This window comes from Telmatherina bonti, assembly GCF_933228915.1.
Source record: "Telmatherina bonti genome assembly, chromosome: 4".
Classification (NCBI taxonomy): Eukaryota; Metazoa; Chordata; class Actinopteri; order Atheriniformes; family Telmatherinidae; genus Telmatherina; species Telmatherina bonti.
In genome coordinates this window covers 5,234,432-5,377,539 of record NC_136622.1, presented here as the reverse complement: position 1 = coordinate 5,377,539, position 143,108 = coordinate 5,234,432, and the positions used below count along the sequence as shown (strand labels likewise).

Sequence of the window (143,108 nt, the reverse complement as noted above, 5' to 3'; positions counted from 1 at the left end):
CTTCTTTTGGAGTCCACTTTTGTCCTGTTGTTAATACTGGTGTAACAGCCCTCATAGTTGCATCAGCTCCAGCCACTGTGCAACACTTGGGAATGCCTAAACATTTCCTCTTGTAACCGCTGATAGTTTTTTCCAACTTCTTGACAGTTGTGATAGGAATATCGATAACAGTGAGTGGCAACAGCAGTCGAAGAATCAAGCCAAACTGGAGGCACCACAGCTTAAGTTTGCCAGGAAGCAAGGATTGATTGAGCTTTTGAGGTCCCTACCAGGACCCTGCTTCAACTGTTCGACCTGGCCGCAGTCTTTAAGACTCGCATCATAGTATTTCCCCAGGCTTTAACTGTTTTTTCAGATATGGTTGGTATTGGCTGGTTGTTAGTGAAAAACCTTTGGTCTTAGAGCTTGCCTTTGATGATGAAGATGCTCCTGATTTGAGACTTTCTCATGGAGTTTCTTTAGGAGACAACATGGCACTGTTGCCCAGATTGGTGTCAGCTTGACTCCGGATTTCAGCCTCTTTCCACCCACAACCCATTTTGAGGCTCTGAGAATCAACTCCATTGCCATAGTAAATGCAAGGGAGGACATAGTGGAGCCTGTCATTATGCCAATTTCAAGGCTACATGGTTTTGAAATTAGGTGTAAAGAAGCAGAACTGGAGATACTGGAAAGAAGTGTCGCTGGATATCACGGTTATCAGGTTTCCACTCTGCAGTCATTAACTGAGACCTAACATGTTTCAGTGTCTGGATTTCTCAGAGTAACAGGAGCAAATGATTGCTCCCATTTGCAAAACATCTCAGGTCAGTGCATAATGCTTTTTTTGTGAAAAACAGTCTTCTGTTCTCCAAGCTGTGAGCTGGAGAGTTTTCAGACAGGCTTGTAGGCGGGTCAGTTTATGAAATCCTTAGTAAAATAAATTAATGAGGCCTTTAATAGAAACAAGACTATTTCATATTCATGTTTCTTTCTTTAAGGTGACAGTACATCCACCCTACACCCCCGTCTGGTTTATTTTATGCTGATCTCTCTTTTCTTCAGCTTCTTTTTCCTTCATCCTCTGTTCACATCTTTTTACCCGACAGCATTAACTTTTTTTTGGAAACCACAGAACATGAAAAACCTCATTTAAATAGAGAGTCTGCAACACATTTGCACCCGCCGCCATTTACACAATCCCTCTTTAGTAAATCATCTGCAAACCATTCTGCTATTCACAAAATTCTAGACTGCACACACAGATACTACACACACTTTGGGATCTTAGTAGATCTGGCCTTCAATGTCTTGTTTCTGTAATGAGTTCCAAGTTAGAAACATCCATCTGACTGTGAATGAAATGTGCATAGATCTGACCTGACCTTAATGAAAAATGTAAAGTAAGGAGGTTTATATAAAAACAGGTGGGTTTCAACCAGCACACAGACATTACAGCTGTGCACACACTGTGCACACATGCAGGCATTAAACTCTTCTGCATGTATTGTCCAAACGCAGCCCATACCCTGCGGGTACCTTCAGCTTTCTGAATCAATATTTCAGTGCGATGAGGCGTCGCTCAGCCTCCATCTACCTGGAGCACTGCCAACATTCAGTTTCAGTCCAAGCATCAGCCTGCAGAGGATGGCTTCTGCCCACACACACACTTCCCCAGTCAGAAACACAGCTACTGTATCACTGCTTGTTGTTTGGTCTTATCAGGTGGAGATGTGTTTAACAAACCCCTTTAGGTCTGAGATATGTTTGAACAATCTCTCTACCAATTTGCATTCCTCTAAAATGAAGAATAACCTTTGACCTCTGCCTTGTCGAACAGCAGTCAGTTTTGCTGAAGGACCTGACAAGGTAAATACTTGCATTAAAGGTCCAGTAAAGCAAGTCCTGAGCAAGAGTAGCTTAGAGGATTCAGATGATTATGACTGAGAGGTGTATCTATCAGGGTCAGAGTTAAACCTCTGACCAAAAAAAGATTTAATCCTTTAGAAACATCAGTAACTTAGCTGGCAGCTTGTAGCATTGTAATATATACATTATACATTTTATATATATATATATATATATATATATATATATATATATATATATATATATATATATATATATATATATATATATAAAAACTGGCTGTTCTCAACTAACCCAGCTAAAATGTACTAAAATGTATTCCCAGTGGCAGGGTAATACTACACAAGCTGGAGACAGAATAATACTGGAAATGCATATGGGAGAAGGAGGCATCACATAACAGTGAAGCACGGTTAAAAGACCTCAGAGCAGAACACAGTTCTCTCCCTGAACAAGACCCAGTTACTATCATGGTGGGAGATAGCAGCATATAATCTCAGGTATGAATAACTGGTCAGCGCCTGGCCCTGATATGATCCATGCCTTCTGGCTAAAGAGGCTGACTTCACTCCACGAACCCCAGGTAGCAAAAATTAACCAACTCCTGAGGGATGGGACTCACCCTGAATGGCTGACCAAGGGACGAACAGTCCTGATACTGAAAGGGATCCGTCCCATCCAACAACCGGCCAATAACCTGCCTCTCCGCGAAGCTCCTGTCAGGCATCATAGCAGCTAAGGTAAGTGGGCAAATGGATCAATACATAGCAGAGATACAGAAAGGCATTGGCAGAGGAACCAGAGGAGCCAAACACCAGCTGCTGGTTGACAGAACAACTGCAAAACCAGACAGACAAACCTGTGCACCGCCTGGATTGACTACCGGAAAGCCTATGACTCAATGCCACACACATGGATCCTGGAATGTCTGAAGCTGTACAAGATCAATTTTCAGCTTAAGGACCTTCGTTGCAAACTCAATGGGGCCAACTTCAAGCCAATTGCACAAGTCTCCATCAAATGTGGCATATATCAAGGAGATGCCCTTTCCCTGCTGCTGTTCTCTATAGGCCTGAACCCCCTCAGCCAACTAATCAACAAGACTGGCTATGGATACCAACTAAGGAATGGAACCACTATCAGCCACCTTCTGTACATGAATGACTTCAAGCTGTACACTAAAAGTGAGCGTACAGGGTCACTCACTGATCCACACCACCAGGATCTACAGCAGGGACATTGGAATGTCATTCGGACTGAAATGTGGGCGGATGATAACAAAGAGAGGGAAGGTAATCCATAAGGAGGGTATTGCACTTCCGGAAGGCAGGATAACAGATGTGGAGGAAAGCTACAAGTACCTTGGCATTCCACAGGCGAATGGCAACCATGAATAAGCCACAGGGAAAGCTGCCATAGCTAATACCTGCAACAAGTGAGGTAAGTACTGAGAAGTCAGCTCAATGACAAGAACAAGATCCAGGCAATTAACATCTACGCCCTGCCAGTGATCAGATACCCTGCTATGATAATAAGCTGGCCAAAGGAGGAAGCTCAGGCCACGGATGTCAAAACACAGAAGTTGCTGACCATGCATGGAGGGTTCCACCCCAAGTCCAGTGTCCAGCGACTACACACTAAGCGTAAAGAAGGAGGCTGGGGACTAGTGAGCATCAAGGCCACTATCCAAGATGAAACATCCAAGCTCCATGAACACATCAAGAAGAGGGCACCAAGGGATGAAGCACTTAGCGAATGTCTCAGACAATGGAATCTGGAGGAACACAAGATGGAAGAACCATCATGGGAGGAAAAGCCCCTGTATGGGATGTACCACTAGCAGATCACCAAAGTGGCCAATATAAACAAATCCTATCAATGGCTGGAGAGGGCTGGACTTAAGGACAGCACAGAGGCACTAATCATGGCAGTACAGGAGCAGGTCCTGTGCACCAGAGCAATCGAGGCCCAGATCTACCATACCAGGCAAGATCCCAGGTGCAGACTATGCAAAGGAGCCCCTGAAACAATCCAGCACCTCACAGCAGGGTGAAAAATACTAACAGCCAAAGAATACATTGAGCGCCATAACCAAGTAGCCGGCATACTGTATAGGAACATCTGTGCAGAATATGGACTGGAGACTCCAGAGTCCCAGTGGGAAACTACCCCCAAGGTGGTGGAGAATGAGAGGACTAAGATCCTCTGGGACTTCCAACCGGACATAGTGATCATGGATAAGCAGCAGAGGAAAGCCATAGTGATCGATGTATCAATCCCCAATTATGAAAATATCAGAAAAAAGGAGCATGAGAAACTGGAGAAGTACCAAGGCCTCAAGGAAGAACTGGAGAAGGCCTGGAGGGTGAAAGCAACAGTAGTACCCATAGTGATGGGAGCACTGGGGGCCGTGTCCCCCACACTGGAGAAGTGGCTCCAACAGATACTTGGTGAGACATCAGACATCTCTGTCCAGAAAAGCACAGTCTTAGGAACAGCTAAGATACTGCGTAGGATCCTCAAGTTCCCAGGACTTTGGTAGAGAACCCTAGTTTGAGAAATGAACAGCCCCCTGCCCTACCCTGGGGAGGTGGCTTTGACCCTTGGGAAAAGACCACTCTGTCTCCTTTCTCCCGGTCAATGAGACTTAGGCAGTTGTGTTGAAAACAAGTTAGTGTTGACATTAAAAATCTATGAATAAGTTAAGTCACAACCACAATTTTTTTGTTTAGTGAGGCTCATTGGGCAGTTCCCACCATCATGCAGTGAATTTCATCGCTTTAAGATCTGGTCTACCATTTGGTTGATGACTATGATGATTTTTTTTAAATATTGTGGAAATTAACCTGCCTGAGCCATGTCTACTAGTTGGTTTAGGTATGTAAGACCCAAACTGTTTGTTACGTCACCGCTGTTTTACATTTCAACCATTTTACTGTCATAATGTTATTATTAACTTACATTGCAATTGCTAAAATGTATTTATTCTGATTATTCTTGTCCAAAACAAACAGAAAGATGCCGAGAAACATTTTTGGTTTTTTTTCCTTGTGTAAAATTGAAAGGATTCTATAATATTCTATAATAATATAATAGCTATAATAATTCCATTCTGGATTGTGCCATCTGTTGGCAGCAAATTGTAGTAGTTCTGACTTGCTATCTTGATTTTTTTTAAAAGTACAAAGTCTTCTCACATAGATATTACCTCAAATTGGAATTTTTTTACTTGTTTACAATCGGGATCAACTGATTAACCTCTCCCAAATCAGGATTTTCAGCGAAACAACACATCAAATCTCGATGGAGTTAAAAAGAAAGAGAAGAGGATGCAGAGCGGGAGTCAGAGAGCGAAGAAAAAGATGGAGATTTAAACCATTTCTCCCGACCGTGTCATGGGTAATGTGAGATCGCTAGCTAACAAAATGGACGAGCTCGAGATGCTAACAAGATCTCAGAAAGAATACAGAGAGTGCAGTATTATGTGCTTCACTGAGACATGGCTGCATGAACACATCCCTGACTGTAATGTGTCTGTACCGGGCTTCAAAATGGTTCGTGCAGACCGCAGTAGACAACACAGCAGAAAGCTAAAGGGTGGTGGGATTGCAGTGCTGGTTAACCAGCGTTGGTGTCATCCTGGACATGTTACTGTCAAGGAGAAGATATGCACAAGGGACATGGAACTGTTAGCTGTGAGCTTCCATCCATATTATTTACCCAGAGAGTTTACCTGTGTTATTCTGGTAGCGGTTTATATAATACCTGGTACCGCACCAGACAGCATGTGACGTCATCAGCTCGGCTACAAACACAGCATCCAAACTCATTCATGGCGATCTCCGGAGACTTCAACAATGTCTCCCTCTCTGCAACTCTACCAACATTCCAGCAATTTGTCAGCTGCTCCACCAGAGAAAATAAGATCTTGGACTCCCGTTCCACCTCATCACCATGAGATTCTCCCGTTCCACCTCATCCCAGTGATACCCTAACCAGTGCTTCTTTGACTTACCGACCATCAGTTTGAACTTCATAAAGTCGTCTTTACCATGTCCAGATGACTTGTGATTGACTGATCAGCTGTCTGTCATCGGCAGTTTAACAGGTGGAGCTAATAAATAGGTGATTGGTTGTCACTGCTATTGGAACAAGTTTTCCACCAACATTTGACCATTTTTTTACATAAATGTTTCAAAAAAGCACATATTTAGTCATTTTTGCTCCCTCTGTTTCCAGCCTTTATTCAACAGGAGGTGAACTACAGCTTGACTCTTACTGAGTGGCTCATCTAACACTAAATTAGTCAGTAAATGAGCACACATCCCACACTCAAAGGGCCAGTTCACACATATTTATGTAATATATTGAAGCAAAATCGTCATTTAGTGATGCAGACATGTGGATCGGCTGAAGCTTGCAGAATAATGCTTCCAGACATTTATAACTGGACATTTGCAATGAAGCAGCAACCTGTCCAGGTGTACCTGCCTCTTACCTGCTTACTGGGGTAGACTCCAGCTTCCCACAACCCTGGCAACTGGATTAAGCAGCTTAGAAAATAAATGAATGAATGAAAGGTCTTTTTTTCCAGATTCATTTTTGTCATGTGGGTCTCCATAGGTGTCCAGTAGGTGACAAAAATACAAACAATTTTATCAACCACCAAACACTCATCCCTCTATTATTCATTATAAGAAAATAAATAAATTACTTATAAATAACATAAATAAATCACTTTTTGTGGTTTTGTTAATTGCTTGTCTTTTGCCGTGAACAAGGCAGTAATTTAAATATTAAACTGCTGCTTAAACAGTTAAAATCCAAAAAATGATTGAATTTCTAAAGGTTTTTTGGGTAGAGTATTCATCTATAGCTGATTTTCTGCATGGACTTTTGGCCATGTGGTCACCAGATGGTACTAAATTTGAGGAGGGCACAAAGGTTGGAGTACTTCTGTTTTATGGACAATTTTTTAGCAAGTTTGTGTTTTTTGTATAATATGTTGCATTAGTATGCGTGTATGTACAGTATGTTAGATGATGCATCATTCAGCAGGAGAAGGGTTCACTCTTAAAATCCACCTGGGAAAAATGAAAGAAGACACCAGCAAGAAGTCAGGTTTTTATTCTGCAAATCAGGATTTTCAACCCTGATTTTTAAAGTTCTTTCTGCACCGAATACAAATCAGGTCTTTCACTTCATGTTTGTGATGTAACTGAACATTAACACAGTGCTGATAGAACATGCTTTACTTATTTCTTTCTCATGTAAAATATACACTGTTCTCATTTACGTCACATTGTTTGTTGGCATGTTGGGAGGCTAAAAGCTAGCCGCTGTTAGCAGTTCAATTTGCTTTTCATTGTTTCTCAACAAAGATGCTGCCAGCAAACTTCAAACTTTCGAAACCAGTTCAGCTCTTATACGTTCATGTCAGACAGACATTTTTCACAGAAAATACGCTTGTTGGTGCTCTAGACCTGCATGATTTTCCAACATCCTGGTTTACAAACCTCCAAAAGTGCCGCCTGATGGATTTTGAGCTAGCAGATTTAGCTTCTCAGCACGTTTACAATGAGCTGCATAGTTTCAAAGGAGCAGATCTAAAAGCTTCCAACTGGTTGGAGGTTTATTAAAGTCTTGTAGCAGGATGGGAATCAGACCTCCAGCTGTGGAAAGTTCCCCAAACAAAGTGTTTCCTCCTAATGTCAAAGTAAAAGCCAGCAGACACAGATAACGTTAACGTGATGTAGAAATTAAGGGTGTTTCCGTGTTTTATTTAGTTACTGTGAGAAAACATTCATATTTTATGACTGTTTATTGACACAACGAAGGAAAAGAAAGTCTGTAACTTTCCATCAACACTGAAACTCTCGTCTCCATACCTGCATTTACAACGGGGTGAAACCTGAGTCTGTCACATATCCAACCAACATCATGCAGTCGCATTTACGCTGAGGGAAACTTTAGTTGCTGCTTAACAGCAACAAGGTGCTGCTAACACAGCCAAGGGGCTTCCAGGTATCTGCTCTGATGGCACAAACACATTTATCCCGTCGTTCAGGGTCAGCAGGCGGTCTGGGACATCCAGACACACAGGAGAAGCTAGCTGTAGCAGCTGAACCGCTAGCAGCTAGCCGGCTTTCTTTATCTGTTTACCACCACGAACGTCGCCAACGTGCAGGTCACATGATCAGGGATGGAAGCTCAGAATTTGCTGATAATAGTGCAGGTTTTCCATTTCCAGGGTAAAGTGAATGCATCATAACGTGAAGCTCTGGTGCTGGTAAAGAAAGGGAAATCTGACTCTGTCAGCTGGGATTGTGATGTGGAAATACTTCCAACTCTAAGCAACTCAGTGACATCTTGTTGTTTTTCAGTGGTTATTCCCTTCAGATACCAATTTTTTCACATTATGTAACTCACTTTACATGCAGAGCAATGGAATCTATCTAATTATCCACACTAATTATTCATATTAAACTCTTGAATAAAATTCTTCTCATCTGAGATGGTCTAAACTTAATTTTAAAACTGGTGGGTTTCAAAATGTACCCGAGTTCCATCACAGAAGTCCTAAAAAGTAACATATGAACATCTGAGCTTAGTTTTCCTGGCCTGGAGCTGCTTGCTGGACAGTAGGAGGTATAAATATGCATGAAGTCGCTTCTGGTCCAAGGTTTTAACATGTCAAAGATCCAAGTTGGATCAAAAAAATTGTCAATAAACATCCCTCTGGCATGGAGTAAGTGTGCAGGCATTCACCATAAGTCTGTTTATGTGTTCTACAGCCACTTTTCCAGGGAACTTTACCTCTAATACAGAAATTATTCCTGCGTTTGACAAAGTGCAACAGGTATTAAAACCTAAACTGCAGCAGATTTTCTGAGTTCTTGTAGCATTATTTCACACAAAGCAGGCATGTAAGTTTTATTATGACTTTTCAATGCAGCATTATCTGAAGCATGGAAAAGAAACATTTTTGTCTGTTTACTTACTGCTTGGCTGGGATCCTGGAATCCAGCTGCCTCATGCAGCACAAGCAGGTGAGCCACCTGGTGAGTGGCTGTTTGCTGTTTCCAGACCACCAGGAGTCGGCTCCTCTGGACGAATCTGCAGCTGGGTTTTAAAACTATGTCTGTTTGGCGTTTGTTTAAAACCGTCCTGGTTTTCCTCCTCACCCAGAGGACCCAAGTCTTGTTGTAGTTTTAATAAAGCGACCTGAACCTCTGCATCGGAGGGGGTGAAGCAACAGGAAACACATCATCATCATCATCATCATCATCATCATCATCACTGACAATGTAAATATACAAGAAAGATTTATTCTAAAAGAGAAGGAAAGACTTCAAAACACCTTCGGTTAAATAAAATAAATGTTATATTTTAAATCCGGTAATAAAAATGCTTTATGAGATTTAAGGTTTGGACCAGACTTTAGGATTTTCTGGTGGTTTGTTTCAGATTTCAGGAGCAGAAAGCTAAATGTTTAGTTTCAACTGCCACCCATCCCCTGTAGATAATCCTTGTAAGGATGCAAGGGTTGAGTTTGATGGATGATGGTGGTCCCACCATAAGTTATTCCCACAATGATCCTGCTGGTATTTCTGCAGTGTGGAATGGAGCCTTTAGTGCAGAAAGAATGCTTCCTGCTTGACAGGAATACCCCTCATTCCACCGAATGCTAGCTGACTGTTGCAGCTGTAGCCAATCAGAGCGTTTCCACCAGGCAGCGTTTCTAAAGCGTTATGATGCTACGCTCCACGACAATCCCCATCAGAGCGGATCGTTCAGGCAGGAAGCCAGTCCATGACAGAAAGTGGATTATAAAAGAAAACACCTCCAGACTTTGGATCACATTTTACTCTGAAACATCAACATTCCTTGTTAGCGGCAGCTCCGACGCCAAGCCATCAGATGAGAAAGGGTCTCACTTTATCTTTCACCCTGTGGACATCTGGACATTTTTCCTGGAGGTGGAAAGCTGCACCTTGTTGGGTTGTTTTGACTCCACACATCCCTGCTATGGAGAAATGAAGAGCAGATACATGAGACCTGGACGGACTAATAACTTCTGTTCTGGTTACGTTTCTCTTTAAAGCCTACAATTAGACCAACTATCGTGCGATAATGCAATCCTCATGTGATGAAAGGTACTTCAGCCGCTCTGAAACGTTCCTGGTGGGACGCCAGGCCAAATGCTTGGTGGAGTCACTCCTCAGTGGACATTTCCATACGTAGCACAGCCCAAACTAAGGTGTCCCACCATGTTGCACCTCATTATTCCAGCTTGCAACATCTCCACCTGCTGCCTTATCGGGACATGAAGGTCATCCACCAACCACCATCTGGATGCCCTGAAAAGCTCAGGAGAAATGTAAACCACTAATGCATCCCGCACGGCGTTGGTCAGTGAATAAAACTGTTTGAAAAGAAGTCACTGTGTGTTTCTGAAGCAAACGTTTCTCCATGTGAGCAGAGGTTAAAGGAGGAACAAATGCAGCTTTATGTGCAAACGCAGCCTCTGGAGAATCCTGCATGGAGAGCTTCACCTCTGCTGCACATCAGACGCTTTTTAACACCTGATCTCTGAACACCAAGCTTTTCCCTGATGGAGATTTTCCCTGATCTGCTACTGTCTGAACAAACCTGTTGGATCTGAATCACACACATTGTTTTAATAGCACAGTGAACTCTTTTAGGTTCTCCTGAGATGTTTGTTTTATTCCTTTTACAAAGCGCAGAACTTCCGTCAAACTGAAGTCGGAGGAGCAACATAAGCTAAATGCTCTGCAGAAAAACCAAAACCTAAATATTCATTAACTCAATTCTTCCATCTGAACAGAGTGTAGAGCTGAACACCCGTTTAAATGAGCTCTAATCAACATTGTCTGTAATCGTTTAGAGGAGTGGTTCCCAACATGGGCTCAAAGAAAGAGTACGGGGGTCCCCAAGGCTTCACGTTGACTTATCTCCACACAGCTGAACTGTGTCCGCTCCAGGTTGTTTTCAGTCACCTGGACATTTCCTTCACATGGAACTGGCACTTTTGGAGCCTGAAAACCTGAATCTTTTAAACCAGATCAATAAGTGGATACAAGAAGGGTGGTCTAAATCTGATACACATTATTTTAACATGTCCTCAGTCAAAAACGTAAACAAAGGCTCTAAAAGGGCAACAGCTGGTGCATCCAATCAATTTCCATCCAACCAATTCCAACCAATCAATTTCTGGAGGTTTATTACTTCGATGTGATTCATGAGCGAGCCGACTCTCCGAGCCGATGCTTCGCAGTGACTGAAAAGAACCGATTCTTCTCCAAGATAACTGAATCTTTAGAAGAGGCAGGACTTCATGTGATGGGCACACCATGCGGTCACTTCTATAGGAGGATACAGGATCATATGAAGAAGAAAGGGAGGGGGGGGTACACAGAAACAGCCTTTAAAGGTTGGAATAAAATATTGAACCAAGCTCCATTTCATCGATTTCTAAACCTGCACTTTGCTCTGAATCACACAGAAAATCTGCCCAGCCGCCGGTCAGACTGTGGAGATGATTAACAAGCTGCAGAGGAAGGTTGCTGCCACTCCTCATCATCACTTTTTAGGACAATTGATGAAGAGTAGTTTGGGGTGGGGGATGTTTTCTTGTTCAGAGTGACACGTTCTGGCTCCAGCAGGTATCCATCAGACAAAATAAATCAGTTTTATGGTCAGCTCATCAAGCCGGAGTGTGTGCAGAGTCAACACGAGACACTGGGAGGGGAGAGGAGGCATGGGGGAGGGGGAGACGAGGAAAGAGAAGTAGGACGAGTGGGATGAGCTGGCTGCTTCCTTCCTCCTCCCACTCAATCTCCAGCATCCTGGGGGAGATGGAGGAGTGCAAGTGCACGCCGCCGCCTTCGTCTCACCCACAAACGAAGCCGTCGCGGCAACTCCTGCCAATACTGGTCATTTACATACTGCGTCTCCTGCAGGCTGCAAACACACAGCGGCCAGACTTCAGAGGAAACCAGCGCATTGCACGTGGTCCCTGGGTTGCAATGAGGAAGAGGAGCAGGGAGGAAGCCGTCGATGTATTGACTTAGAGAAATCTCCAACAGAAAGAGGCAGAAAAGCAGAACGTCAGGCAGCCTGGTGCCCGAGCTGCAGGGGCTTCTTAAAAAATGGATCAAAGGCAGAGCTGGAATCCACCGTGAAAGACAGAACCTTGTTTTCAGCTCTCCGGCTGAGGTGCAGAAACATTTCCAAAGCTTTGGTGAGAGTCTGTCAGCTGCTGGATGTTTGGGAGGAATACTGATCCTCACATTAGAGCTGGCGATACTGCAAACCGTGGTATCGATGTGATGCCTAGTTAATCCAGCGTAATAATCGTCCATACCAAGACCTTCTAACTTCACCATTTTGCTTTTAATTCAAATGAAACTTTTTTGATTTAATAAATTTAAGTTCAAACTTATTTTGTTTAAAAACCGTCTAAAACATAAACAGCTGTCACAACATAATAAAACAACTCTGTTATTTACTTTTTATCGCTAACTTGTTTGCTGTTGGTTGCTTCTCGTTTACATTCTTTGGGTTTTTCCTCCTAAATCTTCTGCAAGCAAAGCATCAGTCTCATCACGCCGGTATCAAACGATCCTATTGGTTCTGATACTATTGATATTTGGATCACTCTGCCAAGCCCTAGCTAACTTTTGACTGCCACAAACCTTAACTCGAAGACCAACTACCATACATGTAGTTTAATGTGCCAGAAGATGAGAAACCACAGAAATGTCAGTTTTTTTTACGTTGGTGTGTGTATCTTGTTTTGACTGAATGCAAGATTCTTACAGGGTCCTTAAAGTCCAAAAATGTCTCAAATTCAAAACTTTATGTTTTAAAGCCTTAAAAAGGCTTTAAAATGTCCAGATTTTCATCCAAAGTCTTAAATTTGATTTAATCAAGTCTTGTTTTGTTTACTGGCAGATGCTTTTTTGCTGCATTCCAGCTTGACAACAGACGCGCTGGCATCAGAAAACATCGTCATCGTGGGTTGATTCTGTATCTCTCTGAGGGGGTCATGGTGCATTCAAATGGTCTTGGATTACCGAACGTTCAACGGTGAGTTTGGGATTTCATGCACATCGTTATTCCGGTCCCACCAACTGGGAAAATATGGACGCCTGCAAAGAAACCAAATTGTGAACATCCACAGATGTTGCACAAAAGAATGAAGGTACAAACATGTTATGATGTTGCCGTGCGAACACCTGCCAGCTATGATGTTTAATAAACCACAAATTGACGGGATTTTTTTCTTTTTTTTGTAACAACATAATTACGGAAAACAGCAACTCACTGCTGTTAACAGGAGAAACTTATACAAAATATTTCACAAAGCACTTGAATGAAAACATCATCAGACAGGTGGTACATCTGGAATCTGCAAATGACAGGTTTCCAGCTCAGAAATCAAAGATCGCTTTATCGGATCGTTTTTTCAGAATTCCAAATTCTGAGGACAGCTGGAGCACATAGCTGCCAGCGTTCATACATGGTGATTAAACTACAAACCCTGTGATACCCGCAGGCAAGAAATGGTCCAGTTTGCCCCCACCTCACACACACACACACACACACACACACACACACGTTTAAGGTCACGTTGGCTGCTCGTTGTAGAAAAATGCAGATCTGGGATCCAATCTGCTTTTCTACAGACCCTGAATTGGAAAATGGATGTAGGTAAAGTTTCCTCGACATCCTCTTCACACAGATGAAGGCTTTGCCATTCTGATGGGTTTGCTAAAACATCAGGTTCGTATCACAGCCGTAAGGCTGCAGTGCAGGACCCTGATTACCCACACAGGGATAGTTACCACAGCAACAAGCATGTTGCTCATGAAGTGAAGGACCGCCATGAGAACAGTACTGGAATGGAAAAAATACAGATCAAATCAATCTCAGACGTAGCAGTTTAAAAAAAGTAAGAATCTAACAGTGAAACAGGAAATGAGTCTAGACTTTCAGCTGGTTCTGTCCCCTCACTTATTTTCTTTCCTCCAACTCTTCTTCGTGCATCATGTTTCAAATCTGCTCTCGTTGATCCGAGTCAGGTTGAGCGATGGTCTGTTTAACCAGTTCCCTTCCAGTCGCTGGCCAGTCCGGGTATGATCACATACCTGCACCGACAGGCAACGTTTGCTGTTCAAACCAAACCCTGCTTACCCAGACTCCCCTGCGCTGGCTGACATTGTGACTTGCTGCTGTATGAACAAGCCTGAGCTGAAACTAAACACACACATGCAGAGAGCATGTACTGTATGAACACGTGACGGTGCTGTGCAGAGCGCTGCTGACGGGCACGTCATGCCAGCCCAGCTTCATCAGAATGACAGACTTCCCAGCATCCTCTACAAACCGCTGTCAAGACCCCCCCACCCTCCCCCAACGCGGGACCCAGCAGGGGCAGAAACCTTCTGTCTCCATTTCTGGGTGTTTTCTCCTCATTCTGCTCACTTGAATCTCCAGATGAGGAATGATTTTATGTGTGTAAGATGTGGTTTAAACTTTCCAGACCTGGATCCCTGCGACAGCGCCAACATGCAACCTGGCTTATGTTGGTGGCGTCAACACCACTCTGGTAAAGATTAAATCATATCTTCCTCTGGATGACCTCGAAAGAGCAGTTCACTCATTCATAAAGTCCCGTTTAGACTGTTGTAATTCGTTGTATGTTGGTTTGGACTAGAAATCCCTGCAACGCTTTCAGAGCATCCAAAGTGCAGCCGCTCGTCTCCTAACTGACATAAAAAGACGGGAGTCCATCATCCCATCACCCTGCACACCTTCCATTGGCTTCCTGTTGCATTTAGAGTAAATTATGAGGTTTCACTGATGGATTTTAAGTGTTTAAACTCCATGGGACCACTGATTTACTGCAGCCTTATACCCCTCCCAGGGCTCTGAGGTCAGCGATCAGCTCTTGTTGGCTGTTCCCACAGCCGGGGGGGGGGGGGGGGGGGGGGGGGGGGCAGAGACTTCGCTGTGGCTGCAGCCAGACTTCAGTTAAATCCAGACTGAAAACTCATCTTTTTTATTTGGCCTTTAATTTAAACTGACTTTTTGGGGCTTTTTATACTGTTTTATACTTATATATATATATATTTTTTTTTTTACCATTTTTAATTATATTTTATTTTATTGTTATTTTATGAATAGGTTTTATCGGTTAATTATCTTAAGTTTTATTTGTCTATTTTTATCAAACTTGTAATAATGTTATCTGTTTCTAAATTTTTCAGTTTTGTGAAGTAGTTTGGTCAGCAGGGGCTGTTTTTAATTGTGCTACATGAATAAATCAGAATTGAATTGAACTGAACTGAATTGAATTGAATTGAATTGAATTGAATTGAACTGAATATGTTTCCTATGTTTGGTAGAGCAGAACGCTTTGTCTGTACAAGTAACAATCATCTGTAATGTAAGAAACACTCATCAGTCTTTTTTTTTTAATCCTTTTTCAAGGAACTTGGCGCAGAAAATGAAGCATTACCACAGGAGATCAGTGTTGAGTTGTATAGCTGACACAAAACCAGCAAAAGGAGTAAACCAGAGAAGAGGAACAGGAAGAAGACGACACAGAAACCAACAAATAAAATCACCCTAAAAAGAACATTTTTAAAAATGTGTTTTTGCCATTCTTCTGGTGTTTTTAGATGGCTGTAAACAACTCCATGGCGGTGCATTACCCCAACCAACCAGACTGGAAGACCATGGAAAGGTCAGAGATGGACAGAGGTATGAGGGTGCATGATGTCTGAAATGGCTGCCTTCATTTACGTACATAAGGGAGCAGAAATGGGCCTGAAGCAGACTTCAGGTGAGCTACAGGTGAGAACCAACTGAATGGTAACAGACTGGTTTCACAGGCTACCAACGTCTGCATCCCAACACACACACTGCTGCGCACCTGTGTAAACCTTGTGATCAGTTCTGTCAACACACTCACTCAAGCGTGACAAATGTGGCACAATTCCAGCCAATCTCAGGCTCGCAGTTGTTGGTTTTTAAATGCCATCACATCTTTTCTGAGGCCAAACTGGGACCAGTTCCACAGAGAGTGGTCTGACAGCAGGAGGTTCTGCCTCCAATGCTACTGTAGAACCTTGAAGAACCAGCAGGAATCCTGCAGAGTGAAGCTCTGATGGAAAATTCTTTAAGATGGACTTAGTTCATGAAATCATGTAAGCCAGCATTCCCATCAGAACTGTTAGTTTTGGTCCGGTTGGGGACTGGGTCCAGCTGTAGGGGGGTGTATCCATGCGGACCGTGTTCACGCTGCACTTTGGTCAAACCAGCCAAACCAGTAGAATAATATATCCCCATTCCCACCAGAGGTGGCGCTGCACTAGTATTTAGCAGAAGAGAGGACCAGACCGGCGTGAAGAAGAAAACTCTGTTTCCTCCACCTGCCAGTTAAACATGGAGACCAAACTATGGCTGTTTTGGGTTTTTTAGGGAGGTGTATAAAGTAGAAGTCCTGTCCTGCAGCTCTTTCCAACCAGTCTCTAAACCAGGTGGATTTAATCAGCTCAGCTCCACTGCAGGCAGATGAGCCTGTTAGTAAAAACACATGTTCTAAATGCATCGGTAGATCCACAAACATGGCAGGACTTCTACTCTACACTTTTGGTTTTTATTGTGTCTTATGCAAGTATACTGCAGAAATCCACTGCAACAATGGACGCAGTATGAACACCAGACGAGGCAGAGGACCCTTAACGCCATCGCTATGGATTTACCCACTTTTTTGTAGTCCACTTCCTGTATTTGGTCTGCTTGAAACGGGCCGAGACCTGCGTTTGTAGGCGGACTGAGTCTGCTTCTTTGGTCTGAACCAGAATTCGTTTGGTGTGTTCACATTTCCCCAAACAAAGCAGACTGTTTGACTGTCTGATTCAGATTAAAAAAGGCTGATGTTAATGTGTCCTAAGTTTCAGTTCAAGCAGAACCCAAGCGTTCTGTATAGCAGCTCAGGTTTGGCTTCCATTCAACTGACCCCTCATCATTGTGTCTTTTAGCCCAGAGAGATGATGTCTCCATCCTGATGGAAACAACTGGAGGGAAGCAGGATGGCTGTGAGAGGGTGAACAAGTTGGATGTGCTGGTGAACACAGGGAAACGCTGTGCTGCTATTTGTTTAATAAGTGGTGGAAACCACAACCAGAGCTGACAGGAGGGGGGAATTAAAGCTCACCAGGTAGCTGAAACATCTCTGTTTAGTGATTCCTGCAAAAGGAGAGACATCAGGTGACTGTGATGAGGTTGGAAGTATGCAGAGTGATGTAGACTGTGATAAAAAGCAGCACATTTAAAGTATGAATGTGTCTGTGTGTGTGTGTGTGTGTGTGTGTGTCTGGATCCAGACTGATCAACTCCGGCTGGTGGGAACTCAGCTCATTGGCCATTTCTCTGTGACAAGTTGGCAGCTCATCACACAGCGACGCCCTGCAGGGCAGACTGCGATGGCAGCTGATGTGATGCCGAGCTGCTGGATTGACAGGCACTGAGCCTGAGATGCTTATCATTTTTGTCAAGCTGAGACAGTAAAACGCTGCAGCGACCATAAATATTGAACCTGCCTAGAAGCCAGTAACCTGACTGTTGGGTTTCTGGAAAGGAACTTGGATGTATGTTTGTGTGGCGATAAGTCCGCTAAGCTGCAGGGGAGTGTCCGCTCAGAGGGAGGGAGGTGGGTAAAGGTCAGATCTGTTGCGTGTGATGAGATGCTACCCACAGTAGGAGGAATAATGTTACAGAATAAACAACATCAACTGTCTGTTTACTTTTACATTGTACTAATATGTATTTATAAGATGCCAAAACACGACGGCTACAATAGAAGATGGAGAAACGTTGCAGGTCTGATGAGTCTCCAGTTCAGCTCCACATTCACATGGTAGGATCAGGATCTGCTGGAAACATCACGACAACATGGATCCATCCTGCCGTCAGGATCAACGCTTCAGGATGGGGATCTTGTCCCACTTTAGTCCCTTTGGTACCACCATGACCTGGTTTAACCAGCACAGCCTACCTGAGTCCTGCTGCCGACCATGTCCATCCCTTTCTGAGCACAGTGTAGCATCTTCTGATGGAAACTTCCAGCAGGATGATGCACCATGTCACAAAGCTCACATCATCTCCACCATGACGATGAGTTCACTGTACTCCAACGGCTCCACAGTCACCAGATCTACATCCAGCAGAGCAGCTTTGGTATGTGGTGGAACGGGAGATTCTCATGGTAATGAGGTGGAACGGGAGAGTCTCATCGTGATGAGGTAGAACGGGAGATTCTCATGGTGATGAGGTGGAACGGGAGATTCTCATGGTGATGAGGTGGAACGGGAGATTCTCATCATGATGTGGTGGAACGGGAGATTCTCATCATGATGTGGTGGAACGGGAGATTCTCATCATGATGTGGTGGAACGGGAGATTCTCATCTTGATGAGGTGGAACGGGAGATTCTCATCATGATGAGGTGGAACGGGAGATTCTCATCATGATGTGGTGGAACGGGAGATTCTCATCATGATGTGGTGGAACGGGAGATTCTCATCATGATGTGGTGGAACGGGAGATTCTCATCTTGATGAGGTGGAACGGGAGAGTCTCATCGTGATGAGGTAGAACGGGAGATTCTCATGGTGATGAGGTGGAACGGGAGATTCTCATGGTGATGTGGTGGAATGGGAGATTCTCATCATGATGTGGTGGAACGGGAGATTCTCATGGTGATGAGGTGGAACGGGAGATTCTCATGGTGATGTGGTGGAACGGGAGATTCTCATCTTGATGAGGTGGAACGGGAGATTCTCATCATGATGAGGTGGAACGGGAGATTCTCATCATGATGTGGTGGAACGGGAGATTCTCATCATGATGTGGTGGAACGGGAGATTCTCATCTTGATGAGGTGGAACGGGAGATTCTCATGGTGATGAGGTGGAACGGGAGAGTCTCATCGTGATGAGGTAGAACGGGAGATTCTCATGGTGATGAGGTGGAACGGGAGATTCTCATGGTGATGTGGTGGAACGGGAGATTCTCATCATGATGTGGTGGAACGGGAGATTCTCATGGTGATGAGGTGGAACGGGAGATTCTCATGGTGATGTGGTGGAACGGGAGATTCTCATCATGATGTGGTGGAACGGGAGATTCTCATCATGATGTGGTGGAACGGGAGATTCTCATCATGATGTGGTGGAACGGGAGATTCTCATGGTGATGTGGTGGAACGGGAGATTCTCATCTTGATGAGGTGGAACGGGAGATTCTCATCGTGATGAGGTGGAACGGGAGAGTCTCATCGTGATGAGGTAGAACGGGAGATTCTCATGGTGATGAGGTGGAACGGGAGATTCTCATGGTGATGTGGTGGAACGGGAGATTCTCATCATGATGTGGTGGAACGGGAGATTCTCATGGTGATGAGGTGGAACGGGAGATTCTCATGGTGATGTGGTGGAACGGGAGATTCTCATCTTGATGAGGTGGAACGGGAGATTCTCATCATGATGAGGTGGAACGGGAGATTTTCATCTTGATGAGGTGGAACGGGAGACTCTCATCTTGATGAGGTGGAACGGGAGATTTTCATCATGATGAGGTGGAACGGGAGATTCTCATCTTGATGAGGTGGAACGGGAGATTCTCATCATGATGAGGTGGAACGGGAGATTCTCATCATGATGAGGTGGAACGGGAGATTCTCATCTTGATGAGGTGGAACGGGAGATTCTCATCTTGATGAGGTGGAACGGGAGATTCTCATCATGATGAGGTGGAACGGGAGATTCTCATCATGATGTGGTGGAACGGGAGATTCTCATCTTGATGAGGTGGAACGGGAGATTCTCATCTTGATGAGGTGGAACGGGAGATTCTCATCTTGATGAGGTGGAACGGGAGATTCTCATCATGATGAGGTGGAACGGGAGATTCTCATCATGATGAGGTGGAACGGGAGATTCTCATCTTGATGAGGTGGAACGGGAGATTCTCATCTTGATGAGGTGGAACGGGAGATTCTCATCATGATGAGGTGGAACGGGAGATTCTCATCATGATGTGGTGGAACGGGAGATTCTCATCATGATAAGGTGGAACGGGAGATTCTCATCATGATGTGGTGGAACGGGAGATTCTCATCATGATGTGGTGGAACTGGAGATTCTCATCATGATGAGGTGGAACGGGAGATTCTCATCATGATGTGGTGGAACTGGAGATTCTCATCATGATGAGGTGGAACGGGAGATTCTCATCATGATGTGGTGGAACTGGAGATTCTCATCTTGATGAGGTGGAACGGGAGATTCTCATCATGATGTGGTGGAACGGGAGATTCTCATCATGATGTGGTGGAACTGGAGATTCTCATCATGATGTGGTGGAACGGGAGATTCTCATCATGATGTGGTGGAACGGGAGATTCTCATCTTGATGAGGTGGAACGGGAGATTCACATCATGATGAGGTGGAACGGGAGATTCTCATCTTGATGAGATGGAACGGGAGATTCTCATGGTGATGAGGTGGAACGGGAGATTCTCATCTTGATAGGTGGAACGGGAGATTCTCATCATGATGAGGTGGAACTGGAGATTCTCATCATGATGAGGTGGAACGGGAGATTCTCATCATGATGTGGTGGAACGGGAGATTCTCATCATGATAAGGTGGAACGGGAGATTCTCATCATGATGTGGTGGAACGGGAGATTCTCATCATGATGTGGTGGAACGGGAGATTCTCATCATGATGTGGTGGAACGGGAGATTCTCATCATGATAAGGTGGAACGGGAGATTCTCATCATGATGTGGTGGAACGGGAGATTCTCATCATGATGTGGTGGAACGGGAGATTCTCATCATGATGTGGTGGAACTGGAGATTCTCATCATGATGAGGTGGAACGGGAGATTCTCATCATGATGTGGTGGAACTGGAGATTCTCATCATGATGTGGTGGAACGGGAGATTCTCATCATGATGTGGTGGAACGGGAGATTCTCATCATGATGTGGTGGAACTGGAGATTCTCATCATGATGTGGTGGAACGGGAGATTCTCATCATGATGTGGTGGAACGGGAGATTCTCATCTTGATGAGGTGGAACGGGAGATTCTCATCATGATGAGGTGGAACGGGAGATTCTCATCATGATGTGGTGGAACGGGAGATTCTCATGGTGATGAGGTGGAACGGGAGATTCTCATCATGATGTGGTGGAACGGGAGATTCTCATGGTGATGAGGTGGAACGGGAGATTCTCATCATGATGAGGTGGAACGGGAGATTCTCATCATGATGAGGTGGAACGGGAGATTCTCATCATGATGAGGTGGAACGGGAGATTTTCATCATGATGAGGTGGAACGGGAGATTCTCATCATGATGAGGTGGAACGGGAGATTTTCATCATGATGAGGTGGAACGGGAGATTCTCATCTTGATGAGGTGGAACGGGAGATTCTCATCATGATGAGGTGGAACGGGAGATTCTCATCATGATGAGGTGGAACGGGAGATTCTCATCTTGATGAGGTGGAACGGGAGATTCTCATGGTGATGAGGTGGAACGGGAGATTCTCATCATGATGAGGTGGAACGGGAGATTCTCATCATGATGAGGTGGAACGGGAGATTCTCATCTTGATGAGGTGGAACGGGAGATTCTCATCATGATGAGGTGGAACGGGAGATTCTCATCTTGATGAGGTGGAACGGGAGATTCTCATCTTGATGAGGTGGAACGGGAGATTCTCATCATGATGAGGTGGAACGGGAGATTCTCACCTTGATGAGGTGGAACGGGAGATTCTCATCATGATGAGGTGGAACGGGAGATTCTCATCTTGATGAGGTGGAACGGGAGATTCTCATCTTGATGAGGTGGAACGGGAGATTCTCATCTTGATGAGGTGGAACGGGAGATTCTCATGGTGATGAGGTGGAACGGGAGATTCTCATCATGATGTGGTGGAACGGGAGATTCTCATGGTGATGAGGTGGAACGGGAGATTCTCATGGTGATGAGGTGGAACGGGAGATTCTCATGGTGATGAGGTGGAACGGGAGATTCTCATCATGATGGGGATGAACGGGAGATTCTCATGGTGATGAGGTGGAACGGGAGATTCTCATGGTGATGAGGTGGAACGGGAGATTCTCATGGTGATGAGGTGGAACGGGAGATTCTCATGGTGATGAGGTGGAACGGGAGATTCTCATCATGATGAGGTGGAACGGGAGATTCTCATGGTGATGAGGTGGAACGGGAGATTCTCATGGTGATGAGGTGGAACGGGAGATTCTCATGGTGATGAGGTGGAACGGGAGATTCTCATCTTGATGAGGTGAAACGGGAGATTCTCATGGTGATGAGGTGGAACGGGAGATTCTCATCATGATGAGGTGGAACTGGAGATTCTCATCTTGATGAGGTGGAACGGGAGATTCTCATCATGATGAGGTGGAACGGGAGATTCTCATCTTGATGAGGTGGAACGGGAGATTCTCATGGTGATGAGGTGGAACGGGAGATTCTCATGGTGATGAGGTGGAACTGGAGATTCTCATGGTGATGAGGTGGAATGGGAGATTCTCATGGTGATGAGGTGGAACGGGAGATTCTCATCTTGATGAGGTGGAACGGGAGATTCTCATGGTGATGAGGTGGAACGGGAGATTCTCATGGTGATGAGGTGGAACGGGAGATTCTCATGGTGATGAGGTGGAACGGGAGATTCTCATGGTGATGAGGTGGAACGGGAGATTCTCATGGTGATGAGGTGGAACGGGAGATTCTCATGGTGATGAGGTGGAACGGGAGATTCTCATCATGATGAAGTAAAATCTCAGAGGAATGTTTCCAACACCTCTTTAGTCTGTCATAAACCTGCACAATTGAATTACATTCTACATTGTCTTAAAGTCAGATATTGACACTAAATGTGACTTAAAACAGCAAAACTTTCTTCTTTTGGAACACAAGGAACCGTACTGACATTTCTCAGGTATATTCTGGTTTTTACTGCAGGCCGTAAAGGAACCGTGTTGATACTTCTTCTGACTGTGCAACATAAATGAGCCTTTGTGAGTTTATTCAGTCTGAATGCTTCATATAGCAACTTTTCACCATCTTAAAAGTTATAAACCTCAAGGCAGAACCATCAAGGTTCAAAAGTTTAAGAGTTAAAGAGGGTGTAAATCACATCACTGCTGTTTAGGAATGACAGAAAAAGAACCTTCACCCCCATTTTCTGGCAAAACAACATTTCCTGCAACAATTCTGATTTCAGTTTGTTTTGCGTTATTTTGTGTTTTCTTTACATTACACTGTGGATTCTGCTGATAAACATGTCCAGATGTGCAGATGGAAAACATGCTGATGCTGAAAAGCAAGTCTGCTACAGATTTCGGTTAAAGCGCCTCGTCAGTAGATGCATAAAATCTGAGGAATTTACTAGAAGAATGTAACATGGCTGTAGCGACTGAGCGAACATTATTAAACAGCAGGAGACACGGGGGCATAGCTAGACTGAGAGCTGCAGAGAGACTCCAGAGACTAATGAGCTAACTGCAGGGCGCTCTTCCTCATGTGACTGCTGTAATTGGGTCAGTCAGTACCCTGCATGGTGGTGCAGCTGCTGTCTGACAGCTCGGCCCACACCACGCTGCTGATGGAGGCCACAGCAGCCAAACAGTTACTTCCAACTAGCTCAGCATCTACTTGTATAGTGTACAGGTGGAGGGAGAACACTTCCTACATCATTTATAGAACCTAAGTCCTGAACAAAAACACAAGGAACAGCAGCAAAATGGGAAGCGTTGATCCTGACGGCAGGATGGATCCATGTTGTCATGATGTTTCCAGTAGATTCTGATCCTACCATGTGGATGTGGAGCTGAACTGGAGACTCATCAGACCAGATATCTGACACAGTTTGAACTTCAGCAAGTCGTAATCATCAGTGGTGTAGTGGTCACTTGAGAATTGGGTATCCCCCAAATTTTTCGCCCTTGTTTTAAGAAACAAACAAAAAAAATAGCCCAGAAAAACGTTGTTTTGTAAAAAGTGACATGTAAGACAACTCCATTTAGTTCACCTCAAAAATCCATCAGTATTTCTGCTCATTGTCACATAATTTCTGCTCGGTTTCAGGGAGAAAGAGTTATAAAAATTACTAAACCGATACTGACATATGGTGAGAGACAGGCTCATAGACTTATGTACATATAACTATTTTATGTCTATGTTCAAGCTAAGGTTGATGCAGCTGTTAACTAACTGCACCAGTGTAGCATCGGTAACCTTAGCTAACCTGCTGGGCGATGTAGATACATGTGTCGGGATGTTTGTAATTGTAAAAGCAGCATCACAGGGAGCTTAGAAGTGGGTATACTCTATGCTGACTGAAAAAGAAGTGAGTATTCTCCGTATAGCCGCGTACACCCTGGACCACACCACCGGTTTTCAGCACATGGCTGCATGCTGCCATGTGCTGGCTACTCTCCCAATGTTTCCATGTACTGCTTTAGTTTAGGTTCTCTACATACAACACACTGGTCAGTACAGATGGAGATGATCCACTCCTGTCTGCTAAATAAAGGTACAAACAAATAAAACTGTAGAGTGAGTTTTACAAATGTGCATTTTAGAAATCTCTTGCTCTTCAATAGCTGGTCTTAACATTTAAACTAGCATAGCCTGTGCTTGCTAATTATGCTGTGTACAATATTATTTAAAGTGAATTTAGAAGTTTTAATGCCTTTAAAAGGCAGTTTGACAACATGTGAGCTGTTGGTTGCCATGAGCTGAACAAACCTCAACATTAACTGGATATTGAGGAGCCTAAAGCTAAGAGAAGTGTAAGCACACAGGCATGAGGCTCTGTAGAGCACACTAATGAATGCTAACACTGAGCGCTGTCAGGCTGAGTGGGCGTTAACTGGAGACCAAGTGTACAGCACTTTTTACTTCAGTGTTTGCTATTCAGCCTTTCTTTTTCAAGGTTTCCACTGTAATTATGGAACTTTCTGCAGCAGCTGCCCTTAAACCATATCTGTGGATAAACCAGATGACGGGTGAACAAGAGGATGTGTTTGTTGGTACTGGCTCTGCATTGAGACCGCTCACCTTTTATCTTTTTACCTTGAAGTGCTTGTTTTTCAATTATCTCTGTAATGCGGAGATGATGGGATAAAACTAGAGACCCCATAATATCATTCTAACGCCCACTGGCTGCATTATTTTCATATATATATATATATATATATATATACACACACACATGTAGTTCTGCCAGGTAAATCACTGTAATATCACTCTGTTAAGCGTGTTACCATAGCAACGCGCTAATCAGCTGGCTTTTGACAGGTGAATGAGAGAAATGTAGACAATGGTTGTTTAGTATGAAAAGTACATCAAGACCAACGTAAAGTATTTCCAATATTGTTGTATACAACTAGCTAGATATGCCATTTTTTTTATGTTTATTGTGTGGGACCATGGTGTGTGTAAATGTATGTATGTATATATGTATATTTATATATATATATATATATATATATATATATATTATATATATATGTGTATATAAAAGCCTGTAATTTGAAATTTAATTACAGGCTTCATGTAGATGATATTGTTTCCAGTGGGACATGAGGAAAGAAGACCACCATGTTGCTGTTTTCACAGGAGAATTAAGATGTATATTTTTACAAAATGATGAAAATGGGCCATCCAGTCTGGACAAACAACTTTATTTCTGGTAATGCATCTATACACTGTACATTCAGTCACTGTAGTATATAAGCATAGCTATTTTCAAACATAATCTCATAAAGTCCTTTACTTTACAATATAGTCCGTGTCATTAGAGGGAACGGTGTCATTTTAGGAGAAAAAAAGCCTAAAAAGATGAAGGAAAATGGGGAGAGATGAATAAGCAGAGCAGGTTTTTTCATACTGTATATGTAGCATTAATAAATGGGAAAGCTTGCCTCTTACATAAAAAATATTCTATAACTGTAGTAGTAGTAGTAGTAGCAGCAGCGCAGGGCTAAAATGATACATGAGAATGTCGGGGAAGCTGCAACACGGCCCATACTGCAGGTCTGTTGTACAATACTGCTAAACATACGCAGGAACTGCTGTAAAACACAGGTCTTTTAGAGGTTTACAGTTTAAAAAAAGGTTAACATGTCGGGAATATTCTCTTCTGAAGCATCTTAGTCAAAACAAAAACTTAAAAAACAAAAAGCTATTGTAAGAAAAGATATTTCTGAAAAAGGAAACACCATGTACATAAATTATACAAGACTGTAAATGAAAAAAATATTTACATTTTTATACTCTTAGATTTTCAACTGGCTTGTGTTTTCTGTAGTAATGCGGACCGTTATTGCTACTCCGTTATTTAGCAAAATGATTTTCCTTTAGAAAACAGCTTTTTTCTCTTTGCATGGGGAGGGAGGGAGGGGGGGGCGAGCAAAGAGGCCAATGTTGTTGTGACCCCCCCCACCCCGGCTTTTTTTTTTTTTTTTTTTTTACAAAACAGCGAGTAACATAAACTACACAGACTATTAACTCTCGAGCATAAAAACGACTACAAAATGTACCAATTGGGGTCTGCAGACGTGTAGGGGCGACGTGGGATAAGAAAGCGCCCCCCAGTCTGCAAACTGGGAATAAACGGTTTATTTACAACTCATAGTAACAATTAAATTCTATAAAAACTGAACATGCATATCATGGATTCCAGATAAAGAAAGGAAAAGCGCCGTTGCGATGTTTCATTGTTCTCTGCATTGAAGAAGAAAAATACGTGTAAACTGGTCGTTTTTTAAAACACTGATTAAAAGAGCTGCAGCCCGCGAACCCAACCCCCACCCCCACCCAGGCAGCCTCATCAATAGTTTTCCTACTCTGGAAACCTTCCGCCCACATCCAGGCACTTGAGGTTGTCCAGCATCGCGTTAATATTTTTAGTTTTTATGCAGGTGTGAAGTTTTTTTTATTTACTTTTCATTAAAAACAACATTAAGTGTTTCTTTTGCTGAATAAGACGAGTCGCTTTATATTGCATAACACAATGAAAACCCTTACACACACAGCGTCCATCAATGCCCCATAACTGACTATATTTATGGCAAACTTTCTCAAATTTCATGCACAAAAGGAAAATATTTCTTCTATGGGGACGGGGGAGGGGGGGGGGGGGGGGGGGTGAAAACAAGCAAGCAATCAAATATCTCCACATTAAACATCAACCAAAGCAAAAATGAAAGCGTGAACATAATATACATTCTGGCTGCATTGTACCTGCTGCGTGGCGGCAGACTGGCGGCGTTTTCTTCCAAACAGTTCAGCTTCCAGCCGCCCAGAAACAACCCCCCCCCATCCCCCCCACACACACTGCATCAGCAAGCAACATCTACACAGTTTCCTTTCTTTATTTACAATAATTAGCCTTTAGAAAACAGAAGAACTGTTTCCATTGGTGTTTAATGGCGAGATGCTTGCAGGGTTTGTGGCAGCAGTCAGGTGGTCTGCAGAGATCCAACAGCGGGGGTACGATGCCTTACAACAGCTTCTTGTTATGACAAAGTGCGATTCAATATTGTAAAGTACAAAAAGAAAAAAAACATATTTATATTTACAAACCTTAATTTAATGAAAATGAACATTTTTGTGGTTATTGAGGAGAGTCCATCCAGCCCACTTCCTCTTCACAGATGATGTCAATTGGAGTAAAAACACGTCGTCTGTTTGCAAGGTAATAAAAAACAAGAACACGCTCACATCTGGAGTATTTACGTCTTTTTTTCTTTTTTAGAAGATTAAAAACTTTTAAAAGTAAGAAAATATGGCAACCCAGTGTGTGAATGGGAGGAACTGCTGGACACGAAGTGCTCGCTGGGAAAGGTGCCTTTAGCTTCCCGTCGGCTGAAAACGCATACCTGCCTGGAAATAACGGATGTTCCGGGAGGAGTCTGGGAGATGTGGGACCCTGGTGGGCTGCAACGGCCCCCTGAAATCATGACAAACCCGGGTGGTGCCGTGGAAGTCCATTTCCATGTTTGTTTCTTTTTATTTATTTCTAGTTTTTAATATTTTTAGACTTAAACAGAAAAACAAAGAACCGTGTCAACATGTGGCGCTGCAGGCTCTGGGATAGCTTATGTTGTGTCCAGATTCCTGCGGCGGGACACGCCCCCCCACCTGGCTGTAAGGCTGACGGGATCGCCTCTAACAGGGTCTGGAAAGTCTCGTGTCCTGCTGAGGGAAACTTCTTCTGATCCAGTTATCAGTTCTGAGCGAGCCAGGCCGGATAAACAAGCACATTCCCGGTCCGTTTCCATGGCAACCACTCACTAGACTCTTCATGGGCCTGGATGCCAAACAGCTCCTGGTGTGTGTGTGTGTGTTTGTATCTGGGGGGGTGTGGGAGACAGTGGGGTCTTTAATGTTCTGAAGTCGGCGTAAGACGTCCTGTGGGCTGATGGAGGAGTGTGGGGGCTAGTTGTCAGCCGGTCCATCCTTCGCACCGTCTTTGCTGGCAGATTTGGGCCAAAGCTGCTGCTGTAGCTCCCTCACCACCTTCTCCAGGTGCTCCCTGGCCTCCCGCTCCTGCAGCAGGTCGGCTCTGAGCTGCTCGCGGTCGGCCTCTGCGTGCTGCAGCTTCATCTGGAGGTCTTCGATCTGGAAGAGACGGAGCAGGAATCAGCTGATGACGCGTGTTCGCTCGTTGTTGCAGCGGAGCTCAGAGGAAAGCGTTTGTTTGCCCGATAAACCCCTTAACGCTGATCTCTCAATCCTTCAGGCTTAAAAAGGCGTTTGACTGAAGGGATGAAGCGCCGCCGTGTCTAAACATAACAGATAACAGGCTTACTTCCTCCTACACCTTCTAAAAGTAGAAGGAACCAGAACCTTCAGCCATCGGACCGCTCTCTGCAGAACCGGCTTGGTGACCGTTGTCATGGTGACTCGAAGCTCCAGCCCCGTAGGTGTCCAGCTCCGGTCCTCGAGGGCTACAATCCTGCAGGTTTTCCACGTGTCCCTGCTCCAACACACCTGACTCACCTTAATGAGTCATTGTGCAGAACTTTATTAATGTAAGCAAGGTGTGTTGGAGCAGGGAGACATGGGAAACATGCGGTACAGCAGCCTTGGACGACCGACGTTGGACACCACTGCTCCACACAAACACAACGAATCACATTTTAACTCATTTGGTTTTCCTGGACTGGTCTCTACAGGTGGCTTTACTGGACTGGAGCAAATAAAGAGGTTTTACTGGTCAGGTGAGGGGACGTTGGAGACTTTCAGACGGTAACATGGAGCACAGCGTCTACCCGTCCCCGTGCACCACCCGTCCTCGCTGCAGCTCTGATGCCATGTTCATGTCGGGTTATAAAACAGGTCCGATAAAAGCAACATTTTCAGCTCCAACGTAGAATTTAGAAAAAACGAGCGAGCCTCAACGGGACTGAGCGTTAAAGAACGAATGAGTGAACATGGCGACATGGCTGCCTCGTTCTGGTTAAACTGTACCGGTATGAAGCGTTGCTGTGACAGGACACGGATCCAGCTTCATGTTGTCAGTGTGATGTTTTCTGTAAGAGACCAGATCCAGATCTAGATCCTGATCCAGTCTGGTTGCCAGCTGGCGTCTTCCAGCAGCTGGCCATGTCAGCATCATGAGATCAGTGAAACAGTTTTTCTAACGACAGCCTTCCTCCTCTCACGGCGGCAGCCTCTGGGGCGGGGCGGGGGGGCTCAGAGCCTCCCTCCTGTTTAGTCTGATCTGCATTTCCCACGGTGCCTCGGGGAGGTGGACGTCTCTTCCTGAAGAGGGGGGTGGATCGTGTCAGGGCTGAACTTGGGTCCTTCTGAAGAGGAAACGGTTCTTTTGCTTCTCTGCAGATCTGAGAGGAACTTCGACTCGACCCAAACGTCTCGCATCACTTTGTTGATCCGTTTGTCCGATTTATGTTCTATCAGAACTCATCCACACCGTCTGAACCCTGTTAGACCATGAGACTTCCCAAACCGTCTGCAGGACCAGTTCTGCAGAACTGAAATCCTGAGGGACTTCCTGGACCCGTTAAGGTCCCGGTTCTGGAGAGGATCCGTCCCTCCATCAGACCCGTTAAGGTCCTGGTTCTGGAGAGGATCCGTCCCTCCATCAGACCCGTTAAGGTCCTGGTTCTGGAGAGGATCCGTCCCTCTATCAGACCCGTTAAGGTCCTGGTTCTGGAGAGGATCCGTCCCTCCATCAGACCCGTTAAGGTCCTGGTTCTGGAGAGGATCTGTCCCTCCATCAGACCCGTTAAGGTCCTGGTTCTGGAGAGGATCCGTCCCTCCATCAGACCCGTTAAGGTCCTGGTTCTGGAGAGGATCTGTCCCTCCATCAGACCCGTTAAGGTCCTGGTTCTGGAGAGGATCCGTCCCTCCATCAGACCCGTTAAGGTCCTGGTTCTGGAGAGGATCTGTCCCTCCATCAGACCCGTTAAGGTCCTGGTTCTGGAGAGGATCCGTCCCTCCATCAGAGGGCTTCCAGGTCCAGGTTTGGTCCCAACTCGTGGTTTCTGACACGGTGGCGGCAGAAATCCTGTTCCCTGTCAGACTGGGAACAGACGGATCCAAAGATCCAGAATAAACCGGTTTGTTTCCAACAGAACTCGGCTTCATCTCTTTGGTTCGGAGCGTTTTTAGAACTTGGATGATTTGGAAGTCAGACTTTAATAAAAACTGCCCGTCCGTTTCTGTTGGGAAGCGTGAGAACTCGACGTGAGAACCCGGCATGAGAACCCGGCGTGAGAACTCGGCGTGAGAACCAGGCGTGAGAACCCGGCGTGAGAACCCGGCGTGAGAACTCGGCGTGAGAACCAGGCGTGAGAACCCGGCGTGAGAACCCGACGTGAGAACCCGACGTGAGAACCCGGCGTGAGAACTCGGCGTGAGAACCCGGCGTGAGAACCCGGCGTGAGAACCCGGCGTGAGAACCAGGCGTGAGAACCCGGCGTGAGAACCCGGCGTGAGAACCCGGCGTGAGAACCCGGCGTGAGAACCCGGCGTGAGAACCAGGCGTGAGGGGCGGAGCTCTCTGCGGGTTAAACTGCGGCGTGCGAGCGTGAACTGACCTGTGCGGAGTACTTTGCCCGCAGACGCCCGGCCTCGCAGCCCTTGTCGCAGACCCGCAGCTGCCGCGCCTGCTCCAGTTCCCTCTTCAGACGGATCCGAGACTCGTTGGCCTCCTTCATCTTCTTCTCGCTCTCGGCTCGCAGACGCTCGATCTCCTTCCTCAGGTTGCGTTTGGCCTCCGTCGCCTCCCGCAGCTTCTCCTTCTTCGCCACCCGCAGGAACTCCAGCTCCTTTAAAGAGAAGGTTCAGAGGTTACAGGGGAAAGTTCTGGAAAGTTCTGAAGCGCTGGGAGGTCCGGTGGTTCTGCAACAGATGCAGGTCCTGCTGGTGTTTCTGGGCTGTCGACACCTGAGACCCGCTACGATACGCCGCTGTGTCGGTGTTTATAAGCCGCGGCTGACAGACGTTACGCTCCTTCCTCTGAATCACTGGAAGAGCGCGAACATGTGTGTGTGTGTGTGTGTGTGTGTGTGTGTGTGTGTGTGTGTGTGTGTCACTGCTCATGGGAACCAGGTTGTTGGGACTACGACGTCTGTCCTCAGGCTTTGTTGGCTGAAAGACACAAGCCTCATCACACCCTCAGCGCTGCCGGCAGCGGCTCAGTCGCCTAACCAGCTGTTTGTTTAACCGTGGAGCTCCTGTCCTTCACTCAGGATGCAGCTTTTCTTCACTCTCGCCTGTCTTAGTCCATAAAGATGGACGTCTTCCGTCACCATCTCCACTTTGGTCTAAGTCTTGCAGAGCTGAGCAGACTGTGAGGAGGACTGCGTGCACGTCTGCAGGCTGAAGCCGGAGATATTCCTCTCTGAGTCTGCAGAGTCACCTGAAGTTAAACTATACAAACGTCTACCGCCTGGTGTGCATCAACGTTAAGGTTAGCTAACAGGTTATAAAACTGTGTAAACCTTTAGCTTTGCTTCCAGGTTAATCAGTAAACCGCTAACCCTGCCTAACCAGCCGGTCCTGGTTCTGATAGAAGCCGCCTTTAACCGGACCGTCCCAGCTGAGGGGTGGAGGGAAGATCTGGACTCTACCTGCTGGAGGCTGCGTTTGGCCTGCAGCGCCGAGCCCAGCTTCTCCTCTTGCTTCACTCTCATCTTAACGATCTCGTGCAGAAACTTCTCCTTGGACTCTTTGGAGTCCAGTCCGCTGTCCAGCGCCTGTCTCAGACTCTCCAGCTCCGACTCCAGACCCAGCTCGGGGGGGGCGACGGGGGCCGTGACGGGCGCAGCAGCGGGGGCGGGGCATTCGGCTGATGTGACGGTACAGACGGGCCCCTGGACGCCCGGTGAGCTCAGATCCTTGGCGGAGCTGCTGGACGAGGTGAAGGACGGGGAGGACAGGGAGGACAGGGACGAAGTGACTGGAAGGAGAGAGCAGACACGTGAGAAACGAGACAAACAGAAGAATGGAGGGGTGGAACGGTGCGCTTACATTCGTCACGGCTCTCCACTTCGATCTCCACCTCAGAGTCTTTGTCGTCCTGAGGCGGCGGCGGCGGCAGCTTGCTGGCGGCGGCGGACAGAGGACAGGGGAGCTCTGGCGCCAGAGGCGGGACCTCCCCCGTAGCTCTTCTCTTGCGAGGCCGTGGATGAGGGTTGCTGCCCTCCCCCGGGGGCTCAGCTCCACTTGGGTGGGAGGTTCCAGGCACCGATGGGGACATGGGCCCCACCTTCCCCAGCGGCAGCGGCGTGAGGGCGACGTTGGGGGCCACGGCGCTCTCCAGACTCTTATAGTTGTAGAAGCTGGAAGAGAAAGGAGACGCTGAATGTGGCTCCGGCCTCAGAAGGAGTCGTGATGTGCAGCTCGCGCAGACAGTCGCTCCCACAGACCCAGCTGGACAACTTGTGCCAATCAGGGCACAGAAACACTCACATGAAACCGCCTGCAGCGCTTTCCTCCCACTGCAGGAGAAACTGGGCCAGATCCGTGGTGATGCACTGGCGCTACCATGCCAAGTGGGTGCCCACAGCGTGAGTGTGTCAAATGTGTGTGAGTAGTGGAGTGTGGGAGGCTGTGGTACAGTCAGAGCTGACCCATGTGACACCGGCCCACCCAGACGAGAGGGAGAGCAGGCTGGGAGTTCGGTTTATTCAGCACAACAAAGCGGCCGTCATCTCTACTGGTGGCTTTTACTGGTTTTAGAGTTTTGGAGCTTACCTGTCTCTCAGCAGGGCCAGGGGGTGACTGGAGGGCTCCTTATCACCGGCGGGGATGTGAGGAGACCAAGGTCTGAAGGCTGAGGGTCTCTGTCTGGGCTGGATGCAGCTCAGCCCCTGCAAGAAGAAAATATTTCTCTTTTTACCTCCCAGGTGGAGAAATTTCCTTCAACGCACTGAGCAGAGTGTTAGCGCCTGCAGAGCTCCGAACATCAGCGGGAACGTTCGCATCCGGAACGAGACTCCGTCCAGCGACGCCAGTGTCACAGTTTCTAACTGAACTGGAGCTTTATGAATATTCACATTCAGCAGATACACGGTCAACCAATCAGAGAAGGGGTGTCTCCAGTGTCCCCAGTGTTCCCAGTGTCCCCAGAGCCTGTTGCTATGCAAGTAGCTGCGTCTCCATCACCCCTCAAATCATGCAAAACCAAAATATTGTAAAAAATACAGAAACACAAATAGAAAAAAACTAAAGAAACAAGATCTTTCTGGTGTGTTCATGTAGAAGTACGAAGTGGAAAAAGCAGAACGGAAACATGCAACCATAGTGGGACCAGTTCATTTCAGGTACAGATGGGGGGGGGGGGGGGGGGGGGTATGTATGGATGAAGGAAGAGATTTTTATTAAAATACAACCTGTAAAACCTCCTGAGAAAGGCACGTCAGAGATGTTGGGAACCCTGGACGGCCTGTATGAATGCGAGTGTGTTCTATCCCATGCAGATGTATTACTCTACAATTTGAGAAGTAAAGTCGCTGAAGTGGGATATTCATCATTTATGGGGGTATAAATGGGGTTCTGCCCCCCTGTCCGGCTCTTGCAGTGTTAAACTCATCTTAAGTCTTTCATATCATATAACATGACGTTTCATCTCATGCACCACAACTCATCATCATCATCTTAATCCTGAGTGGGAGCAGAAGGGAAGGTCGGCAACACCGACCTTATTGGAGGCGGAGAGGGATTGTAGCCAGTCGTGCTGCTTCTCTTTGTCGGCCAGTGAGGATTGAGACGGGATGTCTTCGTGTTTGGACCTTTTCATCGGGATCGGATCAGAGCCCTGAAAGAAAACAAGAAGTTTTTTTAGATTTAGGATTCATTTAACTCTATTTGTGCAGCTTTTTCTTGACATTAGCACCTTGTTATGAGCTCATTCTGTCAACAGAGAACAAGCAGCAAAGTCAGGCTGACCAATCAGAGGAGGGTCCTACAGACGGGTAGGATGTGCTACCTTTGTGGGCAGTAGGAGAAAATAATGTCCTCTGTAGGCATGGAAAGACTCAGATCCTGAAAATAAAAATCTGAGCCTATAAATGAGTTTGACCCTGAAGTAGAGGACTCGGTGTTGGAGGACGCAGTGGAGACTGACTGGCAGATTCAGGTCAACACACACTGGAGTAATGTTTCCTCTGAAGGGTGTCTGGACTCAGGAGGCTCAATCAGGATGCACCAAGTGCCGCCAGTTTCCTGCAGGTTGTAGATGTTTCCCTGCTGCAACACATCTGACTCAAATGAAGCAGTCATCAGTCGGCTTGTCCAGAACAAGCTGCCGGATCTATTTGATCTGAACCAGGTGCGTTGCAGCACCAAACACCTAAAACCTGCAGCACACTGGTCCAAGTGGTCAGGAGTTGGTTATCATCTAGAGTGGCGGCCAACTCCAGTCATCATGAGCCACAATCCTGCAGGTTTTCCATGTATCCCTGCTCCAACACACCTGACTGAAATGAACCGGCAATGCAGAACTTGATAGGCTGTTGGATCTAGCCAAGTATGTTGGAGCAGGACTACATGGAAAACCTGCAGGACAGCGGCCCTCGTGGACCAGCTTAGGACCCTGTTGTAGTGGAAGTCCAGACCAGAGACAGGTGGGATGGTCAGCCAGGGTGGACAGCTGAGGAGAGGAACCAGTTCATACTGGCAGCATTAAAAGGTGTCAATCATCCATTTTCACTTCAAGGCAGAAAAATGGGGCATTTTTACCGACGTGAGTCTAAATAACCAGCATAAATATATCCTGCATCATGCTCTCATTCTACAGTCGGTCACAGAAAAGTCGCTGAAAGTCCCGGAGTTGTGAGCGAGGACAGCTGCTGTGCCGTCTAGCCACGCTGCGTCCCTGCGGGTGCAACTGATTACACAGACATGTGGCGAACCACAAGGCGCTGCCAACACGCTCCACGGCCACGGAGAAGCACGTTTCTAAGCAGCACCTGTTGACGCCACGCATCGGGAGGTGTGTCTGAGTGTGTGTTTTAACACACTCCCGCATGCTGCTGCAGTGAGACGGGACGTCCTCAAAGCAGACAACAAGACCCAAAGACAAGAGCTGGGGATGTGACCAGCCTGACAGAACCAGCCAACATCAACACAACATGTGAGCTGCATCCCAGCACACGACCCGGAACCTGTAAGATAACAGCAAGCAAGCGTTTCCTCGAGCTGAATGTAAAACCAAGACAACGGCTTAATGGGGTTTTGCATCTCGCTGGTGTGTGAGGCGGTTTGTGACAGACACAGCTGGGAGAGGCTGAGGTCATCGCTACAAAGCCAGCCTACAGGGCGGGGGTGGCGGTGGCGGGGGGAACAAACCCCTGCTTGTCTGTCTGGACGGGTGTATCAGTGTGTGACAGACTGACACTGGCCCAGTCACCTCCTGCCTCCTCTGTCGGCTGCCCACGAGCAAACACACCTAGCTGCACTGGATCCTATGTGTGACACATAGCTGGGGTTGTGTGTGTGTGTGTGTGTGCGAACTTGGTTGCCTCCCTAGAAATAGAAAGACACACACGCATGCACACAAAGTCAACAGCACACCTAAATATAAAACAAGCCTGCAAGTCCGGCTACCAGACACCGCCAGTGGCACTCCCCTATCTGGCATCCACACACACACACTCATACACATATACACACACACACACACCCTCATACACGCACACGCACAGGGTTATTGGTCCGTCTGACATCACTGAGTGCATTTTCAGTTCATTGACATTTTGGTGTGACGGCTCCGCGGCAGCTGCCAAGTAGGCGACCGGTGGTGCATTCAAGTCATGTGGGAACAAATCATCACGTAAAAACCTGTTTCTGGAACAGAAGACTGTTTTTAGTAAACGTGGATGAAGGTGGCACACACACCAGGACAGTCTGCTGGAATCAGGCCCATTGGGGACTGGGTTTTTCCAGATCCAGTTCACGCTGCACCACTAACACAAACCGGACCTTCTACATCACGAGTTCCACTCCCCACCAGAGGAGGCGCTGCAACAAGAGTTTGTGCATTCACACCGCTCCAAAGGAAGTGAACTTTCCGAACAGACACAGCAGGATCCAAAGCGCTGCTGTAAACGTGTCCTAAAATATGTTTCTATTAGCAACAACCCAATTATTCTGAGTTATAAATAGTGTTCTGTACAGTTTATAAAATCTGGTAGATCCAGCCAACCAAAGTTGCCACAAGACAAAATAATCCAGATTAGTGGTGCAACTAAATGATTTTTATCACACATTCTTCTTTCAGTTTATTCACATTTGTCTCAATGCTTCCTTTCCAGCAGGCGCCAAAGAAACTTTTGATTTGAGCACATTGGAAATGAGGCACACTGCTGAGCGACAGAAAATGTCGCGCTTTGGTGCCTCTGACGACGCTAATCTGGCATCGTCTTCATCCTGTCTCTTCTCCCAGATCTCGCCAGTCAGTAAAAGTCAGTCTGATGTTGACTCATGTCTCATTTCTTCCTCTGATGTGCTTTACAAACAGCCAGTCTTGATATCCAGTCGCTAGCGGGTCAAACGGCCTATAAGCAAAAAAACCCTCAAGACGTTGCTGGGCAACAACATCCCCAGTGATGTGAAGCCACTGTGACATCAAAACGAGTCAGGAACAGATTTGTTTTTGGTCGGATGTCAGATGGCACCATAGTGGTACCGCTCTCTTTCCATGCATGCATAAACAGGAGTGGTTTATAGCAGAAATAAACAACTGTTGGGGACATCCACAAGAGGAAACAGATTCATCAGAAATGATTGAAATCTCTGGGAATAGGTAAAAACGGCTTGGTCTCATCTTAAGCTCTCCATTTGCCTTAAGCATGAGAAGTCTTTAAAAGCAAGAAACTACATGGTAAAGAAGTGTTTTTCACATCAGTGGGAGGTTGTTTAACCATCTGCATTCATCTCTCCTCGACCTCTTACACTAATAAATCCAATTTCTCTTTCAAAACAAGAGAATATCTGGCATCGGCTATGTTTTTACCCCTGCTGGATGACGGTGATCTGTTTTTATGCTCCAGGTCAGGATCTTTAGAAACTAGATCCTGTGGACCACTGTGCTCTGCGTTTCATTACTGGCTGTGGAAATCGCACAGATCACTGCAGTTTTACACTACAGCTAAATGACCGACTCTATGTATGCAGACAATCACAAACTGATTTAAAAGGAGGAAAAATGATCTCCGCAGGAGTTTAAGATGATTCTAAGGGACGGCGAAGTAAACTTCCTCTGTCAACGTTTCTGGACGTCATTGCTGCATTTCAGTTACCCGATGTTGGCTGCCACCTTCGTTTTGCTCCTTGTGTTTGTTGAACAGTTGATCTGGATGTTGGGTTGCATCTGAATTTACTTTTAATTTTACTGGACTAGACTGGACTGGACCGGACCAGACCAGACTGGACCGGACCCACAAAATGAGCCAACATGCATTTATCCAACTCCATTGAGACCTCCTCAGTCGCCTCGGCTATAGCACCAGCAACCCCACATGAAGCGGAAAAAAGAGCAAAAATATGGACAAAAGATTTGATGAAATCATTTTTTAGGTTTAAGAATTTAGTTCTTTTTAATAATCAGATGTAAACTGGTGTTTTTCATGAGTAGAAAGCAGCAAAGAGATGTTTGTGGGTTATCTAGTCATGATGAGATTTGCCCTACATATATCAGAAGCGAAGCATTGCTGTAGGGCTGAAAGCAAGTGGCTAGCCCAGAGTGTGGCTGATCTCTCACACATGCACACACACACACACACACACACAGACACACACACACACTCATGCACGCGAACATGCCCACGCACACGCACAGCGCTGGCTCTGGGCTGAGTCTCTGAGCCACGTGCCAGTCCTCATCTCGTGGATTACGAGCTGCCAAAGCTGCAGCTCTCCACCAGGACCAGATCCGGTCCCGGTGATCTTGGCTGGAGGGGGGGGGTCGGTGAAGCTGGCAGCTGAACATGAACATTGGCAGCGAGGGGGGGGGCTCAGAGAGAAAGAAATCTGCATGTCTAGATTGCTGAGCAGAGGGAGTGTGAGATGCGAGGCGAGCAGTTGGGTTGGGAATTCCCGTTTAAACCGTGTCAGTGGAACCCGAGGGCTGCTTTCAGGGGAAGCGCGGTAATTTGACTAAATGATCCCATTACAGGGGATGGTATCTCTCTGCAAAGGTTCCTGGGATTAAACATTATCAGATGGGGGTCTGTGACATGAAAACATGAGAAGTCCTCCAGCGATAAGACACGTGCACGGACTGAGACCCTGACCGAGACACTTTATTGTGGACCTGACAGCGCTCTGCTGATAAGACTCTGACTCACAACGAGCCTTCGGCAAATCATACACCTGGACTAACTCCTGACACACTTTGCATTCCGCCCCCCTTCATGATCTGGTGTGGATTACACAGCACAGACAGGATGTAACACTTCTAAGATAAGGTTTATGGTTAGCCGAGGTGTGTTGGACAAGCCCAGAATGCACCATGGACACAGTCTGCTCTGTTTCTACACAAGTCAGATATGGTTTGATCCAACACCCTGTGGCCCTGCTGGCATCGCTTTAGTCAAACATATCGGTCGGATCTCTGAAGCACATATCTGTCAGATGCTAATTTACAGCCTCTTACTTCACACATTGCAGTCAGGAATATCCCCTGCATGAGAAACGCACAAAGCATTAAGTCATGGGGCAGCATATGCATGTCTCAGCTGCTGTCAGGGGCCCTGTGCAGAGCTGGAGCGCGCACGTGTCTGGGCGTTCGTATCTGTTAGAGAGGCTGTTTGTGGCAGAACAGGATGGGTGGGGTAGTTCTCGGTTGAAGGCTGCCTTTACCTTTTGAAAAGCCATCAGTTTCAAGTTCCTGTGTCTGCAAACTACTGCTGTTTGTCACAGGAAGACAAAGAAATGATAAAGTTTGTGGAAAAGCTCCAAACGGAGGAGGCTTTCGTCTTTAACAGTTACAAAGACGTGTGTGTGGAGGAAAAATGCTTCATATCGACAACGTCTTTTATTCCAATGAGACCACAATATGATGCGCTTCTACCAGACCTGCCTCATGGAAATGGGGAAATGAAACTTCCACTTTCACTCTGGTGACTGCCAAGTGGTCCCTGGCCGAACGGGGCTGAGGTGTGAAAAGTCTCTGCACCAGATGCACATGCACAAAGTTAAAGCACATGTAGAGTATAATCTCCACACAGACACGTCAGCTGGGTGTTTTATGGAGAATGCACAGCTGATGCGTGGCTTTGAGATTTGCAGAGGGACATGGAAGTTTCCTTCCACCGATGACGAGAAATATTTCTGAAATGACCGCGGTGCGGTTCGGCGTCGAGGAGCTTGTTTATGAGATATATGTAGAATAACTCAGAGGAAAACTGTGAAAGGAAATCCAGCAGAGCCAAACATGCAGTTTTTGGATACTCAGCACGTTACTGGACTACGTAGTCATACTTCAGCGCTCTTGGAGGGGTGCCTCTGTTTTGTAGATAAACGGGGGACCTCCAAACCGGAAGGCATTTCTGTAGACCTGCTGTAGACTCACTCGGTAGGAAAACTGGCTCAGAAGTTCTGCTCCCTTACGTATGTAAACAGGAATGTTTCGGATGTTGCTCCGGTGTGTCTGTCATGTTGCCGTCACGTGCTAAATTCACATTTCACTTTGTCCTGACATCAGTTTCTGCCCCATTAACGCTGGTCGCAGAAGATTCGCAGTTTTCTTCATCACCTGTGAGGATTACCTGCTGAATTTGGTTAAATTTCAGGGAGCTTAGCGATTACGTGATGCAGCGAGCAGAGCAGTACCACAGGAAACCACAGGGGGCAGTGTTGAGTTGTCGCGCTGCCACACAACCAGAGGAAGAAGTCCCTGTGATTTCCGGAGGCATTGCTCTGTTTTCTCTGTCAACAACGGACCTGCAAGGCCTGGAAAACAGACCGATGTAAACGAAACATAAACGAAACGGGAAGTGTCCGTCTGCATATCCTTCTTCTACGTTTTGTTTCTGTTTGCAGGTAAAGAAGAAAAGTTTTGTCCAGGAACTAAACTACTGTCGTCTAGCAGTAAGGAACGGTTTAGCACCATAGTGAATGTATGATGGCCTACATGTGTACTAACTTCTGCTGTGACGATATTAAGAACCAAATGAGCATTTTTTCCCTCTCAGGCTTGTAAATCAGAAAAGGAATTAGCTGCTTGTTTTTCCTGACCGCGGTTCATTAACTGATAAAAGCCTGAAGGAGTCAGGCTGGAACAGCAGCCGCGAGTCGAGAGAGGAATAAATCTGGAGGTTTGAACTCTGCTGGCGACAGGTTTCCGGTGTCGCTGCCTTCAGAACAAACTGGTCCTGGGAAAAGAAGCTGAAGCCGAGGTGAATAGAAACTTTTAGCAGCTTTTCATGGGAGAAAAAACAAGCAGACACCCTACGGAGCTGAAAGGAGGAGGTTCACCAAATCCCACAAGCCGCTGATGACAGACGGCCTTTACTAAGGCAACCCTGAATCCCCTTCTGGATACAATCTGTCACTTTCATCGCAACTCCGCCGCCACCTTGTTTCTTTTCGCCCACCACTCCCTCCTCTCGCTGTCCTCCCCCCAAACCCTCCTCCACCCATCCACCCCGCTCTTTTTGTCTATCTGTCTGAGAGCGTTTCCTGTGTCATAGATTACAGGATGTCCTCTGCAAAACAAGCAAGATTCCAGTTGCAGAGCAGAAAAAGCAACAGAATCTTCTAGAAGCACGAGCCTGGTGACGTTTCACAGACTTGTTTTCAGAGAAGAAATGCATGAGGCTGTGGAGCAAAGGTTGAGGTGTTTATAATCTGCTTCACCGGTCGTTCTTCAACTGAAAGCTGCGTTTTTAGCCGACCTGCAGCCTTCTAATGTGGCTGACAGCTCCAGGAAGTCCAACCACAGCTCAGATGTAATCTTTAAGTGTTTCAGAATGAGTCAGAGCGCCTCAGAAAACTTGCAATCTTGATGAGTTGAAGCCGTTAAAATGTTGTTTAAAACCATTTTTCTTAAAAATAAACCCACGAACCCCAGCCGGCAGAGGTCTGGTTGCCAAACAGGTCACGCATCCAGCCAGAGCGGGCCGGAGATGAAAGGGCAAACAATCTGCTTTCTTTGCTCTTTCTTCTCTCAGGAGGGTGAATGGAGCCGCACCCAGCCCCTGACCTGACTTTGGCCTCCCTGCATGTCTTACCGAACCCCCTGAGCCATGCCGGGGACCAAAGCAGAACTTCCACACCGGCCACAAAGACCCCACGCAGGTCACATGCATCGGTAGCGCTTGGGTTCAAGGCTGATAGAAGCAGCAAACTCCAGCGGTTTAAAGTAAAGCTTATGAAGAAAAGCTAAAAACTGCAGTTCCTCCTTCATCCACCTGGGGCTCCAAAACAGAGCAAATCTCCCATGTTAAAAAGACCAACTTCACAGCAGGAATAAACCTGTTTTACAGCAGGAATAAACATGTTTACAGCAGGAATAAACCTGTTTTACAGCAGGAATAAACATGTTTACAACAGGAATAAACATGTTTACATCAGAAATAAACACGTTTACAGCCTGGTACAGAAACATTTTAGGTTTAATAGGTCAAGTTTACCTTCATGACAAGCCTTTAGATGTTATTTAATCTTTAAATCGGTTGTAAAAAGGGGCGTGTCTTTCAGATTGACAGTTCCGCAATATCTGGTGGGAAGGAGAGTGTAGCACAACTGATTTGTCGCCGGTTAACATCGTGTCTTAGCTTTAGACCGCCTACCTCTGGTAGCTAGTTAGCTCCTGTTAGCTCACATGTTAGCTCATTTAGCTCTTAGCTACAAGCAGGTTTGAATTTAACAGATATCAATCACTGCCGCCCCCCCCCCCCCCCACCGCTGTATTTCTCCAGAGTGATGACACATGCGATGGTGCCAAGATGGCGACGATTGGAACCGCCCAATGAGCTTCAGAAACAGACAGGTGACGTCATGGAGGCTCCGCCCATCCTTCCTACAGTCCATGAGCTGAATTAATTTCTAACCAACGCGGTGCAGACGCTGTTTTCCAGCTGGATTGTTGGGAGCAGCGATGGGAAGGGGAACCTGTTTCTGTTCATCAGGAAGTGGAACTATAATTTCCTCAGCGTGTCTGGGTGTGCGTTCTGCTCTACAGCCAGACAAACATCGACATAAAAAGCACCATCGCTGCTCGCTCCAGCCAGATTCCTCGACTGTGTGTTTGTGGCCTACAAACACACACACGTAGAAAAACTCCAATTTTGGCAACAAGCTCATCCCACTGTCGTCTCCTTGGCGGAGGAGTCGAGCAGAACAATGAAGCCTCTGTCTTCATGAAGCCTGTACATGCTGCGGTCAGGCTGCTGCGGTCAGGCTGCTGCAGTCAGGCTGCTGCGGTCAGGCTGCTGCAGTCAGGCTGCTGCAGTCAGGCTGCTGCGGTCAGGCTGCTGCGGTCAGCCTGCTGCGGTCAGGCTGCTGCTGTCAGGCTGCTGCAGTCAGGCTGCTGCAGTCAGGCTGCTGCGGTCAGGCTGCTGCTGCGGTCAGGCTGCTGCTGCGGTCAGGCTGCTGCAGTCAGGCTGCTGCAGTCAGGCTGCTGCAGTCAGGCTGCTGCAGTCAGGCTGCTGCGGTCAGGCTGCTGCAGTCAGGCTGCTGCGGTCAGGCTGCTGCAGTCAGGCTGCTGCGGTCAGGCTGCTGCAGTCAGGCTGCTGCAGTCAGGCTGCTGCAGTCAGGCTGCTGCAGTCAGGCTGCTGCGGTCAGGCTGCTGCTGCAGTCAGCCTGCTGCGGTCAGGCTGCTGCTGCGGTCAGGCTGCTGCAGTCAGGCTGCTGCGGTCAGGCTGCTGCTGCGGTCAGGCTGCTGCAGTCAGGCTGCTGCGGTCAGGCTGCTGCAGTCAGGCTGCTGCGGTCAGGCTGCTGCTGCAGTCAGGCTGCTGCGGTCAGGCTGCTGCGGTCAGGCTGCTGCGGTCAGGCTGCTGCTGCAGTCTGGCTGCTGCGGTCTGGCTGCTGCTGCAGTCAGGCTGCTGCTGCGGTCTGGCTGCTGCGGTCGGGCTGCTGCTGCAGTCAGGCTGCTGCAGTCAGGCTGCTGCAGTCAGGCTGCTGCAGTCAGGCTGCTGCAGTCAGGCTGCTGCAGTCAGGCTGCTGCGGTCTGGCTGCTGCGGTCGGGCTGCTGCTGCAGTCAGGCTGCTGCAGTCAGGCTGCTGCAGTCAGGCTGCTGCAGTCAGGCTGCTGCAGTCAGGCTGCTGCGGTCAGGCTGCTGCTGCGGTCAGGCTGCTGCTGCGGTCAGGCTGCTGCTGCGGTCAGGCTGCTGCAGTCAGGCTGCTGCAGTCAGGCTGCTGCTGCGGTCAGGCTGCTGCTGCGGTCAGGCTGCTGCTGCAGTCTGGCTGCTGAAGTCAGGCTGCTGAAGTCAGGCTGCTGCGGTCTGGCTGCTGCGGTCGGGCTGCTGCTGCAGTCAGGCTGCTGCTGCGGTCAGGCTGCTGCTGCGGTCAGGCTGCTGCAGTCAGGCTGCTGCGGTCAGGCTGCTGCGGTCAGGCTGCTGCGGTCAGGCTGCTGCAGTCAGGCTGCTGCTGCGGTCAGGCTGCTGCAGTCAGGCTGCTGCAGTCAGGCTGCTGCTGCGGTCAGGCTGCTGCGGTCAGGCTGCTGCGGTCAGGCTGCTGCGGTCAGGCTGCTGCAGTCAGGCTGCTGCAGTCAGGCTGCTGCGGTCAGGCTGCTGCGGTCCGGCTGCTGCGGTCCGGCTGCTGCGGTCCGGCTGCTGCGGTCAGGCTGCTGCGGTCAGGCTGCTGCTGCAGTCCGGCTGCTGCGGTCCGGCTGCTGCGGTCCGGCTGCTGCGGTCCGGCTGCTGCAGTCAGGCTGCTGCGGTGAGGCTGCTGCGGTCCGGCTGCTGCGGTCAGGCTGCTGCGGTCAGGCTGCTGCGGTCAGGCTGCTGCGGTCCGGCTGCTGCGGTCCGGCTGCTGCGGTCCGGCTGCTGCGGTCCGGCTGCTGCGGTCCGGCTGCTGCGGTCAGGCTGCTGCAGTCAGGCTGCTGCGGTGAGGCTGCTGCGGTGAGGCTGCTGCAGTCAGGCTGCTGCGGTGAGGCTGCTGCGGTGAGGCTGCTGCGGTCTGGCTGCTGCAGTCAGGCTGCTGCTGTCAGGCTGCTGCGGTCAGGCTGCTGCGGTGAGGCTTCTGCAGTCAGGCTGCTGCAGTCAGGCTGCTGCGGTGAGGCTGCTGCAGTCAGGCTGCTGCGGTGAGGCTGCTGCAGTCAGGCTGCTGCAGTCAGGCTGCTGCGGTGAGGCTGCTGCGGTGAGGCTGCTGCAGTCAGGCTGCTGCAGTCAGGCTGCTGCGGTGAGGCTGCTGCGGTGAGGCTGCTGCGGTCTGGCTGCTGCGGTCAGGCTGCTGCAGTCAGGCTGCTGCAGTCAGGCTGCTGCGGTGAGGCTGCTGCAGTCAGGCTGCTGCAGTCAGGCTGCTGCAGTCAGGCTGCTGCTGCGGTGAGGCTGCTGCGGTGAGGCTGCTGCAGTCAGGCTGCTGCTGCGGTCAGGCTGCTGCGGTGAGGCTGCTGCGGTCAGGCTGCTGCGGTCAGGCTGCTGCGGTCAGGCTGCTGCAGTCAGGCTGCTGCGGTCAGGCTGCTGCGGTCAGGCTGCTGCAGTCAGGCTGCTGCGGTCAGGCTGCTGCAGTCAGGCTGCTGCTGCGGTGAGGCTGCTGCGGTGAGGCTGCTGCAGTCAGGCTGCTGCTGCGGTCAGGCTGCTGCGGTGAGGCTGCTGCGGTCAGGCTGCTGCAGACAGGCTGCTGCTGCGGTCAGGCTGCTGCGGTGAGGCTGCTGCGGTCAGGCTGCTGCGGTGAGGCTGCTGCGGTCAGGCTGCTGCAGTCAGGCTGCTGCTGCGGTCAGGCTGCTGCGGTGAGGCTGCTGCGGTCAGGCTGCTGCGGTCAGGCGGCTGCTGCGGTCAGGCGGCTGCTGCGGTCAGGCTGCTGCAGTCAGGCTGCTGCTGCGGTCAGGCTGCTGCAGTCAGGCTGCTGCGGTCAGGCTGCTGCGGTCAGGCTGCTGCGGTCAGGCTGCTGCGGTCAGGCTGCTGCGGTCAGGCTGCTGCGGTCAGGCTGCTGCGGTGAGGCTGCTGCAGTCAGGCTGCTGCTGCGGTCAGGCTGCTGCGGTGAGGCTGCTGCGGTCAGGCTGCTGCGGTCAGGCTGCTGCGGTCAGGCTGCTGCAGACAGGCTGCTGCAGACAGGCTGCTGCAGACAGGCTGCTGCAGTCAGGCTGCTGCGGTCAGGCTGCTGCGGTCAGGCTGCTGCGGTGAGGCTGCTGTGGTCAGGCTGCTGCAGTCAGGCTGCTGCAGTCAGGCTGCTGCGGTCAGGCTGCTGCGGTGAGGCTGCTGTGGTCAGGCTGCTGCGGTGAGGCTGCTGCGGTCAGGCTGCTGCAGTCAGGCTGCTGCTGCGGTCAGGCTGCTGCGGTCAGGCTGCTGCGGTCAGGCTGCTGCGGTCAGGCTGCTGCGGTCAGGCTGCTGCGGTCAGGCTGCTGCGGTCAGGCTGCTGCGGTCAGGCTGCTGCAGTCAGGCTGCTGCAGTCAGGCTGCTGCTGCGGTCAGGCTGCTGCGGTCAGGCTGCTGCGGTCAGGCTGCTGCGGTCAGGCTGCTGCAGTCAGGCTGCTGCAGTCAGGCTGCTGCGGTCCGGCTGCTGCGGTCCGGCTGCTGCGGTCCGGCTGCTGCAGTCAGGCTGCTGCGGTCAGGCTGCTGCTGCGGTCCGGCTGCTGCGGTCCGGCTGCTGCGGTCCGGCTGCTGCGGTCCGGCTGCTGCAGTCAGGCTGCTGCGGTGAGGCTGCTGCGGTCCGGCTGCTGCGGTCAGGCTGCTGCGGTCAGGCTGCTGCGGTCCGGCTGCTGCGGTCCGGCTGCTGCGGTCCGGCTGCTGCGGTGAGGCTGCTGCGGTCAGGCTGCTGCAGTCAGGCTGCTGCGGTGAGGCTGCTGCGGTGAGGCTGCTGCGGTCTGGCTGCTGCAGTCAGGCTGCTGCTGTCAGGCTGCTGCGGTCAGGCTGCTGCGGTGAGGCTGCTGCAGTCAGGCTGCTGCAGTCAGGCTGCTGCGGTGAGGCTGCTGCGGTGAGGCTGCTGCAGTCAGGCTGCTGCGGTGAGGCTGCTGCAGTCAGGCTGCTGCAGTCAGGCTGCTGCGGTGAGGCTGCTGCAGTCAGGCTGCTGCGGTGAGGCTGCTGCGGTGAGGCTGCTGCGGTCTGGCTGCTGCGGTCAGGCTGCTGCGGTGAGGCTGCTGCAGTCAGGCTGCTGCAGTCAGGCTGCTGCAGTCAGGCTGCTGCAGTCAGGCTGCTGCTGCGGTGAGGCTGCTGCGGTGAGGCTGCTGCAGTCAGGCTGCTGCTGCGGTCAGGCTGCTGCGGTGAGGCTGCTGCGGTCAGGCTGCTGCGGTCAGGCTGCTGCGGTCAGGCTGCTGCTGCGGTCAGGCGGCTGCTGCGGTCAGGCTGCTGCAGTCAGGCTGCTGCGGTCAGGCTGCTGCAGTCAGGCTGCTGCGGTCAGGCTGCTGCGGTCAGGCTGCTGCGGTCAGGCTGCTGCAGTCAGGCTGCTGCGGTCAGGCTGCTGCGGTCAGGCTGCTGCGGTCAGGCTGCTGCAGTCAGGCTGCTGCGGTCAGGCTGCTGCGGTCAGGCTGCTGCGGTCAGGCTGCTGCGGTGAGGCTGCTGCGGTCAGGCTGCTGCAGTCAGGCTGCTGCAGTCAGGCTGCTGCAGTCAGGCTGCTGCGGTCAGGCTGCTGCAGAGCTGCGCTGCAAAGCCCCGTCTGAGATGCAGCTTCGGCTTCAGGAACAACTCGTTTGCTGACTAGATGTGAAATGACCTCATCTAATATTCGCTTTGATGTCGTTTCTCCTGCGCTCAGCACATAAGTTACTCCGTTCACACAAAAACTTTGGAATGATCAGGTCAAGTGGTGGTGTGAAACAGAAAGCAGATGTTCTATCAGGTGGTTTTGTATCGTAATGCAGCCGTACGCTGCGTCTCCTTACATAACCCATCATTTATCCCCCTGCAGCTTCGCTCCCCGCTACGCCAGACATGAACATCTGCTGCTGCATCTCCTGACAGCTCCAACGTTTCCCCGCTGGATCCGCCTCCAACAACGGAGCTGACATTTCAATTCTTATTGCAACATTCAGGTTCTTTTCTTTGTCTTCCTGTTTAATGGAAGCGATTGTGTCGTTGTTCTCAGAGTTTCCAGGAAGAGTCCAGAGAGACGGACCTCCACCAGCTGCTGCAACAGCTCAACTAAAGGTTTAATACGTTCAGGAAAAGACAGAAAACAATCTGAAGCTGTCATTTATTAAGCTTTGAAACATGTTTGCTTTTATTATTGTCTGAAGAACATCTTATTAATGATAAAAGGGATCTGTTACAGTTGAAAAACTTTTCTAAAAGGACCCATCCACAGATTACAGCTGCTAACCACTCCACGTCTGTTCAGCTCCACACGCAGCATGAACTGGTCTTCAGTGAGCCGCACCAGTAAAATAACAGCATAAATACCAAGAAATCATTAACTGAACTTATCTTGCCTTTAATTATTTTAGTTTGTCGTTTTTAATATTTAGTCCTTATCATGTTTAATATATAAGTTAACTTACAATTCACAGTGAATTGATGATCAGATTTAATTTCTTTCCAAGAGCTGCAAGTTATTTCAAAGGTAAAAAAGTGTTTATTTACACGTCTGTAGCAACTGGACTGCCTGAACTGACCCACCTCATCATGAAAACTCATCTACAAGGACTGTGGTGGAAATATTTCTGTTCTAAATGTAAAAATATAACCTCACATGGAGACATTGGAGATATTTTCCAGATTGTTTACTAAAGTCAAGCTACAGGCCGGATCGGACCTTCTGCTGGTCCGGTTTCAGCCCCCCCGTCTGTAAAACCCTGACAAAGAGCTAAACGTCAACAACCTGCAGGCCGTGACTCCGACAGGAAAACAGATGGAAATGAGGACAAGCAAAAACCACTAAAACATGCAAAGATGCAAGAAAACCAACACTGGAAAAACCAGGAAGAGTCACAGCAAACGGATGACAAGCTGCTGCGTTTGTAGCCGGATCTCCAAAAGTCTGATGGATCCTAAAACAGGAGAATCTTCAGCTTGGACATGCACGGAAAACCAAGGAGGAACAACGCCGTGCCACAGTCTTCTCACGGCTGCACGGACGGCGTGCACGAGCTTTGCACAAACACAGAAAGAGCGAAGGAAAAGGAAGAGATTGGGGAGGTTTGGGACGGGAGCCGGGTCTCCACTTCCTCTCGCCAAATTTGCTTTGGCAACTCTTTCCGTGGGAACGAGGAGAGACCGGAGCAAACCGGGGATTGGACGGAGATGGAAAGCTGGAGATGGCGGTGGGGGTGGGAATGGAGGGGGGGTGAGTAAATACAGCTGGATGTTTCCATGACTTTTCATTTTCCACTTTATTCTGGTGTTTTTGCACTTTATGTTGAAATGACGTGATGAGAGGAGCATTAGCATTAGCATTAGCATTAGCAATCAAAGAGGAATCAAGAGAAGCTGAAAGACCGGCTCATGACATGACGCGGCCAGAAGTCCGCCTGGCGGAGGAATCTGGTGGATCAGCAGAGAAAAGTCTTTAAATCTGCTTCCTGGTTGGGAAGGAAAGGAATCTGCTGACGGATCTTTTCCTCGCATCGGTGCAGCAAAATAAAATAACCTGCATCGTTTTAACGGCGGCCAGATATGAGTTATGGTTAATGAGGGGAGAAGTGCACGCCGGCCCGCGGACTGTGGGGCGCAGGGCGCATTTCTGCTCGCCGCGCTGCGCGCCCTCAGGTCCAGTGGCTTGTGAGAAGGTTAAGTCACATGGCTGAGCAAATAAATAGCACTGGAGGCTGTGTGTGTGTGTGTGTGTGCGTGTGTGTGTGTGTTGGCATGGACACTGCTGCCAGCTGGTGTGGAGGCAGAAAGTTTATGCATGCACACAAACACACACCGGCAGTTTGATTTCCAAGTATTACTTACGGGGCACTGGAACACCAGCAGGCATTTCTGGGTACCGACGTCCAGACTGCAGCACATGCACACGCACGCTTACACGTTACGTGCACACATGTGCCAGGACAGGCCCGTCCTGCTATCCAGCGCCTGAAACTCGACGTGGCCCCCAGACCATCTCCCAGACCGGCGGTCTGGACTGGCGGTCTGGGAGGAGGTCTGGACCGGCGGTCTGGGAGGAGGTCTGGACCGGCGGTCTGGACTGGCGGTCTGGGAGGAGGTCTGGACCGGCGGTCTGGGAGGAGGTCTGGACCGGCGGTCTGGGAGGAGGTCTGGACCGGTCTGGGAGGAGGTCTGGACCGGTCTGGACCGGTCTGGGAGGAGGTCTGGACCGGTCTGGGAGGAGGTCTGGACCGGTCTGGGAGGAGGTCTGGACCGGCGGTCTGGGAGGAGGTCTGGACCGGTCTGGGAGGAGGTCTGGACTGGCGGTCTGGGAGGAGGTCTGGACTGGCGGTCTGGGAGGAGGTCTGGACCGGCGGTCTGGGAGGAGGTCTGGACCGGCGGTCTGGGAGGAGGTCTGGACCGGCGGTCTGGGAGGAGGTCTGGACCGGCGGTCTGGGAGGAGGTCTGGACCGGCGGTCTGGACCGGTCTGGGAGGAGGTCTGGACCGGTCTGGGAGGAGGTCTGGACCGGCGGTCTGGGAGGAGGTCTGGACCGGCGGTCTGGGAGGAGGTCTGGACCGGCGGTCTGGGAGGAGGTCTGGACCGGCGGTCTGGGAGGAGGTCTGGACCGGCGGTCTGGGAGGAGGTCTGGACCGGTCTGGACCGGTCTGGGAGGAGGTCTGGACCGGTCTGGGAGGAGGTCTGGACCGGTCTGGACCGGCGGTCTGGGAGGAGGTCTGGACCGGCGGTCTGGGAGGAGGTCTGGACCGGTCTGGGAGGAGGTCTGGACCGGCGGTCTGGGAGGAGGTCTGGACCGGTCTGGGAGGAGGTCTGGACCGGCGGTCTGGGAGGAGGTCTGGACCGGTCTGGGAGGAGGTCTGGACCGGTCTGGACCGGTCTGGGAGGAGGTCTGGACCGGCGGTCTGGGAGGAGGTCTGGACCGGTCTGGGAGGAGGTCTGGACCGGTCTGAGAGGAGGTCTGGACCGGTCTGGACCGGTCTGGGAGGAGGTCTGGACCGGCGGTCTGGGAGGAGGTCTGGACCGGTCTGGGAGGAGGTCTGGACCGGCGGTCTGGGAGGAGGTCTGGACCGGTCTGGGAGGAGGTCTGGACCGGCGGTCTGGGAGGAGGTCTGGACCGGCTCAGGCCTAAATCTCTGCCTTTACGTCACTCTGCAGCCTGAAATGCGTTTGAACTCGTGTTTAATGGGTCAAACTGGGTGGACTTCTCTATGTGGGACAGGAAAATGGCGAATCGTGGTTTGCTAAGTCCGAGTGCATCGTGTGTCCTTGGGCTGGTGGTTTGACGTGCACGGATCGTCCTGTCAGAGACGAGGATGAGGAGGATTTAAGAGAGGGTGGGGGCTTGCAGTCAAATCCCCGCTCCTCTTACAGGCATCATGACGCCGACTGAAGCCTCATCTCTGGAGATCTCCTCTTCCAGTGACTGGGACAGACCGCCAACTACAGTCCTAAGCTCTTTGTTGTCCTCTTTATCGCGCCGACACATGCAGCAGGAGGCTCGTAAAGACGCTACCTCATGGAAGACGTGGACAGCTGCCGCCGGTACAGATAATATCAGCTGAGCCGGCATAAGACTCTGTACGCCGAGCCATCTGTGAGTCTCTGTCAACAGAGCTTCGCCCTCGTTACGTTTGAGGACACGAGCGTCCCATCAGGACAGACTAAGCCTTTATATAAGGCTGCACGGGGTAACATCTGTCATGGAGGTTATGATGAAAAAAGGATTGTTTTTACTGATGTGCTACTGGAGCCAGTCTGGGACATGGTGAAGTTTCCCATCTGGGATCCACTCCTGGAATACTGGAGATGCTTGGACCTATCTGGTCTGGGTGATCCTGGACTGGTGGGACTGAAAACATCTGTCATCAAACTTCAGAAGCCTTCAACCAGACGGATGGGAAGCAGGTCTCCAGCTAGCGTCTCTGATGTTCCAGACCGGGTTCGACTGGGCGGGGAACACTGACAAACGTTAGCAACAGATCGCTAGAAGCAACATTTCCCACAACGCCAACGGAACGAGATGAAAGCCGACTTATTGATGCGTTAGCACCGAAAGCAGAAAACCGTTGTCATCCCGGCTCGTTCAGCGCAGCAGTAGAGCTTCAGTTCGGTACTCAGAGCTAACGTGGTTTCTAACCATCTTCTGTCCAGCATGTGCAACAGGATTATCAGCGAGATGTCCAGGATACGATGCTCCCGCATCACTTCCTGCCTGTTGCTGACGACGAATCGCGATGCAGACGTAGAAGTTTCCGCATCCCTGCAGCCATAAAACACAGTCCATCAAAGATGTGACAAGTAAAGAATGTTTCTTGATTTTCACAAGAAAGTTTTCAAGTTTTTATGTCATTTTCTCAGTTTGAAACTTTCACATTTTATTACATGTTAATTACATGAAACTCGCTTTCCAGACACGTCTTTCCAAGTATCGCACATTAAGATCCAGTCAATCATATCAACCACTGAAAATACTGACAAGAGGAAGAAAGAGAGAAAATGTTCACGCTGAACCAGAACACTGATGGAAGCAGCGCAGCATTCGTTTAAAGTGTTAACACGCCCTGAAACTACGTCTGCTCTTTGCTCTTGGCCTCCTGGTCTGGGACAGACCTAGCTAGGCGTCGAGCTAGACTTTCCAGACTGCACTGGACCTCTTTTTTGTTTCATCTCATATTTGGCTGTTTTTGCTGCCACACGATGCATTTTATGTTGTTTTTTCTTGATGTTAGGAAACAGTTTGGTAAATTAGCGCCACCTTGTGGTTGTAGCAGCTCATAGCAACAATCGCTTCATAAACTTTACAGTTTCTTACAATAAAATAACTTCAGAAATAATTATGTGTTCTAATCTTCACCAGACTTGAAATTGGCTGCCAATATGACTAAATTAATCCCTGAATATGACAAACTGTCACAAATTACAAAAAGCTGCACAGAAGCCGTCTCTAAATACACCACGTTTAAATAAAACAGAGAGAAGTGAGCAGCTGTATTCATAACATAGACTGTCTGATAAATGCTGCACACTGAGTATAAACGATGAGAGTGTCAAGCGTAAAGTCGCTTGTAGAACTGGAAAAAATGTGTGGGGTTGCTGGGACCTCCAGTGCAAAGCAACTGGGACAGTCTGGACCTGTAAGATCTATTTTACAGCTCAATGCTTCTAACATGCAGCAGTACATAAATAAAAAGCCTCACGGGAGGCTAATTTGCAGATGCAGAAGGTCTGTTGTGACTCAGCAGCTGTAAATGAGTTGTTCATCACATAAAAAACAGCCTGCGGCTCACCAGACAGCAAAGGTGATGCTATGCTTTAGAGGATAATGGAAGAGCACCTGCGGGGGGGATGAGACATGCTCAACAAGGGAGGTCATTGGCTGAGAATAAATGAATAAATATATGTGTGATTATCCAGCTCAGCTGTGTTTTTACTACTCAGGTTAGCAGAGAATGGCTGCGTGACGTCAGTCAGAACATCCCTACTGTGATTCCTCTCCACAAACTGCCTCTGCGACATTTTCCCTGCACATAAATGCCGCTAAAGAGTCTTCTGCCACATCTTAAAATAATAAAGTTCTGAAAGAAATATTGGGTCAGTTTTTCAGGATAAACCACATCAACTGTAACTCTGACTAGATTCAGAGCTGATGGCATCAGCTGCAGATAATGTGAGTAAACAGAAACAAGGCCGACCCCTCGCTTCACGCTGAACGACTGAGAGCTCAGATGGCTGAGCTCCTTTTTCCTTCCTGTCTGAGTGGTAGGATTAGGTCAGGCTGTCAGCTGTTTCAGACACCACGGCACTCTCCCAACCAGGCCACGCTCTGACGAGCTCTGCTTGCCTTTCACACAAACCACCGAGCACACTGGACCCTCACAAGCAACACAGCAGCTCCCTGTACGCTGCACAAAAAGCCGGCTGTATTGACGGCCGTGTTTGTTATAGTTGTGCGTTAAGTGGGCCGAGCATGGCTGCACTAATGCTCTTGCAGACATGCAGGGTCAATACCAGCAGCACTCTGAGCCCATCATCTGACATGGGTGAAACAAGCTCTTACACATTCATTCAAGCTGCGGTCTTCAAGTGTCATTATGTGGGGAGACAGAGAACATCAACCGTCTAGATCCCAACTATAAATATGAAGCTACAGCATGCTGAAACGCCCGACTTCACACTGTGGAGTAAAGAGCACAACAGAAGTTTATGGACCTGCTCGTGGTACTTGGAAAGAATTGATCAGGAACAGATGTCCCCACCGATACGACCCGATTTTCCTCTTGTAGATGTCCACCGCAGTTTTTCTGTTTCTGCTTAGGACACTTCTACTGACGTAAAACCACACAACGCAGCGTTGATCACCAGCCAGGATGACAACCTGCATGTTATCAGCATCAGTTTAAACCCGTTTGACCTGATCAGAGGGGGGTCTCGGACCAAATGGTCCAACTCACCAGAGGGTGAAGATCTGCGCTAACCAACAATAAGCTAATGTGGCTAGCTGGTGTTGGCATTAGACCTGCTCAGGGTTCTGCACTGCCAACAATTTCACACTATGTGACTGGCTGGACGTTGGCACGATGCCGTAGAGGACTGCGATTGGGTCGGGACTGTAGTTCTTCGTAGGTAAGATGGAGGATTTTTACAAAGAAATTCACCGACCACAACCTGAGCATCATCTGTAAAACTGCTGAGAGCAGAAAGGCCACCGATCAGAAGGCGACGGAAATTCACACACACAAAACCTGGACTAGACTAAATGACCTCAACTGGAAAAAACCCAGGAGGGTAAAGGTCAACATAAAGAAAGCAGCTGAGTTTTGCTATTTAGGATCAAATTATGCTCATTAATGTGATTTAATTTTTGTTTCTTCATCATAAATTTGAATTAAAAAGGCTTTTATTGGTATGTTGGAAAGAGGTTTACCTTGACAAAGTAAATGTAAAATAAAAACAAAAATATTTACTGATTTGATTTTGATGAAATGGACTGAAATGGAGTCCTCTGCAGGCGCAAAGTCCCAACCAGATCTGGTAACTACAGCGGTTTCTTCTCAGATATAATACTCTGACTATTCATAAAGAGGTAAATTCACAGTTTTCTTTTCGTGGATGTCCACTACAGTTGTTTTGTGTATGTTTCTTCTATTGAGTTTTGACCATAGCCTACGGCGCCACTCTCCGGTGACACCATGGAGCCTCTTTCACTGGTTTCAGACCAGCCAATGGAAAAACTCAGATGGTATGGTAACATTACGATGCTGGTATGTGTCTTCCTCTCTAAACAGCATACCAGAAAAAGCACATCCTGCTGAAGTACCTCAGCTCACTTCCTTTCTCATTCAGAGCTCTACGTAGTCGTGCAGCTGATGCCGGACTCTGACCTGCCGCTGATAACCTGCTTCCAGACCATGAATACTGCAGGAGCATCATCAGAGCAAACAGGAGCCGTAACGGCTAAAAGCTCTCCTATTTACAGCACCTGTCACGTAAATGCACCTGAGAGATGCTTTCCTTTCACTCACTGTGACACTGGTTTAATATCACCTCCTCTGCTCTGCTTGTAGCACAAAGTCTGATTCACATTTCATTTCCAAACCGCTGAAGAGACAGAGGCGCTACGTCAGCTGACACAAATGGAGATGGAAGCATGTTAGACAGGAAGTTAGCAACTGCAAGGTGAAAAAAGAGAAGCGCTTGAGCGAGAGACATTAGGTCATGTCGTCCTAAGACTAAGTGGTACATCTTGGGGATGTCTGACACAAGAAGCAGCAGCCGTGTTCCTGTAATGCTGCAACAGGAAACAGTGGCTATTACGAGTCATTAACCAGCAGCCTGGAGTTCCAGCTAACGCTTGAAGGATGTAGCCCACAGGGGAGCGACGTGGAGAGCCCGGCCGCCTCCATCTGCTGCATCCAGAAAGGTGTTACAGGCAGAGGCAGGAAAGGTCCTGAAACTGTCACATGGCCCCGAGGTGAGAGACTATGACAGACGCGACGAAAGTGAGAGAAAGTGGCTGCTGAGTGCGGTGAAGTCACATGTCTGCAGGGCGCTGTGTCTGCTGGCCGACTCGGGGAGTGGAGGCATAATGGTCTGGGTTGTTAGCGAGCACTCCAGTTGAGATGTGATGGGAATGTTTTCGACAGCTTTCAGACACTTGGCGCTAATGATGTTCTGCATGCCCTGCAGCCAGATGGGAGTCTTTTTTCTCTCCAGTCTTCATGCAGTCAGTCTGTTGAAGAATGTACCGGAAGCGACACAAACGCGTGGAAACATGCCAGCTCCAGAGACTGCTGCTCAGGCTAGAGAGGTAAAATAGTCCTGCAGAGAAAAATACTCACATTTCATTCATAAGTGGGTCCAACAGGTCTGATGTGGACTGATCCAGTCTTAACTAGCCTGTAAAGCAGGGATGGGTGGAGATGAACAGCCTGGAGGGGATGGGAGGGTGGCGGAGGGAAGAGTTTCTCCAGATTCACCTCCAGAAGCTGCAGAAATGTCTAATATAATAAAATGCTTTTTGGGATTGATTGGTGATCGCTGATCAGCTGTAAACCCTGATATAAACATATCTCTGTTGTGTTCCACTTGTGGATGTAGGCAGTGTTTTCACCTACTGCTGAGACGGAGTTTGCTCCTAAAATCAGGTCATTTCTGTGGAAATCCAGGAGAAACTCCAGCCTGCGATGGGTGAAGGCTCTGCCAGAGCCAGTCAGACAGAGCGGACCAATCAATGAGCACCACAGGCTCCCTGAGGGCCGGCACACACCAGGGGAGGCTTATTGTAAATCAATTGTTGGCCAATTAATTTCCATTGATAGCATCAGAATAATGACACGCTGTAATAAAACGGGAATCCCGAGCTCTCGCTGCAGGCGGCGGAGGGTCTAACGGAGGGGAGGCAGACATCACGTCTGGATTTATCCATGTGTGTTCTGGACGCATCGCCTGGTTTCATGTGTGCCGCTGTGCATGAGGAACATCTCACGTGCCACCGGTTTAATCCCCGAGCTACACGACCCGGTGGCTTTGGCAGATGGCTCGGTGAGCAGATTAAAATCTCAACAAACCAGCCTCACGCCAACCCAAACAGACGCTGCAAAGACGTGGAGCGGGGACAAGAAAGCCACATCTGGCCGGAGAGGGAACCAGGATCTCTGCTCCTGTAGCGACTTGTGGGATATCCCACCTAAAGCGTATTACACGTCATATTCAGCAGATTTTCCATCAGATTCGATCAATAATCAGGTTTTGTATCACAAAGAAAAATCTGAATGGACTAAACCCAGCTAGCGTCTTCCATCGGTCCTACACTCGCATCGCTTGATGTTAAAATCGTCTCCGCCTCAGAACCCATTCTAGTCCAGACGTAAGTTTCTCTGATGATGCTGTAGTCATGGCAACAACATCTCAAGAGAATGCTTGAAACTAACGGCAACAACGTGATGCATCTGCATCAGGTTGCTAAAATAACACCGCCAACAGAAAATAAGCCAGGTTGACTGTTGACTAAACGGACAGATAGGGGCGTCTAATGACACGACATAGGCGAAGGGCGTGCTAACAGCAGCTGCAGGGGGGGGCCAAGCTCCACAGAAGTCATCCAAAGGGCAGGTGGAGCAGGGTGAAGTTGGGGTTTTGTTGTTTTATGCCCCAACAAGAGAGGACAGTTGTGTCTGTTGCAGGAGTTCAGCAGAAGGTGAGCGAGCAGACCCCGGCCATAAACAAGTCTGAAGTTTATAGCCACTATTTGGGTTTGTTGTTCTGCTGCATTCTGGGAGGCGGGGCTGCCGGTGGGGGGGCACACAACAGACAAGCTAAGTGACGACGTCGTAAAAAAGAAAGGAAAAAGAAAAAACATGTGGCTCGCAGGGAGGCCAGAAAGATCCGGGGTCGTTCATGGAGCAGCGCCGGGTCAAGCTCTCCGGGTCATCTCGGTTTCAGATCCTCCTGCGTCGTTTACTGCAAAGACACCGCGCTCGCTTCTCACAGAGGCGGGAAAGGAAAACACATGACATGATGCGGTTCCATGTTTTTAATGTGTGTGTGTGTGTGTGTGTGCTGCATGTCTTTCCTCACTGGAATCTGTCTTAATTAAAATAATTGGTTGTGCAGCAAGCGAGCGCCTGAGGGGAGCCGGCTGCACTGCAAACATGTTCAGAAGGGAGACGGCCGGCGAGGGGGGCAAGGCGGGGTTGGACGCTTTTCATTACACACCCTCCAGAGAAAACTGGGTTCTCCAACACGCAAGCCACTGCTGCGACAGAGAAGCCCTCCAACCTCCCAGAGGGCTGACACTGCTTCGCTCCCGGCGCCATCTGCATCTTCAGGTGAGTCATCCCGTTTCCAAGCGGCTGAGTCTGATTAACAGGTGATGAAAGCTGAACCGCCGGCCGCCGTTTGAAGCCGAGCGCAAAAACACTTTTAATAATCCCTGAAACAAGTTGCCAGTTGGTGTTGTTGCCACAGCAAACAAGAAAAGCCGGCGTACACCAACGTAAGCTTGCCTGTGTGTGTGTGTGTGTGTGTGTGTGTGTGTGTGTGTGTGTGTGTGTGTGTGTGTGTGTGTGTGTGCGCGTGCACACTGGGCCTGCTTCCAGCTTCTCCTAAACGTCGGATCGGCTGCTGTCTCATCAATCACGGTTTGTTTGGGGGGATGTGTTAACTGCCGTGTCTTCCTCAGAAGCTCCACACAGACACATCTGGGCCGGCAGCCATGCCCTCCTGACCGCCAGACGGCTCCCAAGTCACAGTCCATTAGCGCCGCGCGCCCCGGGACTGTCTCAGGTCTGGAAATACTACACCGCTGACCATCTGACCCACTCCTGGATCTGCCTCAACAAGTGTTATCACACCCAGAATCCACGGCAGAGGAGTCGGATCACATGTCCGTCAGGTTCGCCACAAAGTTTCATCAAAGTTTCATCACAAATATACAAGAAGACAGAAAATAATGCAACCTATTACTGACGGGCCAGCCAGTACAGGTACTGGTAGAGGAAACCAGTACAGGTAGAGGAACCAGTACAGGTAGAGGAAACCAGTACAGGTAGAGGAAACCAGTACAGGTAGAGGTACCAGTACAGGTAGAGGTACCAGTACTGGTAGAGGTACCAGTACAGGGAGAGGAAACCAGTACAGGTAGAGGAAACCAGTACAGGTAGAGGAAACCAGTACAGGTAGAGGTACCAGTACAGGTAGAGGAAACCAGTACAGGTAGAGGAAACCAGTACAGGTAGAGGTACCAGTACAGGTAGAGGAAACCAGTACAGGTAGAGGAAACCAGTACAGGTAGAGGAAACCAGTACAGGTAGAGGTACCAGTACAGGTAGAGGAAACCAGTACAGGTAGAGGAAACCAGTACAGGTAGAGGAAACCAGTACAGGTAGAGGAAACCAGTACAGGTAGAGGTACCAGTACTGGTAGAGGAAACCAGTACAGGTAGAGGTACCAGCACAGGTAGAGGAAACCAGCACAGGTAGAGGTACCAGTACTGGTAGAGGAAACCAGTACAGGTAGAGGAAACCAGTACAGGTAGAGGAAACCAGTACAGGTAGAGGAAACCAGTACAGGGAGAGGAAACCAGTACAGGGAGAGGAAACCAGTACGGGTAGAGGTACCAGTACAGGTAGAGGAAACCAGTACAGGTAGAGGAAACCAGTACAGGTAGAGGAAGCCAGTACAGGTAGAGGAAGCCAGTACAGGTAGAGGTACCAGTACAGGTAGAGGAAACCAGTACAGGTAGAGGAAACCAGTACAGGTAGAGGAAACCAGTACAGGTAGAGGTACCAGTACAGGTAGAGGAAACCAGTACAGGTAGAGGAAACCAGTACAGGTAGAGGAAACCAGTACAGGTAGAGGAAACCAGTACAGGTAGAGGTACCAGTACTGGTAGAGGTACCAGTACTGGTAGAGGAAACCAGTACAGGTAGAGGTACCAGTACAGGTAGAGGTACCAGTACAGGTAGAGGAAACCAGTACAGGTAGAGGTACCAGTACAGGTAGAGGAAACCAGTACAGGTAGAGGAAACCAGTACAGGTAGAGGAAACCAGTACAGGTAGAGGAAACCAGTACAGGTAGAGGTACCAGTACAGGTAGAGGAAACCAGTACAGGTAGAGGTACCAGTACTGGTAGAGGAAACCAGTACAGGTAGAGGTACCAGTACAGGTAGAGGAAACCAGTACAGGTAGAGGTACCAGTACAGGTAGAGGTACCAGTACAGGTAGAGGTACCAGTACAGGTAGAGGTACCAGTACAGGTAGAGGAAACCAGTACAGGTAGAGGAAACCAGTACAGGTAGAGGTACTAGTACAGGTAGAGGTACCAGTACAGGTAGAGGTACCAGTACAGGTAGAGGAAACCAGTACAGGTAGAGGAAACCAGTACAGGTAGAGGAAACCAGTACAGGTAGAGGTACCAGTACAGGTAGAGGTACCAGTACAGGTGGAGGAAACCAGTACAGGTGGAGGAAACCAGTACAGGTAGAGGTACCAGTACAGGTAGAGGTACCAGTACAGGTAGAGGAAACCAGTACAGGTAGAGGTACCAGTACAGGTAGAGGTACCAGTACTGGTAGAGGAAACCAGTACAGGTAGAGGTACCAGTACAGGTAGAGGTACCAGTACAGGTAGAGGTACCAGTACTGGTAGAGGAAACCAGTACAGGTAGAGGAAACCAGTACAGGTAGAGGTACCAGTACAGGTAGAGGTACCAGTACAGGTAGAGGTACCAGTACAGGTAGAGGAAACCAGTACAGGTAGAGGTACCAGTACAGGTAGAGGTACCAGTACAGGTAGAGGTACCAGTACTGGTAGAGGAAACCAGTACAGGTAGAGGTACCAGTACAGGTAGAGGTACCAGTACAGGTAGAGGAAACCAGTACAGGTAGAGGTACCAGTACAGGTAGAGGTACCAGTACTGGTAGAGGAAACCAGTACAGGTAGAGGTACCAGTACAGGTAGAGGTACCAGTACAGGTAGAGGTACCAGTACTGGTAGAGGAAACCAGTACAGGTAGAGGAAACCAGTACAGGTAGAGGTACCAGTACAGGTAGAGGTACCAGTACAGGTAGAGGTACCAGTACAGGTAGAGGTACCCAGTACAGGTAGAGGTACCAGTACAGGTAGAGGTACCAGTACAGGTAGAGGTACCAGTACTGGTAGAGGAAACCAGTACAGGTAGAGGTACCAGTACAGGTAGAGGTACCAGTACAGGTAGAGGTACCAGTACTGGTAGAGGAAACCAGTACAGGTAGAGGTACCAGTACAGGTAGAGGTACCAGTACAGGTGGAGGCATTTTACTGCTGTATTTATCAACAAAATGTGTGCCATGGGAGGGTATCACCATGGCAACCAGAGACGGGCAGACTAAACTGTTAAAAGTGATTTAAAGCAGATTCTGGTACAAAAGATCGTCCATGACCCATGTCTCACTCACTCACTCACTCACACACACACACACACACACACACACACACACACACACACACACACACACACACACACACACACACACACACACACACACACACACACACACACACACACACACACACGTGCTGCAGCTCAGACCGGATCGCCGTGACCTGCCAGAAGCCAGACGTACGCTGGTCTTGTTTCTTCTCAGTCAGACTGACATCTGTTTGCTTCTGGATTTAGCAACATGTTCAGTGTGTGTGCATGTGTGTGTGTGAATATGTGTGTGCGTGCTAGAAACGTGCACGCTGATGCCGTGAGAATCAGGGCACGGAGAGACTCACCTGGCAGTTTGCAGGCAGCAACACTGGCCATGAGAAGTGTAAGGACGTGTGTGTGTGTGTGTGTGTGTGTGTGTGTGTGTGTGTGTGTTTCAGTGCCAGTTTGTACTGACTGCCACTGTGTGCACACGCACACGCGTGTTGGCACAGTTCGGCTGTGGGAGTGCTGTTTCTGCATACCACAGCTCAGGTGTAGAGAGACGAGCTGATAACAGCAAGCAGGTACAGGCATGAAACACACACACACACACACACACACACACACACACACACACACACACACAGACACACACACACACACACACACACACACAGACACACACACACACACACACACACACAGACACACACACACACACACACACACACAGACACACACACACACACACACAGACACACACACACAGACACACACACACAGACACACACACACACACCAGCAGCAGCAGCAGCAGCAGCAGCAGCAGCTCTGCACTCTGCTGACCTTTCACTCCAATCTGTTAAATAAAATACACTCCATCAATCCACCTCTGCGACGGCTAACACACCTCATCTCTTCACACACACCATCACTCACATGTCGGAGTGCTAATGCAGCTCATCTTTCATTCATGCAGAGGAAACGGCGTGCACGAGCCGTGGAGCGAGCTGCGGCGTGGGGTTAGGGGGGCCCGTGGAAACCTCCGCCTGACGCTGCACGACTTTGAAGGGATGAAAGTCACAACCTCGACCATGAGACGACGTTTTACTGGAATTATTAACCCTACAGGACGCTGCTGCATCACCTCTGTATTAAATCACATAAATCAGAGATGCACGGCTCCATCGGCACGATGTCCGCCATGTTTCTGATGTCATCATCAGATCAGGCAACAGGTGGAGGGAGAACATGATCCAAGTCTTAAGTCGGATAACAAGCTCATATCTTACATGATTCGTTTCACTTTCACTCCACATACAAGCTGAACTATTTCACTCTTTTCTACAAAGAATGAATATTAAATCATTTCAAGCTTTTTTTTATCCTTTCTATTTACAAACCAGCTTCATATCCATAAAGTAACTGTGTCATTTGGCTTCATATCTATATGTGAAGCTTCAAACATAGATATGAAGCTTCATAAGCCATATATCTATGTTTGAAGCAAACTGAAATGAAGCTTCATCTGCATGACGCTGCGCTTCGGACGACCCTCGTCCTGTCATGATGCTGGACATAAAGGTTTACAACATCATCTGTCAGGATGAAATAACATGGAAGAATGTTTAAAATGATCCAGGTACCCCGTAAACACACCAAGCAGCAGACTTTCTGTGAACCGGTGTGTGTGAAACTGGTTCATTGACTGTTTTCACACTTGCTAAGCAGCAGAATGGAGGCCGTGGAAACGTTGTGAGCGCAGCGGCTTGAAGTGACAGCGACGGCGCCTCTGCTGCGACTCGGCTCATGTCAGATCTGCATCCTGTTTGTGTGGAAGCAGCAGGAATCCTGCTCTGCCTCTCCGTGCCCGGCTGCCATTTTCTCTCTGTGTGACGGCAGAAGGAAGCCGCTCGCTCTGCTGCACACTTTCTGTCTGCTCTCCATAAATCCACACCCTCTAAATTCTTGGTATCAAATTTCCGCCCCGCTTCACCCCCCCATTCCCTCACCACTCCATCCCTGCACATGCGTTTCTCTCTTTTCCTTTATTCCTCTGCAACTCAGAGTCTGGCATGGTCTCTGTTTTTCACCATAGAAACCGACACAACACTCCAGCACCGCCAGCAAACGGAGACCAAATAAAATCCATCATTTAGTCGGTGTGTGCCAAAGCGTTTTGTTCCTTTGCCTCCTTCGTCATGAAGCTCTCGCACCATATTCCAGCAGCTCCAGTGGGATAAAGAGGGCGGGGGGGGGACAAAGTCTTGAACATGGAAATGAAGCTAACATGCATGAAGAAACCACTTCGATGCTTCTGCAAATGGAGATTTTCTGTGATACTTCTGGATAAATCACCAGATGATTTTCCTCATGATGTAATAAAAGTACTCCAGTCATCACCAAGCATCCAGGCAACGACACCAAGCCGCAACTCTGCCTTCCCAGCACGTTAACACAACTAAAACCTGCAAATCTGAGCCTTTCCTATGATGTAATCCTCTAAAATGTTGGATATTTGTTTTAGTTATGTAAGCTCCCGGCCCCTCCAAACCCTCCACCGCTTCTGCCAGATGGAACAAATGACGAATGTCAGACGTTTGGCGTTTCCTGGCCGGACAAGCGAGAGGGGAGAGCCGCCTTCCAAGTCAGTTCCTTCGTGTGAAAACTCCTTAATGGAGCCCACACAAGTCAGAAAGGGTCTGGTTTTAGAGCAAACACCAGCAGATAAAGAGGCGATGCAGCCATGTGTGTTGTCCCTCAGCAAACAGGAATAATAATGAAAACATACATTTTCTGCAGAATTCTTTAATATGCAGGTTTCCCAAAGCGAAATGTTTCATGATGATCTTCAGCCGCCCCTCAGTTCCATACAGCAGGCAGGAGAATGGGAAACAGCTGCAGGGTTTACTGCTGTTGGCTGGATCTGATCCTGATTCTAACGGGCATCAAATCCCAACGCAGCTCTTCTGCTGCCACGCCGGGCGCGTCCGCAGGTAGGACGGACCGCTCCTTACCTGTCCTCTGCAGGTAGGACGGACCGCTCCTTACCTGTCCTCCGCAGGTAGGACGGACCGCTCCTTACCTGTCCTCCGCAGGTAGGACGGACCGCTCCTTACCTGTCCTCCGCAGGTAGGACTGACCGCTCCTTACCTGTCCTCCGCAGGTAGGACTGACCGCTCCTTACCTGTCCTCTGCAGGTAGGACGGACCGCTCCTTACCTGTCCTCTGCAGGTAGGACTGACCGCTCCTTACCTGTCCTCTGCAGGTAGGACGGACCGCTCCTTACCTGTCCTCTGCAGGTAGGACGGACCGCTCCTTACCTGTCCTCTGCAGGTAGGACGGACCGCTCCTTACCTGTCCTCCGCAGGTAGGACGGACCGCTCCTTACCTGTCCTCCGCAGGTAGGACGGACCGCTCCTTACCTGTCCTCCGCAGGTAGGACGGACCGCTCCTTACCTGTCCTCCGCAGGTAGGACGGACCGCTCCTTACCTGTCCTCCGCAGGTAGGACGGACCGCTCCTTACCTGTCCTCCGCAGGTAGGACGGACCGCTCCTTACCTGTCCTCCGCAGGTAGGACGGACCGCTCCTTACCTGTCCTCCGCAGGTAGGACGGACCGCTCCTTACCTGTCCTCTCCAGGTAGGACGGACCGCTCCTTACCTGTCCTCCGCAGGTAGGACGGACCGCTCCTTACCTGTCCTCCGCAGGTAGGACGGACCGCTCCTTACCTGTCCTCCGCAGGTAGGACTGACCGCTCCTTACCTGTCCTCTGCAGGTAGGACTGACCGCTCCTTACCTGTCCTCTGCAGGTAGGACGGACCGCTCCTTACCTGTCCTCTGCAGGTAGGACGGACCGCTCCTTACCTGTCCTCTGCAGGTAGGACTGACCGCTCCTTACCTGTCCTCTGCAGGTAGGACGGACCGCTCCTTACCTGTCCTCTCCAGGTAGGACGGACCGCTCCTTACCTGTCCTCCGCAGGTAGGACTGACCGCTCCTTACCTGTCCTCTGCAGGTAGGACGGACCGCTCCTTACCTGTCCTCTGCAGGTAGGACGGACCGCTCCTTACCTGTCCTCTGCAGGTAGGACTGACCGCTCCTTACCTGTCCTCCGCAGGTAGGACGGACCGCTCCTTACCTGTCCTCTGCAGGTAGGACGGACCGCTCCTTACCTGTCCTCTGCAGGTAGGACTGACCGCTCCTTACCTGTCCTCTGCAGGTAGGACTGACCGCTCCTTACCTGTCCTCTGCAGGTAGGACGGACCGCTCCTTACCTGTCCTCTGCAGGTAGGACTGACCGCTCCTTACCTGTCCTCTGCAGGTAGGACGGACCGCTCCTTACCTGTCCTCTGCAGGTAGGACGGACCGCTCCTTACCTGTCCTCTGCAGGTAGGACTGACCGCTCCTTACCTGTCCTCTGCAGGTAGGACGGACCGCTCCTCGCACAGCATTGGACAACCACAGGAACAAACAGGTCATGCACGTGCAGGTGGACATTTTCACGTTTTACCAGGATGTTTTGTGTCTAAATGGGTTTCCAAGCTGCCACCAAACAGAAAGAAACCTTGTTTCCACAAACACGGGTTTGCACGTCCATCCTTCGTCCACATGGCGTCGTTTGCAAAATAACCGCACTAGAAGACCAATTCTACATTCACACTGCAGGTTCTAATGTGCAATCGGATTTTTCTGTGGTTGTTTACATTAGAATCTAAACATCGTCGCCATCAGCCTCCGGTGTGAGCAGTCTCCAGTCCTGGAGGGACCCGCATGTCGTCACACACGCTGTGTTTATGAAGGTAAATGGAGGCTAAACATGAGCCAAATGCAGGGAAAACAAATCAGATTTGTCCGTAGAATAAAGAGTCAAAGACAACTGCAACTGTTCTAGCCCCGCCTCCTAAGCCATCTAAACAATCAGAAGCAAAGAAAATGGAGTTTTTGCAGCATAATATTAGTGTTTTATGTGTTTTTTCATTAATATGTGTGGATGCCTTTAGTACAGTGCAAACATGGAAAATATCTCATCAGCAGCACGTCAGCTACGTCAAAGTCCACGCAGATGGAGGAGCACCGCCAGCCGAAAACAGAAAGGACCCTGGCTAACGATGAGCTCTCTGAATTTTTATTTTCTGCAAACTACGCCTGCAGGTATCACAGGGTTTGTAGTTTTATCACCGTGTAGGAGCGCTGGTAGCCATCAGAATCAACTGATGATGACGGTGTTTTACTGTCATGATCACGACGGAAAACCTGTCCATGAAAACTCTGCTCATATCAGACCCTCTTCCCAAACTGGAAAAAATTGGATTCAAATCTGAGCTTTAAATGGAAAGTTCTGAACTGTAGACATTTTCAGACTTTTTCAGACCCCATAAGAACCCTGCAGGGACTGCAGCAGGTCTCACAAACAACACGCTTTTCTTTCTCAGGGATTTATCCTTCATGCACACACAGACGGGCAGAGCTGGTGTCAGCTGACACTGGCCAGCGCCAGGCCAATCGGCCAGCCGTCTGTCGCTGCGGACAATCAGCCCGCTGCCCTGAGCCAACCCCGCGGCCTGCTGGGATATCTGGGCTGGGGCGGGAGGAGGGACGAGGGAGGGAGGGCGAGCGCTGATGGAGGCTGTGGGAAACGAGTACGTGACAGACGGACAAGAGACAGAGAGACGAGCAGAAGACGTCACAGACTCTCTATCAGCTGTCTCTGGACACTGTCAGCTGTCTGTTCCATGTCCTTTAACGTGCAGCGCCGTCTCTCCGTCCGTCCTGTCCGTCCCTGTCAGGGTAATACGACATGCGACGACACAGATCCTGGAAATACGATTACCATGAAACCAACCGCATCAACATGAGAAACAGACGCAGAATCTGAGGACAAGTCATTTCCTGTTTCTCCTCACCAGACTCCTCGCTTCATGTTCATCTGCACATCCTCTGCAGCCCTGACACTGTTGCATAACCAGAATTTACAAACTATGCAACACCCTCTCCTCCTCCTCCTCCTCCTCCTCCTCCTCCCTCCAGTCTCACATCGCACTCATCTGTTATGTCTGAAGCCGAGGAGACGAGATTCCCAGACAGACTTATCACAGTCTGCTTTCTAACTGCGCTTTGGGTTGCACACTTACTTTCATCTGTTCCTGCACCACAACACAACAAACAAATTCTTTGAAGCAGAACTGCAGGACTGAAATTTGCTGTCCGTTTCCACGCTGAGAAACTCCAGACAAAGTTGCTCGGCTGTAATCTCACTTTTATCAGTTTAGCAGAATACTGCAGGACTTCAGCAGCCTTATGGACGCGTACAGTTTCCCCTCCATGAGGTCATTGTTTTCTGGCTTTATCTGAGGCTCATGCAACATGTTCAACATGCACCTCCACAGACCCTCCTGCAGCCTTTAAAGGGGTCTGGATCCGTAGTTCTGAAGCTTTTCTGGGACGTTTGGTTGCTTTCTCAGACCATCTGACCCGTTTCATTCAACGCTGACCTATCAATCATTCAGAAAAAGGCTCTTTGCAGACACAGCCAGTGTTGTGTCAACAATTAACAGAGTTTTCTTTAGGTTTGACAGAAAACAGGAGTTTTGGAGAAACAAGGTGATTTCTGGCTGAGAACGTTTCAGCAGGTCAGAATGACTGACCAGAACTGGACTATCACACCTATTTAAGGAAGTCAAATCATTTCATATTTCTACAAACATGAAAGTGTATAAATCCAGCCTTGTTCCCAACAAAGCTGCTCTGATTCAGCTGAATGCATCAGGAATAATAATAATAATAATAATCACTTAAAACCTTTCCAGACGGTTGTTTTGCTCCAATAAATCCTGATTTTATAACCAAAGCACTTAAATCTCCATTTAGGCAACATTAAGACAACTGCTGTGCAGCGAATTTGGCTTTACTCATACAATGATACTTGATCATTTCCTTACTGGGACAACAGGGACTCAACGCACTGATTATTGGAGAAAATGGAAGAAACAGCGGGAATATCCTTAGAAGAGCTTTGGAAAGTCCTTCAAGGCGCCTGGAGAAGTATACCTGAAGACTTATCTGCTGTGCTTTTATTTATCTACCCTCGTATCACCATGAGAGCCTGCAAGGTCTGAATAATGTATGTAAATCGTTTGCATGCAGAGGTCTGAACTCGTGCCCACGCAGGGCTGCGAGTCCTGTCTGAAGAGTGGCAGCACACGTACCCGAGTGATAGACACGATCACACATATCAGGAAAAATGTGGGGTTCAGGATCCTGGCCAAGGACACCTCAACACGTGGGCTGGCGAGACCTTGAACCTCCGGCCTCTGACTGTTTCTGACCTCTTTTGTTCAGCATGACACTACGGCCTGGAAGCTGCAGCGCTGGTGCCAGTAACTCCAGCATTTGGGGTCTAATTTGCCCACTGGGACACCTGGAGAGGTCATGAGGGGGCTGGGTGGCTGAACTGGAGACAGAACATCTGTCTTTCTCTTTGAGGACAGTGGAAATAAGAATGTCCAGAGCGTAACTGGCAGGACAGGATGTTTTACACTTTCTTACGGCGCCTCTATCCCCAAACTCTCTTCTTTTCACAGCACAGTCTGATCGTTTTTATCTTCCAAAACACAGCAGGAGGGGATAAGCCTTGCAGACAGTGTACACATTAATATGGAGCGTGGAGAGGGAGGAACAACAGTATGGGATGCATGAGGTCAATAATGTAGGAAAAAAAAGAGGAAAAGGCCGTTTCCTCCTCTTCCTCGCATCATGTGGGAAGGAGATTACAGCTCTCTGCCAGACAGGAGAAAGTAGGAGAAAATATAAGAGCGCAAGAAAAATAAAAAATGCATCAGCAGCTGAGGCAGGCAGGAAGTCGCTGTGAGTTTAACATCAAACTGTCTTCATCTCGCCACAAACAAGGAACCCGCACCTCCCTGGCGTCTATACGGACAATTAAATATTAATCTGAAGGGGAAACTGGCAGGCCTCGCCGCCGCTGCCAAGGTGAACCCACGCAAATGTTTTAATTTCACACAGAATACGTTCATGAAAGGCCAAAGTTTCAGTCCGTTTCAGATCGCAGACGCTTGCAGCCAATCAGATGGAAGTAAAGTCCAAAGCGACCACGATTAACACGGGGACTTAGGTCAGTTAGGGTGGACAAATATCTCCCCCAACCGGCTCCACGCTCCTCAGTGCACTCCCATTCAGAGCTTCTTATTTAACTCAGTTAGTCATAAGAAATGACTTGCAGGACTTGTGTACAAGCTTGTATAAAAGCAGAGGGCTATCAGTGTTATCGCTGCCATAACTGCTATCACTGCTATCGCTGCCATAACTGCTATCACTGCTATCGCTACCATCGCTGCCATAACTGCTATCACTGCTATCGCTACCATCGCTGCTATCACTGCTATCGCTACCATCGCTGCCATAACTGCTATCGCTGCTATCGCTACCATCGCTGCCATAACTGCTATCGCTACCATCGCTGCCATAACTGCTATCACTGCTATCGCTACCATCGCTGCCATAACTGCTATCACTACCATCGCTGCCATAACTGCTATCACTGCTATCGCTGCCATAACTGCTATCACTGCTATCGCTACCATCGCTGCCATAACTGCTATCACTGCTATCGCTACCATCGCTGCTATCACTGCTATCGCTACCATCGCTGCTATAACTGCTATCGCTGCTATCGCTACCATCGCTGCCATAACTGCTATCGCTACCATCGCTGCCATAACTGCTATCACTGCTATCGCTACCATCGCTGCCATAACTGCTATCACTACCATCGCTGCCATAACTGCTATCACTGCTATCGCTACCATCGCTGCCATAACTGCTATCACTGCTATCGCTACCATCGCTGCCATAACTGCTATCGCTACCATCGCTGCCATAACTGCTATCGCTGCTATCGCTACCATCGCTGCCATAACTGCTATCGCTACCATCGCTGCCATAACTGCTATCACTGCTATCGCTACCATCGCTGCCATAACTGCTATCACTACCATCGCTGCCATAACTGCTATCACTGCTATCGCTACCATCGCTGCCATAACTGCTATCACTGCTATCACTACCATCGCTGCCATAACTGCTATCACTGCTATCGCTACCATCGCTGCCATAACTGCTATCACTACCATCGCTGCCATAACTGCTATCACTGCTATCGCTGCCATAACTGCTATCACTGCTATCGCTACCATCGCTGCCATAACTGCTATCACTACCATCGCTACCATCGCTGCCATAACTGCTATCGCTACCATCGCTGCCATAACTGCTATCGCTACCATCGCTGCCATAACTGCTATCACTGCTATTGCTGCCATAACTGCTATCGCTACCATCGCTGCCATAACTGCTATCACTACCATCGCTGCCATAACTGCTATCACTGCTATCGCTACCATCGCTGCCATAACTGCTATCACTGCTATTGCTACCATCGCTGCCATAACTGCTATCACTACCATCGCTACCATCGCTGCCATAACTGCTATCGCTACCATCGCTGCCATAACTGCTATCGCTACCATCGCTGCCATAACTGCTATCACTACCATCGCTGCCATAACTGCTATCGCTACCATCGCTGCCATAACTGCTATCACTACCATCGCTGCCATAACTGCTATCGCTACCATCGCTGCCATAACTGCTATCACTACCATCGCTACCATCGCTGCCATAACTGCTATCGCTACCATCGCTGCCATAACTGCTATCGCTACCATCGCTGCCATAACTGCTATCACTACCATCGCTGCCATAACTGCTATCGCTACCATCGCTGCCATAACTGCTATCGCTACCATCGCTGCCATAACTGCTATCGCTACCATCGCTGCCATAACTGCTATCACTACCATCGCTACCATCGCTGCCATAACTGCTATCGCTACCATCGCTGCCATAACTGCTATCGCTACCATCGCTGCCATAACTGCTATCACTACCATCGCTGCCATAACTGCTATCGCTACCATCGCTGCCATAACTGCTATCACTACCATCGCTGCCATAACTGCTATCACTACCATCGCTGCCATAACTGCTATCGCTACCATCGCTGCCATAACTGCTATCGCTACCATCGCTGCCATAACTGCTATCACTGCTATCGCTACCATCGCTGCCATAACTGCTATCACTGCTATTGCTACCATCGCTGCCATAACTGCTATCACTACCATCGCTGCCATAACTGCTATCACTGCTATCGCTACCATCGCTGCCATAACTGCTATCACTGCTATCGCTACCATCGCTGCAATAACTGCTATCGCTACCATCGCTGCCATAACTGCTATCGCTACCATCGCTACCATCGCTGCCATAACTGCTATCGCTACCATCGCTGCCATAACTGCTATCACTGCTATCGCTGCTGTAACTGCTATCGCTACCATCACTGCTATAACTGCTATCGCTGCTATCGCTACCATCGCTGCTGTAACTGCTATCGCTACCATCGCTGCTATAACTGCTATCACTGCTATCGCTACCATCGCTGCCATAGCTGCTATTGCTACCATTGCTGCTATCGTTACCATCGCAGCTATAACTGCCATAGCAGCTATCGCTGCCATTTCACAGCAACACTGCCCTGTTTTAGCTGCTGAATCCAGGCAGACAGTCCAACAATGCCTGAGGCCAAGGTGGGGGGGGGGGGGGGGGGGGGGGGGGGGGTGTGATGCTGATCGATTTCATTGCGCAGATTAGATTTGGGGATTGCAGAGGGATGGAGCTGATGGTGCTCTGAGTGGGAGGGTTGGCAATCACCAGGCGCCTGGTTGGTCTGCCTGAGTTAAAACTCCAGGAGAGGAAGGTGGGGGGTTTGAGGGCTGGGGGGCTGCAGTTAGGCAGCTGTTAGCGTTTCAGAAAAGATTAGCAACAGGTTCGACTGTAAACAATGAGCTCATTCTCTCTGCTTGAGCACCGCGCAACACACCACATCTGTTTTGGAACAAGCAAGTCTTATTCAAGCCCCACAGTGAGGTAATCCCCACTCCCACCCCCCAAACCCACCCAACCGAACTGCGAAAAGCACTTTGAGAGGACTTAAAAGTCATGTACTTCTGATAAGCACAACCCCGATGTTAGACTTTTAATGGCCGAAGGATGATTTGTAAACATTAAACCAGAAAAGGAAGCGATTTGATTGGTTGAACCAACATCACAACAAAAATGAGTATTTAGAAAGAAAAGTGGGCTCAAAATAAAGATTTACAGCACGCTGCATTAGATTCTGGTGGTCTGGTGGATCAGGTCCTTGTGGTGTAGGGGGATCAGGTCCTAGTGGTCTAGGTGGATCAGGTCCTAGTGGTCTAGGTGAATCAGGTCCTAGTGGTCTAGGTGGATCAGGTCCAAGTGGTCTAGGTGAATCAGGTCCTAGTGGTCTAGGTGGATCAGGTCCAAGTGGTCTAGGTGGATCAGGTCCTAGTGGTCTAGGTGGATCAGGTCCAAGTGGTCTAGGTGGATCAGGTCCAAGTGGTCTAGGTGGATCAGGTCCTAGTGGTCTAGGTGGATCAGGTCCTAGCGGTCTAGGGGGATCAGGTCCTAGTGGTCTAGGTGGATCAGGTCCTAGCGGTCTAGGTGGATCAGGTCCTAGCAGTCTAGGGGGATCAGGTCCTAGTGGTCTAGGGGGATCAGGTCCTAGTGGTCTAGGGGGATCAGGTCCGGGATCACAAAGGCTGAACGTCGGACATGTTTTATCATCCTTTAGGAGACTTATCCATACCGTTTATTATGTCAATATTCTCCGATTTTAGTTTTTGTTCGGAACGTGCAGCTTCTCATCAAACTTGCCTCTCGACCAGGAGAGCGGAGGTGGAATTTAAATCGACGACATTCTCCACACGTTTAGTCGTGTGTGTCGTGGGGGGGTTGCTGGCATGAGGGTCAAACAGACATGAGGAGCAGGTGGCGGTGGGGCGGGTGCTGCTGGGCTGGCGGCGGAGGATTGGTGAGCGCTGCCCTTTCGCCATCCACGTGCCATCTGCCTCGGCTGTGAAGGAGGAAGGTGGAGGAAGCGAGCTGAACTGCGGTGTCAGAAAACCTGCAGAGCGTTTCAGCTTTTCGCCGCCGTCGCTGCGTCCGCTCGCCGCCGCCGAAGCAGCTCTGCACTTCAACAAACCTTTGTCTGTTTTGCTGCTCGGAGCAGAAAGTGGAGGGGTTGGTCCCGTCTCCACGGAGACTCCGTGTCACACGCTGCCAATTTAATTTGGCAAACCAATTTATGGAATAGTTAATTGCAACACTGCTCTATTTAACAGTCAAATGAGCTCTCTGGAAGACGTCCCCGGTCTTGTGACCTCAGAAATGTCACATATTTTAATCAGAGAGCAGCTTCAGTTCACTGTCCTCCGTCAGCTAATTCAATTTTCTTTTGAATTTGTGGGGTTTTTTTTTTTTCTTTCTGCAGCTTTTCAGCTTCCTCAGGATGAAGAGGAGGGTGGGGGGTCAGGATGCAGTCTGCGGGAGGCTCGGGTTTATGAGTGTCTGCTACACCTGGCTTTCTGGTTATTAAAAAAAGGAGACTGGCAGGAATAAAACGGGGGCTCATAGCGGTGCTTAAATCCGTCTCGGGTTTCTCCATCTTCCTCCCATCGGAACGAGAGCGGGGGGGTCGTTTGAGCTATTTACGAGGAAGGTCATACTGAGAGGGCATGGCAAGGAGCCAGCAATCTCTCCTCCTCTTCCTCCCTGCCCTTGTCTTTCTTTCATCCACTACTCTCCCTCTCCTCCAGCAACTCTGAATACTAAAACTAAGACTTCTCTTCTGGGACTGAAGCAGGAGCTTTTGGTTATTCTGCAGCAGCATGTTTGAATCATGTTTTTCCTTCGACATGGCCTCCTCTAGATGTAGCTTCATTTAAAAGCATTTTCAGCCAAGACAAGCTGCTGTAATGCTGCCGTCAGCAGTCGGGCTTCTTTACTTGAAGCAGATAAACTGGGTTGCTGTCAGGGAGAGGTCATTAAGTACAAAAAGTAGCTGTCTTAACAGAAAAGAAATATCTGTGGTGGACATCCACAGATAAAATTATTTTCATATCTGGGAATATCTGAAGTTAAATCACATGTGGGAAGATGAAAGAGGAATTTTAATCTTTGTGCCGTGTTTTTGTTTCCACTGATGAGCATCAAGTTGTCTTTTAAAAAAACTAACAAAAACAACAACCTCAAATGAGCATATTTGCATGAGTTAGTCTGACGTTTTTATGTGCATGTTTGTTGGAGATTTTTGTTGCAATTTAAAAGAAATTTGTTCTGCACATGTTGCACTTCCATTTTCTCCAGTGGTCCTGCAGGACATCCTCCATATTTAACTCCAACCTTAGAGCGAATGGCTTTCGCGACTGTTCTTGTCTTACTTTCTACACTTTTACTGTTATTCTAGAGACGCCTTCATACCCGGGATTCTGTTGATGTTTTCCACATTGCAGGAGTAACACTACACTAACCTGCTAAGTCCTAGCGTCTTCATAAGACGCCACAGATTTGGTTTTCTGCACCATGCTACTAATCTTTGTGTAACTGGCACCTGTTGGACACTTGCGCTGCCATTTGGTGTTGTCAGAAGAGCTGCTGGTTTTCAATTTAAAATTATATTTATGGTTAATTCATATATGACAAAATATGTATAAACAAAATATGTATGATCATAAATTATAAAATTTCTATTTATTGGTTCCTCTGACGGCAAATAGCTAGAAGATATCTCTATCGCAAGTCAAACAAGTCAGGTCTCAAGAGGCAAGTGCAGTTTTATTCACAAATCAAACTGGTCGGAGGAGGACACGTTTCCATGGAAATGCTGGTTCTGATTCCCAATGTTTCTCATCTTGGACCAAAAATAAACAGATGTGACCACAAACACAAAGAAAGGCATTGAAAACTTAATTTTCTCTTAACAAACGGACGGAAACTGCTCCGCTAAAGATCAAGCTAAAGATCGACGCTGACTTAGCGACTATAGACTGATCCTCAAATGAACGTCGTACTACTCCGGAGGTGGGGGTGGGATGTGAAGGGGGGGGGGGGGGGGGGGGGGGGGGGGGGGGTAAATAAACACAGAGAAGCTCAGGGCAAAAATATGATCCAATTAGTTTCAATAGAATCAGTCAGAGACTCTGCTGGATGCAAAAAACAGTGTTCCTGCCCACTGCTGTTTTTATCTCCTGTACAGACGGACGGACGGATGGATGGATGGATGGATGGATGGATGGATGGATGGATGGATGGATGGATGGATGGATGGATGGATGGATGGATGGATGGATGGATGGATGGATCATGCCAACATGGATCCGTCCCAACATGCCACGGCATCAGTCGTCTTCTGTGTGTGATCACAGTCTCACCAGACTGCTGAAAGACTTCAGATATTCTAAATATTAACCAGCTTTCACTGGAGTCCTGATGTGTTCCTTCACTCTCCTCAGGTACTTCACCCTCCCTCCCCGCTCGCCCCCACTCCCACTCCTGAAAAGCTGGAGAGAGCTCTCCATCAGCTGCAGCAGAAAAGGGGTAGATTGGCTGTGAAATGCGCTCCAGCACTTTCAAACAAGGAAAGAGAAGCATGGCATCGCTGGTGGAGCGGGCACCTAGTGGAAGCCTCCGGCTTTGATGTTTAATTTACAGGGAGGAGGCGGGACGCGGTGGACGGGCGGTGGAGGGGATGGAGGCTCGAACTGTCGACTCTGCTGAAACTCACTGTTTTCCATCAAAGACTTTGGGTTTCCTCTCCTTTTCATTTATTCACCAGCAGTGATAAAAGGGGGAATTGGGTCTGGAGCGCACCGACTGAGAGAGAAGAGGAAGAGGAAGAGGAGGAGGAAACTGGGAAAGTGAAATGCATTTAATAAAAAGCAGGTCCTGGTGGAGGTTTGAGCCAAATCCAGCTCATGGAAGCAGTTTTTACCACTATTTCCTCTCCCCCTCTCTCTCCCTTATCTAGCACCCCCCCTCTTCATCTCTTCTTCCTTTCTCCTCTGCTGGGGAGTCCTCCTCCTCCTCCTCCTTTCTGCTCACTGAGTGAAAAGTGGAGCTGTGTGCCAAGCAGAGGAAGCAATTAAAAATTAATGGAAGCTGAATGATAGAGAAACCTGAAGGGCGTGCCGCCCGCCACGCACGTCTGCATTTCCTGTCCTCCACCGCTCCCTCCATCTTTCTCGGCCGCCGTCGGGACGAAGTGACGCGATGACACTGATTTTATCTCTGAATTCCCAGCTGAACTGAGACAGGTAGTCATGCAGAGTTTATCTGGTCTACTGTTTGCGACGTGGACGATGGGGGGGGGTTCGGATGCATTGTGATGCGGACGTGGACAAACTTGAATCGATGCACTAATGTGAGAAAAACTTTATTTGTTACCTGTGAATGAATAAAATATTCTGAACATGACATGGTGTGCAGGAGCCGTGGTGTGGCGTGCAACCGGGGGCGGTCTCAGACCCCCAGCTTGTCCTGCATTAACCAAAAGATAAAGCAGGTTTCTTCTTCAATGTTTGTCACAACAAATATGACAAACCGTATTTTCCACTCTAAGTAGTCGTGGTCAGTCGTCCCACAAGGAAAGAAAAAGCCTTAATAACGGTTTTATAACGACTTGTGTGTCTAACGGACTCGTTATGTGCCTGAAGGTTTCCACCGTCGCCTACCGGACATTTTCATTAGGGTGTCGTCTACGAAACACGGAAATATCCGTGTAAAGCCAAACGTATCACACACGACACGGTTTCTGAGAACTTTCTGGTAGAAACTTTAGCAGAAGCAGAAGATTTACAATGATGTTGACCCATCACACAGTAATAAAATGTAAAAATACTAAAGAAAACCAAATTTTCTTCAGATTTTGTTAAAGGGACATAAAATGCTTTATGTTTAAAATAAATGTATTTCTTCTTTCAGTTTTTCTCAGGTGGGGAAAACAAAATTTAAGGTTTGCAGGTTATGTCGGCAGCATTCAGGAACGTTTACAAGGTGACACATTTAAACAAGTAGAATTGTTTAACATAGCATCATCTAACTTAGCAACCTTCACTTCTCGTGTTTCTGTCATCTTTGTGTCTCCGGCACAGGGACTTTTAATATGTACATTCCTGGAGTCATCATTGCTCTTCAACGCCCTGAAGCCGAGACACCGCGTTCCATAACGATTCCAGCCTGCAGCATCACTTTACAGCCTTTCTTTACAACGCCATAGCACTCGCTAGCAACTGGGTATCAACACACTGGCAGTTTGGGACGCATGTATGACTGAGTACAGAAACATAATAACGTTAACAGAGGAAGACGGAAAGTTACAGACCAGGAGACAAGACAAGAGTCAACATCAGACTTTTAACGGCTGGAGAGTTCACAGAGAAGAGACAGGATGCGACATCGATGCTAACCGAACCGTTGGTCGGGACACCACCGTGGAAAACGAGTAAAGTTCAGCAGCGGGGCATTAAAGGATGACTAACACGCCCGGACCACAAGTTACTGTCCAACTGAAAGATTAGCAAACATCTCAGCGAAGACCGTCGCTGCTCTGACGGCGTTTAGCGGGTTGTTGATCCACTTCGAAACTAAAACTGAGGCTAGTCTGGACGGAGACTCCGCGACATGTCGGGATGGTGGAACCAGAGGAGATTCCTGAGGTGAATGTAGAGACCAGACGCGCCGCCAGCAGCAGATCATCGCAGTATTTAAGACTTAAATGAAGCATGAACACAGCCTGTGATTACACAGAGGTTAACGACCAAAGATTCCTCTTCAATGGACCAAAAGTCTTGGCAGAGAAACCGTTGAGTTTTTTTCCTCATAAACCAGTGAGCCAGAACAGAAAACCAGAATCCACAACGGCGTCTTTCAGCAGATAGGTTACTGTAAAATACAAGAGAAGGGGCTTTGTGACCAATCTGTGCAACAAAGCTGAGCAGATGCTGTCAGAAATGCTCTAACATCTGCATCTGATCCACGCCATCACACTGAAACTGAATTATGACCTCTCTTTACTTTTATTGCAGAAAATTAGAACTTTTCTGCATATTAAATTGAATTATTTGCTTTTATTTTGAAAACCCAGTTGATGTGGTCCTATGAGATGATAAAAATCTTGTGTTTTTACGTCGTAATGAGCTCCAGTGATCCAGACGAGGCTAACGAGGCTGTTTTCATACGCAGGTTTCTGATGGTCGCTGGTTAGTTAGTTCGGATGTTATAGATGATGAGCAGCTGGTTGTGTTTAATTTCTCAGCTCAATCTCCTCAAGCTTTTTCTCTCAGGACCTTCAGCGAGGACATGACCCCTCACCCCTATCCTGGACTAACCCCTCCCACCTCCCAAACACACACACTGGAAGCCCTGGAGGCGCAGCGGGCTCGCCATCGGAGCTCATTTGCATTCTGCGGGGCAGGATGTAGGCCACGCCACGCCACACATAAACACCATCCACCTCTGACCTTTGACCCGGTGACCCCTTCCCAGCCCCAGGGCTGCCCCCATCCTACAGATGAGCTGCATCCTCCCGAGGCGGGTCTTTGTTGTGAAAGAAGGCGTCCGTCCGCAGGGACAAGGACGTCTGTCTCCTTTGTGGTTGCAGAACAAGTTAAAGAAGTCTCGAGGGAGAGAAAGAAAACTTAACCTTCGCATAAAGACAAAGATCGTGTTCGACTGACGGGGTTGGTGCCAGTTTCAAACCGATCCTTTTATTTCTGTCTCTGATATCACCTCTGCTGAGGCGGTGGTGTTTCTGCTGGCACTGACACAAAACCTCCTGGACCTTCACGACGTGTCTCATATCTGGTCCTGGAACAAGACTCTGATCCGGATCAGTATCTGGATCAGGAATGTTGTGAAAGATTCTTCCTCATTCTGAGATAGAACCATGTTCAGTATGTCTGCATAGAACTCCACAATACATGGTGAGAAAATCCAGGAGAAGTTCCCAACAGGTTTTCCAAGATGTCAAAGATGTGGATCCTGGAAACATTCTGGATACTACCATCCAGAACAGGAACAACGTTCTGGATACTACCATCCAGAACAGGAACATTCTGGATACTACCATCCAGAACAGGAACAACATTCTGGATACTACCATCCAGAACAGGAACAACGTTCTGGATACTACCATCCAGAACAGGAACATTCTGGATACTACCATCCAGAACAGGAACATTCTGGATACTACCATCCAGAACAGGAACAACGTTCTGGATACTACCATCCAGAACAGGAACAACGTTCTGGATACTACCATCCAGATCGGGAACAACATTCTGGATACTACCATCCAGAACGGGAACAACGTTCTGGATACTACCATCCAGAACAGGAACAACATTCTGGATACTACCATCCAGAACAGGAACAACGTTCTGGATACTACCATCCAGATCGGGAACAACATTCTGGATACTACCATCCAGATCGGGAACAACATTCTGGATACTACCATCCAGAACGGGAACAACGTTCTGGATACTACCATCCAGAACAGGAACAACATTCTGGATACTACCATCCAGAACAGGAACAACATTCTGGATACTACCATCCAGAACAGGAACAAGGTTCTGGATACTACCATCCAGAACAGGAACAAGGTTCTGGATACTACCATCCAGAACAGGAACAAGGTTCTGGATACTACCATCCAGAACAGGAACAACGTTCTGGATACTACCATCCAGAACAGGAACAACGTTCTGGATACTACCATCCAGAACAGGAACAACGTTCTGGATACTACCATCCAGAACAGGAACAACATTCTGGATACTACCATCCAGAACAGGAACAACGTTCTGGATACTACCATCCAGAACAGGAACAACGTTCTGGATACTACCATCCAGAACAGGAACAACGTTCTGGATACTACCATCCAGAACAGGAACAACGTTCTGGATACTACCATCCAGATCAGGAACAACATTCTGGATACTACCATCCAGATCAGGAACAACATTCTGGATACTACCATCCAGAACAGGAACATCCTGGATACTACCATCCAGAACAGGAACAACATCCTGGATACTACCATCCAGAACAGGAACAACATCCTGGATACTACCATCCAGATCAGGAACAACATTCTGGATACTACCATCCAGAACAGGAACAACATCCTGGATACTACCATCCAGAACAGGAACAACATCCTGGATACTACCATCCAGAACAGGAACAACATTCTGGATACTACCATCCAGAACAGGAACAACATGCTGGATACTACCATCCAGAACAGGAACAACATCCTGGATACTACCATCCAGAACAGGAACAACATTCTGGATACTACCATCCAGAACAGGAACAACATTCTGGATACTACCATCCAGAACAGGAACAACGTCCTGGATACAACCATCCAGATCAGGAACAACATTCTGGATACTACCATCCAGAACAGGAACAACATTTCAGCACAGTCAGTGACATTAACATTAAATACACCCCGTTGGTGCTGTTTCTGCTTCTTGTGGAGGAACTACTTCTTCTACTGGACTAGAAGCAAAAGCAACAAACTTTAATGGAAGTATGTGAAAAATTGGACTCGTTGTCTCAGAACCAGACAACTGTCGGCCTCGATCTCCGCTTGCTGAGGTGGAGGCGAGCCGAGGCGGTTTTTCTGCAGCGCCGTGCCGAGCGAAGTGACACAGAATGAAAGTCAGCGTTGGGCACGCTTGTAAAACAACAAAGCTGTGTGCTCTGCCAGCAGCTTTCGGCTTGCAGCTTTCGGCTTGCAGCATGCGCCGCTGCAACCCAGAACGTAGCAGAGCATGTGGTTACACCCAGATCCATCTCACACAGGCCTGTGGTGGGCGGCCATTTTGGTTAAACCCATGTCGGTCTGAGGGTTTCACTACCGCACCCCTCCCTTCCCCATGCTGCGACTCACTCCTTCCTAAACCAGCAGACAAATCTCAGTTTACAGCGTCTGAAGACAGCAGGTACGCTGCTGGTGCCGCTACGAGGCGTGTTTCACTGCAGCGCCGCTGGTTCGCCGTGGGAACAGAAGCAGGCCGTGTGGACGCGTGGCGGCGTGGTGGAAATGGAAAGCCCGGCTTCGACTAGCGCTGTTACGGCTGCAGCCATGGATACGAAGAGGGAAGAGAGGGAAGTGGAAGAGCTAAAATTGACACTCACCTGCAGACGACACATGGAGGCAGGAACCCGTCGCAGAGACATGGAAGAGAGAAGAAGAAGAAGAAGAAGCGTTAGTTAAAGCGAGCACAAAGGTAGAGACGTCTGACTGCGGCGTGGAACCTCGGCGCCCAGACCAGACCTAGACGGACCTAGAAGGTTCCACAGCAACAAGAATCGCTTTACCTTAAACTGAAATGATCCTCATTAGACACATGTCAGAGTTACACAGTTTCACTGCTCAGCTTTAGTTCCCCTCAGAGAGCGCCGAGTTTACCCGGATCCAGAGAATCCAGATCCAGAGAATCCAGATCCAGAGAATCCAGATCCAGAGAATCCTGATCCAGAGAATCCAGATCCAGAGAATCCAGATCCAGACCAGATCCAGAGAATCCAGATCCAGAGAATCCAGATCCAGACCAGATCCAGAGAATCCAGATCCAGAGAATCCAGATCCAGAGAATCCAGATCCAGACCAGATCCAGAGAATCCAGATCCAGAGAATCCAGATCCAGAGAATCCAGATCCAGAGAATCCAGATCCAGACCAGATCCAGAGAATCCAGATCCAGAGAATCCAGATCCAGACCAGATCCAGAGAATCCAGATCCAGACCAGATCCAGAGAATCCAGATCCAGAGAATCCAGATCCAGACCAGATCCAGAGAATCCAGATCCAGAGAATCCAGATCCAGACCAGATCCAGAGAATCCAGATCCAGAGAATCCAGATCCAGACCAGATCCAGAGAATCCAGATCCAGACTAGATCCAGAGAATCCAGATCCAGAGAATCCAGATCCAGACCAGATCCAGAGAATCCAGATCCAGAGAATCCAGATCCAGACCAGATCCAGAGAATCCAGATCCAGAGAATCCAGATCCAGAGAATCCAGATCCAGACCAGATCCAGAGAATCCAGATCCAGAGAATCCAGATCCAGACCAGATCCAGAGAATCCAGATCCAGACCAGATCCAGAGAATCCAGATCCAGAGAATCCAGATCCAGAGAATCCAGATCCAGACCAGATCCAGAGAATCCAGATCCAGACCAGATCCAGAGAATCCAGATCCAGAGAATCCAGATCCAGACCAGATCCAGAGAATCCAGATCCAGACCAGATCCAGAGAATCCAGATCCAGACCAGATCCAGAGAATCCAGATCCAGACTAGATCCAGAGAATCCAGATCCAGAGAATCCAGATCCAGACCAGATCAGAGGCGGATCTGGAGGCAGATCCAGAGCCGTTTTGTGGTTTTCTAGTTTTCTCATTTGTTTATATTTTTCTGAATGTATTCTCTTTTTTCTGTTAGTTATTTCCATTCATTCATTCAGAAACTCCAGACCAAGAAAACTGGTTGAAAAGGAGAATTTCTAAAACACCAGAAGGCGAGTCTGAAGCTGGACGTGACGCCGGAGCAGCGGGACGATCCCGTGGCGGTTTTCCACTCCCATCCTCCTCGGCTCCTCCCACCAGACTGCAGTTCTAATAAACAAGGACCAGAAATAAATTCCATTTGGTGAAGTAAAGCCATGACAACGATGAGGCAAGCGCAGTTATCTGTAAACACCAAGCAGCGCGATGCTTCACAGAAACACAGCAGCTTCTGACCGCATGCGATGGCGAGGAAGCCGATGCAACGCGGCTTGGTGGCGGCTTGCTGGTCGGCGGGAAAACCAACCAGTTCCCGGAGAGTTTCCCGCGAGAGCAGCTTTTAAACATCTTCAGCACAAAGTGATGGAAGTTTTTCTGCGAGCATTAACAGGAGTTTCCTCTGGAGGTCCACGTCCCGCCTCCCAGCTCAGGATGGGCCACAGACCCGCCTCCATGGCGGCGTTTTCCTGAGCTCGCCGTGAGCGACGCGGCAGTAATCCCTTTCTGAACTGCAGATCATAAACAACACCGCTCCATCGGAGGAGGTGCCGGGAGGAGGTGCCGGGAGGAGGAGGGGGAGGAGGAGGGGGAGGAGGTGCAGGGAGGAGGAGGGGGAGGAGGAGGGGGAGGAGGTGCAGGGAGGAGGAGGGGGAGGAGGAGGGGGAGGAGGTGCAGGGAGGAGGAGGGGGAGGAGGAGGGGGAGGAGGTGCAGGGAGGAGGTGCAGGGAGGAGGAGGGGGTTTGGTTTCTTATTGATCAGCACCTGGAGGAGCTGGTTTGTGGTTTCAGCCTCCAGAACGCCATTTTAAACCGCCTGTAACACACACACACGTACAAACACACACACACACACACGTACAAACACACACACACACGTACAAACACACACACACACACACGTACAAACACACACACACACGTACAAACACACACACACACGTACAAACACACACACACACACACGTACAAACACACACACACACGTACAAACACACACACACACGTGCACGTGTGTGTGTGTGTGTGTGTAGGGATGAATAATCATGCATGCAGCGTGCACCCACACAGATTATCTCCTAACATTTCAGCACAAAGAGCTGAAGCGGCCGTGACTTTATGTTTTCTGCAGAGGTCGTGACCCCCCAGAGCTGTTTGCCCAGCGTTCTTCTTTCATACATGTAGTTTTTATCTGGCAAAGCCCGCGGGCATCGAACTGTCGGCTCGGAACCCGCAGCTTGTAGGCAGGCCTTCGCTGCACCACCTAATGAGCAAAGCAGGACCAAACTTCCCCCGATACCCCGACTCTGTTACCCCCCCGCTGTGTGATGATGCCAGGTAGCAAACCGCTCGCCGGCGCTCATGGCGACGGTGACACCGGCGTGGCGGCTGAGAGGCGAGGTACTGATCCTCGGAGTGGACGGGTTCGAGTCCCGGAGAGGAAAAAAGAAGCATTACAGCTGAAAGTCTGAGGTGGAGAAATCCCTCCGTGGGTTTCACTTTCACATGGTGATTAATCGCTTAAGAAGCTTGTGCCACCCCCCCCCTCGCCGGCATGGCCCCCCCGCCGGCATGTCCCCCTCGCCGGCATGTCCCCCTCGCCGGCATGGCCCCCCCGCCGGCATGGCCCCCCCGCCGGCATGGCCCCCCCCCCCCGCCAGCTGCTGAGGCTCATAACAGGATTGGACTGGCTAATGTCTCCCCCGCTCAACATATTTCCAGCCGCGGCTGCAAAGTGACACGTTTCCATCTGAAAGGCCGAATGAAGCGCCAAGACAAAAGACAGATGATGGGTCCTGACTTCCTCCTCTTCATTTAGGCAGAGGTGTGTGTGGGGGTGGGGGGCGGTAGCTTCTGTGTATTCAGAGGCGGCGGGGGTCCGCACTTTCTCTGCAACTAAAGGGATTAGCTGTAATTGGGACAAAAGCGCTGTCCTCAGCCCCTCTTCGCCGCGACGTCCAGGCAGCTTCTCCGCGGGGGTCTTATCAATGCGGCTCGGTGGGCAGACGGGGCGAGAAGGCCAGACCATCATCTTTTCTATTAGCGGGGAGCGGGATCGGCACATCACACTAACCCCCCCCACCACCACAGCTAAACTGGTTCGATCACATGACCAGCTGAGGATGCGGTTGCCGTTTGATTTAACTCCCAAAGTTTTGACTGGAAGGGACGATTCGTGTTGTTTCCAGGTTTTCCGTGTGATCGTCCCCTCAAGCAGCCGTACGTCCAACAGAAACATCCTCCTCCTCCTTGTTTAGAGCGTTTATTGGCTCTCAGGTCCGAAAACTGCTCCTTTTCACGCACAATAAGCTGCAGGATCTCTGAGCCAGATCATCTTTATACCCCATTTTAGCTGTGAAACTTGTTTTAGGACCTTAAGAAATGGTTATTTTTTATCATAATGAAATGACAGAAGCGCAGCTTCCAGATTGTTGACTGCAAAGTTTCTTCTGGTCTGTAAGAAAACAAATTTAATTAGAGAGTTGGTTTCAGGGCGGAGAGAAGCATCGACGGGCTGGTTTGAGGGTTTTTCTTCTCATAACGAACCTACAAAGATTGTTTTACAACTTATTTACATTTTTTTTCACTGGTTTCTGGTATTTCAGGAACTCTTGGAGAGTTCAGATCATTTCACGTGATTATAGTTTGTTCTTTATATGAAAAGAAATGTTCGACACCAGACGCCAAAGATCCGGACCTCTCAAGGAGCGAAGAGGCCAAACGGTCCTAAATGTCTCCTGGCTACCCTCACCGCCAGCACAGAACCATTAACCAGGCTAACTGGGCCAACTTTATGGCTGGCAGATGGCAGGAGGGGGGCTTGGGCTGCCGGTGAACTGGCCTCCCCCCCTGTAAAGCTGTGACCAGTTGACCCTGGAAGCGTGTAAACCTGACGTCTAAGAATCCAGCCATCCCGCTCTGGTCAAGTCGCCGGAAGATACCCCGACATCGCCATTCATCATGTGACCGCACCACCAGGAGCTCCCAGTCCTCCCACAGGAGCTCCCAGTCCTCCCACAGGAGCTCCCAGTCCTCCACCAGGAGCTCCCAGTCCTCCCACAGGAGCTCCCAGTCCTCCACCAGGAGCTCCCAGTCCTCCACCAGGAGCTCCCAGTCCTCCCACAGGAGCTCCCAGTCCTCCCACAGGAGCTCCCAGTCCTCCCACAGGAGCTCCCAGTCCTCCACCAGGAGCTCCCAGTCCTCCACCAGGAGCTCCCAGTCCTCCCACAGGAGCTCCCAGTCCTCCACCAGGAGCTCCCAGTCCTCCACCAGGAGCTCCCAGTCCTCCACCAGCAGCTCCCAGTCCTCCCACTGCAGATAAAGAAGCGTATTGGAGGACGACGGGCCTCTCTGGGGTCTTTCTAGGTGTCACAGAAGGTTCATGACCCCACAAACAGCCAAAGCCACCTCTTCACTGAGTTTATGGTCTGAATCACTGTAAAAAATAATGTGGGGGGGTTGAAGAGGATCTGGGGGGGGGGGGGGGGGGGGGGGGCGTCTGGCCTTTAGAGATCCAGTCTCGCTCTGTAAACGATCTTGAGAAGTAATCAAGGGAGGGACACTTAAAGGACTTAATTGCACCAAATGTCCTGTAATGAGCAGAAGCCCCCCCCCCCCCCCATGTCTTTAGGTTTTTAATGGTTGCTGAGAGGTCAGGGGGGGGTCAGGTTGAATAACAGGACAGTTCTGGCTTCGCCCAGTTCAACCATGAGAAGCCAAGAGGTCCCCCCCCGACCTGAGGAGCAGCGACCAGAGGCCGAAGCTCCCCCTGCTCTCCTCATTTCCCTCCTTTCCTCACATCTGGAAAACAGGACTGGTTTCTGGCCATTCCAGAAGCGCGCACACACACACACACACACACACACACACACACACACACACACACTGACGTCATGCAGATCGCTCTGCCTGATGGGAAGCAGATGAGCTGAGAAGGAACGGAACATTGCAGGACGGGGAGAAACTCACTCCTTCCACTGCTGCTTGTGTTTGACGCAGGAGGCTGCGGCAGCTTCCAGACGGCCGGAAGCCGGACACGGACCCCGGCTGGCCGGAAGCCGGACACGGACCCCGGCTGGCCGGAAGCCGAACACGGACCCCGGCTGGCCGGAAGCCGGACACGGACCCCGGCTGGCCGGAAGCCGGACACGGACCCCGGCTGGCCGGAAGCCGGACACGGACCCCGGCTGGCCGGAAGCCGAACACGGACCCCGGCTGGCCGGAAGCCGAACACGGACCCCGGCTGGCCGGAAGCCGGACACGGACCCCGGCCGGACCCCGGCTGGCCGGAAGCCGGACACGGACCCCGGTCAGACCCCGGCCTCGCCGCTCGGCGGCCGACTAACGGACTAATCTCTAAACCGATGAAGTGTTTCTTCTCTGGGCTGAAAGGAGGAAGTCAACATCTGCTGCTCCGCACGGCCGAAGCGTACACCCCTCCGTGCCTCCCCAAGGCAGCCATCGCTTGGCTTCGCTTGCAAAACTTTGCTCCAGATTTATTTGGAAAACAAAGCTGGGGGGGCGGGGGTGTGGAGGAACTCGCCTTGGCCCCTGCAGGACGATGTGCTGCCCGAACCCCCCGCTGTTCTCTGGCGCAATCTGCCCATAGCTGCAGCGCTGTCGGAGCCAAAGCAAAGCCCCCCTGTTTGGGTGTTTACCCCCGCCGCCGCCATCGCTCCCTGCCAGGAGCCAAAATGGTTGCCACGTAGGAAAGAAGAAAATAGATCTGGAGGAGGGGGGGGGGGGGGGGGGGGGGGTTGGCAAAAGTTGCACCTGATCTGTGTTTGTGATTATTCTTCATTACGAGCTCTAACCTAGAAGTTCCTGCAGCTTCCCTCTGTTTGGGTTTGCCCTGCAGGAACACCTGCCACCGGGTGGGAAGCCGAGGGGACTCCAGAAGCAGTCAACACCCCCCCCCCACCACCACCACCACCACCTGACAGTGAGAACAAAACAACAACAAGAGGAATCGGATTAAGGTAGCGAGCAGGGCGAGGTGACGCTGGGAAATGAATTGTGCGTACTTTGCAGTTGGTATATAAGCCCTTTCGTGCTGAGGGGCGATTACCTCGTTTGCATTGCCGCTAATCTGAAAAGCAGCTTGGAGAGAGTTTTTTTTTTTAAAGACGCAGCAGCGGTGGCAGCCTGTCCTCTCTCCCCCCTGACCGATGAGGCCCAGCCGGCCTCACAAGGCTGCTAACAACAACCACAGAGGTGTAAAAAACACCAAAACCACCCAAAGCAGAAGTAGGTCACCCCGACCAGACTGGTGCAGGTGCTGCACGTCAGAAGCAAAGCCACGTCTGCATCCATGCAGGATGAAATGAACGACCAGGAGAGCGAAGAAGAGCTTCAGACTGAACCGAACCTGACAGGAGGAGCGAGCTGGAGCTCTCCTGGCGGGACGGCGGCGTGCACAGCTGGATATTTCTAACTCAAATCATCGCCTCCGCATCGTTGCGTGGAAAGTTTCGTACGATTTCTCCTCGTTACCGACAGGAAAAGCATCATAAAAACTTCCTGGAGAGGAGGGGGGATTAGAGACGGGATGGTTGAGGGTAATTAGGAATGACGGGTGCTGGATCATCTCTCCCAGCTTAAACATGGTGGCATCGTTTGTTTCTGTGGGTCTGAGCCGTTTCAACTGGGAAAACAGGGAGTAGACGTAGACCGGGACCGGTCTCTGTCCAGGTGTTACCGCCTCCAGATGACCAGGGGCGTGCAGGTTCTCCATGGTTCCCTGCTGGACCAGTGACCTGCAGGTTTTCTAGGTTTCCCTGCTGCGACACACCTGACTCAAACAGAGAGAACCATCTCTTTTAAACCAGATGTGTTTCGTCAAAAACCTGCAGGATACTGGTCCAGCAAGTCCAGGAAGTCCAGGAAGTGGAGCGTCAGTGATGCTGGTGTGAGGCCCAGACTCTGGGGGATCTACGACTCCGTCAGACCTGTTTCCACTCATTCTCAGTCCAGTTCTGTGTTGTTTGGCCTCCTGACAGCCCGGTTTCCATGGATACCACTTCTGCTGGGGCTTCGGCCAGCAGCAGCTGGATCATCTGAAGGTCCAGATGCGTCTCCCAGGTCCTGGTCCAGGTTTCTACTGCGACTTCTTTAGTTTCTGCCCCCATGCTGAGACACAGCTCTTTATGAATCTCCTGGTTCCTGCAGTTCTCCGATCTTTGCTGCTTTTTCACAGAAGAAACCAGAGAAACGAGAACAAACGGTGCGTCTCGGCGACGGGATGCTGCTGGTGTGTCGACACAGAACTGGTCCAGAATCAGAATAAAACAACACACACATCCTCCTGACGATGTTCACGCCTGCAGAAGAGTCGAACAGCAGGAAGGAAAACTCCAGAACCACGTATGAAAAGCTTTACAACAAGCGGACAAAGTTTAATAACTCAAACTGCAGCTTTGTTTCCACAGCATAACTTCTGCTTTCAGTCCACCACAGAAAGGATTCAGTCATGAACTGAACATGTTGAACAGAAATCATGTGTGATGCTGATAAAGAGTAAAGCAGGTCGTCGTGCTTGTGTAACCCCAACCCTAAACCCCAGCCCCAACCCCAACCCTAACCCTAAACCCCAGCCCCAGCCCCAACCCCAACCCTAACCCTAAACCCCAGCCCCAACCCCAACCCTAACCCTAAACCCCAGCCCCAACCCCAACCCCAACCCTAAACCCCAGCCCCAACCCCAACCCTAAACCCTAACCCTAAACCCCAGCCCCAACCCCAACCCTAACCCTAAACCCCAGCCCCAGCCCCAACCCCAACCCTAACCCTAAACCCCAGCCCCAACCCCAACCCTAACCCTAAACCCCAGCCCCAACCCCAACCCTAAACCCTAAACCCCAGGCCCAACCCCAACCCTAAACCCTAAACCCCAGGCCCAACCCTAAACCCCAGCCCCAACCCCAACCCCAACCCTAAACCCTAAATCCTAAACCACAGGCCCAACCCCAACCCTAAACCCTAAATCCTAAACCCCAGGCCCAACCCTAAACCCCAGCCCCAACCCCAACCCTAAACCCTAAATCCTAAACCCCAGGCCCAACCTTAAACCCCAGCCCCAACCCCAACCCTAAACCCTAAATCCTAAACCACAGGCCCAACCCCAACCCTAAACCCTAAATCCTAAACCCCAGGCCCAACCCTAAACCCCAGCCCCAACCCCAACCCTAAACCCTAAATCCTAAACCCCAGGCCCAACCCTAAACCCCAGCCCCAACCCTAAACCCTAAATCCTAAACCCCAGGCCCAACCTTAAACCCCAACCCTAAACCCTAAACCCCAGCCCCAACCCTAAACCCCAACCCTAAACCCCAGGCCCAACCTTAAACCCCAACCCTAAACCCTAAACCCCAGCCCCAACCTTAAACCCCAACCCTAAACCCTAAACCCCAGCCCCAACCTTAAACCCCAACCCTAAACCCTAAACCCCAACCCTAAACCCTAAACCCCAGCCCCAACCTTAAACCCTAAACCCCAACCCTAAACCCCAACCCTAAACCCCAACCCCAACCCTAAACCCCAGCCCCAACCCTAAACCCTAAACCCCAGCCCTAAACCCTAAACCCCAACCCTAAACCCCAGGACCAACCTTAAACCCCAACCCTAAACCCTAAACCCCAGCCCCAACCCTAAACCCCAGCCCTAAACCCTAAACCCCAACCCTAAACCCTAAACCCCAGCCCCAACCCTAAACCCCAGCCCCAACCCTAAACCCTAAACCCCAACCCTAAACCCTAAATCCTAAACCCCAACCCCAACCCCTAACCCGTGTGGAGTTTTTCTACATGCTTGTTTCCTGCATCTCATCGTGCAGCTGCTCCCGGTGTCTCCGCCTGCTTTCTGAGCAGCGAAACGGCGGCGCTGGGACGCTTGCAGCAGCGAGTTGGGATAATAATGAAGGTTCTGCAACCAGTGAGGCATTTTATGAGGAAAGTCAACATTTTACAGCATTTCTCTGTTGTGCAAATGTCTGTTTGTATGAAAATCCTCTACAGAGACGACGGACAGCCGTGTAAACCGTCACACGGCAGCGTTTGTGGTCCACCAGGAAGCCGGCGTGAAATCTAGCCAAGTTGCAGCGAGGTGCCTGCATGTGGGAGCGAAGACGTGCACGGAGAGAGCGTGTGGACGTGAGCTCTGCAGCATGGGCGGCCAGGCACACTAATGCGGGGGAAAGAGAACAGCAGAAGGACAGAGGAGCGAGAGAGAAGGAGGGATGGATAGACGGATAGGAAAGAGGAAGATAGAAATAACAGAGACGCTCTGGTCAGGCACGCGATGCTGGGCTGGAATCAGGTCAGGCCCACACGAGGCCTCCCTCGCACACACTCGCAACAAAAAGGTTCTGTGCAGCAGAGGACACTTGTGCAGGGTTGGACTGCTGGAGAGATCCATTTAAAGGAGCAGTGCAACATTTCTGGTCGCCGTCTGTTGCTGAATATGCTACGTCTCTGTGTTTACAAAGCGCATCCAGAAGCAAAATGTCCCGTTCTGGCAGGAAATGTGGGAAGTTTCCAGCAACCGTAAATGCATCGTATCCATAGCGATAAGCGTGTTCAACGTCAAACCTTTTTACGTCACGCAAGCCCCCCCCCCAGCAACCCATCAGCTGTGCCTGTCCTCTGGCTGACGGACCGTCTCCCACTCTGGCAGTTCGGAGCGGACACTAAACCCAAATGAAAGAAGCGGAGCAGATTTCCTTTTTATCCTGATAGATTTCTGTTGTAACATGAGAAGTTTTTACATTTAACACGCTTATCGCTATGGATACGATGCATTTATGGTTGCTGGAAACTTTTCCCACCAGAACGGGACATTTTGCTTCTGGAAGTGCTTGTAAAGTCACGGGAAGCCTGCAGCTGGTTGTAGCTTTACCAAACACAGACGTAGCAGCATACTTAGCATCAGAAGGCTACCAGAAATGTTGCCTTGCGTTGAGGTGTGTCTGCAGGTAAAGGCTCTGCTTTCTGACTCCGCGGTTACAGGAAGTGCAGCTCAGAAGTCAGATGTGAAGTAAGGAAATGTGACACAGAGACTCGCAGCTAAAAGTAGACGACACGCTTCTCTCATGCACAAACATAGTCGCACACACGCAGGCAGCGCTGCAGCCTGAAACAGGATCCTCGTCCACATCACCACCGCTTCGCTGCGGGCTAGCTTGTAGCCTCTGAGAAGCTGCCATGCTAACAGGCCGCTGCATTAATTAAAGCCGCCTCGGAGAAGCCGGCTCAGCTTACGGGAAACCCGAGCCGGCGGCTGGCGGGCCGATGGGCAACCGGAGACAAGCTGTGGACCAGACTCGTCAACGTGACACTGAAAAACTTACGCTGCGGATCATATGTTATGGATCGCCTGTATACGCTGCAGGAGGGGACAAACGTGTGACATTCGGCTCTTTTACAAGTTTTTAATCTAAAACGTGAATATCAGGCGACTATTAAAAGCAACGGTCGGTTTCATGATTCATCTGCAGTGAAAGCAGTAAAAACCGCAACAGTTGGCTGCTTTGAATCATCTGAAGGCTTTTGTTGTGGCCGACCGCACCGCATGATTCATCCAGCTCACCATCCACTCGCTCTCATCCAAAAAGGTGACACATTGTGATGAAACTTTACAGCCCAGAAACTCCTACGGGATCCCAGATGGCCATTTCCATCGAGTCCTGCAGATATGTCAGCTTCCACAGCAGCTACAGGCAGACACGAGGACAGTCGCCATCAGAGGACTGCTGAATATCTGACTGGTCGAGCATCAGCGGTAGACATGGTGGTTGCATTTAAAGGTCTGGATGTGCAACAGAGACATTAGTGCTGATTTTTCCAGCCTCAGAGGAAGAATTCCAGTCCGGAGCAGAAGAAGCTTCCCGACGTAGCTCTGCCGTCTCTTACTGTTTTATAAACCATCACAACTGAAGATGAGCTAAAATACTGCAGCTAAAACAACTCAAGTTTTATCAGAATCCGATGTCGACCATTTAATGATTTCAAACTGACGTTTACATAAAAACAAAAACAAAGAGAAAGAATAAATGTGTTTTTAAAGACGTAAAAACGGGAACATCCGGACCAACCGAATATTTACATAACGGCAGAAGTCTGACACCGGTTAGTGGCGGGAACGCTCCACATCTTCCTGGCTCCACCACCAGAAGAAGTAATACATCTTTTTTACTGTTCTCCTCAGCTTCTTCTGCATCTTCTTCGGATTTTGGGAATTTCTGTGTTCTCTTCTTCTTCTGTGGTTTCTTTCTCTGGATGCCTGTCAGCTGAACAACACTGCCCCCCAGGTTTCCAGTGGAGTTGCTCAGTTTTCCACATAGTGACGGATAACAGAAAACAGACGACGTTACAGACGTAACCGACACGGGACACTGATGAAACAGTCTGTCTGCGTAAATGGACGTTTACTGGCGCCGCCGCTAACGCCGCACCGCCGCAACCACGCCACGACACCTTGATGAGGTTTTAAAGAAACCACGTTATTCAGTCCAGTGGAAACAAATCTATTAACCTGTTAAAGGCAGGAAACGGTCCATCTGGTCCTTTTTCTGACCCGGTCTGACCCGAACCGACCCGAACTGGTCTGACCAGGTCTGAATTGGTCTGACTGGGTCCGACCCGGTCTGAACTGGTCCGAACTGGTCCCGTTCTGCTGCTCATATCTCTGATCTGAATGCAGTGTAGAGCTGCAGCGTCCCAAAGAGGTCTTGATCCTGAAGGTTTTCTTAGGAACGCCTGAAGCTTTTTTCCTTCGCTCCATCTGCATGTTGTTCCCGCCAACGTGGCTCCAGCTATCCACGAAGACCACAGACTCATTACGAGGACGCGGTTCTGGAGCAGAGGCCTAAAAATAACCTGAATCACTTAAAGACCCAGGAAAGCAAACAGATCTTCCAGCTATGTTTGATATTTCCAGTCTGAATGGATGTGAATGGACTATTGATCACGTAATTGATGTGATAAGGTGTTCTTCTGTCTGGTTTTTACCGTACCGATGTAATTCTGTCTTTGCATGACAGCTTTCTTTCTGCAGCACAGCGCTGCCGTCTCGCTGATCTTCCACATACAAAGCAAACAGCTTGATTGTGAAGACGTGGTGGAGTTCCTGAACTGGCGGTGTACGTTCTGCTGAACTCGCAGCTCCGACTGGATGACGTCTGGGATGCATAAATACAGCTCTGATAATGAGCAGCCAGATCCGTTCTAAATGAAAACGTCGCCACAGACCAGACGGACTTGTGAGTCTCGTTAGCAGCAGCGGTAACCACAGTCCGGCCCACCAGCCAGCCAGGAAGCAGGCCTGTCCCTTCCAATTTAGTCCGGAAAACTGCGTTTGCTTAGCAACCGCATTAGCGCTCCAATCAGAGCAGCAGATTTGGGCTAATGCACGGCCGGGCGCTGTGCGGTGTGGAGGCGGTGCATTAACGTCTCATGCCTGCCTCCATTAATGCTGCTGCTCTCTGCGAGCCTGAAAGGAAGAGGAAGAGGACTGTTCTGCACTCGCCTCGCCCACTTACAGAGAGAGGAAGAGGAACAGTGTCTGGCACCTTGAAACACACTGAAGTAAACCCATTATCGCCCCCCCCAAGCTACAGACAAACAGACTGAAATAGAAATTTCTGTGCTGGACTGACTGCGAGGCATCCTCTGCTATTTCTGGATCTGCTTGCTGGACTTCAGGTGGAGACGGCGTAGCGCTCTGACTGTGGGACTTTGTACGGCGCACCCACCCGCCACGCGCGGCGTGGGCGTCCCTCACCGCGCCGTAAAGCTGACAGCGGGCCAGAAAACGACATTCACCGCTGTGTTTTTACGGTCTCAGACGGCCGAGGCCTCCACAGTCATGAGTTTGTTCCTTCTTTGAAAACTGGGCCTGTTTGTCAGCAGCTCCTTCAGACCTCATGTAGTCTGGACTGAGATGACCTCGAAGCTTCATGTGGCGAGGAACTTCACTGCACGCCTGCTCTGAGGACACACGTCTCTATTTTTACTCTGATTTCAGAGCAGAGCTCATTTATGCTCTGCAGTCTAATGACCTTTTACACAGATTAGTGTGTAAACGCCGCTGGGAGTGTGTGGTCAGCCGGCCGCCAGGTCTCCCTCCATCGTCTCCACGACGACGCGGTTGTTTCTCTTCCGGTTAGCAGGTTTAGTCTTTAGTTTTTAGGACGTTTCAGTCCTCGGTCCTGCAGATCCAACAGATCCGGTTCATGAACCTTTCTCTTCTCAAAGTTTTAAAGATGATTTGTGCTGCGCGGGTTTGGAACAGCCTCCAGACGGCGTTGCTACGGCGTTTACCTTCGTGTTGGGCTGGAACAGGCGGGATTTTTAATTTGGTTTTATGAACTTTTGGCTTTTGGATGTGGTAAACACATGTTGCCTCCAACATGTCTGACTGATCTGATGCTTCATGTCGGGTGAAACGGGCAGAAAAGACGGTTACTAGGCAACAGAGACGCATCTCTGTTTTTATGTCTTCACAGGGATTAGTTTGTTGTGTTTCACAGATTCCCAGTATTTTCATATCATTTCATATCATAAGGACTGAATTACATGTGGAAAACACACCGGTGTGGACCGTGCAGATGTTTCTCCTAGCATCACGCAGCTGTACTGGGATGCTGCGCGGTCGTCCGAGCTGGTCAAACGACCGCGCAGTTGTCACGCGGTGTCGTTGGATTCCTTTCATTATAAAACAAGAATTTAAAAACTCTCATTTTCCAGTTCTGTGTTTTATGAAACTAATAATCTCTAAAGTGAGGCTGAAACAGCCGGCAGACCAAACCTGCACCAGTAAATTTACCCTTTCAGGACGATAACGCGGCTAAAAGAAGAGCTCTTAGCGTTATGACTGAAGCCGCTGTCGCACCGCGCAGCGACCATCCCGTCTCTAATCCCACCGTTGCTCAGCGGCTCGGCCCGGCAGGACCAGGAAGCCGGTTTGGCGTGCCGTGGGAACATCTGCATGCTTCCCGCCATGCGTTCGAACCTTCGGCTGCGAAGCGACTTTGACGTGCAGCATCGTGCTTCGTGCACGGCGAGGGGGAAGCTGACCACACGGGTTCTCTCCAGGTCAACTGGAAACTTCCTTCCTCTGTTTTCTTTGGTCGAATCGCCAGATTTCTTTGGAACCTCGGACCCTGGCAGCGCCGCCGCTTGGATCCTGCACACAGGCCTCTGACCTGCTGCTGGTTTTGTTTTTAGGAGGTGCTTCTCACTGCTGGGGTGTTTCTGCATGAGGCCGGAGCACAAAGAGGCCCTTTGGTTCAGCTCAGGCAGCTGGGCAGCCTCAAAATCCAGCGCAGCGGCCAGTACATGCTGGTGTTTTCCACTCCCGAGTCGGACATTTTGTTCCACTGTGGAACTCCGCCGTGGAGCCAGAGGAGGGGGGGGGGGGGGGCGGGCGTTAGAGAGCGGACAGACCGGGATTACATGTCAGCACCGCATCGTCAGCGTGGTCGGAGTCGTGACTTTTCTTGCCATGAACCTGAAACCTGCAGAGAACCTGGTGGTGAACAGAAGGAACGTTTGAGCTGAAGAGTTGGTGCTGTTGCATCAGACGCTCCAACAGCAGGGCGGGTCGCCAAGGCAGCGCCGTGTCGAAACCAGAAGCGTACGGCTTGCTGCCTGCGGTGCACAGTCACACCGACAGACTGCTGGCTTGTGGCCGACACTCGCCTCGCGCCAGCGATACACAGAAAAAGGGAAGTAGGAGGGATTTCAGCGCTTTCAGAGCGTCATGTGGGTTCAGCTGTGTGTGTGTGTGTGTGTGTGTGTGTGTGTGTGTGTGTGTGTGTGCACATGTGCTGTGTTTTCACTTTCTGCCTGTTGTCCACTGACAAGTCAGCCCACATGGGGGTCACATGACCAGGTGGGGCTTCCATGGGAGCAAACTCTGGTATCAGCGACCTCCGTGACCCCGGCTGGTGAAGCGTACAGCCAGGCGGGGAACAACAGGAACACCCAGTAGACAACATTTACACAAGCACAGAGAATGCCCCTCACAGCGCCCCATGTTTGTGCTGGACTTACGCTGATATATTGAGTCAACAGAGTTTTATTCTGGACGTCAGGGGAAGGTTTCTGAGTTCAAAAGGTGCAACGAGGCTTGTTGATGCAGAAAAATGTGCAAAAACAAAAAAATATCCAGGAAGTGCATGAAAGAGTGAGGCTGCAGCGAGGCGAGGAGGCAGAAGCCGCGTCTCCTGCATCTTCCGCCTCGCTCCGAGCCAGGGTGGGAGGAATCGCCGGTAATGGACACATTAGCTGCCGGCGGCTCCCTCTGCGACGATTAGGTGGCCGTGAGGTCATTCCTTCACTTCGGCTCCCATCCACATCAGGGATCCATCATTTCATTAGAGCTGTTAGGGAGGAGGAGGGGAGCGGCCGAGCATCCCCTCCTCGCCTCGGCCATCCATCAGCTTCACGGCTGCTTCTCGTCAGCGTCGCAGCTAACCGGGGGAGACAAATGAACAGACGGCGTGCAGGACGAGAAGTTTTAGGGACACCTGAGCGATCGGAGGACAGAAAACGGTGATTACAGGACGGCACATCCAGCTTCTACCGCCCGCTTCCTTCATCTCGCCGGCTGGAAACCAAATCTCTTCCCGCTTTTGGGAATTCTTCTAGCAGGAAAGAAAGTGTGTGCGTGTAGCGAGCGAGTGCACGTGCACGTGGACCTGAGCTGCATCGATCGAGGCAGGAAGTGGGATCTGATGTTTCATAGCGCTTCCTGAGGCGGATAGTTGCGCCACCGACAGCGGCGGGCGGGGTCCTGACACGGGGGAGGAACAGACATAACACTTCAGCTGCGTCCTTCAGCTGAGACTAAACACGGCCGCTTGGCAGAGCTCCTCCTCTCAGCCTGGTCTGCAGCCCAGCAACGTGCAAACGAGCGCGCACGTTTCCTCTCATTTCCCAGTCATAAAACTCCCCCTGCGTTAAACGCCGTCTGCCACGCAGAGGCAGAGAAGAAGACGCTCGTCGCAGACGTGGAGAGACGGAAATGTCTCCTGGTCTCCTGGAACCAGAGACGTTCAGGTCAGAGACGAGGCCTGACATGGCGGACGGCTTGTCGTTTTCTCTCCTTCACGTCTTCACGTGCGCAGAGCATCATTTTACATGATTTCATATCATTTCTTCTGCTTCCTGCTTCCTGTTTACAGAGTTTAAACAGGATTTTACCTCCATCAAAGCGGCTGCGACCAGTTTCCAGCTTCGTCACGCCGCCTTACTCATCACATCTGTATGAAGAAACTATTTCTGCAGAGGAGAAAGGGACGTTTACAGCCGTCATCGAGGGGGGGGGGGTTCTGGACTGGGATCAGGTCTGCAGTCCTTTCCAGACCAACGCAGAGCTGTTTCACAGCGTTCTGCAAAAATAGTTCTGGTTCATCTGCAGGTTTAGGGACCAAGTTATTGATCTTGCTGGATGATTGGCGGCGTTATGATTTCATCATCACTCAGAGACCATAAACACCACGAGACGCAGAACACCAGGGGGGTGTTTCCTCTGAGGAACACAGCCGACTCCACTTCCCGCCTCGCCAGAAGCTGCAGTAAAGTTCAGACTTCAGGTGAAGCGTCGGGCGGCGTGTCTCAGAGCGCCGTCACGGCAGTTCCACCGCCGCAACCTCAACTTCACATCCCGGCACTTCCAGGTTGATCGAACCGACCGGTCGCTGGATGGATCCGTTATCCGGATACGGACACACCTCAGACGTCTCCGTCACCGTGAAGGAGCAGTGCCACTTTATATTTAGACAATAATCAACCAGATTAGACAAAATATAAACAATGGAAATGTTTTTTCAAACTTCATTGCTCAATTTTCACATGGTTGCCATGACGACTCTTATTAAATAGTAACACAGATCATCCCGCTCTGTCCAACCGACTGGTCAGCTGACCGTCATCAAGCAAAGCCCAAGCGTTACGTCTAAACGTCTCTCTGTCCTCAGCGCCGTCCTCAAATGGAGCTCCTGATCCCTTAGGACCCCTCTGGGGGTCCCGGACATCTGGAGGAGCAGGAATGGATCTTCGATGCTTCCAAACTCCTCTGATTCTCAGCACTTCAGACCAAGACGTCCCTCTGAGACCCGATGAGCTCGGTGTGAGACACCAACCAACCAGAGACGTCTTCTTCCTGCACGAGGACGGAGACGCCACCGGTCCGCCACCAACCAGAGACGTCTTCTTCCTGCACGAGGACGGAGACGCCGCCGGTCCGCCACCAACCAGAGACGTCTTCTTCCTGCACGAGGACGGAGACGCCGCCGGTCCGCCACCAACCAGAGACGTCTTCTTCCTGCACGAGGACGGAGACGCCACCGGTCCGCCACCAACCAGAGACGTCTTCTTCCTGCACGAGGACGGAGACGCCACCGGTCCGCCACCAACCAGAGACGTCTTCTTCCTGCACGAGGACGGAGACGCCGCCGGTCCGCCACCAACCAGAGACGTCTTCTTCCTGCACGAGGACGGAGACGCCACCGGTCCGCCACCAACCAGATACATCTTCTTCCTGCACGAGGACGGAGACGCCGCCGGTCCGCCACCAACCAGAGACGTCTTCTTCCTGCACGAGGACGGAGACGCCGCCGGTCCGCCACCAACCAGAGACGTCTTCTTCCTGCACGAGGACGGAGACGCCACCGGTCCGCCACCAACCAGAGACGTCTTCTTCCTGCACGAGGACGGAGACGCCGCCGGTCCGCCACCAACCAGAGACGTCTTCTTCCTGCACGAGGACGGAGACGCCGCCGGTCCGCCACCAACCAGAGACGTCTTCTTCCTGCACGAGGACGGAGACGCCACCGGTCCGCCACCAACCAGAGACGTCTTCTTCCTGCACGAGGACGGAGACGCCGCCGGTCCGCCACCAACCAGAGACGTCTTCTTCCTGCACGAGGACGGAGACGCCACCGGTCCGCCACCAACCAGAGACGTCTTCTTCCTGCACGAGGACGGAGACGCCGCCGGTCCGCCACCAACCAGAGACGTCTTCTTCCTGCACGAGGACGGAGACGCCGCCGGTCCGCCACCAACCAGAGACGTCTTCTTCCTGCACGAGGACGGAGACGCCACCGGTCCGCCACCAACCAGAGACGTCTTCTTCCTGCACGAGGACGGAGACGCCACCGGTCCGCCACCAACCAGATACATCTTCTTCCTGCACGAGGACGGAGACGCCGCCGGTCCGCCACCAACCAGAGACATCTTCTTCCTGCACGAGGACGGAGACGCCGCCGGTCCGCCACCAACCAGAGACGTCTTCTTCCTGCACGAGGACGGAGACGCCACCGGTCCGCCACCAACCAGAGACGTCTTCTTCCTGCACGAGGACGGAGACGCCACCGGTCCGCCACCAACCAGAGACGTCTTCTTCCTGCACGAGGACGGAGACGCCGCCGGTCCGCCACCAACCAGAGACGTCTTCTTCCTGCACGAGGACGGAGACGCCACCGGTCCGCCACCAACCAGAGACGTCTTCTTCCTGCACGAGGACGGAGACGCCACCGGTCCGCCACCAACCAGAGACGTCTTCTTCCTGCACGAGGACGGAGACGCCGCCGGTCCGCCACCAACCAGAGACGTCTTCTTCCTGCACGAGGACGGAGACGCCGCCGGTCCGCCACCAACCAGAGACGTCTTCTTCCTGCACGAGGACGGAGACGCCGCCGGTCCGCCACCAACCAGAGACGTCTTCTTCCTGCACGAGGACGGAGACGCCACCAGTCCGCCACCAACCAGAGACGTCTTCTTCCTGCACGAGGACGGAGACGCCGCCGGTCCGCCACCAACCAGAGACGTCTTCTTCCTGCACGAGGACGGAGACGCCACCGGTCCGCCACCAACCAGAGACGTCTTCTTCCTGCACGAGGACGGAGACGCCGCCGGTCCGCCACCAACCAGAGACGTCTTCTTCCTGCACGAGGACGGAGACACCGCCGGTCCGCCACCAACCAGAGACGTTGCAGACCAGATCTGGGCAGACCCTCTGCAGGGCTGAGGAGGCGGGAGCATCCGTGCACGGGAGCATGGGGGAGGGGAACGGGGAGGGGGAGGTCCAGAAGCAGGCCTGACCTCTGTGCACACACACATGTGTGTGAGAAGATAATTAAAAAGGGCAGACAGATGAACCCAGCGAGGAAAGCTAGAGGTTACACGGGATAAGTCAGCTCGCTCAACCCCCCTACTGCCGCCGTCATCACACACACACACACACACACACACACACACACACACACACACACACACACACACACACACACACACACACACACACACACACAGCGGATGCAGACGTAAATAAATGACAGAAAGCTGGGAACAAACAGATGTCCTGCTGCAGGAGACGAGCGTTGCGGCGCTGCTTTCACCCAGAATGCCGTCATTGTGCTGAGAGGCGGTCACACACGCCGCACATTACCTTGTCTTCCAGATCTACAATTACAATAATTATAAGCCGGGGGCTTCAAGGGGTCCATTATCTGCTCTGGGGAAGCACAATGAGTGTGTGAAAGGAAAGGAAGGATGCCTGGACAGTTGTGAATGTGAGCTTTACAATAGGAGGTGAGCAGGATGGGTTTGTGGGGGGATGACGGAGAGTCTGGGCCTGGCGAGGCTTCCTGAACCTGAGGAGCTGGTTTCTGTGCCCGGAGGAGGGGTCCGCTTTCAGCTTATTGTTTTATTTAGCGTCTACATGGCGGATTCATTGGCCAGAGTCAAGCTGGGATGGGTTCACTTAGCAGACTGGGAAGAGGAAGGCCTGGCCTGTCCAGTAGGGGTTTGTTTCCAGGACTTCATTCCTGAGGAGTAAAACAAGCCTTCGGGGGGCTTCGCGGCCCTCGTTCGCACACATCTTCCACCTCGGCTTCCTGACAAACGGAAGCTCAGGTGAAGTAGAGATTGACTTTCTGTCTGCAGCATGAACCGGCCTCACCTGCAAACCCCTCCAACTTTCCATTTCTGTCAGCGAACCCTCCACCGAGGCTCCACCGAAGCACGCCTTTAGCTTACGACCGTCGCCGCCACACAAACAAACAGGTCCGGGACAAAGTTTCCTTGTCGGCTTCTCCTCCTGATTAAACCAGTTTAAGATTAACCAACCCAACCCTCAGCTAACCACCAGTGGCTAGACATAACAGTGAGTCACTGCAGACTAAACAAAAGAAAAGATCAGAGGTCTTCCTGCTGCCGGGATGACAAGCAGTTTCCAAGAAGAGGCGTGCACGGTGTGCACGAGACGCGACCCTGTCCTGGCGTCTGCCAGCAGAGCTCAGTTTATCTCCTGCTTTTCAGTCATCTAGAAATACCATTCATGGTTCTTTTTATAGTTCCTAGAGTTGTGTCTGGATGGCAGAAGCTTCAACGAGAGCTGTAGGCAGGAAGGGGGGGGGGGGGGGGGGGGGGTACACAATGAGATCAGCACAGGTCCATGACTCTCTGGGAGCACTGATCAGCCGCATTGATGAGGAGGTGGGGGTGGGGCATCACCTCTATCTGTTCCACAATCACAGACCCACATCTGATACCACCACAAGCCATGGTGACAATGGTCGACCAGTCCCTGCCCCCCTCCCCATTCTCACACACACACACACACACACACACACACACACACACACACACACCGCTACCATCATCATCAGTCTGTCCTCTCCAAACAATACATGGCCCAACTCCTGGGAGCTGCCCTTCCACATGGCCGAGGTCAGGATGGTGTGACCCATCCCCCTCCACTGCCTTCCCGAATTAAAAAGGAGCCATCCTCCTCTCCCAACCACAGAAAACACACATCCACAACTTCCCAACCACAGAAAACACACATCCACAACTTCCCAACCACAGAAAACACACATCCACAACTTCCCAACCACAGAAAACACACATCCACAACTTCCCAACCACAGAAAACACATATCCACAACTTCCCAACCACAGAAAACACACATCCACAACTTCCCAACCACAGAAAACACACATCCACAACTTCCCAACCACGGAAAACACACATCCACAACTTCCCAACCACAGAAAACACACATCCACAACTTCCCAACCACAGAAAACACACATCCACAACTTCCCAACCACAGAAAACACACATCCACAACTTCCCAACCACAGAAAACACACATCCACAACTTCCCAACCACAGAAAACACACATCCACAACTTCCCAACCACAGAAAACACACATCCACAACTTCCCAACCACAGAAAACACATATCCACAACTTCCCAACCACGGAAAACACACATCCACAACTTCCCAACCACAGAAAACACACATCCACAACTTCCCAACCACAGAAAACACACATCCACAACTTCCCAACCACAGAAAACACACATCCACAACTTCCCAACCACAGAAAACACACATCCACAACTTCCCAACCAGAACTTCCAGGCGTTGGCTTCGGACTAGTCGCCACGCTGTCATTTCAATCAGAGGTAAAACTGAACCAGCTGACGAAAGGAAACCCTGCAGAGGTGGACCTCCGCCTCCCCAAATGTTGGGAGATGCGGGGTGGGGGCGGGGTCAGTGTCACCGTGGGAGACGGGCAGATGGGGATGGAAATGCTAATTTCCTCCTACAGCTGATCCATGCACAGAAACAAGCGTGCACATGCACGTGCACAATGTGGATGTTAATGTGTGTGCGTGTGTGTGTGTGTGTGTGTGTGCGCGCGCAGAAGAGTCTTAGCCACCTCCCTTGTGGGAGCTTCTGGGCAGCGTGTGATTGGTCAGAACCACTTCAAGAGGGGAGAGGTGGGTCATATATTTATTTGAGGAGGGAAAGGTCATGTGCTGCTGCAAACATAAAGAGGGGAGGGGTTGGGGGAGGAGACGGGGGAGGGCGGCGGGGACGATCGTTCAGCCTCACAAGGTAAACTGCCCCGGTGGGGTTTCCAGGCTCTGAAACTGACTCCATCTCCACATCAGAGCCGAGATATTTATGGAACAAACCTTTTCTGTCTGAAAACTCGTCATCTGCTGTTCAGACGTCACGTTTCCATGGAGACGTGACGTTTCCATGCAGACGTGATGTTTCCATGGAGATGTGATGTTTCCATGCAGACGTGACGTTTCCATGCAGACGTGATGTTTCCATGGAGATGTGATGTTTCCATGGAGATGTGATGTTTCCATGGAGATGTGACGTTTCCATGGAGACGTGACGTTTTCATGGAGACGTGACGTTTTCATGGAGATGTGATGTTTCCATGGAGATGTGACGTTTCCATGGAGATGTGACGTTTCCATGGAGATGTGATGTTTCCATGGAGACGTGACGTTTCCATGCAGACGTGACGTTTCCATGCAGACGTGATGTTTCCATGGAGATGTGATGTTTCCATGGAGATGTGACGTTTCCATGGAGACGTGACGTTTTCATGGAGATGTGATGTTTCCATGGAGACGTGACATTTCCATGCAGACTTCACATTTCCATGCATACGTGACGTTTCCATGCAGACGTGACGTTTCCATGCAGATTCCATTGTTTGATGCTGATGATGTCAGAGATAAAACTCAGCAGAACAGGCAATCTGTCGGAGTTTTAGGGGTCAAACACGGCCTATCAGCCTACCTAACTCGGGAATGTGACGTTACGGCTGTCGGCTGGGTCTCGCCGTGCCATCTGAGTCGATGAATATTTCAGAGACCCCTCATTAAATAAACACACCGGACCTTGCTGCGTACCATAACCTGACATAAATATTAAATGGCCACAAAAAACTGACAGTGTTGCTTGCAAGGCAAGAGTCAGGCGAGGCGAAAGCAGCGTCGGCCGGAGGAGGAAGAGCTTGTCCGTGCGACGCCTGGAGGAGTGGTCTTCCTCCCGAAGAGGCGAAGCCTGAGGAAAGCCCAGCGAGGTCACTTTACTGCAACGCCATGAATCAGACCAGAGGAAGGACAACACTCTTCAGACAGATACAGTATACTCCTGAGGTATGAATACACTACTTTCCCAGACACCCTACATGCATGGCTGGACACAACAGTAGCAATGCCCCCTCCCGCATTTATCACATGATGCAGCCACTGATGGATGCAGAGGTGGGGGGAGGCGGGGGAGAGAGCATGGGGAGCATGGGAAGGCAGGGGAAGGTAGGGGCGGCGGGGGAAGGGAGCCCAGCGGGGCAGACAATCAGGGCTTGAACTTCTTTTCTTAATCTCCTCAGTCTCTCACTGATAGCAGTCGGGCTTTTCAGATTGTTCTTCAGGGTTCAACAAGTCACTTTAAATCATCATTTCACACAATAATTTATCAATTTCTGATTTTTTACTCTAAAAACGCAACATTTTGGTTGGAACTCCAGTCAGGGTTTGCTTTTAAAATATGTTTGCACATGTTTTTTTGCCTGTTGAAGTCCCAAACATGTCGTTAAAAAAAAGTACAGTCAAAGAATGAGCAGTTGTCATGAATCCAGCGAGGTTGTTGAAACAGCTGCAAGACAATCTGATCACTGCTGGCAACGACTTCACCTGGAAGCATCCTAAGCAGCACCTTCAACACTTTCCGTCTAAAGGAAAGTCACGAAGAGACTGGGAAAATCCCTTCTGTTCCTACAACTCTGCAGGCTTGTGGAATCAGCAGCTTCTGGCAGGAAGACGTGCAGAACGTCAAGAATTAAAGCTCCTAATTCATGTTCCGCTGCTTCTTCTGAAAGATTTTCCAGACAAACGCAGTGTAACCTGCAGTGTTCCCTCGCTCTACCTCGCTCTACCTCGTCATCTCGAGCCTTCCTGTCAGCGGTCGCAGTGGAAACACAAACCAAGGCAGGCATTAAAAGGGACATCAAACCGCTGCGCAGACGGTTCATCTCCTGGTGCGATTGTTCCTCAAAGTTTTTACTGAGCAGAGTTTCTGCTCTCTGAGCTTATTTTTCCACAATGGGAGGGGAAAAAAAGGAAATGAATTTATTTTAGCAGCTAATTTCTGACTGAAATGAGGAAAGATGAAAGGAAAAACGCAGCAGTGTGTGTGGGAAGTCATTATAAAAACTCAGTATGGAAATGTAAAGGTCTGAATGATGAACTACGTCCTAAACGTTCCGACTCGCGGCACGCTGAGCATTAGATGACACACACACACACACACACACACACACACACACACACACTACAAACCACACAGACTGAAGGCTTTGGAAAGGTAAAGCTGAACTCCTGAAGAGGAGCTGGGTTTTTATGGAAACAAGGCTTCACGCTGCAGCTCCGCCACCATTTTTGCCCTTTATGTGACTCACGTTGGATTTTTAGCGGCACAAATCCAATTTTTTTAAATCCAATCCAGTAAACTTCCACATGTGGTTCTACAGGGTAGTCTGACAGTACCATCACATTGAAGCTGGACACGTAAGCCAGACCTGCAGACGGATCTGCATCGGTTACATTCGGAGTTTGCTCCGTTTCTAAGCGGCCAAATCTAACTGGCTACCTGGCTAACTGGCTACCTGGCTAACTGGCTAACTGGCTAACTGGCTAATTGGCTACCTGGCTACCTGGCTAACTGGCTAACTGGCTAACTGGCTAATTGGCTACCTGGCTAACTGGCTACCTGGCTACCTGGCTAACTGGCTAACTGGCTACCTGGCTACCTGGCTAACTGGCTAACAGGACATGGTTTCCATGCAGGCATCATGGTTGTTTGTAGTGTATGTGCGAACATTGGCAGCTATCGTCGCGTTCCGGATGTCCTCGGGCATTTTTGCCAGAAACAATGAAGCGTTTTTGGAATTCTGAACTGAGAGGACTCGGAGATTCCAGATTTAAAGATGGCCGCCATGGTTGTTTTTATCAAACTGTTTTGTCCGTTCGGTTGCCGTGGAAACAGCAGTAAGTTGTTGTCATAAACAATTCTTCTGTTGCAACGGGCTTGTTTGTGTAAAAATAAAAACAATTTTGTGGTTTATTGATCATAATCATCGTCTGTTGTTGTGGTGATATTCGTGTTTATGATTTCCTTCTTTGACGACATCTGCAGATGTTCACGAGTTGGTTGTTCTGGAGGCGTCCAGTTCCTCCCAGTTGGTGCAACTGGAACGTGAGTACCTGGTAGCGACGCCAGCGCTGCACCCGTCAGAAAGACGGAATAAACCTCTGGTCACCACGTTTCACTCTTATCAGGAAAAAACGTGTCTGAAATATTAAAACCATGTTTTTTTATGAAAACTACTGGACAGTTTTACACTTATATAAAAGCCAGTTTCCAGTTTATACTGGAAGTAAAACCGTAACTGGTCGAGTTCAGCTTGTGGGCAGAAACGCTGCTCAGCTTCCAGGTTTGCTGCAGGAACACTGAACCGTCAGCAGAGCTCTGTGGGAGGGATCTGACCATCAGCAGCTGAACAATGCAGCTTTCCTGGGAAATCACGCTCTTCTACAGAGCCAGGCGGGGAAGGAGGGACTTTCTGTGTCAGTGTGTCACAGTTATCAACCACACTTCCCAGTAAGACTCCTGCCTGTCGATACATCATCGACCCTGACGTCCCTGACATGCCGCCGCTCCAGACCCAGACTGGCACCTCCAGGTCCAGGACTAAGCTCTGGACGGGTGCAGAAGAGTAGCGTGAAGCTACAAATCTGCTGAAAACACCCACATAGAAGGGGCAAACCCGGCTCTGCTGCAACAGTCCCGTTTTGCCAAACAGTGCTAACGGGGGGGGGGGGGGGGGGGTCTTCCTGAAGCAGCCATTGAAATGCAGAGCTACCAGCTGTTGTCCTGTCCTCCACGTGGACATGGCTGACAGTCAGTGGGCTTAGCCAGCGCTGCGCCTTGCATAAGAAACAGGACGTGGCCCTATATCCCCTCTGGGAGTTCACTTCCTCTCAGCGCCAGCCACCGTGGCTCCACCTCCTCTCCTGAAACAAGCGGCCCCTTCAGCTGGAGGCCAGATCCCCGAGCAGCAGCGGGGGCTTCTCCGGGGGGGGGGGCTTGTGGAAGTAAAAGGGGAAGCTTTTTGCGTCTGAGAGCGTCACCACAGTGCCGTGGAAAGTGTGACAACCCCCCCCCCCCCCCCCCCCCCCCCACATACAGCGAGTGGTTCCATCTTCAGCATAAACAGTTTTCCCCGGAACAACAGAGGCAGCCGCCCGCAGGAATGTGTCGGCACGGCAACACAGCATAAACACAAAATGGCTCCAAATGAATCATTCTTCTCACTGCATGCATGTTCAGCTGGATAAAGCACCCCCCACCCCCCAGGAGGAAAAGGAGGAAACATGATTTCCTTCCAACTTTCCCTTAAAGTCATGTTTGTCTGTTGGGACATGCATGCGCTGTTCAAGCCCAGGCAGGACTGTCTTCATGTGGCAGACATGCAACACATCCTCAGCGCTTGCAGGGAGCGGCAGGTTAGGAATGCAGGCACAGACCGGCTGCGTCTAATGCATGCACCCCAACCTCAGCCTGGTGACATTCCCAGCAACGCTGCTCAGTTCAGATGCAGCAAACATCAGATCCCACCGAGACCTTCTGGGCTTTACACACACATCTGTCTGCTGAACCTGCCTGCTCCATACCTCCACACCTCCACACCTCCATACCTCCATACCTCCATATCGCCATACCTCCACACCTCCACACCTCCACATCGCCATACCTCCATACCTCCACACCGCCATACCTCCACACCGCCACACCTCCATATCGCCATACCTCCACACCTCCACACCTCCACATCGCCATACCTCCATACCTCCACACCGCCATACCTCCACACCGCCACACCTCCATATCGCCATACCTCCACACCTCCATACCTCCACACCTCCACGCTCCACACCTCCACACCTCCATACCTCCACACCTCCATACCTCCACACCGCCATACCTCCACACCGCCATACCTCCACACCTCCATATCGCCATACCTCCATACCTCCATACCTCCACACCGCCATACCTCCACACCGCCACACCTCCATATCGCCATACCTCCACACCTCCATACCTCCACACCGCCATACCTCCACACCGCCACACCTCCATATCGCCATACCTCCACACCTCCACACCTCCACACCTCCATATCGCCATACCTCCATACCTCCACACCGCCATACCTCCACACCGCCACACCTCCATATCGCCATACCTCCATACCTCCACACCGCCACACCTCCATACCTCCACACCTCCATACCTCCACGCTCCACACCTCCACACCGCCATACCTCCATACCTCCACACCGCCATACCTCCATACCTCCACACCTCCACACCTCCACACCGCCATACCTCCATACCGCCATACCTCCACACCTCCACACCTCCACACCTCCACACCGCCATACCGCCATACCGCCATACCTCCATACCTCCACACCTCCATACCTCCATACCTCCACACCTCCATACCTCCATACCTCCACACCTCCACGCTCCACACCTCCACACCGCCATACCTCCATACCGCCATACCTCCATACCTCCACACCGCCATACCTCCACACCTCCACACCTCCATACCTCCACACCTCCACGCTCCATACCTCCACACCGCCATACCTCCATACCTCCACACCTCCACACCTCCATGCTCCATACCTCCACACCTCCATACCTCCACACCGCCATACCTCCATGCTCCATACCTCCACACCTCCATGCTCCATACCTCCATGCTCCATACCTCCATGCTCCATACCTCCATGCTCCATACCTCCACACCTCCACACCTCCATACCTCCACACCTCCACACCTCCACACCTCCATACCTCCACACCGCCATACCTCCATACCTCCACACCTCCACACCTCCACACCTCCATACCTCCATACCTCCACACCGCCATACCTCCATACCTCCATACCTCCACACCGCCACACCTCCATACCTCCATACCTCCACACCGCCACACCGCCACACCGCCATACCTCCATACCTCCACACCGCCATACCTCCATACCGCCACACCGCCATACCTCCATACCTCCACACCTCCACACCGCCATACCTCCACACCGCCATACCTCCACACCTCCACACCGCCACACCTCCATACCTCCATACCTCCACACCTCCACACCGCCACACCGCCACACCTCCATACCTCCACACCTCCACACCGCCACACCTCCATACCTCCATACCTCCATACCTCCACACCGCCATACCTCCACACCTCCACACCTCCACACCGCCATACCTCCACACCTCCACACCTCCACACCGCCATACCTCCACACCTCCACACCTCCACACCGCCATACCTCCACACCTCCATACCTCCACACCGCCACACCTCCACACCTCCACACCTCCACACCTCCATACCGCCATACCTCCACACCTCCATACCTCCACTTCAGGGAGAAATATAAAGTAACACACAGAATCTGCAGCCGCAGTTCTTATCTGAACATCCTGAAAGCCGGTGATTATGTGCCGCCCACACGTCACCAGCCAGACACCAGCCAGGCCTGGCGTGGGCCTTCCACACAGAACCCAGCAGAACCGGGAAGAACCCAGCAGAGGACATGCTCATGCTGGTGCACGCCCTCGGCCTCCAGCGCTCCGCCATGAAGGCGAAAGATGAGCTTTCTAAAGAGCGTCTGCAGAAAGGGAAGTGTGGCAATATGACTTCCTGTGTCTGTCTGCATGCGAGACTGCTGCTCACGCCTCAGTAGCATCAATGTTCTCTGCAGCGTCTCATCTGCTGCAGCCGTCGCCATAACAACGCCCCGCTGTTACCACAGCAGAAACAGGTGGCGACGCCGCAGGTGTCTGGCGTGATGACATCATGTCAGGCGTGCAGGTGGGCTGAGCGAGAGTCCAGATGTGCAACATGCAGCTGAACACGGTTCATTAGAACCACTCCGGGTCCAGGTTCTGACCTTTTGCCACCTTTCAGAGCTGGATCCAGGTAGGTACTGGATACAGACCCGTTGCCACGGCAACCCGATGCTGCCAACCTCGCCAGTCTCACTTCAGCAACTCTTCCTAAAATCTGACCAATGAGAAGCAGCGCTGGCGTAGGCCCCTCCCCCATCCCAAAGCTCGGTGTTGTGTTGCAATATGTACCCCTTTCATGAACCTGCTAGGCTTAGACCCCCCCCCCCCCCCCACGTTGAGCGGCGCCCCTCGGCTCGCCACCCAGGCAGCTCGTACTTCCTCATCATCAGTGTTTCTTCAACACTCGGCGTGGGCGGGAGGGGGGGTCTGAGTCGAGGTGCCCAGGCGGCACCCACTGAAAGAGAAGAGGCCCCTGAGAGCGGGGGTCCTCGAGGTGTGCCCACTCCAGTGTGAAAGAAAGTGTGTGTGCCAGCAGCGGGTGTAAACACCGACACGTTTGCTACCCCCAGAGCAGAGCCAGGATGTCAGAGGCTGCCTGGGGGGGTGAGAGAGGCTGGGGGGGGGGGGGGCTGGTCTGATGGTTACTGAATGCTCCTCTTTGTTGGGATCATATTATGTTTCCACCACAATACTTCTAAACCCTGCTTCATCAGCTCCATTGATGTGTAACAGTCGATGCAAATGGCCACACTGGCCTTTTTTCCTCCTGGGGGGGCATGTGGGGGTGGGATTCTTCACCCTCCTCCCCACTCAGATTATAATCCCTCCATCCAGCGCGGAAACCTGCATGATTTAGCCGGGAATTCCTGCCAAGCAGACGGCTTTCCAGACACCTGTGAAGGTGTGGAGGCAGCAGCCTCCCACCGGACTGAACCCCCAGGAGGTCCGACCCGTTACAGCCACACATCATCTGACCCCCCCCCCCAGCAGGAGCTGCCCGATTAAAACAATCTGACCCAGTGTGAACAAGCTGGTGGGGAAAGAAGTGGACTTGTTTACTTGTCCCATATTTACTGTACAGAGCCATAAAGTGCGTTTCATGGGGCAAATAATGGCTTTATTACCACCAGAGGCGTGTTGTTGTCACTGCTGGATGAGGCTCAATTAGTAGCAGTGATTTGACTGGGAGGAGGGGGGTTTAGCTCATTTCAGCTCTGATGGGTGGAAAGTTTGAGTCAGAGCAGGAAGGTAAAACAGAAACTCACCCTGGAAGAAGCTTTCCTCTTGTACTTGTTGGCGAAGTCAAACTTCTCCTTGATCTCGTCCAGGAGCTGCTCCAGCCGGCCTTTCTCCTCCTTGCCCGTGTAATCCTGCCCCAGGAGGATGTAGGCCCTCCAGTTGGCCGAGTCGAAGCCCCAGTGGCAGGTCCGGTTCTCCTGCGCCTTGTGGCTGTGCACCACGAACTTGTGGGTCGGGTACATGAGCCTGCAGTCCAGGCACTGGATGCAGGCTGCGGTGGGGCTGCTGTACAGCTCCGGCACCAACAAGCCCTTGCACTTCCCGAAGCACTCGTGGTAGACCTTGAAGCTCCTGTCGGAGAGCTGCAGCTCCAGAGAGCCGCCGCTCGCGTCCTTCTTGGCGCGCGGCGGGAACGCGCCTCCGTAGACCAGCGCGTTGCAGAGCCGCTCCGCGTCCGTCTTGGTGATGAGGCCGCAGGACGGCGCGGAGAACGGCAGGATCCCCATGACTTTCAGGATCTCCAGCTGGTCCGCCGTGCAGCGGGAGCAGTAGATGTGCAGCTCGTCGCACACAGAGTTGATCTGCTGCAGGCTGAAGTCCCGCAGCACCGTGTTGAGGATCTGCGGGAGGCACAGCCGCTTCTCCCCGCCGACCACGAAGCAGGAGATGGTCTCCCCCTCCAGCACCGTCTCGCACCTCTCCGTGGAGCGGTCCGACGGGATGAAGAGCGGCCCCGGCATGACGGGGGGCGGCAGGTGCTGCAGGACCGGCTCGGGCTCCTTGCCGTCCTTCTTGAAGAGGAGCTCATGCTGCCACCGGGCAGAGAAGGCCGCCGGGCCCCCCAGGGAGCTCATAGAGCTGAGGTGGAACTGCTTCAGAGTTTGTTGCAGTCCCGGATGAGGCTGGAAGCTCTGCCGACTTACAGTCTCCATGTTTTTCCTGCAACTTTGGAAACGCGGATCCTGCTGGAAGCACGAGAACGGAGCTGGCGGGTGCACGCGGAGCCACGGCGGAGTGGGAGAGCCGCGCGCGTCATCAAACATCCAGGGTCAGAGGGAAGCGCGTGGAAAGGTCGCGGGGCGAGTCGGGCTCAGTGGGGGAAGAGCGGCCGGTCGCTCCCTGCGGCGCGCGGACTCTCCATGGCCGGCAGGCTCTCCGGGATCCACGCGGGACTAAAGTTCCGTTTGCCCACTTCCGGGGCAGAGTGGGTGAGAATGGGGGAGAAGGGGGATCTGTGCGTCGATACGGATCAATAAAACTCCTGATTTCTGCTTCGTTCTGCTGTCGAGGAGCGCGCGACGATCCGGTCTGTCTGCTCGCGCGGATCAGTCTGACTGGATGGAGAGGAGACGTCTGCGAGGTAGCCTGCGCGCGCGCTCTCTCCACCTCTCTCTCTCTCTCTCTCTCAGCCTCCGTCTCGGTCTCTCACGCCCCTCCCCCCTCAGTGTGTGTGTGTGTGTGTGTGTCTGGCTCAGTCACTGAATCGCGGCCAGGAATGTGAGTGACTCTGCAGGCAGGCTGGGCTCTTCCAGGAACAAGCCGCCCCCCCACCCCCTTTTCCTCCTCCCCAACACACGCGCGCGCGCGCACACACACATGCACGCGCACGCCGGCCTGCAGACAGTGAAGGGAAGACGAATGCTGCGTTCACTGCCTGTGTGGGAAAAAAGTTCGTGACTTTTTGATCCTTTCTAAAATAAAAAAACACGAAGCGACAAATTAAAGGAGATTTTATTTCTTAAGATGCTTTAAAGACTTTTTCTGATCATATCCTTTGATCTGACTGGAGTCAGGATTTGTCTGATTTAGCAGATAAATCTAAACATCACGGTGAGTTTGGGTGATGCAGGACACCTGAGCTCCTGAACAAAACTTATGAGGTCATCAGCACCTTTAATGACATCATAACCAGACTTATGTCCAGATTAAAGTCTGTCATGAGTAAGACAATGTTCCTGTGGAGTTATCCAGTGGTTTGTCCAGACAACTCGAACATTACAGTTTTATTTCATCATTCAGGGACCCCTGGTTGCTTTAAGGTCTGTAAACGGATTCTGGATGGATGGTTTTGTTAACTTTCTGTTTTAACAACTCAGACTGTGTGGAAAATAAACTGAGGAATAATTCTGACTTTTATAAAGACAAACTGTTGAAAAGCCACCATCACATGTTAGTGTAGATATATTTATGTCTCCAGTTCAGCCAGTTTTGTGTTTAAACTGCAGGTTTGCGGTGCTGAGTTGACATGCAGAGGTCAGATGAGCTACTTTTCCCAGGGTCAGTGAATGCAGCAGGACAGAGAGCTTTAATGTGAATCAGCCAGTTCACACTGCGGAGACACAAGAGGATGGGTGGTGTTCTGCGAGACAAGACAGATTTAGCTTTGGAAGAGGAAGCAGAAAATTGCACGTCTGACTGCGGTTTCTGTTTCCCTTCTGCTCAGTGGGTTCAAACTGTTTGGCAAGAAGTTGCAAATAAACAAGTTGCATGTGAAGGCGACGGTGTGAAACATTCCTATTAATGAAACCATCATTTCCCTGCTTAAACCACTCTGTAGATGTCCACATATATTTTATTTCCTCCCCTGACTCCTGATATCTGCGGATATCCCTGGACCTGGACCTGGACCTGGACCTGGACCTGGACCTGGACCTGGATCTGGATCTGGACCTGTACCTGGACCTGGATCTGTGGATATTAGAAGTCAGAAAAAGGAACGGAGGTGGAAACTTCATGTAGAATAAGTTTATGATCAGGAATAAAGAAAAGAAGCAAAGAAAAGGGAAGAAATTCCTGTTTAATGAAGCTGGGGGGGGGTCATGTGTCCAGAGCAAGTTCAACTGCAGGACTCATGGAGCAGTTTGCACTCCTGTAGCGCCCCCTACCTGAAGCCTTCTGTAACTGCAGCAGAGGGGGTCCATGACCTGGTCCTGGACCTGGCCCTGGACCTGGACCGGGACCTGGACCTGGACCTGGCCCTGGCCCTGGCCCTGGACCGGGACCTGGACCAGGACCTGGACCTGGCCCTGGACCTGGACCTGGACCTGGACCTGGACCTGGACCTGGACCTGGCCCTGGACCTGGACCTGGACATGGACCGGACCTGGACCTGGCCATGGACCTGGACCTGGACCTGGCCCTGGACCTGGCCCTGGCCCTGGACCTGGACCTGGCCCTGGACCTGGACCTGGCCCTGGACCTGGCCCTGGCCCTGGACCTGGACCTGGACCTGGACCTGGACCTGGACCTGGACCTGGACCTGGCCCTGGACCTGGACCTGGACCCGGCTGGCAGGAGAGATAAAATGTAAATGCACATGTGAAAAGTATTTCCATGGAATCGACGGAATTGATTGAAGCTTGAAGATTGTTTTCTTTTTACAGGAAAATAATGTTTCCTACAGAGATGCTGACAGAGCTTTTTATTGTCCTGATAAATATAGATAATTTACTGCTGCACTTGGTTTGGAAATAAATCTATAAAAATGATCAAATTAAGCTGCATGAACTCTTAAGCCAGATATTAATCAAACATTTGAGTTATTATTAATTATTCTTTCATGTTTGGCATAAATGTCGTCTCGCTGCGACATGAAATCAGGTGACTGTAATCTGCTAAAGAACTTCTCTGACAAGTTCTGACAGATTAAAATCTTCTTTTGCAGATATTTTCTGTCCATAAAATATGTTGAAATATTAAAATTCATTTGATTTCTTCTCTTCTGTGATGAATTCAATACAATTTTGAACCCTTATCTCAGCATGAAGGCTAAAAGAAGAGTCAGGACTGGAAACAGGATCTGGAATCCAGCAGAAACCTGAACCAGGACCTGATCTGGACCTTCATCTACAGCTGGCCAAAGTCCCATCAGAATCGGTCTCCATGGAAACGCAGCGTCAAGAAACGAGAAAAGCTGAGGTCAAATGACACAAGAACTGGACTGGAGATGACTGCAAACAGGTCTGGTGAAAGGATAGATCCGCCCCAGAACCTGGACCTCAATGGGTCTGATGGAGCGATGGATCCAGCAGAACCCTAAGGAGGATGAGACGGTCTGGTCTGGTTTAGTCTGGTCTGGTCTGGTTTAGTCTGGTATGGTGTGATCTGGTCTAGTCTGGTCTGGTTTAGTCTGGTCTTGTCGAGTCTAGTCTGGTCTGGTGTGATCTAGTCTGGTCTGGTCTGGTTTAGTCTTGTCTGATGTGATCTGGTCTGGTCTGGTTTACTCTGGTCTGATCTGGTCGGGTCTGGTCTGGTCTGGTCTAGTCTGATTTCGTCTGGATTAGTCTGGTCTGGTCTGGTGTGATCTGGTCTGTCTGGTCTGGTTTAGTCTGGTCTGGTCTGGTGTGATCTGGTCTGTCTGGTCTGGTTTAGTCTGGTCTGGTCTGGTGTGATCTGGTCTGTCTGGTCTGGTTTAGTCTGGTCTGGTCTGGTGTGATCTGGTCTGGTCTGGTTTAGTCTGGTCTGGTGTGATCTGGTCTGGTCTGGTTTAGTCTGGTCTGGTCTGGTGTAATCTGGTCTGGTCTGGTCTGGTGTGATCTGGTCTGGTCTGGTTTAGTCTGGTCTGGTGTGGTTTAGTCTAGTCTGGTGTGGTCTGGTTTAGTCTGGTCTGGTGTGATCTGGTCTGGTTTAGTCTGGTCTGGTGTGATCTGGTCTGTCTGGTCTGGTCTGGTTTAGTCTGGTCTGGTGTGATCTGGTCTGGTCTGGTCTGGTCTTGTTTAGTCTGGTCTGGTCTGGTGTGATCTGGTCTGGTCGGGTCTGGATTAGTCTGGTCTGGTCTGGTCTAGTCTGGTTTAGTCTGGTCTGGTGTGGTCTAGTCTGGTGTGGTTTGACTTGTTTAGTCTGGTCTGGTGTGATCTGGTCTCGTCTGGTCTAGTCTGATCTGGTCTGGTTTAGTCTGGTCTGGTCTGGTGTGATCTGGTCTGGTTTAGTCTGGTCTGGTGTGATCTGGTCTGTTCTGGTTTAGTCTGTTCTGGTCTGGTGTGATCAGGTCTGGTCTGGTTTAGTCTGTTTTAATCTGGTTTAGTCTGGTCTGGTTTAGTCTGGTGTGCTCTGGTCTGGTCTGTTCTGGTCTAGTCTGGTCTGGTCTGATCTGGTTTAGTCTGGTCTGGTGTGATCTGGTCTGGTGTGGTTTAGTCTAGTCTGGTGTGGTCTGGTTTAGTCTGGTCTGGTCTGGTGTGACCCGGTCTGGTTTAGTCTGGTCTGGTGTGATCTGGTCTGTTCTGGTTTAGTCTGTTCTGGTCTGGTGTGACCTGGTCTGGTCAGGTCTAGTCTGGTCTGATCTGGTCTGGTCTGGTTTAGTGTGTTCTGGTTTAGTCTGGTCTGGTCTGGTGTGATCTGGTCTGGTCTGGTCCGGTTTAGTCTGGTCTGGTTTAGTCTGGTCTGGACTGGTCTGGTCTGGTCTGGTTTAGTCTGGTGTGATCTGGTCTGGTCTGGTCTAGTCTGGTCTGGTCTGATCTGGGTTAGTCTGGTCTGGTGTGATCTGGTCTGGTGTGGTTTAGTCTTGTCTGGTGTGGTTTGGTTTAGTCTGGTCTGGTGTGATCTGGTCTGGTTTAGTCTGGTCTGGTGTGATCTGGTCTGTCTGGTCTGGTTTAGTCTGGTCTGGTCTGGTGTGATCTGGTCTGGTCTGGTTTAGTCTGGTCTGGTGTGATCTGGTCTGGTCTGGTTTAGTCTGGTCTGGTGTGATCTGGTCTGGTCTGGTTTAGTCTGGTCTGGTGTAATCTGGTCTGGTCTGGTCTGGTGTGATCTGGTCTGGTTTAGTCTGGTCTGGTGTGATCTGGTCTGGTCTACTCTGATCTAGTCTGGTTTAGTCTGGTCTGGTGTGATCTGGTCTGGTCTGGTCTGGTCTAGTCTGGTCTGGTCTAGTCTGATCTGGTCTGGTTTAGTCTGGTCTCGTCTGGTTTAGTCTGGTCTGGTATGATCTGGTCTGGTTTGGTCTGGTCTGGTGTGATCTGGTCTGGTTTAGTCTGGTCTGGTTTAGTCTGGTCTGATCTGGTCTGGTCTGGTCTGTCGTGATCTTGTCTGGTTTAGTCTGGTCTGGTCTGGTCTAGTCTGGTCTGATCTGGTCTGGTCAGTCGTGATCTGGTCCGGTCTGGTCTGATTTAGTCTGGTCTGGTGTGATCTGGTCTGGTCTGCTTTAGTCTGGTCTTGTGTGATCTGGTCTGGTCTGGTTTAGTCTGGTCTGTTCTGGTCTGGTCTGTTGTGATCTGGTCTGGTCTGATCTGGTTTAGTCTGGTCTGGTCTGGTGTGATCTGGTCTGGTCTGGTTTAGTCTGGTCTGGTCTAGTCTGGTCTGGTTTAGTCTGGTCTAGTGTTATCTGGTCTGGTCTGGTTTGGTCTGGTCTGGTCTGGTGTGATCGGGTCTGGTCTGGTCTGGTTTAGGCTGGTCTGGTGTGATCTGGTCTGGTCTGGTCTGGCGTAGTCTGGTCTGATTTGGTCTGGTCTGGTTCAGTCTGGTTTAGTCTGGTCTGGTCTGGTCTGGTTTAGTCTGGTCTGGTGCGATCTGGTCTGGTCTGGTTTAGTCTGGTCTGGTGTGGTCTGGTCTGGTCTTGTCTGGTCTGGTCTGGTCTTGTCTGGTCTGGTCTGGTCTGGTTCAGTCTGGTCTGGTCTGATCTGGTCTGTTATGGTCTGGTGTAGTCTGGTGTTGTGTGGTCTTGTCTGGTCTGGTCTGGTTTAGTCTGGTCTGTTCTGGTCTGGTCTGTTGTGATCTGGTCTGGTCTGATCTGGTTTAGCCTGGTCTGGTCTGGTGTGATCTGGTCTGGTCTGGTTTAGTCTGGTCTGGTCTAGTCTGGTCTGGTTTAGTCTGGTCTAGTGTTATCTGGTCTGGTCTGGTCTGGTCTGGTGTGATCGGGTCTGGTCTGGTCTGGTTTAGGCTGGTCTGGTGTGATCTGGTCTGGTCTGGCGTAGTCTGGTCTGATTTAGTCTGGTCTGGTTCAGTCTGGTTTAGTCTGGTCTGGTCTGGTCTGGTTTAGTCTGGTCTGGTGCGATCTGGTCTGGTCTGGTCTAGTCTGGTTTAGTCTGGTCTGGTGTGGTCTAGTCTGGTTTAGTCTTGTCTGGTGTGGTTTGACTTGTTTAGTCTGGTCTGGTGTGATCTGGTCTCGTCTGGTCTAGTCTGATCTGGTCAGGTTTAGTCTGGTCTGGTCTGGTGTGACCCGGTCTGGTTTAGTCTGGTCTGGTGTGATCTGGTCTGGTCAGGTCTAGTCTGGTGTTATCTGGTCTGGTTTGGTTTAGTGTGTTCTGGTTTAGTCTGGTCTGGTCTGGTGTGATCTGGTCTGGTCTTGTCCGGTTTAGTCTGGTCTGGTTTAGTCTGGTCTGGACTGGTCTGGTCTGGTCTGGTCTGGTTTAGTCTGGTCGGGTGTGATCTGGTCTAGTCTGGTCTGGTCTGGTCTGGTGTAATCTGGTCTGGTTTAGTCTGGTCTGGTCTGGTCTAGTATAGTCTGGTTTGGTGTGATCTGGTCTGGTCTGGTCTGGTTTAGTCTGTTTTAATCTGGTTTAGTCTGGTGTGCTCTGGTCTGGTATGTTCTGGTCTAGTCTGGTCTGGTCTGATCTGGTTTAGTCTGGTCTGGTGTGATATGGTCTGGTGTGGTTTAGTCTAGTCTGGTGTGGTCTGGTTTAGTCTGGTCTGGCGTGATCTGGTCTGGTTTAGTCTGGTCTGGTTTAGTCTGGTCTGTCTGGTCTGGTTTAGTCTGGTCTGGTCTGGTGTGATCTGGTCTGGTCTGGTTTAGTCTGGTCTGGTGTGATCTGGTCTGGTCTGGTTTAGTCTGGTCTGGTGTGATCTGGTCTGGTCTGGTTTAGTCTGGTCTGGTGTAATCTGGTCTGGTCTGGTCTGGTGTGATCTGGTCTGGTTTAGTCTGGTCTGGTGTGATCTGGTCTGGTCTGGTTTAGTCTGGTCTGGTATAATCTGGTCTGGTCTGGTCTGGTGTGATCTGGTCTGGTTTAGTCTGGTCTGGTGTGATCTGGTCTGGTCTACTCTGATCTAGTCTGGTTTTGTCTGGTCTGGTGTGATCTGGTCTGGTCCTGTCTGGTCTAGTCTGGTATGGTCTACTCTGATCTGGTCTGGTTTAGTCTGGTCTCGTCTGGTTTAGTCTGGTCTGGTATGATCTGGTCTGGTTTGGTCTGGTCTGGTGTGATCTGGTCTGGTTTAGTCTGGTCTGGTATGATCTGGTCTGGTTTAGTCTGGTCTGGTCTGGTCTAGTATAGTCTGGTCTGGTGTGATCTGGTCTGGTCTGGTTTAGTCTGGTCTGGTCTGGTCTGGTCTGGTCTGGTCTAGTCTGGTCTGGTCTGGTCTGGTCTGGTGTGATCTGGTCTCGTCTGGTCTAGTCTGATCTGGTCTGGTTTAGTCTGGTCTGGTCTGGTGTGACCCGGTCTGGTTTAGTCTGGTCTGGTGTGATTTGGTCTGTTCTGGTTTAGTCTGTTCTGGTCTGGTGTGATCTGGTCTGGTCAGGTCTAGTCTGGTCTGATCTGGTCTGGTCTGGTTTAGTGTGTTCTGGTTTAGTCTGGTCTGGTCTGGTCCGGTTTACTCTGGTCTGGTTTAGTCTGGTCTGGACTGGTCTGGTCTGGTCTGGTTTAGTCTGGTGTGATCTGGTCTGGTCTGGTCTGGTCTAGTCTGGTCTGGTCTGGTCTGGTCTGGTTTAGTCTGGTCGGGTGTGATCTGGTCTTGTCTGGTTTAGTCTGGTCTGGTCTGGTCTAGTATAGTCTGGTCTGGTGTGATCTGGTCTGGTTTAGTCTGTTTTAATCTTGTTTAGTCTGGTGTGCTCTGTTCTGGTCTGTTCTGGTCTAGTCTGGTCTGGTCTGATCTGGTTTAGTCTGGTCTGGTGTGGTTTAGTCTAGGCTGGTGTGGTTTGGTTTGGTCTGGTCTGGTGTGGTTTGGTCTGGTTTAGTCTGGTCTGGTCTGGTCTGGTTCAGTCTGGTCTGGTCTGATGTGGTCTGTTATGGTCTGGTGTAGTCTGGTGTTGTGTGGTCTTGTCTGGTCTGGTCTGGTTTAGTCTGGTCTGTTCTGGTCTGGTCTGTTGTGATCTGGTCTGGTCTGATCTGGTTTAGTCTGGTCTGGTCTGGTGTGATCTGGTCTGGTCTGGTTTAGTCTGGTCTGGTCTAGTCTGGTCTGGTTTAGTCTGGTCTAGTGTTATCTGGTCTGGTCTGGTCTGGTCTGGTTTGGTCTGGTCTGGTCTGGTGTGATCGGGTCTGGTCTGGTCTGGTTTAGGCTGGTCTGGTGTGATCTGGTCTGGTCTGGTCTGGCGTAGTCTGGTCTGATTTAGTCTGGTCTGGTTCACTCTGGTTTAGTCTGGTCTGGTCTGGTCTGGTTTAGTCTGGTCTGGTGCGATCTGGTCTGGTCTGGTTTAGTCTGGTCTGGTGTGGTCTGGTCTGGTCTGGTCTTGTCTGGTCTTGTCTGGTCTGGTCTGGTCTGGTCTGGTTCAGTCTACTATGGTGTGATCTAGTCTGGTCTGGCCTAGTCTGGTTTAGTCTGGTCTGGTGTGGTTTGGTCTGGTTTAGTCTGGTCTGGTCTGGTCTGGTTTAGTCTGGTCTGGTGTAATCTGGTCTGGTTTAGTCTGGTCTGGTCTGGTCTGGTCTGGTCTGGTCTGGTCTGGTCTGGTCTTGTCTGGTCTGGTCTGGTCTGGTTCAGTCTGGTCTGGTCTGATCTGGTCTGTTATGGTCTGGTGTAGTCTGGTGTTGTGTGGTCTTGTCTGGTCTGGTCTGGTCTGGTTCAGTCTGGTCTGGTCTGATCTGGTCTGGTCTGGTCTGGTGTGATCTGGTCTGGTTTAGTCTGGTCTGGTCTGGTCTAGTATAGTCTGGTTTGGTGTGATCTGGTCTGGTCTGGTCTGGTTTAGTCTGTTTTAATCTGGTTTAGTCTGGTGTGCTCTGGTCTGGTCTGTTCTGGTCTAGTCTGGTCTGGTCTGATCTGGTTTAGTCTGGTCTGGTGTGGTTTAGTCTAGTCTGGTGTGGTCTGGTTTAGTCTGGTCTGGTGTGATCTGTTCTGGTTTAGTCTGGTCTGGTGTGATCTGGTCTGTCTGGTCTGGTTTAGTCTTGTCTGGTCTGGTGTGATCTGGTCTGGTCTGGTTTAGTCTGGTCTGGTTTGATCTGGTCTGGTCTGGTTTAGTCTGGTCTGGTGTGATCTGGTCTGGTCTGGTTTAGTCTGGTCTGGTGTAATCTGGTCTGGTCTGGTCTGGTGTGATCTGGTCTGGTTTAGTCTGGTCTGGTGTGATCTAGTCTGGTCTGGTTTAGTCTGGTCTGGTATAATCTGGTCTGGTCTGGTCTGGTGTGATCTGGTCTGGTTTAGTCTGGTCTGGTGTGATCTGGTCTGGTCTACTCTGATCTAGTCTGGTTTAGTCTGGTCTGGTGTGATCTGGTCTGGTCCTGTCTGGTCTAGTCTGGTATGGTCTAGTCTGATCTGGTCTGGTTTAGTCTGGTCTCGTCTGGTTTAGTCTGGTCTGGTATGATCTGGTCTGGTTTGGTCTGGTCTGGTGTGATCTGGTCTGGTTTAGTCTGGTCTGGTATGATCTGGTCTGGTTTTGTCTGGTCTGGTCTGGTCTAGTATAGTCTGGTCTCGTGTGATCTGGTCTGGTCTGGTTTAGTCTGGTCTGGTCTAGTCTGGTCTGGTCTGGTCTGGTCTGGTCTGGTCTGGTCTAGTCTGGTCTGGTCTGGTCTGGTCTGGTGTGATCTGGTCTCGTCTGGTCTAGTCTGATCTGGTCTGGTTTAGTCTGGTCTGGTCTGGTGTGACCCGGTCTGGTTTAGTCTGGTCTGGTGTGTGATCTGGTCTGTTCTGGTTTAGTCTGTTCTGGTCTGGTGTGATCTGGTCTGGTCAGGTCTAGTCTGGTGTGGTCTGGTTTAGTGTGTTCTGGTTTAGTCAGGTCTGGCCTGGTCCGGTTTACTCTGGTCTGGTTTAGTCTGGTCTGGACTGGTCTGGTCTGGTCTGGTTTAGTCTGGTGTGATCTGGTCTGGTCTGGTCTGGTCTGGTCTAGTCTGGTCTGGTCTGGTCTGGTCTGGTTTAGTCTGGTCGGGTGTGATCTGGTCTTGTCTGGTTTAGTCTGGTCTGGTCTGGTCTAGTATAGTCTGGTCTGGTGTGATCTGGTCTGGTTTAGTCTGTTTTAATCTTGTTTAGTCTGGTGTGCTCTGTTCTGGTCTGTTCTGGTCTAGTCTGGTCTGGTCTGATCTGGTTTAGTCTGGTCTGGTGTGGTTTAGTCTAGGCTGGTGTGGTTTGGTTTGGTCTGGTCTGGTGTGGTTTGGTCTGGTTTAGTCTGGTCTGGTCTGGTCTGGTTTAGTCTGGTCTGGTGTAATCTGGTCTGGTTTAGTCTGGTCTGGTCTGGTCTGGTCTTGTCTGGTCTGGTCTGGTCTGGTTCAGTCTGGTCTGGTCTGATCTGGTCTGTTATGGTCTGGTGTAGTCTGGTGTTGTGTGGTCTTGTCTGGTCTGGTCTGGTCTGGTTCAGTCTGGTCTGGTCTGATCTGGTCTGTTATGGTCTGGTGTAGTCTGGTGTTCTGTGGTGTGGTCTGGTCTGGTCTGGTTTAGTCTGGTCTGATCTGGTCTAGTCTGGTCTGGTCTGGTCTGGTCTGGTTTAGTCTGGTCTGGTGTGATCTGGTCTGGTCTGGTTTAGTCTGGTGTGGTTTAGTCTGGTCTGGTCTGGTGTGATCTGGTCTGGTCTGGTTCAGTCTTGTCTGGTGTGATCTGGTCTGGTTAAGTCTGGTCTGGTGTGATCTGGTCTTGTCTGGTCTGGTCTGGTTTAGTCTGGTCTGGTCTGGTCTAGTCTGGTCTGGTCTCTTCTGGTCTGGTTTAGTCTGGTCTGGTGTGATCTGGTCTGGTCTGGTTTAGTCTGGTGTGGTTTAGTCTGGTCTGGTCTGGTGTGATATAGTCTGGTCTGGTCCGGTTTAGTCTGGTCTGGTTTAGTCTGGTCTGGTCTGGTTTAGTCTGGTGTGATCTGGTCTGGTCTGGTCTGGTCTTGTCTGGTGTGATCTGGTCTGGTTTAGTCTGGTCTGGTGTGATCTGGTCTGTCTGGTCTGGTTTAGTCTGGTTTAGTCTGGTCTGGTCTAGTCTGGTTTAGTCTGGTCTGGTGTGGTCTAGTCTGGTTTAGTCTTGTCTGGTGTGGTTTGACTTGTTTAGTCTGGTCTGGTGTGATCTGGTCTCGTCTGGTCTAGTCTGATCTGGTCAGGTTTAGTCTGGTCTGGTCTGGTGTGACCCGGTCTGGTTTAGTCTGGTCTGGTGTGATCTGGTCTGGTCAGGTCTAGTCTGGTGTGATCTGGTCTGGTCTGGTTTAGTGTGTTCTGGTTTAGTCTGGTCTGGTCTGGTGTGATCTGGTCTGGTCTTGTCCGGTTTAGTCTGGTCTGGTTTAGTCTGGTCTGGACTGGTCTGGTCTGGTCTGGTCTGGTTTAGTCTGGTCGGGTGTGATCTGGTCTAGTCTGGTCTGGTCTGGTCTGGTGTAATCTGGTCTGGTGTGATCTGGTCTGGTTTAGTCTGGTCTGGTCTGGTCTAGTATAGTCTGGTTTGGTGTGATCTGGTCTGGTCTGGTCTGGTTTAGTCTGTTTTAATCTGGTTTAGTCTGGTGTGCTCTGGTCTGGTCTGTTCTGGTCTAGTCTGGTCTGGTCTGATCTGGTTTAGTCTGGTCTGGTGTGATCTGGTCTGGTGTGGTTTAGTCTAGTCTGGTGTGGTCTGGTTTAGTCTGGTCTGGTGTGATCTGGTCTGTCTGGTCTGGTTTAGTCTGGTCTGGTCTGGTGTGATCTGGTCTGGTCTGGTTTAGTCTGGTCTGGTGTGATCTGGTCTGGTCTGGTTTAGTCTGGTCTGGTGTGATCTGGTCTGGTCTGGTTTAGTCTGGTCTGGTGTAATCTGGTCTGGCCTGGTCTGGTGTGATCTGGTCTGGTTTAGTCTGGTCTGGTGTGATCTGGTCTGGTCTGGTTTAGTCTGGTCTGGTATAATCTGGTCTGGTCTGGTCTGGTGTGATCTGGTCTGGTTTAGTCTGGTCTGGTGTGATCTGGTCTGGTCTACTCTGATCTAGTCTGGTTTAGTCTGGTCTGGTGTGATCTGGTCTGGTCCTGTCTGGTCTAGTCTGGTATGGTCTAGTCTGATCTGGTCTGGTTTAGTCTGGTCTCGTCTGGTTTAGTCTGGTCTGGTATGATCTGGTCTGGTTTGGTCTGGTCTGGTGTGATCTGGTCTGGTTTAGTCTGGTCTGGTATGATCTGGTCTGGTTTTGTCTGGTCTGGTCTGGTTTAGTCTGGTCTGGTCTAGTCTGGTCTGGTCTGGTCTGGTCTGGTCTAGTCTGGTCTGGTCTGGTCTGGTCTGGTGTGATCTGGTCTCGTCTGGTCTAGTCTGATCTGGTCTGGTTTAGTCTGGTCTGGTCTGGTGTGACCCGGTCTGGTTTAGTCTGGTCTGGTGTGATCTGGTCTGTTCTGGTTTAGTCTGTTCTGGTCTGGTGTGATCTGGTCTGGTCAGGTCTAGTCTGGTCTGATCTGGTCTGGTCTGGTTTAGTGTGTTCTGGTTTAGTCTGGTCTGGTCTGGTCCGGTTTACTCTGGTCTGGTTTAGTCTGGTCTGGACTGGTCTGGTCTGGTCTGGTTTAGTCTGGTGTGATCTGGTCTGGTCTGGTCTGGTCTGGTCTGGTCTAGTCTGGTCTGGTCTGGTCTGGTCTGGTTTAGTCTGGTCGGGTGTGATCTGGTCTAGTCTGGTCTGGTCTGGTCTGGTCTGATCTGGTCTAGTCTGGTCTGGTCTGGTCTGGTCTGGTTTAGTCTGGTCTGGTGTGATCTGGTCTGGTCTGGTTTAGTCTGGTGTGGTTTAGTCTGGTCTGGTCTGGTGTGATCTGGTCTGGTCTGGTTCAGTCTTGTCTGGTGTGATCTGGTCTTGTTAAGTCTGGTCTGGTGTGATCTGGTCTTGTCTGGTCTGGTCTGGTTTAGTCTGGTCTGGTCTGGTCTAGTCTGGTCTGGTCTCTTCTGGTCTGGTTTAGTCTGGTCTGGTGTGATCTGGTCTGGTCTGGTTTAGTCTGGTGTGGTTTAGTCTGGTCTGGTCTGGTGTGATATAGTCTGGTCTGGTCCGGTTTAGTCTGGTCTGGTTTAGTCTGGTCTGGTCTGGTTTAGTCTGGTGTGATCTGGTCTGGTCTGGTCTGGTCTTGTCTGGTGTGATCTGGTCTGGTTTAGTCTGGTCTGGTGTGATCTGGTCTGGTTTAGTCTGGTCGGGTGTGATCTGGTCTGGTCTGGTTTTGTCTGCTCTGGTCTGGTCTAGTATAGTCTGTTCTGGTGTGATCTGGTCTGGTCTGGTGTGGTCTGGTGTGATCTGGTCTGGTCTGGTCTGGTTTAGTCTGTTTTAATCTGGTTTAGTCTGGTCTGGTTTAGTCTGGTGTGCTCTGGTCTGGTCTGTTCTGGTCTAGTCTGGTCTGGTCTGATCTGGTTTAGTCTGGTCTGGTGTGATCTGGTCTGGTGTGGTTTAGTCTAGTCTCGTGTTGTCTGGTTTAGTCTGGTCTGGTGTGATCTGGTCTGGTTTAGTCTGGTCTGGTGTGATCTGGTCTGTCTGGTCTGGTCTGGTCTGGTTTAGTCTGGTCTGGTGCGATCTGGTCTGGTCTGGTTTAGTCTGGTCTGGTCTAGTCTGGTCTGGTCTGGTCTGGTCTGGTTTAGTCTGGTCTGGTGTGATCTGGTCTGGTCTGGTCTGGTCTTGTTTAGTCTGGTCTGGTCTGGTGTGATCTGGTCTGGTCGGGTCTGGATTAGTCTGGTCTGGTCTCGTCTAGTCTGGTTTAGTCTGGTCTGGTGTGGTCTAGTCTGGTTTAGTCTTGTCTGGTGTGGTTTGACTTGTTTAGTCTGGTCTGGTGTGATCTGGTCTCGTCTGGTCTAGTCTGATCTGGTCAGGTTTAGTCTGGTCTGGTCTGGTGTGACCCGGTCTGGTTTAGTCTGGTCTGGTGTGATCTGGTCTGGTCAGGTCTAGTCTGGTGTGATCTGGTCTGGTCTGGTTTAGTGTGTTCTGGTTTAGTCTGGTCTGGTCTGGTGTGATCTGGTCTGGTCTGGTCCGGTTTAGTCTGGTCTGGTTTAGTCTGGTCTGGACTGGTCTGGTCTGGTCTGGTCTGGTCTGGTTTAGTCTGGTCGGGTGTGATCTGGTCTAGTCTGGTCTGGTCTGGTCTGGTGTAATCTGGTCTGGTCTGGTCTGGTGTGATCTGGTCTGGTTTAGTCTGGTCTGGTCTGGTCTAGTATAGTCTGGTTTGGTGTGATCTGGTCTGGTCTGGTCTGGTTTAGTCTGTTTTAATCTGGTTTAGTCTGGTGTGCTCTGGTCTGGTCTGTTCTGGTCTAGTCTGGTCTGGTCTGATCTGGTTTAGTCTGGTCTGGTGTGGTTTAGTCTAGTCTGGTGTGGTCTGGTTTAGTCTGGTCTGGTGTGATCTGGTCTGGTTTAGTCTGGTCTGGTGTGATCTGGTCTGTCTGGTCTGGTTTAGTCTTGTCTGGTCTGGTGTGATCTGGTCTGGTCTGGTTTAGTCTGGTCTGGTTTGATCTGGTCTGGTCTGGTTTAGTCTGGTCTGGTGTGATCTGGTCTGGTCTGGTTTAGTCTGGTCTGGTGTAATCTGGTCTGGTCTGGTCTGGTGTGATCTGGTCTGGTTTAGTCTGGTCTGGTGTGATCTAGTCTGGTCTGGTTTAGTCTGGTCTGGTATAATCTGGTCTGGTCTGGTCTGGTGTGATCTGGTCTGGTTTAGTCTGGTCTGGTGTGATCTGGTCTGGTCTACTCTGATCTAGTCTGGTTTAGTCTGGTCTGGTGTGATCTGGTCTGGTCCTGTCTGGTCTAGTCTGGTATGGTCTAGTCTGATCTGGTCTGGTTTAGTCTGGTCTCGTCTGGTTTAGTCTGGTCTGGTATGATCTGGTCTGGTTTGGTCTGGTCTGGTGTGATCTGGTCTGGTTTAGTCTGGTCTGGTATGATCTGGTCTGGTTTAGTCTGGTCTGGTCTGGTCTAGTATAGTCTGGTCTCGTGTGATCTGGTCTGGTCTGGTTTAGTCTGGTCTGGTCTAGTCTGGTCTGGTCTGGTCTGGTCTGGTCTGGTCTGGTCTGGTCTAGTCTGGTCTGGTCTGGTCTGGTCTGGTGTGATCTGGTCTCGTCTGGTCTAGTCTGATCTGGTCTGGTTTAGTCTGGTCTGGTCTGGTGTGACCCGGTCTGGTTTAGTCTGGTCTGGTGTGTGATCTGGTCTGTTCTGGTTTAGTCTGTTCTGGTCTGGTGTGATCTGGTCTGGTCAGGTCTAGTCTGGTCTGGTCTGGTTTAGTCTGGTGTGATCTGGTCTGGTCTGGTCTGGTCTGGTCTGGTCTAGTCTGGTCTGGTCTGGTCTGGTCTGGTTTAGTCTGGTCGGGTGTGATCTGGTCTAGTCTGGTCTGGTCTGGTCTGGTCTGATCTGGTCTAGTCTGGTCTGGTCTGGTCTGGTCTGGTTTAGTCTGGTCTGGTGTGATCTGGTCTGGTCTGGTTTAGTCTGGTGTGGTTTAGTCTGGTCTGGTCTGGTGTGATCTGGTCTGGTCTGGTTCAGTCTTGTCTGGTGTGATCTGGTCTTGTTAAGTCTGGTCTGGTGTGATCTGGTCTTGTCTGGTCTGGTCTGGTTTAGTCTGGTCTGGTCTGGTCTAGTCTGGTCTGGTCTCTTCTGGTCTGGTTTAGTCTGGTCTGGTGTGATCTGGTCTGGTCTGGTTTAGTCTGTTTTAATCTGGTTTAGTCTGGTCTGGTTTAGTCTGGTGTGCTCTGGTCTGGTCTGTTCTGGTCTAGTCTGGTCTGGTCTGATCTGGTTTAGTCTGGTCTGGTGTGATCTGGTCTGGTGTGGTTTAGTCTAGTCTCGTGTTGTCTGGTTTAGTCTGGTCTGGTGTGATCTGGTCTGGTTTAGTCTGGTCTGGTGTGATCTGGTCTGTCTGGTCTGGTCTGGTCTGGTTTAGTCTGGTCTGGTGCGATCTGGTCTGGTCTGGTTTAGTCTGGTCTGGTCTAGTCTGGTCTGGTCTGGTCTTGTCTGGTTTAGTCTGGTCTGGTGTGATCTGGTCTGGTCTGGTCTGGTCTTGTTTAGTCTGGTCTGGTCTGGTGTGATCTGGTCTGGTCGGGTCTGGATTAGTCTGGTCTGGTCTCGTCTAGTCTGGTTTAGTCTGGTCTGGTGTGGTCTAGTCTGGTTTAGTCTTGTCTGGTGTGGTTTGACTTGTTTAGTCTGGTCTGGTGTGATCTGGTCTCGTCTGGTCTAGTCTGATCTGGTCAGGTTTAGTCTGGTCTGGTCTGGTGTGACCCGGTCTGGTTTAGTCTGGTCTGGTGTGATCTGGTCTGGTCAGGTCTAGTCTGGTGTGATCTGGTCTGGTCTGGTTTAGTGTGTTCTGGTTTAGTCTGGTCTGGTCTGGTGTGATCTGGTCTGGTCTGGTCCGGTTTAGTCTGGTCTGGTTTAGTCTGGTCTGGACTGGTCTGGTCTGGTCTGGTCTGGTCTGGTTTAGTCTGGTCGGGTGTGATCTGGTCTAGTCTGGTCTGGTCTGGTCTGGTGTAATCTGGTCTGGTCTGGTCTGGTGTGATCTGGTCTGGTTTAGTCTGGTCTGGTCTGGTCTAGTATAGTCTGGTTTGGTGTGATCTGGTCTGGTCTGGTCTGGTTTAGTCTGTTTTAATCTGGTTTAGTCTGGTGTGCTCTGGTCTGGTCTGTTCTGGTCTAGTCTGGTCTGGTCTGATCTGGTTTAGTCTGGTCTGGTGTGGTTTAGTCTAGTCTGGTGTGGTCTGGTTTAGTCTGGTCTGGTGTGATCTGGTCTGGTTTAGTCTGGTCTGGTGTGATCTGGTCTGTCTGGTCTGGTTTAGTCTTGTCTGGTCTGGTGTGATCTGGTCTGGTCTGGTTTAGTCTGGTCTGGTTTGATCTGGTCTGGTCTGGTTTAGTCTGGTCTGGTGTGATCTGGTCTGGTCTGGTTTAGTCTGGTCTGGTGTAATCTGGTCTGGTCTGGTCTGGTGTGATCTGGTCTGGTTTAGTCTGGTCTGGTGTGATCTAGTCTGGTCTGGTTTAGTCTGGTCTGGTATAATCTGGTCTGGTCTGGTCTGGTGTGATCTGGTCTGGTTTAGTCTGGTCTGGTGTGATCTGGTCTGGTCTACTCTGATCTAGTCTGGTTTAGTCTGGTCTGGTGTGATCTGGTCTGGTCCTGTCTGGTCTAGTCTGGTATGGTCTAGTCTGATCTGGTCTGGTTTAGTCTGGTCTCGTCTGGTTTAGTCTGGTCTGGTATGATCTGGTCTGGTTTGGTCTGGTCTGGTGTGATCTGGTCTGGTTTAGTCTGGTCTGGTATGATCTGGTCTGGTTTAGTCTGGTCTGGTCTGGTCTAGTATAGTCTGGTCTCGTGTGATCTGGTCTGGTCTGGTTTAGTCTGGTCTGGTCTAGTCTGGTCTGGTCTGGTCTGGTCTGGTCTGGTCTGGTCTAGTCTGGTCTGGTCTGGTCTGGTCTGGTGTGATCTGGTCTCGTCTGGTCTAGTCTGATCTGGTCTGGTTTAGTCTGGTCTGGTCTGGTGTGACCCGGTCTGGTTTAGTCTGGTCTGGTGTGTGATCTGGTCTGTTCTGGTTTAGTCTGTTCTGGTCTGGTGTGATCTGGTCTGGTCAGGTCTAGTCTGGTCTGGTCTGGTTTAGTGTGTTCTGGTTTAGTCAGGTCTGGCCTGGTCCGGTTTACTCTGGTCTGGTTTAGTCTGGTCTGGACTGGTCTGGTCTGGTCTGGTTTAGTCTGGTGTGATCTGGTCTGGTCTGGTCTGGTCTGGTCTAGTCTGGTCTGGTCTGGTCTGGTCTGGTTTAGTCTGGTCGGGTGTGATCTGGTCTTGTCTGGTTTAGTCTGGTCTGGTCTGGTCTAGTATAGTCTGGTCTGGTGTGATCTGGTCTGGTTTAGTCTGTTTTAATCTTGTTTAGTCTGGTGTGCTCTGTTCTGGTCTGTTCTGGTCTAGTCTGGTCTGGTCTGATCTGGTTTAGTCTGGTCTGGTGTGGTTTAGTCTAGGCTGGTGTGGTTTGGTTTGGTCTGGTCTGGTGTGGTTTGGTCTGGTTTAGTCTGGTCTGGTCTGGTCTGGTTTAGTCTGGTCTGGTGTAATCTGGTCTGGTTTAGTCTGGTCTGGTCTGGTCTGGTCTTGTCTGGTCTGGTCTGGTCTGGTTCAGTCTGGTCTGGTCTGATCTGGTCTGTTATGGTCTGGTGTAGTCTGGTGTTGTGTGGTCTTGTCTGGTCTGGTCTGGTCTGGTTCAGTCTGGTCTGGTCTGATCTGGTCTGTTATGGTCTGGTGTAGTCTGGTGTTCTGTGGTGTGGTCTGGTCTGGTCTGGTTTAGTCTGGTCTGATCTGGTCTAGTCTGGTCTGGTCTGGTCTGGTCTGGTTTAGTCTGGTCTGGTGTGATCTGGTCTGGTCTGGTTTAGTCTGGTGTGGTTTAGTCTGGTCTGGTCTGGTGTGATCTGGTCTGGTCTGGTTCAGTCTTGTCTGGTGTGATCTGGTCTGGTTAAGTCTGGTCTGGTGTGATCTGGTCTTGTCTGGTCTGGTCTGGTTTAGTCTGGTCTGGTCTGGTCTAGTCTGGTCTGGTCTCTTCTGGTCTGGTTTAGTCTGGTCTGGTGTGATCTGGTCTGGTCTGGTTTAGTCTGGTGTGGTTTAGTCTGGTCTGGTCTGGTGTGATATAGTCTGGTCTGGTCCGGTTTAGTCTGGTCTGGTTTAGTCTGGTCTGGTCTGGTTTAGTCTGGTGTGATCTGGTCTGGTCTGGTCTGGTCTTGTCTGGTGTGATCTGGTCTGGTTTAGTCTGGTCTGGTGTGATCTGGTCTGTCTGGTCTGGTTTAGTCTGGTTTAGTCTGGTCTGGTCTAGTCTGGTTTAGTCTGGTCTGGTGTGGTCTAGTCTGGTTTAGTCTTGTCTGGTGTGGTTTGACTTGTTTAGTCTGGTCTGGTGTGATCTGGTCTCGTCTGGTCTAGTCTGATCTGGTCAGGTTTAGTCTGGTCTGGTCTGGTGTGACCCGGTCTGGTTTAGTCTGGTCTGGTGTGATCTGGTCTGGTCAGGTCTAGTCTGGTGTGATCTGGTCTGGTCTGGTTTAGTGTGTTCTGGTTTAGTCTGGTCTGGTCTGGTGTGATCTGGTCTGGTCTTGTCCGGTTTAGTCTGGTCTGGTTTAGTCTGGTCTGGACTGGTCTGGTCTGGTCTGGTCTGGTTTAGTCTGGTCGGGTGTGATCTGGTCTAGTCTGGTCTGGTCTGGTCTGGTGTAATCTGGTCTGGTGTGATCTGGTCTGGTTTAGTCTGGTCTGGTCTGGTCTAGTATAGTCTGGTTTGGTGTGATCTGGTCTGGTCTGGTCTGGTTTAGTCTGTTTTAATCTGGTTTAGTCTGGTGTGCTCTGGTCTGGTCTGTTCTGGTCTAGTCTGGTCTGGTCTGATCTGGTTTAGTCTGGTCTGGTGTGATCTGGTCTGGTGTGGTTTAGTCTAGTCTGGTGTGGTCTGGTTTAGTCTGGTCTGGTGTGATCTGGTCTGTCTGGTCTGGTTTAGTCTGGTCTGGTCTGGTGTGATCTGGTCTGGTCTGGTTTAGTCTGGTCTGGTGTGATCTGGTCTGGTCTGGTTTAGTCTGGTCTGGTGTGATCTGGTCTGGTCTGGTTTAGTCTGGTCTGGTGTAATCTGGTCTGGCCTGGTCTGGTGTGATCTGGTCTGGTTTAGTCTGGTCTGGTGTGATCTGGTCTGGTCTGGTTTAGTCTGGTCTGGTATAATCTGGTCTGGTCTGGTCTGGTGTGATCTGGTCTGGTTTAGTCTGGTCTGGTGTGATCTGGTCTGGTCTACTCTGATCTAGTCTGGTTTAGTCTGGTCTGGTGTGATCTGGTCTGGTCCTGTCTGGTCTAGTCTGGTATGGTCTAGTCTGATCTGGTCTGGTTTAGTCTGGTCTCGTCTGGTTTAGTCTGGTCTGGTATGATCTGGTCTGGTTTGGTCTGGTCTGGTGTGATCTGGTCTGGTTTAGTCTGGTCTGGTATGATCTGGTCTGGTTTTGTCTGGTCTGGTCTGGTTTAGTCTGGTCTGGTCTAGTCTGGTCTGGTCTGGTCTGGTCTAGTCTGGTCTGGTCTGGTCTGGTCTGGTGTGATCTGGTCTCGTCTGGTCTAGTCTGATCTGGTCTGGTTTAGTCTGGTCTGGTCTGGTGTGACCCGGTCTGGTTTAGTCTGGTCTGGTGTGATCTGGTCTGTTCTGGTTTAGTCTGTTCTGGTCTGGTGTGATCTGGTCTGGTCAGGTCTAGTCTGGTCTGATCTGGTCTGGTCTGGTTTAGTGTGTTCTGGTTTAGTCTGGTCTGGTCTGGTCCGGTTTACTCTGGTCTGGTTTAGTCTGGTCTGGACTGGTCTGGTCTGGTCTGGTTTAGTCTGGTGTGATCTGGTCTGGTCTGGTCTGGTCTGGTCTGGTCTGGTCTGGTCTGGTCTAGTCTGGTCTGGTCTGGTCTGGTCTGGTTTAGTCTGGTCGGGTGTGATCTGGTCTAGTCTGGTCTGGTCTGGTCTGGTCTGATCTGGTCTAGTCTGGTCTGGTCTGGTCTGGTCTGGTTTAGTCTGGTCTGGTGTGATCTGGTCTGGTCTGGTTTAGTCTGGTGTGGTTTAGTCTGGTCTGGTCTGGTGTGATCTGGTCTGGTCTGGTTCAGTCTTGTCTGGTGTGATCTGGTCTTGTTAAGTCTGGTCTGGTGTGATCTGGTCTTGTCTGGTCTGGTCTGGTTTAGTCTGGTCTGGTCTGGTCTAGTCTGGTCTGGTCTCTTCTGGTCTGGTTTAGTCTGGTCTGGTGTGATCTGGTCTGGTCTGGTTTAGTCTGGTGTGGTTTAGTCTGGTCTGGTCTGGTGTGATATAGTCTGGTCTGGTCCGGTTTAGTCTGGTCTGGTTTAGTCTGGTCTGGTCTGGTTTAGTCTGGTGTGATCTGGTCTGGTCTGGTCTGGTCTTGTCTGGTGTGATCTGGTCTGGTTTAGTCTGGTCTGGTGTGATCTGGTCTGGTTTAGTCTGGTCGGGTGTGATCTGGTCTGGTCTGGTTTTGTCTGCTCTGGTCTGGTCTAGTATAGTCTGTTCTGGTGTGATCTGGTCTGGTCTGGTGTGGTCTGGTGTGATCTGGTCTGGTCTGGTCTGGTTTAGTCTGTTTTAATCTGGTTTAGTCTGGTCTGGTTTAGTCTGGTGTGCTCTGGTCTGGTCTGTTCTGGTCTAGTCTGGTCTGGTCTGATCTGGTTTAGTCTGGTCTGGTGTGATCTGGTCTGGTGTGGTTTAGTCTAGTCTCGTGTTGTCTGGTTTAGTCTGGTCTGGTGTGATCTGGTCTGGTTTAGTCTGGTCTGGTGTGATCTGGTCTGTCTGGTCTGGTCTGGTCTGGTTTAGTCTGGTGTGATCTGGTCTGGTCTGGTTTAGTCTGGTCTGGTATAATCTGGTCTGGTCTGGTCTGGTGTGATCTGGTCTGGTTTAGTCTGGTCTGGTGTGATCTGGTCTGGTCTACTCTGATCTAGTCTGGTTTAGTCTGGTCTGGTGTGATCTGGTCTGGTCCTGTCTGGTCTAGTCTGGTATGGTCTAGTCTGATCTGGTCTGGTTTAGTCTGGTCTCGTCTGGTTTAGTCTGGTCTGGTATGATCTGGTCTGGTTTGGTCTGGTCTGGTGTGATCTGGTCTGGTTTAGTCTGGTCTGGTATGATCTGGTCTGGTATTGTCTGGTCTGGTCTGGTTTAGTCTGGTCTGGTCTAGTCTGGTCTGGTCTGGTCTGGTCTGGTCTAGTCTGGTCTGGTCTGGTCTGGTCTGGTGTGATCTGGTCTCGTCTGGTCTAGTCTGATCTGGTCTGGTTTAGTCTGGACTGGTCTGGTGTGACCCGGTCTGGTTTAGTCTGGTCTGGTGTGATCTGGTCTGTTCTGGTTTAGTCTGTTCTGGTCTGGTGTGATCTGGTCTGGTCAGGTCTAGTCTGGTCTGATCTGGTCTGGTCTGGTTTAGTGTGTTCTGGTTTAGTCTGGTCTGGTCTGGTCCGGTTTACTCTGGTCTGGTTTAGTCTGGTCTGGACTGGTCTGGTCTGGTCTGGTTTAGTCTGGTGTGATCTGGTCTGGTCTGGTCTGGTCTGGTCTGGTCTGGTCTGGTCTAGTCTGGTCTGGTCTGGTCTGGTCTGGTTTAGTCTGGTCGGGTGTGATCTGGTCTTGTCTGGTTTAGTCTGGTCTGGTCTGGTCTAGTATAGTCTGGTCTGGTGTGATCTGGTCTGGTTTAGTCTGTTTTAATCTTGTTTAGTCTGGTGTGCTCTGTTCTGGTCTAGTCTGGTCTGATCTGATCTGGTTTAGTCTGGTCTGGTGTGGTTTAGTCTAGGCTGGTGTGGTTTGGTTTGGTCTGGTCTGGTGTGATCTGGTCTGGTTTAGTCTGGTCTGGTGTGATCTGGTCTGTATGGTCTGGTGTGGTCTGGTCTGGTCTGGTGTGATCTGGTCTGGTCTACTCTGATCTAGTCTGGTTTAGTCTGGTCTGGTGTGATCTGGTCTGGTCTGGTCTGGTCTGGTCTAGTCTGGTATGGTCTAGTCTGATCTGGTCTGGTTTAGTCAAGTCTCGTCTGGTTTAGTCTGGTCTGGTATGATCTGGTCTGGTTTGGTCTGGTCTGGTGTGATCTGGTCTGGTTTAGTCTAGTCTGGTATGATTTGGTCTGGTTTAGTCTGGTCTGGTCTTGTCTAGTATAGTCTGGTCTGGTGTGATCTGGTCTGGTCTGGTTTAGTCTGGTCTGGTCTAGTCTGGTCTGGTCTGGTCTGGTCTGGTCTGGTTTAGTCTGGTCTGGTGTGATCTGGTCTGGTCTGGTCTGGTTTGGTCTGGTCTGGTCTGGTGTGATCGGGTCTGGTCTGGTCTGGTTTAGTCTGGTCTGGTGTCATCTGGTCTGGTCTGGTCTGGCGTAGTCTGGCCTGATTTGGTCTGGTCTGGTTTAGTCTGGTTTAGTCTGGTCTGGTCTGGTCTGGTCTGGTTTAGTCTGGTCTGGTGCGATCTGGTCTGTTCTTGTTTAGTCTGGTCTGGTCTGGTCTGGTCTGGTTTAGTCTGGTCTGGTGTGATCTGGTCTGGTCTGGTCTGGTTTTGTTTAGTCTTGTCTGGTCTGGTGTGATCTGGTCTGGTTTAGTCTGGTCTGGTGCAATCTGGTCTGGTCTGGTTTAGTCTGGTCTGGTGTGATCTGGTCTGTTCTGGTTTAGTCTGGTCTGGTCTAGTCTGGTCTGGTCTGGTCTGGTCTGGTCTTGTTTAGTCTGGTCTGGTGTGATCTGGTCTGGTCTGGTCTTGTTTAGTCTGGTCTGGTCTGGTGTGATCTGGTCTGGTCGGGTCTGGTGTGGTTTGACTTGTTTAGTCTGGTCTGGTGTGATCTGGTCTCGTCTGGTCTAGTCTGATCTGGTCTGGTTTAGTCTGGTTGAGTCTGGTCTGGACTGGTCTGGTCTGGTCTGGTTTAGTCTGGTGTGATCTGATCTGGTCTGGTCTGGTCTGGTCTGGTCTGGTCTAGTCTGGTCTGGTCTGGTCTGGTTTAGTCTGGTCGGGTGTGATCTGGTCTGGTCTGGTTTAGTCTGGTCTGGTGTGATCTAGTCTGGTCTGGTCTGGTTTTGTTTAGTCTGGTCTGGTCTGGTGTGATCTGGTCTGGTTTAGTCTGGTCTGGTGCGATCTGGTCTGGTCTGGTTTAGTCTGGTCTGGTGTGATCTGGTCTGTTCTGGTTTAGTCTGGTCAGGTCTAGTCTGGTCTGGTCTGGTCTGGTCTGGTTTAGTCTGGTCTGGTGTGATCTGGTCTGGTCTGGTCTGGTCTTGTTTAGTCTGGTCTGGTCTGGTGTGATCTGGTCTGGTCGGGTCTGGATTAGTCTGGTCTGGTCTGGTCTAGTCTGGTTTAGTCTGGTCTGGTGTAGTTTGACTTGTTTAGTCTGGTCTGGTGTGATCTGGTCTCGTCTGGTCTAGTCTGATCTGCTCTGGTTTAGTCTGGTCTGGACTGGTCTGGTCTGGTCTGGTTTAGTCTGGTGTGATCTGGTCTGGTCTGGTCTGGTCTAGTCTGGTCTGGTCTGGTCTGGTTTAGTCTGGTCGGGTGTGATCTGGTCTTGTCTGGTTTAGTCTGGTCTGGTCTGGTTTAGTCTGGTCTGGTCTGGTCTAGTATAGTCTGGTCTGGTGTGATCTGGTCTGGTCTGGTTTAGTCTGTTTTAATCTGGTTTAGTCTGGTCTGGTTTAGTCTGGTCTAGTCTGGTCTGGTCTGATCTGGTTTAGTCTGGTCTGGTGTGATCTGGTCTGGTTTAGTCTGGTCTGGTGTGATCTGGTCTGGTGTGGTTTAGTCTAGTCTGGTCTGGTCTGGTTTAGTCCGGTCTGGTGTGATCTGGTCTGGTCTGGTCTGATCTGGTCTGGTCTGGTTTAGTCTGGTCTGTTCTGGTCTGGTCTGTTGTGATCTGGTCTGGTCTGGTCTGGTTTAGTCTGGTCTGGTCTGGTGTGATCTGGTCTGGTCTGGTCTGGTTTAGTCTGGTCTGGTGTGATCTGGTTTAGTCTGGTCTGGTCTGGTCTGGTTTGGTCTGGTCTGGTCTGGTTTGGTCTGGTCTGGTCTGGTGTGATCGGGTCTGGTCTGGTCTGGTTTTGTCTGGCGGGTGTGATCGGGTCTGGTCTGGTCTGGTGGTGTCTGGTCTGGTGTGATCTGGTCTGGTCTGGTCTTGTTTAGTCTGGTCTGGTCTGGTGTGATCTGGTCTGGTCTGGTCTGGTTTAGTCTGGTCTGGTGTGATCTGGTCTGGTCTGGTCTTGTTTAGTCTGGTCTGGTCTGGTGTGATCTGGTCTGGTCTGGTCTGGTGTAGTCTGGTCTGGTGCGATCTAGTCTGGTCTGGTCTAGTCTGGTTCAGTCTGGTCTGGTGTGGTTTGGTCTGGTTTAGTCTGGTCTGGTGTGATCTGGTCTCGTCTGGTCTAGTCTGATCTGGTCTGGTTAAGTATGGTCTGGTCTGGTGTGACCCGGTCTGGTTTAGTCTGGTCTGGTGCGATCTGGTCTGTTCTGGTTTAGTCTGTTCTGGTCTTGTTTAGTCTGGTGTGGTTTAGTCTGGTCTGGTGAGATCTGGTCTTGTCTTGTCTAGTCTGATCTGTTCTGGTTTAGTCTGGTCTGGTCTTGTTTCGTCTGGTCTGATTTGGTCTGGTCTGGTTTGGTGTGGTCTGGTCTGGTCTGGTCTGGTTTAGTCTGGTCTGGTCTGATCTGGTCTAGTCTGGTCTGGTCTGGTCTGGTCTGGTCTAGTCTGGTCTGGTGTGATCTGGTCTGGTGTGGTTTAGTCTAGTCTGGTGTGGTCTGGTTTAGTCTGGTCTGGTGTGATCTGGTCTGGTTTAGTCTGGTCTGGTGTGGTTTAGTCTAGTCTGGTCTGGTCTGGTTTAGTCCGGTCTGGTGTGATCTGGTCTGGTCTGGTCTGGTCTGGTTTAGTCTGGTCTGGTCTGGTTTAGTCTGGTCTGGTCTGATCTGGTCTGGTCTGGTTTAGTCTGGTCTGTTCTGGTCTGGTCTGTTGTGATCTGGTCTGGTCTGGTCTGGTTTAGTCTGGTCTGGTCTGGTCTGGTCTGGTCTGGTGTGATCGGGTCTGTATGGTCTGGTGTGGTCTGGTCTGGTCTGGTGTGATCTGGTCTGGTCTACTCTGATCTAGTCTGGTTTAGTCTGGTCTGGTGTGATCTGGTCTGGTCTGGTCTGGTCTGGTCTAGTCTGGTATGGTCTAGTCTGATCTGGTCTGGTTTAGTCAAGTCTCGTCTGGTTTAGTCTGGTCTGGTATGATCTGGTCTGGTTTGGTCTGGTCTGGTGTGATCTGGTCTGGTTTAGTCTAGTCTGGTATGATTTGGTCTGGTTTAGTCTGGTCTGGTCTTGTCTAGTGTAGTCTGGTCTGGTGTGATCTGGTCTGGTCTGGTTTAGTCTGGTCTGGTCTAGTCTGGTCTGGTCTGGTCTGGTCTGGTCTGGTTTAGTCTGGTCTGGTGTGATCTGGTCTGGTCTGGTCTGGTTTGGTCTGGTCTGGTCTGGTGTGATCGGGTCTGGTCTGGTCTGGTTTAGTCTGGTCTGGTGTCATCTGGTCTGGTCTGGTCTGGCGTAGTCTGGCCTGATTTGGTCTGGTCTGGTTTAGTCTGGTTTAGTCTGGTCTGGTCTGGTCTGGTCTGGTTTAGTCTGGTCTGGTGCGATCTGGTCTGTTCTTGTTTAGTCTGGTCTGGTCTGGTCTGGTCTGGTTTAGTCTGGTCTGGTGTGATCTGGTCTGGTCTGGTCTGGTTTTGTTTAGTCTGGTCTGGTCTGGTGTGATCTGGTCTGGTTTAGTCTGGTCTGGTGCAATCTGGTCTGGTCTGGTTTAGTCTGGTCTGGTGTGATCTGGTCTGTTCTGGTTTAGTCTGGTCTGGTTTAGTCTGGTCTGGTCTGGTCTGGTCTGGTCTGGTCTTGTTTAGTCTGGTCTGGTGTGATCTGGTCTGGTCTGGTCTTGTTTAGTCTGGTCTGGTCTGGTGTGATCTGGTCTGGTCGGGTCTGGTGTGGTTTGACTTGTTTAGTCTGGTCTGGTGTGATCTGGTCTCGTCTGGTCTAGTCTGATCTGGTCTGGTTTAGTCTGGTTGAGTCTGGTCTGGACTGGTCTGGTCTGGTCTGGTTTAGTCTGGTGTGATCTGATCTGGTCTGGTCTGGTCTGGTCTGGTCTGGTCTGGTCTAGTCTGGTCTGGTCTGGTCTGGTTTAGTCTGGTCGGGTGTGATCTGGTCTGGTCTGGTTTAGTCTGGTCTGGTGTGATCTAGTCTGGTCTGGTCTGGTTTTGTTTAGTCTGGTCTGGTCTGGTGTGATCTGGTCTGGTTTAGTCTGGTCTGGTGCGATCTGGTCTGGTCTGGTTTAGTCTGGTCTGGTGTGATCTGGTCTGTTCTGGTTTAGTCTGGTCTGGTCTTGTCTGGTCTGGTCTGGTCTGGTCTGGTTTAGTCTGGTCTGGTGTGATCTGGTCTGGTCTGGTCTGGTCTTGTTTAGTCTGGTCTGGTCTGGTGTGATCTGGTCTGGTCGGGTCTGGATTAGTCTGGTCTGGTCTGGTCTAGTCTGGTTTAGTCTGGTCTGGTGTAGTTTGACTTGTTTAGTCTGGTCTGGTGTGATCTGGTCTCGTCTGGTCTAGTCTGATCTGCTCTGGTTTAGTCTGGTCTGGACTGGTCTGGTCTGGTCTGGTTTAGTCTGGTGTGATCTGGTCTGGTCTGGTCTGGTCTAGTCTGGTCTGGTCTGGTCTGGTTTAGTCTGGTCGGGTGTGATCTGGTCTTGTCTGGTTTAGTCTGGTCTGGTCTGGTTTAGTCTGGTCTGGTCTGGTCTAGTATAGTCTGGTCTGGTGTGATCTGGTCTGGTCTGGTTTAGTCTGTTTTAATCTGGTTTAGTCTGGTCTGGTTTAGTCTGGTCTAGTCTGGTCTGGTCTGATCTGGTTTAGTCTGGTCTGGTGTGATCTGGTCTGGTTTAGTCTGGTCTGGTGTGATCTGGTCTGGTGTGGTTTAGTCTAGTCTGGTCTGGTCTGGTTTAGTCCGGTCTGGTGTGATCTGGTCTGGTCTGGTCTGATCTGGTCTGGTCTGGTTTAGTCTGGTCTGTTCTGGTCTGGTCTGTTGTGATCTGGTCTGGTCTGGTCTGGTTTAGTCTGGTCTGGTCTGGTGTGATCTGGTCTGGTCTGGTCTGGTTTAGTCTGGTCTGGTGTGATCTGGTTTAGTCTGGTCTGGTCTGGTCTGGTCTGGTTTGGTCTGGTCTGGTCTGATTTGGTCTGGTCTGGTCTGGTGTGATCGGGTCTGGTCTGGTCTGGTTTTGTCTGGTCTGGTGTGATCGGGTCTGGTCTGGTCTGGTGGTGTCTGGTCTGGTGTGATCTGGTCTGGTCTGGTCTTGTTTAGTCTGGTCTGGTCTGGTGTGATCTGGTCTGGTCTGGTCTGGTTTAGTCTGGTCTGGTGTGATCTGGTCTGGTCTGGTCTTGTTTAGTCTGGTCTGGTCTGGTGTGATCTGGTCTGGTCTGGTCTGGTTTAGTCTGGTCTGGTGCGATCTAGTCTGGTCTGGTCTAGTCTGGTTCAGTCTGGTCTGGTGTGGTTTGGTCTGGTTTAGTCTGGTCTGGTGTGATCTGGTCTCGTCTGGTCTAGTCTGATCTGGTCTGGTTAAGTATGGTCTGGTCTGGTGTGACCCGGTCTGGTTTAGTCTGGTCTGGTGTGATCTGGTCTGTTCTGGTTTAGTCTGTTCTGGTCTTGTTTAGTCTGGTGTGGTTTAGTCTGGTCTGGTGAGATCTGGTCTTGTCTTGTCTAGTCTGATCTGTTCTGGTTTAGTCTGGTCTGGTCTTGTTTAGTCTGGTCTGATTTGGTCTGGTCTGGTTTGGTGTGGTCTGGTCTGGTCTGGTCTGGTTTAGTCTGGTCTGGTCTGATCTGGTCTAGTCTGGTCTGGTCTGGTCTGGTCTGGTCTGGTCTAGTCTGGTCTGGTGTGATCTGGTCTGGTGTGGTTTAGTCTAGTCTGGTGTGGTCTGGTTTAGTCTGGTCTGGTGTGATCTGGTCTGGTTTAGTCTGGTCTGGTGTGGTTTAGTCTAGTCTGGTCTGGTCTGGTTTAGTCCGGTCTGGTGTGATCTGGTCTGGTCTGGTCTGGTTTAGTCTGGTCTGGTCTGGTTTAGTCTGGTCTGGTCTGATCTGGTCTGGTCTGGTTTAGTCTGGTCTGTTCTGGTCTGGTCTGTTGTGATCTGGTCTGGTCTGGTCTGGTTTAGTCTGGTCTGGTCTGGTGTGATCTGGTCTGGTCTGGTCTGGTCTGGTGTGATCGGGTCTGGTCTGGTCTGGTGTGATCGGGTCTGGTCTGGTCTGGTGGTGTCTGGTCTGATTTGGTCTGGTCTGGTTTAGTCTGGTTTAGTCTGGTCTGGTGCGATCTGGTCTGGTCTGGTTTAGTCTGGTCTGGTGTGATCTGGTCTGTTCTGGTTTAGTCTGGTCTGGTCTGGTCTGGTTTATTCTGGTCTGGTGTGATCTGGTCTGGTCTGGTCGGGTCTAGTTTAGTCTGGTCTGGTCTGGTGTGATCTGGTCTGGTCCTGTTTAGTGTGTTCTGGTTTAGTCTGGTCTGGTCTGGTGTGATATGGTCTGATCTGGTCCGCTTTAGTCTTGTCTGGTTTAGTCTGGTTTAGTCTTGTCTGGACTGGTCTGGTCTGGTCTGGTTTAGTCTGGTGTGATCTGGTCTGGTCTGGTCTGGTCTGGTCTGGTCTAGTTTGGTCTGGTCTGGTCTGGTTTAGTCTGGTCGGGTGTGATCTGGTCTGGTCTGGTTTAGTCTGGTCTGGTCTTATCTAGTATAGTCTGGTCTGGTGTGATCTGGTCTGGTCTGGTGTGGTCTGGTGTGATCTGGTCTGGTCTGGTCTGGTGTGCTCTGGTCTGGTCTGTTCTGGTCTGGTTTAGTCTGGTCTGGTGTGATCTGGTCTGGTGTGATTTAGTCTAGTCTGGTGTGGTCTGGTTTAGTCTGGTCTGGTGTGATCTGGTCTGGTTTAGTCTGGTCTGGTGTGATCTGGTCTGGTCTGGTCTGGTTTAGTCTGGTCTGGTGTGATCTGGTCTGGTCTGGTCTTGTTTAGTCTGGTGTGGTTTAGTCTGGTCTGGTGAGATCTGGTCTTGTCTTGTCTAGTCTGATCTGTTCTGGTTTAGTCTGGTCTGGTCTGGACTAGTCGGCTCTTGTTTAGTCTGGTCTGGTTTAGTCTGGTCTGGTGTGATCTGGTCTGGTCTGGTCTTGTCTGGTTTAGTCTGGTCTGGTCTGGTTTAGTCTGGTCTGGCCTGGTGTGATCTGGTCTAGTTTAGTCTGGTCTGGTCTGATCTGGTCTGTTCTGGTCTGGTGTAGTCTGGTCTGGTGTGGTCTGGTCTGGTCTGGTCTGGTCTAGTCTGGTCTGGTCTGGTCTGGTTTAGTCTGGTCTGGTGTGATCTGGTCTGGTCTGGTTTGGTCTGGTGTGGTTTAGTCTGGTCTGGTCTGGTGTGATCTGGTCTGGTCTGGTTCAGTCTGGTCTGGTGTGATCTGGTCTGGTGTGATCTGGTCTGGTTTAGTCTGGTCTGGTGTTATCTGGTCTGGTCTGGTCTGGTTTAGTCTGGTCTGGTCTGGTCTAGTCTGGTCTGGTCTGGTCTGGTCTTGTCTGGTGTGATCGGGTCTGGTCTGGTCTGGTTTTGTCTGGTCTGGTGTGATCGGGTCTGGTCTGGTCTGGTGGTGTCTGGTCTGGTGTGATCTGGTCTGGTCTGGTCTTGTTTAGTCTGGTCTGGTCTGGTGTGATCTGGTCTGGTCTGGTCTGGTTTAGTCTGGTCTGGTGTGATCTGGTCTGGTCTGGTCTTGTTTAGTCTGGTCTGGTCTGGTGTGATCTGGTCTGGTCTGGTCTGGTTTAGTCTGGTCTGGTGCGATCTAGTCTGGTCTGGTCTAGTCTGGTTCAGTCTGGTCTGGTGTGGTTTGGTCTGGTTTAGTCTGGTCTGGTGTGATCTGGTCTCGTCTGGTCTAGTCTGATCTGGTCTGGTTAAGTATGGTCTGGTCTGGTGTGACCCGGTCTGGTTTAGTCTGGTCTGGTGTGATCTGGTCTGTTCTGGTTTAGTCTGTTCTGGTCTTGTTTAGTCTGGTGTGGTTTAGTCTGGTCTGGTGAGATCTGGTCTTGTCTTGTCTAGTCTGATCTGTTCTGGTTTAGTCTGGTCTGGTCTTGTTTAGTCTGGTCTGATTTGGTCTGGTCTGGTCTGGTCTGGTTTAGTCTGGTCTGGTCTGATCTGGTCTAGTCTGGTCTGGTCTGGTCTGGTCTGGTCTAGTCTGGTCTGG

General features: G+C 50.4%; 1 protein-coding gene across 1 annotated transcript; it reads right to left on the bottom strand.

The window, feature by feature from the left end:
* Positions 1–25,666: 25,666 nt before the first annotated feature.
* Positions 25,667–112,893, bottom strand: skia (v-ski avian sarcoma viral oncogene homolog a). The gene is made up of 7 exons (XM_079238952.1): positions 111,580–112,893; positions 34,175–34,291; positions 33,229–33,344; positions 32,503–32,813; positions 32,103–32,431; positions 31,068–31,298; positions 25,667–28,623 (listed from the first exon to the last, which is right to left on the bottom strand). The coding sequence occupies exons 1-7, from the start codon at positions 112,594–112,596 to the stop codon at positions 28,441–28,443; spliced, it is 2,304 nt and encodes a 767-aa protein (XP_079095078.1). The 5' UTR covers positions 112,597–112,893; the 3' UTR covers positions 25,667–28,440.
* Positions 112,894–143,108: the final 30,215 nt, after the last annotated feature.

Excerpts from the sequence above, each read along its gene's own strand:
- skia (XM_079238952.1), bottom strand. The coding sequence starts at position 112,596 with ATGTTTGATGACGCGCGCGGCTCTCCCACTCCGCCGTGGCTCCGCGTG. Across the intron at positions 32,814-33,228 it reads CTGGCCCTGCTGAGAGACAG|CTTCTACAACTATAAGAGTC; the intron begins GTAAGCTCCAAA and ends TTTCTCTTCCAG. Across the intron at positions 28,624-31,067 it reads GGGCAAAGTACTCCGCACAG|ATCGAAGACCTCCAGATGAA; the intron begins GTCAGTTCACGC and ends CGTCTCTTCCAG.